Below are 142306 nucleotides of genomic sequence, written 5' to 3'. Positions count from 1 at the left end.
ATTCTCTTTTGCTTTTTTTTTTTTTTTTTTTTTTGAGACAGTCTCACTCTGTCTCCCAGGCTGGAGTGCAGTGGCGCAATCTCAGCTCACTGCAACTGCAACCTCCGCCTCCTGGGTTTAAGCCATTCTCCTGCCTCAGCCTCCCAAGTAACTGAGTCTACAGGCATGAGCAACCACGCCCGGCTAATTTTTATATTTTAGTAGAGCTGGGGTTTCGCCACGTTGGCCAGGCCAGTCTCAAACTCCCAACCTCAGGTGATCCACCCGCCTCGGCCTCCCAAAGTGCTGGGATTACAGGCTTGAGCCACTGTGCCTGGCCTCTTTGGCTTTTTTCATTCACAAGCATTGCTTGAGTTACAAGCCCCAAGAAGGCAAAAGGAGACACACAAACATGGTCCCTGCCTTTGAGAAGTTCAGTGTGGTTCCCCCAGCAGCCACTTTCCCCGCTTCTTGCTACAAAATCTCAGTTTGTGCAGATGAAAATAGGCCTTAGCTGGATGCAGTGGCTCACAACTGTAATCCCAGAACTTTGGGAGGCCAAGGCAGGAAGATCAGTTAAGGCCAGGAGTTCAAGACCAGCCTGGGCAACATGGTGAAACCCTGTCTCTACTAAAAATACAAAAATTAGCTGGTGTGGTAACATGCACCTGTAATCCCAGCTACTTGGGAGGCTGAGGCAGGAGAATCGCTTGAACCCGGGAGATGGAGGCTGCAGTGAGCCAAGATCACGCCACTGCACTCTAGCCTGAGCAACAGAGTGAGACTCTGACTCAAAAAAAAAAAAAAAAAAATTACTAGGTCTGAGAATTGTCAGCCTTATAATACTGACTACTTATTTGATGGCTCCTGCTATGTGAGTTTCTTTGGGAAATTGACATATTTGCCAACTTGAGTCAGGCTTGATAATGCATTATATGAATATAAAATCATAGCCGGGTACAGTGGCCCATGCCTGTAATCCCAGCACTTTGGGAGGCTGAGGCAGGTATATCGCTTGAGCCCCAGGAGTTCAAGAGCAGCCTAGCCAACACGGCAAAACTCCGTCTCTACTAAAAATACAAAAATTAGTTGGGCGTGGTGGCATATGCCTGTAATTCCAGCTACTCGGGAGGCTGAGCCACAAGAATTGCGTGAGCACAGGAGGTGGAGGTTGCAGTGACCAGAGATGGCACCACTGCACTCCAGCCCCGGTGACAGAGGGAAACTCTGTCTCAAAATAAATAAATAGACCAGGTGCAGTGTTTCATGCCTGTTATCTCAGCACTATGGGAGGCTGAGGCAGGTGGATGATCAGGAGTTCAAGACCAACCTAGCCAACATAACAAAACCCTGTCCCCACTAAAAATACAAAAATTAGCCGGGCGTGGTGGCACATGCCTGTAGTCCCAGCTACTTGGTAGGCTGAGGTGGGAGGATCGCTTGAGCCCAAGGGGCAGAGGTTGCAGTGAGCTGAGATTGCACCACTGCACTCTGGCCTGGGCAACGAGTGAGATCCTGTCTCAAAAATAAAAAATAAAAATGAAAAATAATTAATTAATTAAAATAAAATAATGACAAGCTGGGCATTGTCAGCTTGTCATTATTTTATCTCACCGTGCCCGGCCTTCTTTTAATATTTGAAGTAAAAAAAAAAATAGGCTGGGTGCAGTGGCTCACGCCTATATTCCCAGCACTTTGAGAGGCCAAGCTGGGTGGATCACTTTAGCTCAGGAGCTCGAGACCAGCCTGGACAACATGGTGAAACCCTGGCTCTACAAAAAAAAAAAAATGCAAAAATTAGCCAGATGTGGTGGCTTGTGCCTGTGGTCTCAGCTGCTTGGGAGGCTAAGGTAAGAGGATTGCTTGAGCCCAGGAGGTGGAGGTTGCAGTGAGCTGAGATCATGCCACTGCACTCCAGCTTGGGGAATGGACTAAGACTCTATCTAAAAAATAAATAAATAAGAAGTGAAAAGTGAATATAATCCAATTTCCCTTATATTTCTCTTTGTACCAATACAGTCCTGAACGACAATATTTTTTCATGAAGGAAGGGCCCATGGAAGTTACACTGTGGCCCCAACAGTACCTGGCACAGAATAGACCTCAGTAGATGTGGGTTGTTTGATTATTCTCATCCTTGTTGCTATTATTGGCAAGAATGAGGCACTCCTTACACTATGGTCACCAGACCAGCCTAGCCAGCTGGGAGGGTAAATAGAACCAAAGTAATTATAAGGCTGGGTGCAGTAGCTCACACCTGTAGTTCCAGCTACTCCGGAGGCTGAGACAAGAACGTTGCTTGAGCCCAGGAGTTACAGGCTGCAGTGAGCTATGATTGCTATGATTGCAACACTGCGCTCCAGCCTGGGACACAGAGCAAGACCCTATCTCTTTAAAAAAAAAAAAAAAAAAAAAGGCTGGGCGAGGCAGGTCATGCCTGTAATCCTAGCACTTTGGGAGGATCACCTGAGATCAGGACTTCGAGACCAGACTGGCCAACATGGTAAAACCTCATCTCTACTAAAAATACAAAAATTAGTGGGGCGTGGTGGCCGGCACCTGTAATACCAGCTACTCGGGAGGCCGAGGCAAGAGAATCGCTTGAACCTGGAAGGCAGAGGTTGTGGTGAGCCAAGATTGAGCCACTGCACTCCACCCTGGGTGACAAAGTGAGACTCCGTCTCAAAAAAAAAAAAAAAAAAAATTAGCACAAAGTAAGCTGGGTGTGGTGGCTCATACCTGTAATCCCAGCAGTTCAGGAGGCTGCAGTGGGAGGATCACTTGAGTCCAGGAGTTCAAGACCAGCCTGGGTAACATGGCAAAACCCTGTCTCTATAAAAAATTTAAAGATTAGCTGGGAGTCAGCCGGGCGCGGTGGCTCACATCTGTAATCCCAGCACTTTGGGAGGCCGAGGCGGGCAGATCACGAGGTCAGGAGATTGAGACCACAGTGAAACCCCATCTCTACTAAAAATACAAAAAGGTAGCCGGGCGCGGTAGTGGGTGCCTGTAGTCCCAGCTACTCGGGAGGCTGAGGCAGGAGAATGGCGTGAACCCAGGAGGTGGAGCTTGCAGTGAGCCAAGATCGCATCACTGCACTCCAGCCTGGGCGACAGACTGAGACGACGTCTCAAAAAAAAAAACAAATAAAAAGGAAAAAGATTAGCCGGGAGTGGTGGCATACACCTGTGGTCCTAGCTCCTTGGGAGGCTGAGGCAGGAGAATCACTGAGGCCTGGGAGGTGAAGGCTGCTGCGAGCTATATTCAGGCCATTGCACTGCAGACTCAGGGAAGGAAGGAAGGAAGGAAACACAATGTAAAAATAATATAGATTCACAGTGGTAAGTGCTCATTACACACTCAGCTCTGTGCTGAAGACATCATTGTCCCTACAAGGTGGATATTATCATCCCCATTCCACAGATGAGGTAATGGAAGCCGGAACAGTGAAGTGACTTGCCCAGGGTCACACACCTACCAAGAGGGGGAGGCAGGACTTGAATCCAGGTCCCTGGGATGCCACAGCCACATCCTGTATGTGCTAAGAGAGGTGATGCTAATCAGAAGGGCTTGCATGACAGTCTAGGGAATTTGGACTCACTCACACAGAAGACAGTGCTGGCAGGTTTTTGGAAAGGAGCTAAGTGGTGCTTTGGGAGATGGATTTGGCAGTGGTGCTTGGAGTCTCAGCGGGTTGTCATAATTCCATGGAGTATTCCAAGAGGTGTCTAAGATTGGTAAAGGGAGGCTGGGCACAGTGGCTCATGCCTGTAATCCCAGCACTTTAGGAGGCCGAGGCGGGCAGATCACAAGATCAGGACGTTGAGGCCAGCCTGGCCAGCATGGTGAAACCCCATCTCTACTAAAAATACAAAAAATTAGCTGGGTGTGGTGGCAGGCACCTGTAGTCCCAGCTACTTGGGAGGCTGAGGCAGGAGAATTACTTGAACCCAGGAGGCAGAGGTTGCAGTGAGCCGAGATCGTGCCACTGCACTCCAGCCTGGGCGATAGAGCGAGACTCTGTCTCAAAAAAATAAAAAGATTTGTAAAGGGGTGGGGTGCAGTGGCTCACACCTATAATTCCAGCACTTGGGAGGCTGAATCAGGTGGATCACTTGAGCCCAGGAGTTCGACACAATGTAGAAAGACCTCTCTCTACCAAAAATTGTTGTTAAATAAAATTAGCCAGATATGGTGACACTTGCCTGTGGTCTCAGGTACTTAGGAAGCTGAGGTGGAAGGATCATTTGAGCCTGGGAGGTCGAGGCTGCAGTGAGCCATGATCGTACCACTGCACTCCAGCCTGGATGACAGAGCGAGACTCTGTTTCTAAAAAAAAAAAGCAAGAAGAAACAGGTGGAAATAATTTTAGCAAAATATTTTATTTAACCCAGTATGTGCAAAATAATATCATCTCAACTTAAAAACTATTCACTCGGCCCAGTTGGGGACTGGGGTGCTTTAACTATTTTTTTTTTTTGAGACGGAGTCTTGCTCTGTCGCCCAGGCTGGAGTGCAGTGACCGGATCTCAGCTCACTGCAAGCTCCGCCTCCTGGGTTTACGCCATTCTCCTGCCTCAGCCTCCCAAGTAGCTGGGACTACAGGCGCCCGCCACCTCACCCGGTTAGTTTTTTGTATTTTTTAGTAGAGACGGGGTTTCACCGTGTTAGCCAGGATGGTCTCGATCTCCTGACCTTGTGATGCACCCGTCTTGGCCTCCCAAAGTGCTGGGATTACAGGCTTGAGCCACCGCGCCCGGCTAACTAACATTTTGAAAGCTCCTTCCGACCAGGCTCGGTGGCTCATCCCTGTAATCCCAGCACTTTGGGAGGCCAAGGCGGGAGGATTACCTGAGGTCAGGAGTTTGACACCAGACTGGCCAACATGTCAAAACCCCATCTCTACTCAAAATACAAAAAATAAAAATAAAAACAAAAAAAAAATTTAGCCGGTCTTGGTGGCTCCCGCCTGTAGTCCCAGCCACTCGAGAGGCTGAGGCAGGAGAATCACTTGAACCAAGAGGCAGAGGTTGCAGTGAGCTGAGGTCTCGCCCATGCACTCCAGCCTGGGGGACAGAGTGAGACTCCATCTCCAAAACAAAAAAGCTGCTTCCTTTCTTCCCCTAGTAAGTTTAATGCTGGAGTTCACCACTGTGAGTGATTAGTCAGACTTTCTAGGTTGAAATCTCTGCTCTGTTTAATACTGCTGTATGACTTTAGACAAATTCCTTAATCTCTCTGTGCCTCAGGTTTTTTCATCTATAAAGAGGGAGGATGAGAATATAACTTACCTTGGGGGTTGCTGCAAGGAGTACATGTTAAGCCCTTAGACAAACAATGAGCATGTGGCATGTGGTTAGCATTCTTTTTGTACACTTGGAAAGATTTTCTGCTCCTAAGTTAATGATATGCAAGAGGCCGGGCACAGTGGCTCAGGCCTGTAATCCCAGCACTTTGGGAGGCTGAAGTGGGCGAATCACCTGAGGTCAGGAGTTCAAGACCAGCCTGGCCACACGGTAAAACCCCATCTCTACTAAAAATACAAAAATTAACCTGGCGTGGTGGCAGGTGCCTGTAATCCCAGCTACTCAGGAGGCTGAGGCAGGAGAATCGCTTAAACCCAGGAGGTGGAGGTTGCATTGAGCTGAGATCATGCCATTGCACTCCAGCCTGGGTAACAGAGCAAGATTCCATCTCAAAAAAAAAAAAAAAAAAAAAAGGAAAAGAAAAAGAAAAGAGCCATGGTGTTACACTCCTGTAGTCCCAGCTATTCGGGAGGCTGAGACTGGGGGATTACTTGAGCCCAAGAAGTCAAGGCTGCAAGACTCTGTCTCAAAAAAAAAAAAAAAAAAAACTATTTTAAAGAATGAATGCAGGTTAATCACTTAAAACAGTGCCTGAATGGCTAGGTGAGGTGATTCACGCCTGTAATCCCATCACAGCCGAGGCAGACGGATCACTTGAGGTCAGGAGTTTGAGACCATCCTGGCCAACATGGTGAAACCCTGTCTCTACCAAAAACACAAAAAATTAGCTAGGCATGGTGGCACATGCCTGCAATCCCAGCTATTCAGGAGACTGAGGCAGGAGAATTGCTTGAACCTGGGAGGCGGAGGTTGCAGTGAGCTGAGATCGCACCATTGCACTTCAGTCTGGGTGACAAGAGCAAAACTCCGTCTCAAAAACAAACGAACAAAAAACCAAAAACAAGAAAAACAACAGTGACTGATACATGATAAATATTCAACAATTATTAGCTCCCATTATTCTTGTTGTTGTTATGAGTTGTCTTGCAGAAATGGGGGTAATGGGACATGGATGCTCCAAGCTAATCCTCACACTGGTGTGACTAAGGGCATTAGCCTGGAAGCCAGGCAGATCCAGCTGCGCCATTTACTAGCTGAGTGATTCATTTATATTACATAACTTCTTTGAGTTCAGTTTTTTCAAATGTGAAATGAGAGTAATATCTACATATATCCACCAGATGTTTTTGGCTGTAAGGAACAGAAATTGGTGTGAACCATAAGAGAATATATTATCCCACATAGCAAAAATCCCAGAAGTAGGCTGGCCTTCAAAAATGGCTGATCCAGTATCCAGTGCCGGGTGAGGTGGCTCATGCCTGTAGTCCACCTACTCGGGAGGCTGTGGTAGGAGAATCGTTTGAACCCGGGAGGCGGAGGTTGCAGTGAGCTGAGATCCTGCTACTGCACTCCAACCTAGGGGACAAGAGCCAAACTCCATCTTAAAAAAAAAAAAAAAAAAAAAAAAAAAAAAAAAGAGGAAGGCTGGGCGCGGTGGCTCACACTTGTAATCCCAGCACTTTGGGAGGCCGAGGTGGGCAGATCATGAGGTCCCGAGTTCGAGACCAACCTGGCCAACACAGTGAAACCCCATCTGTAATAAAGATACAAAAATTAGGCTGGGTGTGGTGGCAGGCGCCTATAATCCCTACTATAAGCCTACTCGAGAGGCTGAGACAGGAGAATCGCTTGAACCTGGGAGGTGGAGGCTGCAGTGAACCAAGATGGTGCCACTGCACTCCAGCCTCGGTGACAGACGTAGGCTCTGTCTAGAAAAAAAAAAAGAAAGAAAGAAAAGAAAAAAGAAATGGCTGATCAAGAAGCCGAATCTGGTCACCAAGGACCCAGAAACTTTCCATCTCTATATCTAAGGTTCATCTTCAGGTTAAGGTTCATTTTGTTTTCGTTTTTGTTTCCGCTTTTGTTTAGAAACACGGTCTGGCTATGTCGCCCAGGCTGGAGCATAGTGGCACTATGGTAACTCACTACAGCCTGAAACTCCTGGGTTCATAAACCCTCAGCCCGGCCTCAAAGTTGTGGGGGTTTTTTGTTATTTATTTATTTATTTTTTTTTAGTGTTTGCTAGATGGCTTCTGGTGGTAATTCAGGCCACATGCCTTGTTGTTCATATCCAGTGAGTCCTCCCCCATCGTGAAATAAAATTCCTTCCTTTCAATGTAATTGGTCCAATATAAGTCTCATACCCACCCATTGACTGAGAACCCATTCACAGCGTGGGATGCCTGAAGCTCATTGGCTTAGACCTGTATACTTGCACCAATCACAGGCAGGGAAATGGGATAACCATGTTCAGACCAATCAGAACCCATTCCTGGAGCTGGGCGGGGGGGCTGGACCCCCTCAGTCACATGGACTACATGCAGGCATTTGGTCTTAAGAAAATGCAGACTGGATGTAGAGTCGCAATCCACAGTGTCCCTTACGCTGCCTCTCGGGGTTCTCAACAAGATTAAATAAGAAAATGTCTTTAAAGCACTTAGCACAGTGCCTCACACCTATTATTAAGTTTTTCTGTGTTGTTAGTAGGAGCTGAATTGAGTGCACGGAGCTGCTAAATTGGTTACCAAAGGAGAGAACAGAGAGTACCGGTGAGATTAATTTTTTTTTGATACAGTTAACAGAGAAATAGTATAAATATTCTTAACCATTTGCTAGCTATCAGGAGACTTATAGGCAGAGGCTAATGCAGTCAGGACACAATGCTTTAACTTAATCTGATGTAATGTCCAGAAGAAAGTAATAGCTGAAAACAAATTAAGTGACTGATTCTGGGGTGCAAACAGAGGTGCCTTCATGGGAGACTCACGAAGCTTGAGCTTTGGGATCCTAAATTGTCCCTTCCTAAATCCCGGAAGGGACCCTAGCAATTTTTGTTGTTTTTTGTTGTTTTGTTTTGTTTTGACATGGAGTCTCGCTCTGTTGCCCAGGCTGGAGTGCAATGGCGTGATCTTGCCTCACTGCAACCTCCGCCTCCCGGGTTCAAGCGATTCCCGTGCCTCAGCCTTCAGAGTAGCTGGGACTACCGGAGTGCGCCACCACACTTGGCTCATTTTTGTATTTTTAGCAGAGACAAGGTTTCACCATGTGGACCATGGCTGGTCTCAAACTCGTGACCTCAAGCGACCCGCTCGCCTCGGCCTCTCAAAGTGCTGGGATTACAGGCTTGAGTCACTATGCCTGGCCAATCCTAAAGAAAAATCTGATTGGTCCAGCCTCAGTCACTGTCTATTGAGTCAATCCAGTGGCCAGAGGGAGGAGCCAGTCTGACCAGTCTTAAGCATACGGAGAGATGAGAAGAGGCAGGACCACCTGAAGTTCTCTCAGAGGAAAGTAGAGAAAAGGAGATGAAAATGCACATTGTGGCTGGGCACGGTGACTCATGCCTGTAATCCCAGCACTTTGGGAGGCCGAGGCGGGCGGATCACTTGAGGTCAGGAGTTCGAGGCCAGCCTGGCCAACATAGTGAAACCCCCATCTCTACTAAAAACACAAAATAATCAACCAGGCGCGGTGGTGTGTGCCTGTAGTCCCAGCTACTCGGGAGGCTGAGGCACAAGGATTGCTTGAACCCAGGAGGCGAAGGTTGCAGTGAACCCAGATCGCGCCACTGCAGTCCAGCCTGGTTGACTGAGCAAGACTGTGTCTCAAAGAAGAAAGAAAAGAAAGAGGGGGAGAGAGAGAGAGAGAGAGAGAGAGAGAGGGAGGGAGGGAGGGAGTGAGGGAGGAAGGAAGGAAGGAAGGAAGGAAGGAAGGAAGGAAGGAAGGAAGGAAGGAAGGAAGGAAGGAAGGAAATGTATATTGTTCAACTACACAGTCCCTTAAACCAAAGGACTGCAGCCACCTCTTCCAAGCACATCGTGTTATCACTGAGGGTATGGTGACCTAGAGAGGTGACATTTAGATTTACACAAGGTTATGCTGTATTTGCACAGATCAATTCATATTATGAAATCATGGATCTGGCCGGGCTGGGTGGCTCGCACCTGTAATCCCAGCACTTTGGGAGGCTGACTGACCAACATGGCAAAACCCTGTCTCTACTAAAAAATACAAAAATTAGCTGGGTGGGGTGGTGGGCGCCTGTAATTCCAGCTACTCAGGAGGCTGAAGCAGGGGAATCGCTTGAACCTGGGAAAGGGAGGTTGCAGTGAACCGAGATAGTGCCGCTGCACTCCAACTTGGGCGACGGAGTGAGGCCCTGTCTCAAACAAACAAACAAACAAACAAATCATGGATCTGATATAAAATAATCCTACTCCCAGTGTTTTACAGAGCAGAGAGAAATCACCACATTCACTGTGAAACTGATATGGACTCAATGTCCTGGGCATTGTGACCCAGAAAAATGGAAAAGACCTGCAGTCAAACTGTCTAGCAGGACGCTTTTAGGGTTCATCAAAAGGATTTCTTTTAATATACCCACGGAGCCGTCTCCTTGTGGAAGCTACTCTCACTGATGCCAGCGCTGCTTCCTAGAATAGCTACCGTTCAGGGGGGTGGAGGTTGGTATATTCTCATCCATCAACCACAAAGAGTCAAATGTCATTTTTCATCACTACCTCCAGGGACACCCAGCATCACCACCACCAACCCTTCCTTGGAAAACTGGGTATAATCCCAGTCTCACCTCTCCGGGGTGTTCGGCACGTCTCTCCCTGCCAACACAGGAGAATGATGGCTGTAACCAAATGCTTCCTCTGTTGTTAGGCGTCTGCTGAGCCAGGAATGCAGCTATCTTAAGCAAAAGGGAGGGTTTGCTATAAGGATACTGGGCATCTTGCAAAACCTAAAGTCCTCAGGAGGGCTCAGAAATGGAAGCCATCAGAAACACTGGCCAGGGGTCGGGCACAGTGGCTCACGTCTGTAATCCCAGCACTTTGGGAGGCCGAGGTGGGTGGATCACCCCAGCTCAGGAGTTCGAGACCAGCCTGGGCAACATATTGAAACCCCATCTCTACTAAAAATACAAAAGTTAGCCGGGCGTGGTGGCACATGCCTGTAATCCCAATTACTTGGGAGGCTGAGGCAGAAGGATCACTTGAGCTTGGGAGGTGGAAATTGCAGTGAGCAGAGATCACACCACTGTACTCCAGTCTGAGCAAGAGGGTGAGATCCTGTCAGAAAGAAAGAAAGAAAGAAAGAAAGAAAGAAAGAAAGAAAGAAAGGAGGGAGGGAAGGAAGGAAGGAAAGAAGGAAGGCCGGCCAGGTGCAGTGGCTCACGCCTGTAATCTCAACACTTTGGGAGGCCAAGGCAGGCAGATCACTTGAGGTCAGGAGTTCGAGACCAGCCTAACCAACATGGAAAAAACTCTGTCTCTACTAAAAATACAAAACTAGCTGGTGTGGTGGCACATGCCTGTAATCACAGCTACTTGGAAGGCTGAGGCAGGAGAATTGCTTGAACCCAGGAGGCAGAGGTTGCGTTGAGCCGAGATCGCGCCATTGCACTCCAGCCTGGACAACAAGTGCAAAACTCCATCTTAAAAAAAAAAAAAAAAGAAAAAAAAGAAACTCTGGCCAGGGCGAGTGTGGTGGCTGACGCCTGTAATCCCAACACTTTGGGAGGCCGAGGTGGGCAGATCTCTTAAGGTCAGGAGTTTGAGACCAGCCTGGTCAACATGGTGTAACCCTGTCTCTACTAAAAAGACAAAAATTAGGCCAGGTGTGGTGGCTCAAGCCTGTAATCCCAGCACTTTGGGAGGCCAAGACGGGCGGATCACGAGGTCAGGAGATCGAGACCATCCTGGCTAACACAGTGAAACCCCGTCTCTACTAAAAAAATACAAAAAACTAGCCGGGCGACATGGCGGGCGCCTGTAGTCCCAGCTACTTGGGAGGCTGAGGCAGGTGAATGGCATGAACCCAGGAGGCAGAGCTTGCAGTGAGCTGAGATCCGGCCACTGCACTCCAGCCTGGGCGACAGAGCGAGACTCTGTCTCAAAAAAAAAAAAAAAAGACAAAAATTAGCTGGGCATGGTGGTACTCACCTGTAATCCCAGCTACTCGGGAGGTTGAGGCTGATGAATCTCTTGAACCCGGGAGGTGGAGGTTGCAGTGAGCCGAGATCCCACCACTGCATTCCAGCCTGGGCAACAGAGCCAGACTTCATCTCAAAAAATATATATATAAAAATACAAAATAAAGTCAGCTTGGGTCAGGCACAGTGGCTCACACCTGTAATCCCAGCACTTTGGGAGGCCAAGGCAGGAAGATCACTTGAGGCAGGAAGTTTGAAACCAGCCAGGGCAAAATGGTGAAACCCCATCTCTACTAAAAAGACAAAAATTAGCTGGGCGTGCTGGTGGGCGCCTGTAATCCCAGCTATCCTGGAGGCTGAGGCAGGAGAATTGCTTGGATCCAGAAGGCGGAGGTTGCAGTGAGCCAAGATTGTGCCACTGCACTGTAGCCTGGGTGACAGAACAAGACCTTGTCTTTAAAAAGAAAATAAAAATTTGCTGGGCGCAGTGGCTCACACCTGTAATCCTAGCAGTTTGGGAGGCCAAGGTAGGTGGATCACGAGGTCAGGGGTTCAAGACCAGCCTGGCCAAGATAGTGAAACCTTGTCTCTACTAAAAATACAAAAATTAGCTGGGCATGGTGGTGGGCGCTTGTAATCCCAGCTACTCGGGAGGCTGAGGTAGAGAATTGCTTAAACCAAGGAGGTGGAGGTTGCAGTGAGCCGAGATCATGCCACTGCACTCCAGCCTGGGCGACAGAGCGAGATTCCATCTCAAAAAAAAAAATTACATAAATAAATAAAAATTAAAACTAGCTGATTAGCAATCTTAATTTCACATGCTTGACATGTGAGTTAACATATGCACAGGTTCTGGGGATTAGGGTGTGGACATGTTTGGGGAACCACGATTCTGCCCATCACAGCAACCCTCTGAGGAAATGAGTAACTGGAGCAGCCACACATCAGGTCTCATTTGACATCTTACATAGAATCTGGCTCTGCTGGCTGCTGCAAGGTGGGGCTACCCTGGGACACAGAGTACATGCGGTTGTCACAAACTGGAAGAGACAAAAATAAGCATGGTCTCCCAGAGGCATCCCTGACCTCTGCAGAAGAGACAGGGACCACCAGGTACCAAACCTGCTATCTGCTTTATCTTCCCACTGTGTTGATTTGCATAGGGATAGGGGGATAATCATCAGTGTTTATAGTAATAAAATAAGCAATAAAATAAAAGAAGCAATGTTTATAGTGTAAGTGGTGCCCTGCTTAAAATAAGCCTATTTTTTTTTTTGGGGGGGGGATGATTTTTTTTTTTTTTTTTTTTTTTGAGACGGAGTCTCGCTCTGTCACCCAGGCTGGAGTGCAGTGGCCGGATCTCCGCTCACTGCAAGCTCCGCCTCCCGGGTTTACGCCATTCTCCCGCCTCAGCCTCCCGAGTAGCTGGGACTACAGGCGCCTGCCACCTCGCCCGGCTAGTTTTTTGTACTTCTTTTTAGTAGAGACGGGGTTTCACCGTGTTAGCCAGGATGGTCTCGATCTCCTGACCTCATGATCCGCCCGTCTTGGCCTCCCAAAGTGCTGGGATTACAGGCGTGAGCCACCGCGCCCGGCCGATTTTTTTTTTATTGTTGTTGTTTTGTTTTGGTTTTTTTGAGATGGAGTTTTGCTCTTGTCACCCAGGCTGGAGTGCAGTCGTGAGATCTTGGCTCACTGCAACCTCCACCTCCCGGGTTCAAGCAATTATCCTGTCTCAGCCTCCCGAGTAGCTGGGATTACAGGTGTGTGCCACCACGCCTGGCTAATTTTTGTATTTTTAGTAGAGACGGGGTTTCACCATGTTGGCCGGGCTAGTCTTGAACTCCTGACCTCAGGTGATTGGCCCACCTCAGCCTTCCAAAGTGTTGGGATTACAGGCATGAGCCACTGCACCCGGCCTTGTTTTGTTTTTTGAGACAGGGTCTTGTTCTGTTGCCCAGGCTGGAGTGCAGTGGCAGAATCACAGCTGACTGCAATGTGGAACTCCTGGACTCAAGCATCCTCCTGCTTTAGCCTCCCAAGTAGCTACTAATTTTTTTTTTTATTTTTGTAGAGACAGGGTCTCACTGTTTTGCCCAGGCTGGTATGGAACTCCTGGCCTCAAGGATTCAGCTGTCTCAGCTTCCCACAGTGCTGGGATTACAGGTGTGAGCTACCGAGCCTGGCCAAGCCTAGTGCTGTGCTCTCTGATCATCCCAGCCCCAGACATGAAATCTGCACCCAATTCCCCTTTGCAGCCACCGTCAATAATGTCTTTGGAGGCTGGGCACGGTGGCGCATGCCTGTAATCCCGGCACTTTGGGAGGCCGAAGCGGGTGGATCACTAGGTCAGGAGATTGAGACCAGTCTGGCCAACATGGTGAAACCCTGTCTCTACTAAAAACACAAAAAATTAGCTGGGCGTGGTGGCACGTGCCTATAGTCCCAGCTACTCAGGAGGCTGAGGCAGGAGAATTGCTTGGACCCAGGAGGCGGAGCTTGCAGTGAGCCGAGATCACACCACTGCACTCCAGCCTGGGCGACAGAGCAAGACTTCATCTCCAACACACACACACACACACACACACACACACACACACACACACACACACACACACACACACACACACAAATGTCTTCGGAGTTGAAAGGGCTTCCAATTAAGATCTCTGTTGATCCTGGAGGACAGGCCAGAGGTCCCACCCTCCACTCTCTGCTGGGAGAAACACCTCCCTGGGAGTGCCTGAGCTTCCTGTTCTTTTTTCTTTTTTTTTTTTTGAGATGGAGTCTTGCTCTGTTGCCCAGGCTGGAGTGCAGTGGCCGGATCTTGGCTCACTGCAAGCTCTGCCTCCCGGGTTTACGCCATTCTCCTGCCTCAGCCTCCCGTGTAGCTGAGACTACAGGCGCCCGCCACCTCGCCCGGCTAGTTTTTTTGTATTTTTTAGTAGAGATGGGGTTTCACCGGGTTAGCCAGGATGGTCTCGAACTCCTGACCTCGTGATCCGCCCGTCTCCGCCTCCCAAAGTGCTGGGATTACAGGCTTGAGCCACCGCGCCCGGCCAGAGCTTCCTGTTCTTTATTTCTTTTTCGTTTTTCTTTTCTCTCTTTTTTTTTTATTTTTTATTTTTTATTTTTGAGACAGGGTCTTGCTCTGTCACCCAGGCTGGCGTGCAGTGGTGCGATCATGGCTCATTGCAGCCTCAGCCTCCTGGGCTCAGCAATCCTCCTACCTAAGCCTTCTGTAGCTGGAACTACAGGCACGCGCCACCATGCCTGGTTGGACTTTCTGTTCTTTGTGCTCATGGGAACCTGCCACATGCCACATGCTTAGGGTGTCTAGTCGATGAAGGCAGCACGGCCTGGGGGTTAAACACTCAGCCTTGAGTTCAGATCCCAGCTCTCCCACTTACCAGCTGGGACTGGCTGTTTCTTCTGAGAAATGGAGATGATTATTATAATACTGTCTCCTGGGAGTGTTGTGAGGGTAAAAATGCAACTGCGGATGCAAATGTCATGCAAATTTGCCTAGTGGGCCCTAAATAAATGTTTGCTCTTGCTTTTACTATGATCTCAATAGGAGTGATTAGAAATTAAGAGCTCAGACATTTTCCAGACCCAGGTGAGTCTATCGGCTGTTACAAAGGTGTGTGAAGAGAGAAAAGACATTCACGCCCAGTTTAGCCATTCCTATGTAAAATTAAAATACCATTCTAAAAGCTGGACATGGCTGGAACCCAGGAGTTCAAGTCCAGTCTGGGCAATGTAGGGAGACCCTGTCTTTCGAAAAAATAAATTAATAAAATACCATACAGGCTGGGCGTGGTGACTCACGCCTGTAATCCCAGAAATCTGGGAGGCCGAGGCGGGTGGATCACTTGAGGTCAGGAATTTGAGACCAGCCTGGCCAACATAGTGAAACCCTGTCTCTACTAAAAATACAAAAATTAGCCAGGTGTGGTGGTGTGTGCCTGTAGTCCCAGCTACTTGGGAGGCTGAGGCAGGAGAATCGCTTGAATCCCAGAGGCGGAGGTTGCAGTGAGATCACACCACTGCGCTCCTGCCTGGGCAACAGAACGAGACTCCGTGAAAAAAAAAATAATAATAATAAATACAATACAATACAATACCATATTGTATTCCTAGGGTTTCTCAAAGGGTAGTCCAAGAATCACCTTTATTTTTCATCTTTATTTTTTTTTGAGAGTGGATCTCACTCTGTCATCCAGGCTGGAGTGCAGTGTTGTGATCTTGGCTCAGAGCAGCCTCCACCTCCTGGGCTCCAGTGATCCTCGTTCCTCAGCTCCCCAGGTAGCCGGGACTACAAGCGCGTGCCACCATGCCCAGTTAATTTTTGTAGTGTTTTTGTGAGCTCAAGCGATCTGCCTGCCTTGGCCTCCCAAAATGCTGGGATTACAGGAAGGAGCCACTGTGCCCAGCCCGTAAGAGCTACCCTTATGAGGCTGGGAGGGGAGCTGGTGAATACCGTAGAGGTAGGAGGACTGAGGAATCTGCATTTTAAAAACTCCCCAGGGATTCTTGGATTCGTATTCTTACTAAATATAAAAATGATTCTCTCTTTGTAAAGAATCTCGGCAGGAAAAGGGAAATGACTGTCTATGTTTGGTTTTTGTTTGTTTTTGAGATAGGGTCTTGCTCTGTTCCCCAGACTGGAGTGCACAGTGGTGCATTCACGGCTCACTGCAGTCTCAACCTCCCAGGCTCAAGTGATCCTCCCATCTCAGCACCACAAGTAGCTGGGGCTATCAGTGTGCTACCACACCCAGATAATTTTTTTTTTTTTTTTTAATTTTAGTAGAGACAATGGCTCACTATGTTGCCTAGGCTGCTCTGGAACTCCTTTTTTTTTTTTTTTTTTTTTTTGAGACAGAGTTTTGCTCTTATCACCCAAGCTGGAGTGCAATGGCGTGATCTCGGCTCGTTGCAACCTCTGCCTCCTGGATTCAAGCGATTCTCCTGCCTCAGCCTCCTAAGTAGTTGGGATTACAGGCATGCATCTCCACGCCCAGCAAATTTTTGTATTTTTTTAGTAGAGATGGGAGTTTCACCACGTTAGGCTGGTCTCAAACTCCTGACCTCAGGTGATCCGCCTGCCTTGACTTCCCAAAATGCTGGGATTACAGGTATGAGCCACTGCATCCGGCCTGGTCTGGAACTCCTGAGCTCAAGCGATCCTTCCATCTCAGCCTCCCAAAGTGCTGGGATTACAGGTGTGAGCCACTGTGCCCACCAGGTCTATGCTTGGGATGTCCTGAGCATATTGGCATGGCAGCCACAGGGATGGAGCTTCTTCCTTTCCCCTGTCCGGTGGTTCTTTTCCCTCTGACCACAGACAGGCTGAGAGGAAGCTGAGCGTTGGGCCTGAATCAGCTCCCATCCTGCCCATGTCAGGACTGAAAGAGTGTTTTGTGGCTGGGCGCGGTGGCTCACGCCTGTAATCCCAGCACTTTGGGAGGTCGAGGCGGGCAAATCAAGAGGTCAGGAGTTCGAGACCAGCCTGACCAACATAGTGAAACTCCGTCTCTACTAAAAATACAAAAATTAGCCGGCCATGGTGGCGGGCACCTATAGTCCCAGCTACTCGGGAGGCTAAGGCAGGAGAATGGCATGAACCCAGGAGGCGGAGCTTGCAGTGAGCCAAGTGGCGCCACTGCACTCCAGCCTGGGTGACAGAGCGAGACTCCGTCTCAAAAAAAAAAAAAAAAAAAAAGAGGGTTTTGTGGTTTCTATGAGGGCAGCAGAGCTGGTCACAGGTCACAGCTGGCCACAACTCCTGGGGAAAAAGCCACTCGGAAGCTCATGACCTGCTTCCTGCCCAACAAGGGACAGCCAGGCTAGAAGAAGCCATATATTAAAGAGAAGGGGCTGAGGGGCCAGGAGGATGCCTTCCGGGTATCCGCCCTGTTTCACTGCGAGCAGCAGGTTTGCATCAGCTACAGGTAGTACCTCGGTTGAGTAAACCACCCCCGGCCCCCAACCCCCAGTTATTCCTTGGGAAACTTTAATTTCTAACCCTGTCCTGCTTCTGGGAAAACACCAATTGCTCTTCTTTTGCCTGAGGTTGGCACTGCATGGAGGTTAAGAGTGTGGACTTTGGGCTGGGTGCTGTGGCACACACTTGTAATCTCAGCACTTTGGGAGGCCGAGGTAGGAGGGTTGCTTGAGCCCAGGAGTTCAAGACCAGCCTGCGGCAACATAGTGAGACCTTGTCTCCCAAAAAAAAAAAAAACGGGGGGACTCTGGCTTGAGCCCAGGACTTTGTCTGGGCAACAATGTGAGACCCCGTCTCAACAAAAAAATAAAATGAAAATTAGGCAGGCATGGCCGTGCACGCCTGTAGCCCCAGCTTCTCAGGAGACTGAGGCAGGAGCATCACTTGAGCCCAGGAGGGTCAAGGCTGCAGTGAGCTATGATTTCACCACTTCGCTCCAGCCTGGACAACAGAGCGAGCCTGTCTCCAAGAAAAAAAACAAGAATGTGGACTCTGGAGCCAGGCTGAATCCCCAACTCTGCTGTGTGATATTAGGCAAGTTACTGAACCCCTCTGATATCCTAGTTACTTCATCTATAAAATGGGGATCACATAACCTGTACCTCATTGAGTTGGGATGAGGACTGAATGAATTTACAATTGTCCAGGGGCCCAGAGCACTCATTGCTTGCGTGGGCAAGTGTGAAATAAGTGTTTATTGGCATCATTGTCACACTACTAATAATAATTAGCATAGTTTTCGGCCCGACGCAGTGGCTCACGCCTATAATCCCAGCACTTTGTGAGACCGAGGCTGGTGGATCAGGAGGTGGGGTCATCAAGACCATCCTGGCTAACACAGTGAAACCCCGTCTCTACTAAAAATATAAAAAAAGTAGCCAGTACAGTGGCGGGCGCCTGTAGTCCCAGCTACTCAGGAGGCTGACGCAGGAGAATGGCATGAACCCGGGAGGCGGAGCTTGCAGTGAGCTGAGATCCTGCCACTGCACTCCAGCCTGGGAGACAGAGCGATACTCTGTCTCGAAATAAAATAAAATAAAATAAAATAAAATAAAATAAAATAAAATAAAATAAAACAAAACAAAACAAAACAAAACAAAACAAAATAAAATAAAAATTAGCACCATTTTCCAAGTGTTTCTCCCATCCCTGAGCCTGGGCTGAAAACTTTAGGCCCATAATGTCACCGAATTGCACACCTAAAAATGGTGAAAATGAAGCTGGGCATGGGCCTGTGGTCCCAGCTACCCAGGAGGCTGAGGGAGAAGGACTGCTTGAGTCCAGGAGTTCAAGGTTGCAGTAAGCCGTGATCCCACCACTGCAGTCCAGCATGGGTGACAGAGCGAGACCCAGTCTCTAAAAAACAAAGAAAAGAAAATGGTGAAAATGGTAAATTTTTTGTTATATATATTTTAACACAATTTTTAAAATTCAATAGGCAGCCGAGCGTGGTAGCTCACACCTGTAATCCCAGCACTTTGGGAGGCCAAGGGGGGTGCGGATCACTAGAGGTCAAGAGTTCAAGACCAGCCTGGCCAACATGGTGAAACCCCTTCTCTACTAAAAACACAAAAGTTAGCTGGGTATGGTGGTTCACGCCTGTAATTCCAGCTATTCGGGAGGCTGAGGCAGGAGAATTGCCTGAACCCCAGGAGGCAGAAGTTGCAGTAAGCTGAGATCACGCCATTGTACTCCAGCTTGGATGAAGAGAGCAAAACTCTCTCTCAAAAAAAAAAAAAAAAAAAAAAAAAAATCCAATAAAGCAGGAGCTACTGTGATCACTCCATGTTACAAACAACAAACGGTGAAGTTCAAAGAGACCACATGCCTCACCCAGGCTGGGCACTGGGAATGGCTAAGCCTGGACTTTATCCCAGTGTGCTTAACACTGGCATGAATGCAGAGACCTTTGTGCATTTATCCTTTTGTTCTTTCATTGAACAAACCTTGACTGGGTACGGTGGCTCAAGCCTGTAATCCCAGCACTTTGGGCAACCAAGGCAGACAGATTGTGTGGGTCCAGGAGTTTGAGACCAGCTTGACCAACACGGCAAAACCCTGTCTCTACCAAAAAATACAAAACTTAGTCGGGCATGCTGGTGCATGCCTGTAGTCCCAGCTAGTTGGCAGGCTCAGGTGGGAGGACTGCTTGAGCCCGGGAGGTCAAGGCTGCAGTGAGCTGTGGTTGCACCACTGCTCTCCAGCCTGGGCAACAGAGCAAGACCCTGTCTCAAAAACATAAAAAAAAAAAACAAAAAAACAAATTGCATCCCTATTAAGTGGCAGGCCCTGTATGATATACTGAGGGTTCTGCAGATGACAAGAGTTGATTATGAAACACTTGCCCAAATAAACGTGTATTGACAACAGGAACAAGTACTGAGGAGGAAGGTACCCGAGGGAGATGCTGATGAGGGGTTGAACTAGTCGGGGAGTGCATGAAGGGAAGTAGGAAGCAAAGAATTTTCTGGGCAGAGGGAGCCACTTTTGCAAAGGCCCTGCGGCCCATGTGGCTGGTGAGGAGGGGTTGGGAGAGGTGGAAGCAGCCGAGGATGAAGAGAAGTGCAGAGGCCAGACCACCCCCTGGAAAGCTTCACCTTTGTCCCAAGAGTAATGGGGACCCTTGAGGGTTAGAAGCCAGGCCGGGTGTGGTGGCTCACACCTGTAATCGCAGCCAAAGCCAGCAGATCACTCGAGGTCAGGAATTCAAGACCAGCCTGGCCAACATGGTGAAACCCCGTCTCTACTGAAAATACAAAAAATTAGCCGGGTGTGGTGGTGGGTTCCTGTAATCCCAGCTATTTGGGAGGCTGAGGCAGAATCACTTGAACCCAGAAGTTGGAGGTTGCAGTGAGCCGAGATCACACCACTGCACTCCAGCCCTCCAGCCTGGGTGACTCTGCAAGACTCTGTCTCAACAAAAAAAAAACAATAAAAGAAGGAAGAAGAAGAAGAACAAAGAACCCAGAGAGCCAGGGAATGATGCAGTCTCATTCACCACCCCCAGGAAGGATCGACCGCCTCTCCCTGGCCCCAGGCTTGGCATCCCATAAGCAGCAATGAGAAGTCCCAGCAGTCAGCCGTTCCTGACGAGACCCCTCCTGCCACACCCTCCCCACACGCCTCCCTGCATGGACACCACCCTATTAAAATATTAAAATAATATTTTATCATTTTAATAAAATGATTAAATATTTTATTTTATTATTATTATCATTATTATTATTATTATTATTATTATTTGAGACAGAGTCTCACTCTGTCGCCCAGGCTGGAGTGCAGTGGTGCAATCTCAGTTCACTGCAACCTCTGCCCCACCAGGTTCAAGCGATTCTCCCGCCTCAGCCTCCAAAAAAGCTGGGATTACAGGCGTCTGCCACCATGCCCGGCTAATTTTGTATTTTTAGTAGAGATGAGGTTTCACCATGTTGCCCAGGCTGGTCCCGAACTCCTGACCTCAAGTGATCCGCCCGCCTCAGCCTCCCAAAGTGCTGGGATTACAGGCGTGAGCCACCTTGCCCGGCCTATTATTTTGAGCATTCTGTATGGAGGTGAATGGACCCACTCCTCCGTCCCAGGCACAGCATCAGAATCAAGGCAGACGTCCTAGAAACAGGGCTTGCTGCCAGCACACACACTCAGGATAATAACGGCGCACACTTGGGGGCCTCTGTTTCATTTCATTGCCTCATTCCATCTTCAGAGTAACTCCAGGGGGGACCATCAGTACCTCCATTGTTCTGAATTCAAACACTGAGACAGACGCAGAGGGGGGCCTCAGCCTGAGAAGCAGCAGCGCTGGCTGTCAGCGAAGCCCACGGCTGTCTGACTCTTGGTCCCGGTCACCTCCTACAAGGTTGCCTTAGGCCCCGTCCTGGGAAGAGTGCCCTCCACTACTCTCTCCTCCCTCTGCCTCCTGCTGCTCACTGGTGTGTTCATTTCTTGTCTCTCTTTCCCACCAGAACGTATGGTGAAAGATACACTCAAAGATGAATTATCCCCTGCCGGTGGCATCACGGACACAGCTGAAACTAATTTGATTTAGAGAGAAATGAGTATAACAGACTTGAATGAACCCTTTAAAATCATGCCACTTTTTTTTTTTTTTTTTTTTTTTGAGACAGTCTCGCCCTGTCACCCAGGCTGGAGTGCAATGGCACGACCTTGGCTTATTGCAACCTCCGCCTCCCAGGTTCAAGCGATTTGCCTGCCTCAGTCTCCCAAGTAGCTGGGATTACAGGCATGCACCACCACGCCCAGCTAATTTTTGTATTTTTAGTAGAGACAGGGTTTCACCATGTTGGCCAGGCTGGTCTCGAACATCTGACCTCAAGTGATCCACCGGCTTTGGCTTCCCAAATTGCTGGGATTACAAGTGTGAGCCACTGCGCCTGGCCAAACCATATCACTTCTGGCAGCTCTCATAGTTGCTGAGATGGTTGCTATACTTGTTTTGTTCACACCTGTGTTCCCAGTGCCTAGTACAATGCTAGGCACATAGTACGTCCTCAGTAAATGCCTGTTGAGAGATTTAATGCATGAATGGAAAGATTTCAGTCTTTTCTTTTACTGCTAAATTATATCCATATTGTCCTCATCCCCTTTCCTCCTTCCTTCCTTTCTTCCTGCTGTTCACACCTTTTGACCCCCTACCAGATGTCATGCACGTTTATAGAGGCTGCTATAAAAAGCTAAAAGTGACATGAAGCACATGGTAGTTGGTTCAATGGGTAGATATTTTAAAATTTATTCATTTATTATTTATTTATTTTGAAATGAAGTCTCATTCTGCTGCCCAGGCTGGAGTGCAGCTCACTGCAACCTCTACCTCCCAAGTTCAACCGATTCTCCTGTCTCAGCCTCCCGAGTTGCTGGGATTACAGGTGTGCACCACCATGCCTGGCTAATTTTTGTATTTTTAGTTGAGATGGAGTTTCACCATGTTGGCCGGGCTTGTCTCGAACTCCTGATCTCAGGTGATCTGCCTGCCTTGGCCTCCCAAAGTGCTGGGATTTCAGGTATAAGCCACCACGCCCAGCCTAAAAATTCCCTTTAATATAACGTGAAGGCCAGGCACGCTGGTTCACACCTGTAATTCCAGCACTTTGGAAGGCTGAGATGGGCGGATCACCTGAGGTCGGGAGTTCAAGACCAGACCAATATGGAGAAACCCCATCTCTAAAAAAATACAAAATTAGCCACGCGTGGTGGCACATGCCCGAAATCACAGTTACTCGGGATGCTGAGGCAGGAGAGTCACTTGAACCTGGGAGGCGGAGGTTGCGGTGAGCTAAGGTTGCACCATTGTACTCCAGCCTGGCCAACAAGAGCGAAACTTTGTCTCGAAAAAAAAAATGTGAAAAGCATTATTTTATTTATTTTTTCATCTCTTATTCTTTTCTGTAGCTTTATTGAGGTATACTTTTGTGTGTGTGTGTGTGGGTTTTTGTTTTTTGGAGACAGGGTCTCGCTCTTTCTTGCAGGTTGGAGTGTAGTGACGCCATCATGGCTCGGTGCAGACTTGACCTCCTGGGCTAAGGGATCCTCCTGCCTCAGTTTCTCAAAGTGCTGGGATTATAGGCATGAGCCCACACTTGGCCTACTCTGCCATTTGATAATGGACTTGAGCATCCTTGAATTGTGGAATCAGTAGAACCAGTCTCCTGCAGATGCAAGCGTGGACTTTGTGCCTTTTTGTTTGTTTGTTTGTTTGTTTTGAAATGGAGTCTCACTCTGTGGCCAGGCTGGAGTGTAGTGGCACGATCTTGGCTCACTGCAACCTCCACCTCCTGGGCTCAAGCGATTCTCCTGCCTCAGCCTCCCGAGTAGCTGGATTACAGGCGTGTGCCACCACGCCCGGCTAATTTTTGTATTTTGTATTTTTAGTAGAGACATGGTTTCACCATCTTGGCCAGGATGGTCTTGATCTCTTAATCTCATGATCTGCCCACCTCTGTCTCCCAAAGTGTTGGGATTATAGGTATGAGCCACCATGCCCTGCCAACTTTGTACATTTTAAAAAGCTTGGACATATGCATATACCCATGATACCATCACTATAATGAAGGTAATAGACACATCCATCATTCCCAAAATATTTGCTGAGTCCCCTTGCTTTCTTTTGTTTTGTATGGTTTTTGTGGCAAGAACACTTAATTAATATGAGATCTGCCCTCTTCACAAGATTTCCAGTGTACAACATTGTATTGTGTGTTAACCATAGACACAATGGTATCCAGCAGATCTCTAGAACTTATTCTTTTATATTCCAAAAACAAAACTAGAGGCCGGGTTGGCGGGGGCAGGGGGGTGGTGGCTCACGCCTGTAATTCCAGCACTTTGAGACACCGAGGCGGGTGGATTACCTGAGGTCAGGAGTTGGAGACCAGCCTGGCCAATATGGCGAAACCCCATCTCTACTAAAAATACAAAAATTAGCCAGGCATAGTAGTGGCATGCACCTGTAGTCCCAGCTACTTGGGAGGCTGAGGCAGGATAATCACTTGAACCCAGGAGGCAGAGGTTGCAGTGAGCTGAGATTGTGCCACTGTACTCCAGCCTGGGTGACAGACTGAGACTCCGTCTCCAAATAGTAATAATAATAATAATAATATTGGAGAGTGACAGTGTTTTTTATTTTTACTTAATTTTAATTTAATTTAATTTTTTTTTTTTTTGAGACGGAGTCTCGCTCTGTTGCCCAGGCTGGAGTGCAATGGCACGATCTCGGCTCACTGCAACCTTTGTCTCCTGGGTTCAAGTGATGCTTCTGCCTCTGGCTCCTGGGTAGCTGGGATTACAGGCACCCGCCACCATGCCTGGCTAATTTTTGTAGTTTTAGTAGAGACGGGGCTTCAAAATGTTGGCCAGGCTGGTCTCAAACTCCTGACCTCAGGTGATCCACCCGCCTCAGCCTCCCAAAGTGCTGGGATTACAGGCGTTGAGTCACCACTCCCAGTCTTATTTTATGTTTGAGACAGGTTCTTGCTCTGTCACCCAGGTTGGAGTGCAGTGGTGTGATCATGGCCCATTGCAGCCTCAACCTCCTGGGTTCAAGCGACCCTCGCACCTCAACCTCCCAAGTAGCTGAAACTACAGGCATGTACCACCATCCCCAGCTAATTTTTTTCTTTTTTTTTTTTTTGTAGAGATGGGGTTTCACTATGTTGTCCAGGCTGGTCTTGAACGTCTGGGCTCAAGCAATACTCCTGCCTCTCAGCCAAAAGTGCTAAGATTGCAGGCATGAGACACCATGCCTGACTTTATTTTTTTATTTTTTTATTTTTTTGAGACGGAGTCTTGCTCTGTGCCCCAGGCTGGAGTGCAGTGGCGCGATCTCGGCTCACTGCAAGCTCTGCCTCCCGGGTTCACGCCATTCTCCTGCCTCAGCCTCCCGAGTAGCTGGGACTACAGGCGCCCGCCACCTCGCCCGGCTAATTTTCTTGTATTTTTTAGTAGAGACGGGGTTTCACCGTGTTAGCCAGGATGGTCTCGATCTCCTGACCTCGTGATCCGCCCGTCTTGGCCTCCCAAAGTGCTGGGATTACAGGCTTGAGCCACCGCGCCCGGCCTATTTTTATTTTTTATTTAATTTTAGTAGAGAGGTGGTCTTGCTATGTTGCCCAAGCTATTCTCAAACTCCTGGGCTCAAGTGATTCTCCCATCTCAGTTTCCCAATCTGCTGGGATTATAGGCTTGAGCCACCATACCAGGTCCTGTTTGTTTATTTATTTATTTATTTACTTACTTACTTATTGTTTTGAGACGGAGTCTCGTTCTTGTGGCCCAGGCTGGAGTGCAGTGGTGCAGTATTGGCTTACTGCAACCTCTGCCTCCTGGGTTCAAGTGATTCTCCCTGAGTAGCTAGGATTACAAGCATGCGTCACCATGCCCAACTAATTTTCATATTTTTAGGAGAGAGGGGGGTTTCACCATGTTGGCCAGGCTGGTCTTGAACTCCTGACCGCAAGTGATTCTCCCGCCTCGGCCTCCCAAAGTGCTGGGATTACAGGTGTGAGCAACTGCACCTGGCCTGTTTTTATTTTTTATTTTATTTTATTTATTTATTTATTTTTGAGACAGAGTCTTGCTCTGTCGCCCAGGCTGGAGTGCAGTGGCGCGATCTTGGCTCTCTGCAAACTGCGCCTCCTGGGTTCACACCATTCTCCTGCCTCAGCCTCCCCAGTAGCTGGGACTACAGGCGCCCACCACCACGCTTGGCTAATTTTTTGTATTTTTCATAGAGACAGGGTTTCACGGTGTTAGCCAGGATGGTCTCAATCTCCCGACCTCGTGATCCACCCACCTCAGCCTCCCAAAGTGTTGGGATTAGAGGCATAAGCCACCGTGCCCAGCCTGTTTTTATATTTTTTATTGAGACAAGTCTCACTCTGTCACCCAGCCTGCAGTGTGGTGGCGTGATCACAGCTCACTGCAACTTAGACCTCCTGGGCTCAAGTGATCTTCCCATCCCAACCTCCCAAGTGAAGGAGAGAATGAAAGTCTTTACATGAGACATTTTTGTAGTATACTTAGAAAAAGGTGCAGGCAGTGGTCCTGGTGGTTCACAGTTGTAATCCCAGCACTTTGGAAGGCCAAGGCAGGAAGATCTCTTGAGGCCAGGAGTTCAAGGCCAGTCTGGGCAACATGGCCATGCCATCTCTACAAAAAACTTAAAAACAAAAAAATCGGCCGGGCGCGGTGGCTCAAGCCTGTAATCCCAGCACTTTGGGAGGCCGAGACGGGCGGATCACGAGGTCAGGAGATCGAGACCATCCTGGCTAACACGGTGAAACCCCGTCTCTACTAAAAAATACAAAAAACTAGCCGGGCGAGGTGGCGGGCGCCTGTAGTCCCAGCTACTCGGGAGGCTGAGGCAGGAGAATAGTCTAAACCCGGGAGGCGGAGCTTGCAGTGAGCTGAGATCCGGCCACTGCACCCCAGCCTGGGCGACAGAGCAAGACTCTGTCTCAAAAAAAAAAAAAAAAAAAAAAAAAAAGAAAGAAAGAAAGAAAGAGTAGCAGTATCTCATAGAAATTTCTGGGGTTGCACATTGCCAAGACAATTCCAAGCCAAAAGAACAAAGCTGGAGGCATCATGCTACCTGACTTCAAACTATACTACAAGGCTACAGTAACCAAGACAGCATGGTACTGGTACCAAAACAGAGTTACAGACCAATGGAACAGAACAGAGCCCTCAGAAATAACACTGCACATCTACAACCTGACAAAAACAAGAAATAGGGAAAGGATTCCCTATTTAATACATGGTGCTGGGAAAACTGGCTAGCCATATGTAGAAAGCTGAAACTGGATCCCTTCCTTACACCTTATACAAAAATCAATTCAAGATGGATTAAAGCCGGGCGCGGTGGCTCACGCCTGTAATCCCAGCACTTTGGGAGGCCGAGGCGGGCGGATCACAAGGTCAGGAGATCGAGACCACGGTGAAACCCCGTCTCTACTAAAAATATAAAAAATTAGCCGGGCGCGGTTGTGGGCGCCTGTAGTCCCAGCTACTCGGGAGGCTGAGGCAGGAGAATGGCATGAACCCGGGAGGCGGAGCTTGCAGTGAGCCGAGATCGCGCCACTGCACTCCAGCCTGGGCTGGGCGACAGAGCGAGACTCCGTCTCAAAAAAAAAAAAAAAAAGATGGATTAAAGACTTAAATGTTAGACCTAAAACCATAAAAACCCTAGAAGAAAACCTAGGCAATACCATTCAGTCCATACGCATGGGCAAGGATTTCATGACTAAAACACCAAAAGCAATGGCAACAAAAGCCAAAATTGACAAATGGGATCTAATTAAACTAAAGAGCTTCTGCACAGCAAAAGAAACCACCATCAGAGTGAACAGGAACCTACAGAATGGGAGAAAATTTTTACAATCTACCCATCTGGCAAAGGGCTAATACCCAGAATCTACAAATAACTTAAACAAATTTACAAGAAAAAATCAGGCCGGGCGCAGTGGCTCAAGCCTGTAATCCCAGTACTTTGGGAGGCCGAGGCGGGTGGATCACGAAGTCAGGAGATCGAGACCATCCTGGCTAACATGGTGAAACCCCGTCTCTACTAAAAATACAAAAAACTAGCCGGGCGTGGTGGCGGGCGCCTGTAGTCCCAGCTACTCGGAGGCTGAGGCAGGAGAATGGCGTAAACCCGGGAGGCGGAGCTTGCAGTGAGCCGAGATCGCGCCATTGCACTCCAGCCTGGGTGACACAGCGAGACTCCGTCTCAAAAAAAAAAAAAAAAAAAGAAAAAAAAGAAAAAATCAAACAACCCCATCAAAAAGTGGGCAAAGGATATGAACAGATACTTCTCAAACCAAGACATATATGCAGCCAATAGACACATGAAGAAATGCTAATCATCACTGGCCATCAGAGAAATACAAATCAAAACCACAATGAGATACCATCTCACACCAGTTAGAATGGCGATCATTAAAAAGTCAGGAAACAACAGATGGCTGGAGAGGATGTGAAGAAATAAGAACGCTTTTACACTGTTGGTGGGACTGTAAACTAGTTCAACCATTATGGAAGACAGTGTGGCAATTCCTCAAGGATCTAGAACTAGAAATACCATTTGACCCAGCCATCCCATGACTGGGCATATACCCAAAGGATTATAAATCATGCTGCTATAAAGACACATGCACACATATGTTTACTGTGGCACTATTCACAATAGCAAAGACTTGGAATCAACCCAAATGTTGATCAGTGATAGACTGGATTAAGAAAATGTGGCACAAATACACCATGGAATACTATGCAGCCATAAAAAAGGATGAGTCCATGTCCTTTATAGGGAAATGGATAAAGCTGGAAACCATCATTCTGAGCAAACTATCGCAAGGACAGAAAACCAAACACCACATGTTCTCACTCATAGGTGGGAGCTGAACAATGAGAACACATGGACACAGGGTGGGGAACATCACACACCAGGGCCTGCCAGGGTGTGGGGGGAGTGGGCAGGGATAGCATTAGAAGATATACCTAATGTAAATGACGAGTTAATGGGTACAGCACACCAACATGGCACATGTATACGTATGTAACAAACCTGCACATTGTGCACATGTACCCTAGAACTTAAAGTAAAATTAAAAAAAAAAAAAAAAGAAAGAAATATCTGGGGCCGGGCGCGGTGGCTCAAGCCTGTAATCCCAGCACTTTGGGAGGCCGAGACGGGCGGATCACGAGGTCAGGAGATCGAGACCATCCTGGCTAACATGGTGAAACCCCGTCTCTACTAAAAAATACAAAAAACTAGCTGGGCGAGGTGGCGGGCGCCTGTAGTCCCAGCTACTCGGGAGGCTGAGGCAGGAGAATGGCGTAAACCCGGGAGGTGGGGCTTGCGGTGAGCTGAGATCCGGCCACTGTACTCCAGCCTGGGCGACAGAGCGAGACTCCGTCTCAAAAAAAAAAAAAAAAAAAAAGAAATATCTGGGGCTGGGCATGGTGGCTCATGCCTGTAATCCCAGCACTTTGGGAAGCTGAGGTGGGCGGCTCACTTGAGGTCAGGAGTTTGAGACCAGCCTGGCCAACCTGGTGAAACCCTGTCTCTACTAAAAATACAAAAAAATTAGCCGGGTGTGGTGGCACGTGTCTATAATCCCTGCTACTTGGGAGGCTGAGACAGGAGAATCATTTTAACCCTGAAGGCAGAGGTTTCAGTGAGCTGAGATCGCACCAATGCACTCGAGCCTGGGTGACAGACTGAGACCCTGCCTCAAAAAAAAAAAAAAGAAAATTAGAAGAAAAAGGAAAGAAAATAAAAACAAAGGTGGAGGCTTCAAAATTACTTTAGCCTGTTCTTTTGTTCTGGGACTGCCTTAAGTAAACCTTTAAGCTATGCAAATGAGGTAAGGAGTCCAGATCCAGCCTTCAGTGAGCTGGGTGGGGAAGGGTGGGGAGGTGGGAGTCCAATTATAAGAGGCTGGAGGTGGAGAAGGCAGGGATCACATCATTTTCTCTTACTCTTATTTTCTATTTTCCTCTGAATGGGCTCAGAAAGCTCAGGAAGGCCCCAGAGAGCTTCCTTTCCGGAGATTCCCCATGCCACCAGTAAGACCAATTCGGAAATCGAGGCGTGAGCCAAGCTTCAAGCCTAGCCAGAGGCGCAAATCTCAGCCGCTCCCCAAGGCCCTGAGGCACCTTTCCCAGGAAGACCCGTGTACCAGCCACCAGTCCCTGTGGCTACTGGCTGAGTTCAGCTGCAGTGACCACAGCCCAAAACAAGGTATGTTTTTTAAAATTATATTTTCCAACTTTATTGCTAGCCCATAAGAAAACTTCATGGACATAGATAATGCCGTTGGTCACCTTAGAGAAAACGTACAGTGCTTTCGATAGCTTGTTTCCTCTGGAGGGTTTTAGGCACGCAAGCATGGCATTTCCAAATCCATGTTTGGCCTCTTCTGTTGCAGTTGAGCTTGTGTTTTCTCTTCTTGCCTTTCCTGGCGTTCCTTGGAAATGCATTGGATTGATAAAAATGGAGTTTGTCTTTTATTTGTTTGTGTGTTCTTCTGATTTTTGAGATAGGATCTCACTCTGTCTCCCAGGCTGGAGCCATCTTGGCTCATGCAGCCTCAGCCTCCCGTGGTCTCAAGCAATCTTCCCACCTTAGCCTCCCGAGTAGCTAGGACAATAGGCGCGCACCACCATGCCCAGCTAATTTTGTTTATTTTTTGTAGAGATGAGGTTTCACTGTGTTGCCTAGGCAGGTCTCGAACTCTTGAGTTCAAGCAGACTCCCCCTCATCTTGGCATCCCACAGTACTGGGATTACAGGCATAAGCCACAGTATCTGTCTAGGAGTTGGTCTTTTGAGCAACAAGTGGAAGGATGAATTTGGAACACTGGTTAGAGGCAGGGCGGAGAGCAAAGGGTGAGATGCTATCTAATGCAGCAAGAGTAATGGCTAAAGGACTCCTGCATAGAACAGAGGTTTTGAGATTGGAACAAATGCCAAAATCAAGTAGGATCACAATTACCCTTAAATCCCTTAAATCACCTTTGTAATCTCTTCCAAACTAGAACAGATCACCTCATTGAGTGCTGCTGAATTGATTATTTAGCAAGATCATTACATCTCCCCAGCAAAGATCAGCTGGCATTATAGATGTGAGCCATTGCACCCGGCCCACACTGAACATTTTCAATACTCAAGGTACAATTCAGTGGTTTTCAGTGTAGTTACAAAAGTGTGCAACCACCACCACCATCTAATCCCAGAACATTTTCTTTTTCTTTTTCTTTCTTTTTTTTTTTGTCTGAGACAGGGTTTCACTCCAGTTGCCCAGGCTGGAATGAAGTGGCACAACTTAGGCTCGCTGTAGCCTCGACCTCCTGGGCTCAGGTGATGCTCCCACCTGAGCCTCCTGAGTAGCTGGGATTACAGGCGTTTACCACCACACTGAGCTAATTGTATTTTTAGTAGAGATGGGGATTTCACCATGTTGCCCAAGCTGGTCTCGAACTCCCAGGCTCAAGTGATCTTCGCGCCTCAGCCTCCCACTGTGCTGGGATCACAGGCATAAGCCACGACACCCACCCTCAGAACACTTTCATCATGTGAAAAAGAAACGCCATACCGGGGCTGGGCGTGGTGGTTTGTGCCTGTAATCCCAGCACTTTGGGACGCCAAGGCAGGTGGATCACTTGAGGTCAGGAATTCAAGATCAGCCTGGCCAGCATGGTGAAATCCCATCTCTGCTAAAAATACAAAAAAAAAAAACTAGCCGGGCGTGGTGGCGGGCGCCTGTAGTCCCAGCTACTCGGAGGCTGAGGCAGGAGAACGGCGTGAACCCGGGGAGGCGGAGCTTGCAGTGAGCCTAGATCGCGCCACTGCACTCCAGCCTGGGAGACACAGCGAGACTCCGTCTCAAAAAAAAACACACACACACACACACACACAAATTGGCTGGACATGGTGGCCTGCACCTGTAGTCCCAGCTACTAGGGATGCTGAGGTGGGAGGATCACTTGAACCCAGGAGAGGGAGGTTGCAGTGAGCCGAGATCCTGATACTGCACTTGAACCTGGGCAACAAACTGAGACTGTCTCAAAAACAAACAAACACCGTACCCATTAGCAGTCACTCCCTTCCCCCCCCCACCCTTTTCGGCTCCTAGCAAAAGCTAATCTACTTTCTGTTTATAATTTGCATAACCTGAATATTTCTTATAAGTAGAAACATATGTGACCTTTTGTGTCTGGCTCCTTCTCTTAGCATAATGTTTTCAAGATTCATCCAAGTTGTAGTATGAATCTAGTTTATCTCATTTTATGGCTGAATAGTATTTTATTATATGGAAGGTATATTTTATTTATTATTACTTTTAGAGGTTGTGTCTGTGCTTTGCTGCCCAGGCGGGTCTTAAACCCCTGGCCTTGAGCAATCCACCTCAGTCTCTGGAGTAGCTGGGATTACAGGTAGCTGAGCATGGTGCTGAGCTGTTAGACCACATTTTACTCATCCATTCATTCGTTGATGGACATTTGGGTTGTTTCCATCTTTTGGTGACTGAATAACACTGCTATGTATGTATGTGTGCATGTTTTTGTGTGAGTCCGTTTTCAGTTCTCTTGGGTACATACCTAGGAGTGGAATTCCTGGGTCCTATGGTAACTCTTTTGCTTTTGGAGGAACTGCGTTTCTTTCTTTTTTTTTTTTTTTTGAGACAGAGTCTTGCTCTGTCATCACCCAGGCTGGGGTGCAGTGGCGCAATCTCAGCTCACTGCAAGCTCCGCCTCCCGGGTTCATGCCATTCTCCCGCCTCAGCCTCCCGAGTAGCTGGGACTACAGGCGCCCGCCACCACGCCTGGCTAATTTTTTGTATTTTTAGTAGAGACGGGGTTTCACAGTGTTAGCCAGGATGGTCTCGATCTCCTGACCTTGTGATCCACCTGCCTCAGCCTCCCAGAGTGCTGAGATTACAGGCGTGTGCCACTGCGCCCGGCCAGAACTACCTTTCATTTTTTTAAAGTTAATGTTGGGCTCAGTGACGCAGATTTTTTTTTTAAAGTGTACATTTATCTCACTCTGTCGCCCAGGCTCGAGTGCAATGACGTGATCTGGGCTCGCTGCAACTTCTGCCTCCCGGGTTCAAGCCATTCTTCTGCTTCAGCCTCCCGAGCAGCTGGGATTACAGGCATCCACCACCACGCCAAACTAATTTTTTTATTTTTAGTAGAGACAGGGTTTCACCATGGTGGCCAGGATGGTCTCAAACTCCTGGTCTAACCCAGGCTGGAGGTCAGTGGCATGATCACAGCTCACTGCAGCCTCAACCTTCCAGGCTCCAGCAATCCTTTCATCTCAACCTCCTGAGTAGCTGGGACCACAGAACCCCAACACCACACCTGGCTAATTTTTTGGTATTTTTTTGTAGAGACAGGGGTCTCACCATGTTGTCCAGGCTGGTCTTGAACTCCTGGGCTCAAGTGAGCTGCCCATAGTCTCCGTCTCCCAAAGTGCTGGGATTATACCACCACATCCAGCTTTAATACCTTTTTTTTTTTGAGACAATGGTGGGATCTTGGCTCACTGCAACCTCTGTCTCCCTGGTTCAAGCAATTCTAGTGCCTCAGTCTCCCTAGTAGCTGGGATTACAGGTGTGTGTCATCATGCCCGGCGAATTTTTTTGTATTTTTAGTAGAGAAGGGTTCACAATGTTGGCCAGCCTGGTCTCGAACTCCTGGCCTCATGTGATCCACCCACTTTGACCTCCCAAAGTGCTCCGATTACAGGCATGAGTCACCATGCCTGGTTTCCAAATACTTTGAAAAAGAAATACGATGCTTATTTGTAAAGAGCGAATCTCAATGTTATCTAATTTAAAATCACAGAGGATGTCCAGGATAGCTGGAGGGAGGAACCCAGGGCAGGAGCCCGAGCTTTGGAGCCAGACAGACGTAATCTAAAATCCTGGTTTCGGCTGGGTGTGGTGGCTCACACTTGTAATCCCAACACTTTGGGAGGCCAAGGTTGGTGGACTGCATGAGCCCAGGAGTTTGAGACCAGCCTGGGCAACATAGTGAGACCCCGTCTCTGTTAAAATAGTAATCATGATCCTGGTAAAAAAGAATCCTGATTTTGTCACCTATTTGCTGTGTGACTGTACAAGTTGCTCAATTCTTCCACAAAAGAAAAGACCATGTAGGGTTGTCATTTTCAGGGCAGGTTTGAATTGATGCAATCGAAATTAAAATGAGAGTAAAATCTCACGTTCTTGCTTTAATGTGAAATACTGCAAATTTCTTACATCTTATCATTAGTTTATCAAGTACCTCCTAACTTCAAGATGAGCAGGACTGGGCATGGGTGCTCATGCCTGTAATCCCAGCACTTCGGGAGGCCGAGGCGAGAGGATTGCTTGAGCTCAGGAGTTCAAGAGCAGCCATGGGCAACATGGTGAAACCCGGTCTCTACAAAAAATTACAAAATTAGCCCCGTGTGGGGGCATGTACCTGTAGTCCCAGCTACTTGGGAGACTGAAGTGGGAGAATTGCTTGAGGCTTACAGGTTGAGACTGCAGTGAGCTGAGATCGCATCACTGCACTGCAGCCTGGGTGACAGAATGAGACCCTGTCTTAAAAAAAAAAAAAAAATGTACACATGACCACATGGCCTGCAGCACCCCTTGTCTATATGCATCACTCTGGCGGTCCCACCTGATCGAGGAAACAGAAATAGCCGCTCCCCATTGTTAAGATTCACTGTGAATGATTAGCTTTAAATGTTGCCAAGTCTTCAGGAAGAGAACTGTTGTGAAAAGTGGAGTTGGGTGCAGTGGCTCACGCCTGTAATACCAGCACTATGGGAGGCTGAGGCGGGTGGATCACCAGCTCAGGAATTCAAGACCAGCCTGGTCAAGATGGTGAAACCCCATCTCTACTAAAAATACAAAAATTAGCCGGGCGTGGTGGCAGGTGCCTGTAATACCAGCTACTCAGGAGGCTGAGGCAGAGAATTTCGTTTGACCCTGGGTGGCGGAGGTTGCAGTGAGCTGAGATCTGAGATCTCGCCACTGCACTCCAACCTGGGCAACAAAGTGAGACTCTCTCAAAAAAAAAAAAAAAAGAAAGAAAGAAAAAAGAAAAGTGGAGTTAATGTAAGAAAAGTGGCTGGCATAGAGTGGACCAGGGAAAACAATGGCTATTTGTACACATTCAGTGGCAGAATATTAATTTAGGGTTTTCTTTGGGATGTGGGTTTTAAAAAATTGATAAGCCTGGGTGAAGACATGATAGGACTCATTTCACTCCAGTGCGGAGTTGAAACCTCTTAAAAATAAAAAATAAAAATAACCGTTTTTTGTTGTTGTTGTTTTTGAGACAGAGTCTCACGCTGTTGCCCAGGCTGGAGTACACTGGCACAATTTTGGCTCACTGCAACATCCACCTCCCGGGTTCAAGCAATTCTTCTGCCTCAGCTTCCTGAGTAGCTGGGACTACAGGCTCCTGCCACCATGCCCGGCTAATTTTTGTATTCTTAGTAGCAAGAGGGTTTCACCCCATTGGCCAAGCTGGTCTTGAACTCCTGACCTCAGGTATCTACCCGCCTCAGCCTCCCAAAGTGTTGGGATGTATTACAGGCGTGAGCCACCACCGTGCCTGGCCAATAACAGTTTTATTGAAATATAATTCACCTACTGCATAATTTATCTGTATTAAATGTACAATGCAATGGTTTTTACTATGTTCAGAGAGTTGTACAGCCATCACCACAGTCAATTTTAAGACATTTTGGCCAGGCGCGGTGGCTCACGCCTGTAATCCTAGCAGTTTGGGAGGCCAAGACGGGCGGATCACGAGCTCAGGAGATCGAGACCATCCTGGCTAACACGGTGAAACCCCGTCTCTACTAAAAAAATACAAAAAAAGCCGGGCGCGGTGGCTCACGCCTGTAATCCCAGCACTTTGGGAGGCCGAGGCGGGCGGATCACAAGGTCAGGAGATCGAGACCACGGTGAAACCCCGTCTCTACTAAAAATACAAAAAAAAAAATTAGCCGGGCGCGGTTGTGGGCGCCTGTAGTCCCAGCTACTCGGGAGGCTGAGGCAGGAGAATGGCGTGAACCCGGGAGGCGGAGCTTGCAGTGAGCCGAGATCGCGCCACTGCACTCCAGCCTGGGCGACAGAGCGAGACTCCGTCTCAAAAAAACAAACAAACAAACAAACAAACAAACAAAAAAACTAGCCGGGCGAGTTGGCGGGCGCCTGTAGTCCCAGCTACTCGGGAGGCTGAGGCAGGAGAATGGCGTGAACCCGGGAGGCGCAGCTTGCAGTGAGCCGGGATCCTGTCACTGCACTCCAGCCTGGGCGACAGAGCGAGACTCTGTCTCAAAAAAAAAAAAAAAAAAAAAAGACATTTTGATTTCTCCCCCCAAATCCTATACCCATCCGCAGTCACTCCCCATTGCCCACCTCCCATGAACTGCAGGCAACTGCTAGTCTGTTTTCTGTCTCTATGGATTTGCTTATCACGGGTGTTTCATATCAATGAATTGTATAATATTTCTCCTTTTGTATCTACTTTCTTTCACTCAGCATGGTATTTTTGAGGTTCATCCATGTTGTAGCATGAATCAGTGCTTCATTCTTATTTATGGCTGAATAATATTCCATTGTGCTGATAGATCACTGTTATTTACCCACTCACTTGTTGATGAATACTGGGGTTGTGTTCAGAGTTGACATCTTGGTGTTGCTTCTTACTGGACCAGTTTTGGGGCCATTAGCCTCTTGCTGCCTTAGTGTCCTTTTCTGTAAAATGGGAGTAATAGTAGCACCTCTCATAGGCAGGGCTGGCACCAGCTTTTACAGTGCCCTCGTGCAAGCTAATGGTGCCCCTCTAGGCAGACACCTGCCTCATCCTATGGCCAGGTAAATAGGTGAAGCCTTTGGTGCCAAAAGCAACGCTGGTTCGGGGTAGTTCCTGGGCTAAATTGAGCACCATCCCTTTTAAAAAAATATAGTTTTAGGCAGGGCACAGTGGCTTATGCCTATAATCCCAGCACTTTGGGAGGCCAAGGCCAGTGGATCAGGAGGTCAGGAGATTGAGTGAAATCCTGGCTAACTCAGTGAAACCCTGTCTCTACTAAAAATACAAAAATTAGCCGGGTGTGGTGGCATGCACCCGTAGTCCCAGCTACTCGGGGAGGCAGGAGAATCGCTTGAACTCAGGAGGCAGAGGTTGCATGAGCCAGGATCGCACTACCACTCTCCAGCCTGGGTGACAGAGTGAGATTCTGCCTCAAAAAAAAAAAAAAAAAAAGTAGTTTTAAGGCCAGGCATGGTGGCTTAGGCCTGTAATCCCAGCACTTTGGGAGGCCAAAGTGGGAGGATCACCTAAGGTCATGAGTTTGAGACCAGCCTGGCTAACATATAATGAAACCCCATCTTTACTTAAAAAATACAAAAATTAGCTGGGTGTGGTGGCGCACACCTATAGTTCTAACTACTTGGGAAGCTGAGACAGGAGAATCGCTTGAAACCAGGAGACGGAGGTTGCAGTGAGCCGAGATTTGGCCACTGCACTGCAGCCTGGGTGACATAGCAAGACTCTATCTCTAAAAAAAAAAATGTAGTTTTAAATTTTAGCTTTATAGTTTCCATTTAAAATGCCATTTTCTAGCCAGGAATGGTATAATCACAGCCTATAATCCCAGCATTTTGGGAGGCTGAGGTGGGAAGATCACTTAAGGCCAGGAGTTCAAGACCAGCCTGGGCAACAGCAACATAGAAAGATCTTGTTAGAGGTCAGGAGAACGAGATCATCCTGGCTAACACGGTGAAAAATACTAAAAATAGAAAAATTAGCCGGGCGTGGTGGCGGACGCCTGTAGACCCAGCTACTCGGGAGGCTGAGGCAGGAGAATGGTGTGAACCTGTGAGGCAGAGCTTGCAGTGAGCCGAGATCGCGCCACTGCACTCCAGCCTGGGCCACAGAGGCAGACTCTGTCTCAAAGAAGAAAAAAAAGAAAGATCTTGTTAGGAACAATTTGACTAATTTTCCTAAAAATAGAAAATAAGAAAAGAAAAAGATGACACTGATGCTGGTTGTCCATGTTCTCACTGACTCTCACTGCAACTTCCGTCTAAATGTAAGCCAATCCAGTCACTCTACCAAGGCATCTTTGTCGAGCTGTCTTCTTAAAAATGTTGGCTGGGCACGGTGGTTTATGCCTGTAATCCCAGCACTTTGGGAGGCCGAGGCGGGTGGATCACCTGAGGTCGGAAGTTTGAGACCAGCCTGACCAACATGGATAAACCCTGTCTCTACTAAAAATATAAAATTAGCCGGGCGTGGTGGCGCATGCCTGTAATCCCAGCTACTTGGGAGGCTGAGGCAGGAGAATCGCTTGAACCCCGGGAAGTGGAGGTTGCGGTGAGCTGAAATGGTGCCACTGCACTCCAGCCTGGACAACAAGAGTGAAACTCCGTCTCAGAAAAAAAAAAAATAACACGACTCCAACCACTATACACGCACCTGGCCATCTAGGAGCAGTCATTTTGGCAAAACGCTTGCATTCACATTTGGCTGTCTCTCTTCCAAAACCTATCCCAGAAGAATGCTGGTCACATGACTTCCTTTTATTTAGCCACAGTCACTTCTGCTATTCATTTAGCCTGAGGCAGCAGGGTCCTTATCTCATAATGGGCACTCATCCCATAAACAGATTTGAGTGAAAGGACAGTGGATTGTGGGGGTCAGGAGTTGGAGGCTGGGGTCTCACTCTGTTTGTTTTTTTTTTTTTTTTTTTTGAGAAGAGGTCTCACTCTGTTGCCCAGGCTAGAGTGCAGTGGCGCGACCTTGGCTCACTGCAACCTCTACTTCCCAGGTACAAGCAATTCTCTTGCCTCAGCCTCCTGAGTAGCTGAGATTACAGGTGTTGGCCACCATGCCTGGCTAATACTTTTGTATTTTTAACAGAGGCGGGGTTTCACTACATTGGCCAGGCTAGTCTCCAATTCCTGACCTCAGGTGATCCACCCGCCTCGGTCTCCAAAAGTGCTGGGATTACAGGCGTGATCCACTGCTCCCAGCCTCCTTCTGTTCTTAGATCAATGATCTCACAACTTGTGATATGTTTTTTTCTTTTTTCTTTTTCTTTCTTTCTTTTTTTTTTTTTGAGGCCAAGTCTCTCTTTGTCGCCCAGGCTGAAATGCAGTGGCGCAGTCTCAGCTCACTGCAGCCTCCACCTCGCAGGTTCAAGCAGTTCTCTTGCCTCAGCCACCCAGGTAGCTGGGACTACAGGCGTGCACCACCATGCCTGGCTATTTTTTTTGAGACGGGGTCTCACTCTGTTACCCTGACTGGAGTGCAGTAGTGCGATATTGGCTTACTGCAACTTGCACTCCTGGCTCAAGCGATCCTTCCATCTCAGCCTCCTGAGTAGCTGGGACCACAGGCGCAAGCCACCACACCCGGCTAATTTTCTTTTTTCTGTTTTTTTTTTTCCTAAGGAGTTTCGCTCTTGTTGCCCAGGCTGGAGTGCAGTAGCACCATTTCGGCTCACTGCAACCTCCGCCTCCCGGGTTCAAGTGATTCTCCTGCCTCAGCCTCCCAAGTAGCTGGAATTACAGGCGCCCGCCAGCATGCCCAGCTAATTTTTGTATTTTTAGTAGAGACGGGGTTTCACCGTGTTGGCCAGGCTGGTCTCGACCTCCTGACCTCAGGTGATCCACCTGCCTTGGCCTCCCAAAGTGCTGGGATTACAGGCGTGAGTCACTGTGCCCAGCCACACTCGGCTAATTTTCTTGTATTTTTTGGTAGAGACAGGTTTTCACCATGTTACCCAGGCTGTTGTCAAACTCCTGAGCTCAAGCAATCTGCCCACCTCGGCCTCCCAAAGTGCTAGGATTATAGGCGTGAGCCACTGCACTGGTCAACCTGTGGATTTTGAAGTATTTGATATTTTATGGTTTCAGGGAGAGACTGTTTTTCCATTTCCCTGATAAGAATCCAGAATTAGAAAAGGTTGGGCCGGGCGCGATGGCTCACACCTGTAATCCTAACACTTTGGGAGGCCGATGTGGGTGGATCACCTGAGGTCAGGAGTTCAAGATCAGCCTGACCAACATGGTGAAATCCCGTTTCTACCAAAAAGGCAAAAATTAGCCAGGCGTGGTGGCGTGCACCTGTAATCCCAGCTACTCAGGAGGTTGAGGCAAGAGAATCGCTTGAAACCAGGAGGCGGAGGTTGCAGTTAGCTGAGATCGTGCCATTGTACTCCAGCTGGGGCTGGACTCCATCTCAAAAAAAAAAAAAGAAAAGGTTAAGTAAGCTTCCCAAATTCAAGTTTAGAACCCTGTATGGAGCTGGGTTCCATCTGGTTTCTGAATCCTAAAGCCCCTTACCCTCCCAAACTGCTTGACCTTGGCTAAGTCCCTTATCTTCTCTAAAGCCAAATCCTCATCAGTAACCTTGTGGTATGGGATTAGGTCATCTTTCTAGGTATGGATTATTTAGGAATTTATTATCCCGGCAGGGCGGGGGGTGGGGGCAGATGAAGGTGTGGAGAGGGGGAAAGGTGTAAATCCCATTTCTTCTCTGACACTTCTATTAAATAATTTTAGACCCTGACCAATATAGCTTCCAGGTAGATAAATATTTTGGTTCTCGAGAAGAAAAACCAACCCTCTGGTTTTGCCAAGTCATGGCATGGCCCTGGGAGCAGCAAAATATGTTTTGCTCCAAGTAATGATAGGGTGGCCCCTCCCTGCCCTTCACTGGCTCTAGCTAATGACAAGTCAGTTTCTCTGGTGGTTCCTGTCTCCCCGGTTTTTCATCTTCTCCTTAGTCCCCAGTTTCTGAACCACGGTATGGGTCATGATTTTTTTTTTTTTTTTTTAATTGGCAGTGGTCAAAAATGGTGCCTTCAGTCATCTTCCCCTTCAGAGCCTTCCGTGTCCTCTGGAGGCATCTTGGCATTCACCCTCCGAGGAAGCAGGCATTACTCAGCGATTCACTTCTGCCGAATCCTTCCACACACACCCCTTCTGTGTGCAAATGGACTTTATAGCCAATGCAGGCACAATTCTACCAGGGGTAGAAGGAAACAGGCCAGCCAAGCCTGCTAGAATAATCAAGCCGGGGCCTTTTTAGTGGGCCTCCAAGGGCACTGGTCTTGGTTTTCTCGTAGCTGTGGTGCCCTGGAAATGAACTCTCCCTCCACCATCCACTCCTCGGTGAAAGATGTGGACCAGCCAGGAAGAAGCAAAGAAGTGTTGTTTTATTGACTCCAGATGAGAGGCCTTCCAAGCAAGCAGGCACTGTCACTCCCAGCCTGTATCCCAGAGGCTCTGAGCTCCTAGCAGGCAGTAAACAGTTGCAGGGGTGAAAGCATTCATTCGGCAAATCGGCAAATCTTCACTGAGCATGTACTATAAGCTTGGTGCTGTACCGAGGATAGAACTGTTAGACAAGACAATTTCTTTTTGTTTTGTTTATGTTTTTGTTTTGGAGACAGAGTCTCTCTCTGTCGCCCAGGCTGGAGTGCAATGCATGATCTCGGCTCACTGCAACCTCCACCTCCCAGGTTCAAGCGATTCTCCTGCCTCAGCCTGGCGAGTAACTGGGACTACAGGCGCCCGCCACCACGCCCAGCTGATTTTTTGCATTTTTAGTAGAGACGGGGTTTAACCACGTTAGCCAGGATGATGTTGATCTCCTGACCTCCCAAAGTGCTGAGATTACAGGTGTGAGCCACTACGCCCAGCGATACTGTTTATGTGTATTTATATCCTATAGCTGTGTAATAAATTTCCTTAAATTTAGCAGTGTAAAACAATACCCCCCCCCCCTTTTTTTTTTTGATACGCAGTCTCCCACTGCTGCCAAGGCTGCAAGGCTACAGTGCAGTGGTACGATCTCGGCTCACTGCAACCTACACCTCCCAGGTTCAAGTGAGTCTCGAGCCTCAGCACCCAGAGTAGCTGGGACTACTGGCCCGTGCCACCACACCTGGCTAATTTTTGCATTTTAGTGGAGACAGGGTTTCACTATGTTGGCCAGGCTGGTCTCAGAGTCCTGACCTCAAGTGATCCACACCCCCTTGGCCTCCCAAAGTGCTGGGATTACAGGCATGAGCCACTGCGCCCGGCCTCATTCAGCAAATCTTCACTGAGCAACTACTATAAACCCAGTGCTGTGCTGAAGATAGACCTGTAGACAAGTCAGTTTCTTTCTCAAGGTGCTTCTGGAAGGAGAGACAGATACTGTTTATGTGCATTCATTTTATTTATTTATATATTTTTTGAGACGGAGTCTCGCTCTGTTGCCCAGGCTGGAGTGCAGTGACACCATCTCGGCTCATCGCAAGATCCACCTCCAGGGTTCATGCCATTCTCCCACCTCAGCCTCCTGAGTAGCTGGGACTACAGGCGCCCGCCACCACACCTGGCTAATTTTTTTGTATTTTTAGTAGAGACGGGCTTTCGCCGTGTTAGCCAGGATGGTCTCCATCTCCTGATCTCGTGATCCGCCCGCCTGGGCCTCCCAAAGTGCTGGGATTATGGGCGTGAGCCACCGCGCCCAGCCGTGTATTCATTTTCTATTGCTGTGTAATAAATTTCCTAAAATTTAGCAGTGTAAAACAATACCCCTTTTTGATTTTATATTTCCATAGATCAGAAGTCATAGTGGGCTGGATTGGGTTCCTTTAGGTTTTCACAAGGCTAAAGCCAAGGGCTGGGCTCTCATCTGGAAGCTCTGGGGAAGAACAACCTTACTGAGGTTGTTGGCAGAATCCACTTTTTTTTTTTTTTTTTTTAGTGGAGACGGGGTTTCACCATGTTGTCTAGGCTGGTTTCGGGCTCCTGACCTCAAGTGATCCACCCACCTTGGCCTCCCAAGACACTAGGATTACAGGCATGAGCCACCACGCCCCAGCCACACAGATTTTTTTTTTTTTTTTTGAGATAGAGTCTCATTCTGTCGCCCAGGCTGGAGTGCAGTGGTGCAATCTCGGCTCACTGCAACCTCCACCTCCCAAGTTCAAGCGATTCTTGTGCCTCAGCCTCCTGAGTAGCTGGGATTACAGGTGCGTGCCACCACATCTGGCTAATTTTTGTATTTTCAGTACAGACAGGGTTTCAGCATGTTGGTCAGGCTGGTCTTGAACTCCTGACCTCATGATCTGCCCTCCTCAGCCTTCTAAAGTGCTGGGATTACAGGCGTGAGCCACCAGGCCTGGCCGGATTGGTTTTGAACTCAGTGATGGGGATAAGGTTGGCCAATGTGAACTGACAGCCACACACATAACTTTCTGCCACCTCTTCCTCTGCCAGAAAGGCACTTTCTTCCCTCCTCCAAGCTTCCAGAATACTAGAGAGGATTCTTTTGCATCTGAGCAGTGTTGATCAGCATTTGTGAGAATCTGTGTGAATAACAATACCTCTTCTTCAGATTCTGGGGGTGACCCAAGGGATTCCTTTGAAGTGACTGGGCTCTCCCCTGCTCACCTCTGTGGTCTGGCAGGAAATTCACTGGTGGGAAATCTTCAAGTGTATGAAATGCTGGTGAGGGGGGGATCCAGTCACACTTGAATCATATGTTCATTCAACCATTTGATTGAATGATTGATTAATTGATTGGCTGATTCAGATTAGGTTTCCCTATGTTGCCCAGGCTGCTCTCCAACTCCTGGGTTCAAGCGATCCTCCTGCCTCAACTTCCCAAAGTGCTGGCATAAGAGGCGTAAGCCACCGTGCCTGGCTCATTCAACCAATATTTATTTATGTATTTATTTATTTTAGATGGAATCTCGCTCTATTGCCCAGGCTGGAGTGCAAGGGTATGATTAACTCACTGTAGCCTCCACCTCCTGGGTTCAAGCAGTTCTCCTGCCTCAGCCTCCTGAGTAGCTGGGATTACAAGCGTATGCCACCATGCCCAGCTAATTTTTTTGTGTGTATTTTTAGTAGACATGAGGTTTCACCATGTTGGCCAGGCTGGTCTCGGATTCCTGACTTCAGGTGATCCGCCCACCTCGGCCTCCCAACGTGCTGAGATTACTGGCGTGAGCCACTGCGCCTGGCCCAACTAATTTTTATTAAGCACTTGCTGTGTATCCCAGGCATTTGTGATACAACAGTGAGCAGAACATTCTTTTGGGGGGCGGGGAGATGAACAGTACATAAACTGGAGAAAAACGCAGAGAAAGCGGGTATAGGGAGATGGAGAGGAAGACAGGTACCACAATCTTCTGGCCTTGTTAGGGCGAAATTCTATTCTCCCCTGAGATGTGTAGAAATGTACATCGGTTTGCTCCATTTTTATTGACCCACACTGCCTTGATTAACTGGAAGAGTTGAGACCCTAATCATCAGTCTGTCAATGACTGGATGAGACAGGACAGGAGATACATTCACTGAATGTCTCCTGAAATAGGGAGACCCCGGGTGAATAATCCCAGACTGGGTTGATAGGAAGGAAATAATGCCAAATGTGAGGGGTAGTGGGCTTGTTTTATTTTTATATTATTATTTTGTTATCATTATTAGTTGAGACAAGGTCTCATTCTGTTGCCCAGGCTGGAGTGCAGTGGCACTATCTTGGATCACTGCAGCCTCAGTCAACCTCCCAAGTGAACCTCCAGCCTCAGCCTCCCAAGTTGTTGGGACTACAGGCGCGAGGCACCACACCCGGCTAATTAAAAATACATTTCAAAAATATAAAAACAAAAACCAAAAACTTTGTAGAGAGGGTGGTTTCTTACTCCTGGCCTCAAGTGACCCTCCCGCCTCGGCCTCCCAAACTGCTGGGATCACAGGTGTGAGAAGCTGCGTCCCGCCTGGGGTTGCTCCTTGAGGAGCCAAACTTTGCCAGATTAGGCTGACAGTGAGAAAATAAATTCTTCCACGGTAGATACTGGGTGAAAAAGTGCAGGTCAGCGGGCGAGGGTAAATAACGACAACAACAGGAACTTCTAGGCGCTAACCCCAGGCTCCCTTCCGGGCCCTATCCCGAGCAGTCCCTGGGCAACCTCCGGCGCTCGCCCCGGCGCGCCCGGCTGGGACCTGAACCACGGCCGCCGGGTGGCTTCTGGGCCCCTCCTCGTTGCCGCTCCTGGGTCTTTCGGGCTGTCCAGTTCCCTACGATGGGGAGGATTCCGGACCACCCCCGCAGGGCTAAGTCACCAGGCGTCCCGCCTCGGCCCCCACGGCCCGGGGGCAGCGAGCGCCGAGGGTCCGCCTCGGGACCGAGGGGCAGGCGGCGCCGGGACGCGGCGCTGCGGGGCGGGCGGGCGGGCCTCGGCGGCGGCGGCGGCAGGCGGGCCGCTCCCTGCTCCGCCTCCCGTGCTCCGCCCTCCGCTCCCGCTCCGCCCTCCGGCTCGGCGCCCGCCCGCTAGCTCTCCTCGCTCGCTCGCTCGCTCCGCGGCCCCCCATGCGGATGTGACATTTCACGCCGCCGCCATTTTGAGAGCGAGCCGAGCCGAGCTGCCGGGCGCCGCGTCCGCTGCCGGAGCCCCGACGACGACGCCGAGGAGGCGGAGGCCGCGGCTCTCGGAACGCGGCCGGCCCGTCGCCCGCCCGCGCCGCCGCTCCCGCCGGCCCCAGGGCCCGCAGGCCCGCCGCGGCCGGCCAGGCCTCCCGCCCGCCGCGCCCGGCCCGAGGCGGGGCTGACTCCGCGGCCCCCGCCCGGCCGCCCTCCGCCCCCGGCCGGCCCGCAGCCCCGCAGCCCCGGCCCGGGCCCCGGCGGCGGGAGGCGGGCCCCGCGGCGGCGGCGGCGGCGGCCGCAGCGAGCGACAAGGCCGCCCTGCCCGGCCCGCCGGCCGCCCGCCCGCCTCGGCGCCGAGATTGGGCGAATCGCGAGCAAGTACGTGCGCGTCTCCCTGCCGCCGCCGCCGCCCGCCGCGGGCCGCCCCGGGGCCGCCGCCGCCGACGACGCGCGGGAGGAGGAGGAGGAGGCCGCCCCGCCGCCGCCGCCGCCGCCGCCGCCCCGGCTCGCCGCCGCCCGCCAGCCGGGCTCGCAGCCCCGGCCCCCGGCCGCAGGCGAGGCCCAGGCCGCGGCCGACATGAACCACCAGCAGCAGCAGCAGCAGCAGAAAGCGGGCGAGCAGCAGTTGAGCGAGCCCGAGGACATGGAGATGGAAGGTGAGACCCGCGGGCCGGCCGCGGCGGGGCCGGGGGGCGCCTTTCATTGTGGCCGGGGGAGCCGCGGGAGCCACGCGAGGGGCTCGCCATCTTTAACCAGGCCCCGGGCGGCCGCCGGGCCTCGGCCTGGCCTCCCGGCCCCGGCCCGGCGAGGCTGCAAAGTCATGCCGGGTCCGCGGGTGAGGGGCGGCCGCCGGGGCCTCGGCCCCGTGCATTGTCCCGACCACACGTCCGCCGGGCCTCCCCGGCACAAAGCGCCCAGAGTTGTAAAATTCGAACGCTCCGGCCGCGGAGGGACGGAGGTGTTTTCTCACCCAGGTTGGGAGGCGGGCTCCGGGGACCGTCCCGGTTCTGGGGCGTCCGGTTGGATCTGGTCTGGCTGGGGAACTCCTGATCTCCCCGGGCGCGGGGCTCGCCCGCACCTGCTCCGGTGCGCTCCCCCGGAGGGCGCGCCGTGGCTCGGAAGCGCTCCTCCAAATCACTTTCTAACAGCACTGCCTAGCGTCGGGCTTACATTCTAAAACACCTGCAAGGAACGCAGATGTTGTCAGGCTTTGGGCTGGCCCAGAGTTCTGATCCGGGCGCTGTTGTTTTCCGAATCCACCTGTTTTTCTGGGAGTTTGGTACCTGGCAGTGTGTGGTGCAGCCAGCATCCGGCCAGGTGTGCGCTTGCAGCCGTGCGAAAGCCCCGCCGCACATGGCTGCCTGCATCAGAATTAAACCTGACTCGAAAGGTAACTCGGTTTTCTGCCGATGTGGCAGTAATTTTCCAGGGCACTGTAGTTTGAGGTATAGAGTCTTGGTTATAAGGGTTTGATGTAAAGAACACTGTAAAGAGAAGGGTGTTGGATTTACGGAGTTGGTCATTGGAAGGCACTTTTTCTCCTGGCCCATTCCACTGAAAGCAAAGTCCGAATGGTCTTTAAAAAGTTTTCTTACCTACGTGACGGGTTCAGGCTGTCGGGAGTCAAATGGAGGCCACCTGAATGAAAAGGGCGTGGAATGCTTTATTCTAGTTTTACTTTTAGCAAGGGATCTTGGGTTGCGTCAATGAATGAAGCTCCAGGGGAGCTCAGGAAAAGCAGTGTTTAGTCCTGTGCGGTGGCTCCAAGTGTGGGGCGCTGCACACCGGTTGGTGGGAACACTTAAGCGTGACTGGTGTTCCCCTCTGTATAACTTACTGCCAGTAATTGGATGGTCACTGAAAAAATGGCTGGCCAGGTTGCAAATGGCAAAGTGGCTGGGATTCTGCACTAGGCATTCCCCAGTGGTATTTATCAGTGGCAGTAATGGGGGACAGAAGAGCGTAGTCCACGCCAAGCACTGGGTTATCTGTTTCACTTGGCCCCAGCAAAGCAGCAACTTTGCAGAGCGCCTGGTATGTGTGATTAAACCAAATAACTGAAAAGATGTACATTGCTGAGAGAATTTTGTGTATTCCTTTTGTGCTGTATTTTGCAGCCCATCTAAAACATAAAAAAAGGTTGCTTTTCAGTTTCCTTTTCAAATGGTACCCGATGAAGACGAATATCCAATAACACGAGCATATGGATTTCCCATGACATTGTCCTGCTGCTTTCCAGGTGTCTTTGGACACCAGTGAGAATTAATAAACAGAGACATTACTGTAGAGCCTGTGTGTTACAGACCTGTATCTTTGGGAAAATGACCAGGTCCACAAATTTCAAGGTCTTTGCTTTTTTTTTTTTCTTGTGAGACAGAGTTTTGCTCTTGCTGTCAGGCTGGAGTGCAGTAGTGCACTCAGCTCACTGCATCCTCCGTCTCCCGGGTTCAAGCGATTTTCCTGCCTAAGCCTCCCAAGTAGCTGGGATTACAGGCATGTGCCACCACGCCTGGCTACTTTTGTATTTTTGTTAGAGACGGGGCTTCTCCATGTTGGTCAGGCTGGTCTCGAACTCCTGACCTGAGGCGATCTGTCCTCGTCCTCCCAAACTGCTGAAATTACAGGCGTGAGCCACCGCGCCTGGCTGGTCTTTACCTTTAGAAGGCTAGAGGGTGTTGAAGTTTTGGAAATTCAGCAGTCTCCATGCATGTTTTCAAGGCTACTTTCTTTTCTCATAAAATGAAGCTTTATTTTCATATTACAGTTTGTATTGGAAAGGTAACCCCAAGAACAGTTAATCTGTAAATTTACCAGAATCTCAAATTGGGTGGCAGTGGTTTTAGTTACTAATGCTGATTGCTTAAACTTAAGAAACTCCTTTCTTCTGACTGGGCGTCTGTTTCAATTTCATTATCGAGAAGGTCCCTTGTCTTGTCGGGAGCACATGAGGCTGTGGACAAATAATAGTGCCCTGTGAGTACCCACTGGTGTGTGGTTGAAAAAGCTACTTGTGTCTTACGCCATCTATTTCAGCCTTCCCAATCCTGAAATGCAGCCTTAACGATTGATTGGAATGTGACTTAGGACCCGAAAGAGTGAGAGAACACTTATGTTAAAAAGCCACAAGGGTGGAATTTAGCGGACTCTGGTTGGCTTCATGGACCAGGCTGTGAGTGGGGTCCCGGTCAGAGCTAGAGACTTGCACCTGTTTAGTGTCTGCCCCGGTGCCTAAAGAACCAGCAGCTGGAAACTGTCAGGGTCTGAACAGCTTGAGGAAGGGAAGGCTTTGTAAACCTGGAGCATCCTGCCTGTGCCTCCTGGGCAGGGTGGTTTCGAAGGAGCCTGGGAGACTGGTTCGGTTGGTTGGTTTTTCTCTATCAATATAGGTCAGTGTGAGTTTGCTCTCCGGCCTCACATTCTTGGGGTCGCGTTTGCTTTTGAGTGAACTCTGCCACAGCCCTTGGATATTCACTGGAAAACAGCAGTACTCTGGAATAGTTATTTTTATTTTTATTTTTATTTATTTATTTATTTTTTTTTGAGACTGAGTCTGGCTCTGTCGCCCAGGCTGGAGTGCAGTGGCCGGATCTCAGCTCACTGCAAGCTCTGCCTTCCGGGTTTTTTTTTTACGCCATTCTCCTGCCTCAGCCTCCCGAGTAGCTGGGACCACAGGCGCCCGCCACTTCGCCCGGCTAGTTTTTTTTTTTGTATTTTTTAGTAGAGATGAGGTTTCACCGTGTTAGCCAGGATGGTCTCGATCTCCTGACCTCGTGATCCGCCCGTCTCGGCCTCCCAAAGTGCTGGGATTACAGGCTTGAGCCACTGCGCCCGGCCTGGAATAGTTATTTTTAAAATGCCCTGAGCAGTTAGGAAAGTGATGAAGGGTAAAGTGCGGAGAGGGAAGAGGTGAGGGGCCTGATGCAGTTTGCTGGGGTTGCAGCCACACACTGCCTGTGAGGTCTGAAGCAGCCAGTTGCACGTTTCTAGTTGGAAGGCAGATAGAGCTGGGGAGGTGGTGGTATGATTAGGTCTGGCTGGGAATAAGGTTGCTTGGCAGTGTATTATTATTTGCTAACTTTGATGGCCATGGAGGTCTAGGGGCTGAAGGAGTGACTTGCATGGGTCTCTGCCCTCTGAATACTCGATGACGATGGTCATCGAATGGTCCGAATGGTCCCTGTAGACGCTGTTGAATCAACAGGAAATTATCCGGAGGCCTTGTTTCTGCATACAAACTGTTTTTTCAGTGGTGTGGTTCTTCTGCCCGAGTGAGCAGTCTCTCTTTCAGTGTTGGCTCTGAGAAGAATGGGATAGATGTTAGACTTTTGTATGACACTTAGACTGCTGCTATTAGGAGCAAATTAATGGGTCAGCTGCAGCTTCTGAAAAGAATTGATCATAGGCTTCTGTGTTTTTTGTTACAGGGATGGTGGTGGGTCTCTTCCAAACTTGTACAGTTACTTTTCTGCTGAAGCATGTTTGGGAGTAGAAAGTGACTTCTCTTGAACACACCCAGCCAGATAAACTTGTGCTGTTCTAATTTATTATAACTAACAGAAGATTCTTTCAAATAGCACTATAACAAGACAAAAATCAAATATTTCAAGGGTGTCGATTTTCCTTACGTTGACTTATGTTGCTAAGATAATTCTTTGCAAAGTTACAAGATGAACATCAGCTCAGAGAACCCAGTAGAGAAGAAATTAGGCCAAACCTAGCATCTCACTCTGATGTGAGCATGTCAGGTTTTAATGATTCAAAGCGATTCCCCAGGCTCCAGCTCTCCTGATTCTTTCAGGCTGCTGATATCCTCATTATAATTTTTTCTCTATAATCAAATGATCGATACCAGCAAATGTAGGAAGAAGGTATCCTTTTTTTTTTTGAATTAGTGTTTTGGAAAAGGAGAAAGAGGTCATTAAGTTAAAATTCATGGTAGGACAGACTGTGGTGGCTAAGGCAGTCTAGATTTAGAGCCATGCCTGGGTTTGAATCTGGGTTTTGCCATTTGATTGCTGTGGTACCTAATGCGCATTGCTTAAGCTCTTGGTTCCTCATTTTCTCTATCCCTTAAAGGGGGTCACTCATGCCCATCAAGGTTGTTGTGAGACTGGAATCGCCAGGCTCATGTAAAGTGCCTGGCATGGAATTTGGAGCATAGGAGATGTTCAGCGCATGGTGTTGCCTTGATGGTAGGGCTTTCGCAGCCAAGAAGACGTGACACTTAGGTTAGAACTAAAGTGGGGCACACACCACAGGTGGGGCCGTCGAAGATGGGTGCTATGCAGAAAGGGCCCGCAGTAACCATAGCCGATGTGGATTAGGAAGAAGCCATCCGGCCTCTGCCTAAGCAATGCTATTCCTGAAATCTTGGGCTTGATGTGCCTGAATAGGGGTTTTAATATTAAAGGTGTAATATTTTGAGAACGATTCACTGTATGGTAAAAGTCGAGTGGATTTGGTGCCATTTGCCACTAATGCTTAAGTTTAGTCAGCCTGGTGGCGTTCTGATGATTCTTGCGTGAGTGCTAGAACTCCCTACGAGTGTGGGGAAGTGGAGCACTAGTTGGTGGCAGGAAACCAGGTCCCTGAGTGTCCAGAGGTTGGGAGTCGGCCTTGAACTCTGCCGTCTCTATCCCACATCCTGTTGCCAGGCCCGTTTGGCTTTTTCAGACATCCCCTGAAAGCAGGCCCTTGCTGCCTCATGCTGGAACTGTGGCGGTAGCCTCCCTCTTGGGCGTGCTTCCAGCCTGCCCGACCCCACACGCTATGAAAGCTGCTGCCCACAGGACTTCTGTCTGTCACTGCCCTGCTGAAAAGGACTCGGTGTCCGGCCCTCCCTGCAGGAAGTCGCACAGCCAGGGTCTCAGGATGGCCCCAGCCTCCTTGGTGCTACTGACTCCCAGCACACATGCACTTGTGTGGGCACAAACAGGACAGATACCCTAGGAAAGAGGTTCAAAATCCCACCCAGGGGCCACCTTACCCCTAAGCCTAAAGGTCGCCTCTGCCCCTTAGCTTGCATAAGACCTGTACACTTTTTGCCTCACCTGCTACTGTGCTGGTGGGATGGGCGTTCGGGTGCTTCTTCCACACTGTTGGCTTGTTTGCTCTGAAGATGACCGTCTTAGTTTCCTATTTTGTTAAATTTATTTGTGGGAGATGCTCATTCAGGAAACAGTTTTTCAGTGTACTCTGAGAATAAACAGTAGTGCAGGAGATGGCTGGCTAGCAAGTGGCTCTCAGAAAGAGACGCTGAAGCCATAAAACGGTATTGCTTTGATAGGTGATCATTCAGTTTTATTGCTTTTAACGTTAACGTAATGGTGTGTTTTTGATCCTTTTGGAAGTAAAAGCTCGTTTTCCAGACAAAGACATTGCTAGACTTTCATAAATAACTGAAAATTTCTTTCGGGTATTTTGTAAAGTCTATTTTTGTTACCGTTTTTGTGTTTTTAAATTTTTTTTTTTTTTTCTTTAAGCGACAGGGTTGCTCTGGCTGTAGTATAGTGGATGATCATAGCTCACTGCAGCCTTAAACTTCCGGACTCAGGTGATCCTCCCACCTCAGCCTTCCAAGTAGCTGGGACCGCAGGGCTGGGGTGACCACATCTGGCTAATTGTTTTTTTTTTATTTTAAGTTTTGTAGAGATGGGGTCTTACAATGTTCAAACTGATCTGGACTTCCTGGCCTCAAGCGATCCTCCTACCTGAACCTCTCAAAGCACTGGGATTATAGGTGTGAGCCACCTCACCCCGCCTGTTTATGGTTTTTTGCATGAGTAACAAATAGCGTGGATATCCTGCTTGATTTCCAAGGCAAAGAAATTTTACCCTGGAGAACAAGAGTTGTAACAACATATTTCTTGCCATGTACCATGACAGAGTTAGATGTTAAATGTCACCTGCTTTAGAAATTGCTTGTTCTGAAGTAATTTGGACTTAAGAAAGTTGGAGGAAGCAGGGTTTTAAGTGTCATGCGTAGGCAAGAAAGTCAGTTATGCCATTTTTCTAGTAAGTTAACACATGCCTCGGCTAATGAGAAGTCAGATGTGTTGAAATTTTTGAAGAGAAGCAGATCTACTTCTGAGGGTTGGTAATTTTAACTTTTTATTTGGAAGTTGGAAACAGTAATTAGTACGTTTCTTGTATGGGGAAATACACCAACCTGAGCCAGAGCAGGGATGCTTCCAGAATTCAGTGATGACGCCCCTGAGACAGAGGCTGGCAAGAACCCAACATGGGGTGGGAAGAGGGGCGTCTGGGAGAAGGCACCCTGAGAAGTAGCGTCGACTTGTCTGTGTTGTGCTGCCCAGAAGGGCTGGGCATGTCTGAGGCTGTGCTGGGAGTCCTGGTGGGTAATGTGGCACTGCCTGCCGGGGGCTGGGCTCTTACTATCCTATGCCTGTGGCTGTGTAAAGCAAAATCTTCTTTTTTTTTTTTTTTTTTTTTTTTTGAGACGGAGTCTCGCTGTGTCGTCCAGGCTGGAGTGCAGTGGCCGGATCTCAGCTCACTGCAAGCTCTGCCTCCCGGGTTTTTACGCCATTCTCCTGCCTCAGCCTCCCGAGTAGCCGGGACTACAGGCGCCCGCCACCTCGCCCGGCTAGTTTTTTTTTTGTATTTTTTAGTAGAGACGGGGTTTCACCTTGTTAGCCAGGATGGTCTCGAACTCCTGACCTCGTGATCCGCCCGTCTCGGCCTCCCAAAGTGCTGGGATTACAGGCTTGAGCCACCGCGCCTGGCCTTTTTTTTTTATTAAATGAAGTCTCATTTGTTGCCCAGGCAGGAGTGCAGTGGCACGATCTCGGCTCACTGTAACCTCTGACCCCAGGGTTTAAGCCATTCTCCTGCCTCACCCTCCCGAGTAGCTGGGACTACAGGCACACGCTACCACGTCCGGCTGATTTTTGTATTTTAGTAGAGATGGGGTTTCACCATGTTGCCCAGATAGTCTTGACCTCCTGAGCTCAGGCAGTACGCCCGCCTCAGCCTCCCAAAGTGCTGGGATTAGAGACGCGAGCCGCCGCACCTGACCCGAATTCAGTTCTTAGTGTACACCTTAAGGGGTGGAGACACTATTGTGAGGTCACAGCTGTTCATAGTCACAGAGATGCCCATGTTTCCTTGGAAGGAGCCCATGTTACCTGCCAGGAGCTTTAACTTCATGAATGTTTGAAACCTGGGAACAAGCGTTGTGGGCCATTCTCAAGGTGTTCATTCTCTTTGGGTCGTTGAGAATCTAAAAGCTATTTAGAAGGAGACTCCCTTGTGAAACCAGAACAAGTCATGTGATTTTCCTGCCTACCATAGAAGATTAAAAAATCAGGCCCCTCTGTTTTGATTGCATGCCAGTAACGAAGGTTTCCTGACATCCCGATACTGGGAGGGCAGTGTCTTGTGTTATGTACTAACCTCCAGCTCTTGCAATAAGTTGTTAAACTGGCATCTGGTTGGGAAAGTGTGCTGTGTGAGTTTGATAGGGTGGCCTGTATTGTGGAACATCCTCCCATCCCAGGGTGTGGCCGCAGGTGTCTGGGTGGTAATCTAACTTCTGGCTGTCTCTCTTGCCACCCCATTCACAGTACTTCAGAAGAAGTTGAGGGGAGTGTTTCCAAGGGACACTGTGTGGCATTGCTGTGAATGTGTAGGCTGAGCAAACCTTTCTGCTCCGCAGCCCCTTAAAAAAGCTGTAAGCCATTGACCTCAAGTTGCAAGTACATTTCATCCATAAGACTTTGGGGAATAAATTATATTTCATGACTCTTAATTGATCCTGTGCAATTGCTATATATATGTACTTTTTTGTTTTTTGTTTTTGAGGCGGAGTCTCACTCTGTTGCCCAGGCTGGAGTGCAGTGGTACAGTCTCTCCTCACTGCAAGCCCCGCCTCCCGGGTTCACACCATTCTCTTGCCTCAGCCTCCCGAGCAGCTGGGACTACAGGCGCGCCACACCACGCCCAGCTAACTTTTTTGTATTTACTGAAAATAAATACGAATAATCTCTCTAGTGAAAATAAATCTCTCTACTGAAGAGAGAGGGTTTCACTGTGATAGCCAGGATGGTCTCAATCTGCTGACCTCATGATCTGCCCACTTTGGCCTCCAAAAGTACTGGGATTACAGGCGTGAGCCACCGCACCCAGCTTTTTTTTTTTTTTTTTTTTTGAGAAGGAATCTCGCTCTGTTGCCAGGCTGGAGTGCGGTGGCACGATCTCGGCTCACTGCAACCTCCGCCTCCTGGGTTCATGCCTTTCTCCTGCCTCAGCCTCCCCAGTAGCTGGAACTACAGGCGCCCGCCACCATGCCCGGCTAGTTTTTTTTGTATTTTTAGTAGAGACGGGGTTTCACCGTGTTAGCCAGGATGGTCTCGATCTCCTGACCTCGTGATCCACCCGCCTCGGCCTCCCAAAGTGCTGGGGTTACGGACGTGAGCCACCCCACACGGCCCACAATTACTGTTATTAAACTATGAAAACTTCAAGTAAATACATACTTTCATATTTAGTAAAGTTTTTGGCAAGTCTTCATCTCTGTAGAAAACTTCAAGAATGTATCCTATAAACTTATAGCTAAATTGTCTTCCATTGCAAAAAATAGATTCTGGATTTGACTTTGAGTTATGGTTAACAGGGTAATCCTAAAATCTCACAGGCTGTAATGTGGTCCGATTGCCTGTGACCTGAATGCAGTCACGCCTCATGTGATGAGTTTGAGAACACCCAAGCTGCCTCATGCTCTGTTTAGAGAGATGAGCGAGCCCACTGAACACATGTTTGGATGTTGCAGCAGAGTCAGATTTCTTTTTTTTTTTTTTTTTTTTTTTTGAGACGGAGTCTCACGCTGTTGCCCAGGCTGGAGTGCAGTGGCGCGATCTCGGCTCACTGCAAGCTCCGCCTCCCGGGTTTCCGCCATTCTCCTGCCTCAGCCTCCTGAGTAGCTGGGACTACAGGCGCCCACAACCGCGCCCGGCTAATTTTTTGTATTTTTAGTAGAGACGGGGTTTCACTGTGGTCTCGATCTCCTGACCTTGTGATCCGCCCGCCTCGGCCTCCCAAAGTGCTGGGATTACAGGCTTGAGCCACCGCGCCCGGCCCAGAGTCAGATTTCTTAAAAAGCCATCTAAGACTCAATCTCCATTTCCTTTAGGTTCCCAGGGGCACCTGTTCAAAGCCTCTGCTTTGAGTGGCACTGCATGGGGCACCTGTCTTCTCCCCAAGCCCCGTTTCTTACTGTCTTGGTTTCCCCTTGGATCGTAGCTCAGACTTCACTTAGTGGCAGAAGGGGTGTCCTTGGTGTCCTGTGGTGTCCACAGAGGCTGGTGTAGGCTTTCGTTCATCATACGTCTCCTAACTGGCAGGAACTGGGCTGGCTGCTGGGTTATGGTCCCAGCTCTGTCCCCGATGGGACTGCCTCAGAAAGTGAAGGTACCCTGAACACGTGTGCAGGGGAGGGCTTTGGCAAAGCAGCTGTGGTGGTGTAGGAGAGACAGGACTGGCTTACTGCGGGGAGGGGGAGCCTCGGGTGAGGCCTCACAAAGAAGGCGACACAGCTGAGTGTGAAAAGAGGAGGTGAGGCCAGGTGTAGTGGCTCACGCCTGTAATCCCAGCACTTTGGGAGGCCGAGGCAGGCAGATTACCAGGTCAAGGGTTCAAGACCAGCCTGACCAACATGGTGAAACCTCGTCTCTACTAAAAATACAAAAAATACCTGGCATGGTGGCACACGCCTGTAATCCCAGCTACTTGGGGGGCTGAGGCAGGAGAATCGCTTGAACCCAGGAAATGGAGGTTGCAGTGAGCCAAGATTGTTGCCACTGCACTCTAGCCTGGGTGACAAGAGTGAGACTCTAGCTTAAAACAAAACCAAAAAAAAGGAGGCGAGTATGGTCACAGGCAGGAGGGGTTTAGGAATAGCAGGGTGAGTTTGGGAACTGCCAGACTCTGACTGGAGGTTTAGGGTTTGTGGTTGGCAGAATGATGCCCCGTCCCCCAAAGGTGCCCATGTCCTAATTGCTGAAACCTGCAGATGGGATTTTGCAGACGTGATTGAATTCAGGATCCCTAGTGAGGAGATGGGCCGGCGTGCCGCAGGTGGGCCTGGTGTACTCACAGTCATCAGCGCCAGAGTGAGGGGACCTGAGAAGACAGGGGCAAGGGAGAGCCCAGGAATGGGGCGGCTCTAGGACCTGGAAGCAGCAGGGAAACATTTCCCCCAGAGCCTCCAGAAGGATTGAGCCCTGGCCAGCACCTTGGTTTTAGCCCAGTGAGACCCATTTCAGACTTCGACCTTCAGAGCTGTGAAAGAACAAGGTGTGTCAACTTACCTGGTTCACCCAGAGCAAGTGGCAGAGCTGGGATTGGAACCCGTGGTCTGGCTTCACCTTAACCAGTACGCACTGTTGGTCATAAAGTAGCGGTTACTGATTTTTAATAATTAAATTTTAATCATTACTATTTTTTTGGAGACAGGGTCTCCTTCTTGTCCAGGCTGGAGTGCAGTAGTGCGATCACCGTTAACTGTAGCCTCAAACTCCTGGGGCTCAGGCAGTCCTCCCACCTCAGCCTCCCTAGTGACTGGGACTACAGGCACTCCACCCACGGCCAGGTTTTTTTTCTTTTTTGTATAGATGGGGGTCTACTTTTTGATTTAAACACTCTACTGCTTTCATTCATTTTCCTACCTCATCACCCAGAAGTCATGAACTGCAGTTGGGCTTCCCAGTCTGAAGGTTGTGGTGTGGTTCACCACATGCTTTGAATATAGAAAGTAACCCACTGCCTGAATAGGCCAGGGCCACTGATCCACTGCAGGTGGCATTTGGTGGCATAAAAAGAGATGAAGCAAAATAATGCACGTTGGTAGATTTCTTCCTTTGTGAATCAGGTGTTCAGTAACAAGTTTTAATGAGATCCTGAGCTGAATGAATCATTCCTAAAGCAAACCATCCTGGGCTGTATGTGTCTCTGAGTGTATGGAGAGATTTAAATGTGAAAAGGCCTGAGTCTTGTCTCCCAGGGCTCAGGGTGCAGGTGCACAGCATCTCAGCATACCCAGGTCTCTAGATGTGCAGAATTAGATATTACAGCATTTTAGACTTAAGTATAGCCTCATGGGTTCAGGTCCTCAGTCATCCTCATGCCCACAAACCCTCTGCATTTACAGATGAGCAAATAGGATATCCAGGCGCTCTCTCCAAGCCCGCAGAGCTCATCACATGAACCTGGCTGGCTCAGACCCAGGTGGGTGGGCCCCCTGCTCCCCAGGCTGTGTGCTCTTGAAGCCTTGGCCAGCTGGGGTGGTGTCCTTCCTGTTGCCTAAATCACCTAGTTTCTTTAAGACGGCAGCTTTCACAAGGTGGGAGGAAAACTGGGTCAGGGCTACTAGAGGCTCAGGATTCCTTTACTGAGCAGAGGTTGAAAGAAATTAGGTGACTTAAGAGGCCAGTCTCCTTGTTTCATTAACTTGTAGTTAGCTGTGTGGTATTTATTGTTTCTGTGGCGTATTTTGAATATTTTCCATGTGGGCCTCTTTCCCTGACAGTAGATTTTAAAGATTAAATATGTATATGTATATACACACACGTATATATATTATGTACATCTTCATAGGCAACTTTGGAAACTATTTAGTTTGTAAAGTGACTGTAGCAGTAAAAAAACCAGTGGCAAGACTACAGTTTTAAATACAGAAATCCTTACTTGGTTTGACTTTAAGTCTTGCCTGTTAAGTCACTGATTGAAGAAAGCGGAAAGAAACGTGGCTTTTTGATCTTAGGTTTCTGCACGTGCCTGCTGCTCACACAATGCACGAGAGCTGTGAATTCTTTGGACGTTGCATCAGATCAGTTTTTTTAGTCTGTGCACAAATATTAGCTTGAATGCTTACTGGTCACTAATTGTACATGTGGTTCTCTTGGGAAAAGTAAGACAGGAGATCCAAGTTCTGGCCTCAGGAGTGACGGTGTGCACAGAAACAAATGACACTGAGTGCCCGCTCAGACCACTGTCATGTGCTGGTCAGTGCCTGGGGAAGACATGCATGTAAGCCAGGTGATCCTTGGGTCCCTTGCCAGTAGGACGTGGCCCTCCAGGTGACTGGTTGAGCTTCAGAATGCAGGGCACCCGGGCACATAGCTTCTGAATCTTGGACACTTAGCAGTGCCATGTTCATGGCAGGCAGGGCTGGGGTGGTAACTGAGACTGTTGTCTCTGTCAGTGCCCAGTCCTATGGGAAATGTGCTGCTGAAAGCTCTGTCCCAGCCCGAGTGATCAAAGTCTTCAGTGTTCTCAAGTTGGGGTTAATTGCCTATGGGTAAGGGATCTGGAGAGAGGAAGAACATGTTAGCACCACACATCTGCATTTACTGTTAATGATCAGTATTTCATTTGGAAATCAGAAGCTGTTATTTAAAATCTAATTGTTTTGATGACATTAAGTCCTATACTTGTTAAAAGGGCTTTTATTTTTATTTTTATTTTTTATTTTTATTTTATTTTATTTTTTTTTGAGACGGAGTCTTGCTCTGTCACCCAGGCTGGAGTGCAGTGGCCGGATCTTAGCTCACTGCAAGCTCCGCCTCCCGGGTTTACGCCGTTCTCCTGCCTCAGCCTCCCGAGTAGCTGGGACTACAGGCGCCCGCCACCTCGCCCGGCTAGTTTTTTTGTATTTTCTTAGTAGAGACGGGGTTTCACCGTGTTAGCTGGGATCGTCTCTCGATCTCCTGGCCTCGTGATCCGCCCGTCTCGGCCTCCCAAAGTGCTGGGATTACAGGCGTGAGCCACCGCGCCCGGCTTATTTTTCTTAAAATACTGTTTTAATCTTGAGTGTTTACAAGGGAGCACTGGGTCCCATATTTTTTTTTTAGAGCAGAAAGTGTCTGTTGTGGCCCCTACTCTACAAGCCTAGAAACCAAGGCTCTGAGTGATAAAATTATTTCTAGACCTTTGCTTTCCACTGTGGCAGCCACTAGCCACATGTGGTTGATTAAATTAAATACATAAATACTTGATTTTTTGGTCTCCATGGCCATATTTCATGTGCTCAATAAGTACATGTGGCTATTTAAATAAAATTAAATTGAATAAGATAATAATACCAGTTCCTCTGTCACAACAGCCATGTTTCAAGTGCTCGGTCGCCACATGTAGCTCCTGGCTTCTGTGTTTGGTGGGACAGCACTGCTGTTTAGACAGAGCCTGTGAGTGGGGATTTTCCTTTGCTATTCTAGGGGATAGCAACCCTTAGACCTCCTTGACCAGGATGGTTTAGAATATGGAAAGCCAACCATTTTCATGTAATAACTTCTTAGAAGGAACTTCCCCAAGCTCAGCTTAGGACATCCTTGCTGGTAATCACTGCTTCAGGCCCTAGGGGCTTGGAGGGGAAGCAGAGATGAAGTGATAAGGTGTCTGCCTAAGGAAAGCCAGCATGGTTCAGATAGGTCATATGAGCAAATAATGAGGGCAGAAGATGATGAATGCCCAGAGGTGAGCCAGGTGGGGGCCTGGAAATTGAAGAGCGAGATTGCACCCCAAGAGCAGGAAGGCACGGTGAAGAGGTGGTGTTGTGGTGGGCCTTAAAGTAAGGTTAGGACTTAAGCTCAGGGAATTGGAGGTAAGGATGGCAGTGGCAAGGCTTCTGGGTGGATGAAAATAGAAGCACCGGCTGTCCTGGGCATGTCCATTGTATTGGAATTGCCACATTGTGTTGTGTTACTTTGCTTTTCTTCACTAGACTTTGAGGTTGTAAAGTTCAGGGACTGTGCCCCGGGCATTTTCAATGCCTTGAACAGTAGTGTTTCTCCCTACATAGTACCCAATAATCAGTTGCATTGCATTTTTATGTTTTAGTTTCAATCCGAGTGGAATGTGCCACGATGTTAAATGCCAGTTAACTTTAATTTTACCTGATTTGGTAACAATTGTAAAGGATTAGATTTGCATCTATGCTTTTTGATAAAATTCGCTAACAATCATGATTTTTAAAATAACTTCATTGAGAGATAATTCACATACCACAATTCACCCATTTAAAGTGGGTTCAGTGGTTTTTAGTATTCACAATTGTGTGACTATCAGCAATCAATTCGAGCACATTTTTATAACCACAAAAGGAAACCTTGTACCCATTAGCAGTCACCACTAATCTATGGATTTGCCTGTTCTAGACATTTCATAGACTGTAAGCTTCCCCTCCCTTTGGAGACAAGATCTTGTCACCTAGGCTGGAGTGCCGTGGTTTGATCATAGCTCACTGCAGCCTTAAACTCCTGGGCCCAAGGCATCCTCTCCCATCTCAGCCTCCCGAGTAGCTGGAACCACAGGCACACGCAACTATGCCCAGCTAATTTTTTTGTAGGGACGGGATTTCGCTGTTTTGTCCAGCCTTGTTTTTGGCTGCTTTTACTTAGCTTAATATCCTCAAGGTTCATCCACATTGTAGCCAGTGGTCGTTCCCTTTTCTTGCCGAATAATATTCCATCGTGTGGAACTTCACCATGATTTGGCAAAGAGATGTGCAAGTTCTTAGGATTGTGTCATCTGTAATAGGCTTTAGTCAGTATTTTTAAAGGGATTTGAACTTTTTTTGTAGTTAGGAATATGCTTCACTTACCGAGTCAACTGAGGTCCAGGTGTGGCAGCTCATACCTGTAATCCCAGCACTTTGGCGAGCTGAGGTTGGTGGATAGCTTGAGCCTGGGGATTTGAGACCAGCCTGGGCAACATGGTGAAAACTCGTCTCTACAAAAAATACCAAAAATTAGTCAGGCATGATGGGACGTGCTTGTAGTTCCAGCTACTCCGGAGGCTGAGGTGGGAGGATTGTTTGAGCCCAGGAAGTTGAAGCTGCAGTGAGCTGAGATGGTGCCACTCGTACTCCAGCCTGGGCTGGTGGGAGGGAGGAATCAAGGTCAGTTGAGGGTTCCATCAGGGGAGCAGAACTGTGGGAAAGGGATGCAGGGATTTATTAGTGGGATTTTACTGGACACAGCAGTGGGAGCTCGATTAGCATCTGGGTCTGGTGCCAGAGCTGACCGACGTCTGCAGGCCGTGCAGTCTTCGAGAGGTGGTGGTGGGAGTGGGGAGCGAGGCTGTGCTGCACTCCAGAGTGCCTCTCACCATGTCCAAGCCTCCAGGGCAGTCATGGAGCCTAAAGACCTGGGAGGCAGAGAAACCCCTAGGCGTAAGGGCATGTGGCACCTACTTTACTCCTACCTTCTAAATTGCACACTGAGGGTCTCAAAAGTGGGAGCTGTGCAGGGAAGGGCATGGCATGCCTACCTAGCTGAGGCAGCTTGGCACAAACCCACCAGGCAGCCCCACCTCTGGAATAGCCAAGCTTTTGGTGACAGGATCCTGTCAAAGTCCTAAAAGACTTCACCTGTTAAAGAGCTTTTGGTGGGTGGGTTATAGCTACTGTTATTTACCATATAGAAATTAAAGCCAACCTTAAATATTTATTGATTGAAAAACAATAGACGCACACCTGTAATCCCCGCATTTTGGGAGGCCGAGGTGGGTGGATCACTTGAGGCCAGGAGTTCGAGACCAGCCTGGGCAACATGGTGAAACCCAGTCTCTACTAAAAATACAAAAATTAGCTGGGTGTGGTGGTGCATGCTTGTAGTCCAGCTAATCAGGAGACCAATGTGGGATAGTCACTTGAACCTGGGAGGTGGAGGTTGCAGTGAGCCGAGATGGCGCCACTGTACTTCAGCCTGGGTGATACAGTGAGACCCTGTGTGTGTGTGGTGGGGTGGTTGAGGGGGGCAGCGCTGTGGAAAAACAATAAACCAGCACATGGTGATGTTGTAGAAAAAATAATTATTTTCCAAAAGTCTGTTGAGAGGAATGGCATTGCTTTACGTTTTTGTAAATTTCTTTACTGTCTGTCTTAATAGAAGACTCCTCACCTGCTTCTGCGTTCAGTCAGGCGCCGTGTAATTTTAATTAAGATAGGAAGAAAACCCAGTCTTACGGAGAGATACTGAAGAAAGCAGGAGGAATGCTTTGGTAGCCTTTGTGGCTATTTGATACTACAGCAAAACAAGTGGTAGATTAATGGAGGTTAATTACCCCTGTTACATTAAGTTCATTGGTCTGTCATGCACTTTCAGTGGATTTTTTCCGGTTGCATTCATTGGCCATTTGGAAAATACGGATTCATCGTTATACAGGTCTGCTAAATGTTGCCACATTTTGTTATACAGTTATATTAAGAAATTGAGTTTATATGCCCAGACGTCGGCGTTGTGGGAAACCCTGCTGCTGTTTGCTCTGTGGGTGGAGCCTTCTGTGTGCTGGCAGATGGTTGAGTGGTGGAGTGTGAGTGGCTTTGTGGAGGCCGCCTCCTCATCTGCTGGCCTGTAGGGCTGGGGTACAGGCCAGTGACCAGACTGCTGGAGGTGTGCATTTGCCATGCCTGTGTGCTCTTCAGACTGTCAGTTCAGGTGTTCTAACTTTTTAGTTGGGTTGTGTCCAGCTGTTGAGGTTCGTGAACTCTTTATATATTTGAGATTCGAGTCTTCGTAAGATACACGATTTGCAAATATTTTCTCCTGGTCTGTAGCTTGTGTGTATTCTCTTAACAGCTTCTTTCTGGAGCAAATGTCCAAATATTTGCCCCACCCATCATGATAGATGTTTTCCTGTATTTTCTTACAGTCTTATAGTTTTCTATTTCATTGTGAGCTACTTTTTATTTAAGGTGTGAGGTTTAGGTTGCGTGTCTTGTGGGGGAGGGGCTATAGAGTCCGGTTGTTCCATGGTTCCATGACTTTTGTTAGAGACTTTTTCCTTTGAATTGCTTTTGTACCTTTGTCAAAAATCAAACGGGATCTATTTCTTCCATTCTCCTCTGTCTGTTCCTTTGCCAGCAGTGCTATCTTGATTATGGAAGCTTCATACGGGTAATGTGATTCCTCAATCTGTGCTGTTGTTTTTTAGTTTTAATTTTAATTTTTGGAAATAGGGTCTCGCTATGTTGCCCAGGTTGGTTTCTGACTCCTGGCCTCAAGCAGTCTTCTTGCCTTGGCTTCCCAAAGTGCTGGGATTATAGTTTATGAGCCACCACACCTGGCGAATCTGTGTTACTCAGAATTGTTTTACCTACTCAATCTTTTATTGTTCCATATAAATATTAAAATCAGCTTGTCCATAGCTATTAAATCCTGCTTTTTAATTGGACTGTTTAAATGTATAGATTAATTTGGAGAGAACATCTTTACTGTGCTGTCTCCTAGTCTGTGGGCATGGTATGTCCCCAGTCTCAATGATTTTACCTCTTACGAACAGCTAGCATTCATAGTACATCAGTAGTGCACAAAAATGTTCAAGGTGTCTGTTGGTTTATAGGTTGAACGGTTCCCCAAATCCCTACTACCCCATGAACAAATAAAACAAGATTTGCTTTGCTACTCTCTGGACAACTAGTCTTCCCAGGAACATGTTTGTTTGTTTGTTTGTTTGTTTGTTTGTTTGAGACAGTGTCTTGCTGTGTTGCCCAAGCTGGAGTACAGTGGCTTGGTCTTGGCTCCCAGGTACAAATGATTCTTGTGCCTCAGCCTCCTAAGTAGCTGGGATTACAGGCGTGCACCACCACACCTGGCTATTTTAAGACGGAATTTCTCTCTTGTTGCCCAGGCTGGAGTGCAATGGCAGAATCTCGGCTCACTGCAACCTCCGCCTCCCAGGTTCAAGCAATTCTCCTATCTCAGCCTCCCAAGTAGCTGGGATTACAGGCGCCCACCACCACACCCAGCTAATTTCTGTATTTTTAGTAGAGATGGGGTTTCATCTTCTTGGTCAGGCTGGTCTTGAACTCCTGACCTCGGGTGATCCACCTGCCTCGGCCTCCCAAAGTGTTGGGATTATAGGTGTGAGCCACTGTGCCCGGCCCACCTGGCTAATTTTTGTATTTTTAGTAGAGATGAGGTTTCACCATATTGGCCAGGCTGATCTCAGAACTCCTAACGCCATTCATGTGCCCCCCACAACATCCCAAGTGCTGGGATTATAGGCGTGAGCCACCGTGTCCAGCCGCCAGGAACTTTTCAAAATCCCTTTGACTGGGTTTTCAAAAGATATGACAGCCCTTGAATTGCAGCTGTTCCATAAAAGTCTGCAATGGTCCCTTCTAAAGGAGATAAAAACCTGAATGGTGGTCTGTGTCTCTGGTGGCCTAGAGTAGACTGGCAGCCTGTGACATGGTACAAAAGAAAAAAAAATAGTTTTCTTTCTTTACTAGGTTGTTCCCGTTTGTGGTTTTATTCAAATAAAGGAGCCTGTTTGAAGTTGGTTATGTTTGACTAGTTTTAAAGGACTTAAATTAGTACAACCAAGAGTTTGTATAAAAATCTCTTTTCTACCTGTGACCTCATCCCCAGTCTCCAAACTGGCTTGTCTTTTCAAATAATTTTTGGGGAAAAACAGACATTTAAGAGAGGAAGCTACTAGTTAGTTGCCAAGGTGTAAACGGACCTTCCGGGCCACAAATAGCCCAGGCAATTCCTTTGTTCCAGGACTCTGGCCCCCTCCTGACTCCAGGTGGCAGCTGTTGCACCCCCTCTCTCAGCTGCCAAAGGGGTGTCAAGCCTCAGCCAGTATTTTGGCTGTGCTGTTTTTTGCACCTCTATTGCCGTGTGTATTTTTGCTTTTGTTTTAAGAGTAATACGTATCCCCAGAAACATTCAAACATGCAAGCAAAAAGGCAAGAAGGAGAGATTCTGTTCCTCAGAGGGAACTACCATTATATACTTGATGTATTATGGATATGGTCCCAATTCATTCTTTTTTGATTGTTTTTTAATTTTAGAGATGGGGGTCTCCCTATGTTTGCCCAGGCTGGTCTTGAACTCCTGGATACTGCCTCCCCTGCACCTTATAGTTTTTAAAACCGAATTATTGTAGAATAAGCAATAAAATAAATGTAATAGAGAATTGAAATTTTAAAAACCAAAATGTTTTCCTGTAAAAACTTAAACTTATGTTTAATTTAAAGTTGTGCCTCTGCAGGAAGCACTGTTTGTGTTTATCCCTGGGCATGAGTGCTCATTTTCTTGGGGAATGGGTTTTTGTGGTAACATTTCAAAATGAGTGAAAGGACAATCAGCATTTTGGTTTGATACATACTGCCTTTGGGAAGGACAATTTGACTCTAGAAAAGTGTGTTCCTGCCAGCCATTTGACACTACCCATATGCTAGACCTTCATTACCAGTGAGCATCTCCATTGCTTTTCACCATTAATCTAGCAGAGGAAGAGTGGTATCCCATGGTGACGAGGGAAGTGGAGCCTGTTGGTTAGTCCTTTGTGTTTCTCATGGCATTGGGACCCTGCATTCTCGGTGTTAATCCTTTGGCTCTTGTGTGTCACAGATCCCCATCCAGGTGGTGGCATCGCTTGCCCTACCGCGTCTGTGCAGCTTGGTTCTGGCCACGCGAGCTGCGACTGCCTTCCAACAGCACTTGCATTGTGCTGCACAGTTGAGCAGATAATCCTGTTTCTTTTGTGGAACAAACCATACATGTATAGAAGCAGAACAGGCATAATTATAAGCTCTTTACTTGTGCTGTATTTTAAACCCCTCTCGGTGCGCAACACAGCATTGAAACCAATCATCAGTGTTTGGACAGGCATTTTTGGTAGTTAGGATGATCTCTAGGGAACAGATGATTTTACATAATGAAGCTAAACTGAAAGCTCCAAACAAATAGTTTTATTTAAGGATCACATATTATATGTGGCCTTCTTTGGGGCTTGGTTTTCATATAGCTAATTTACATCAGGATTATTTCAGCATATAGAGCAAACCGTCAGATGTTAATATAGTAGGTCCACTTTGAACACTCAGGCTCCACTGCCTTAAAGCTAGGTGGGTAGCTGACCTCAGGGCCCACAGTGGCTGAAAAGGCACAGGACTGAAGGCAACCTAGCTTAGTAGGATAGGACTGTCCCCCGGAGGTGGCTTTCCAGCCAGCCTAATGAGGGTGCATAGTTTTATGCACTCCAAATAACTGGAGTGTATAAAATCACAAAGTGGCTGGACGTGGTGTCTCATGTCTGTAACCCCAACACTTTGGAGGCCGAGCTGGGAGATTGCTTGAGGCCGGGAGTTAAAGACCAGCCTGGACAACATAGTGAGACCCAGTCTCTACAAAAAGTACAGAAACTAGCTGAGTGTGGTCATGTGCACCTGTAGTCCCAGCTACTCGGGAGGTTGAGGTGGGAGGATTGCTTGAGCCTGGGAGGTCGAGGCTGCAGTGAGCCATGGTGGCACCACTGCACTCCAGCCTGCCCAACAGAGCGAGACTCTGTCTCAAAAATAAATAAGCCATAAGCCAAAAATTGTTAATAAGACCAGAGGGATTCAGAGTTATTTAGGAGGGCCCTGTTTTAGAGTACACAGGGATCTGTTTTGACAGGCTGGGTTGAGGTGTGGGTGTTCAGATCCTCACAGTCCTGCAGAACAGCAGAGGAGCTTGTAGGGAGACCCCTAGCATGTGATAAGGGTGGGACAAACCCTACTGCTGTGATATTTGGCAAGGGCTGGCGCCAAGATTCCCATGCTGGGGCTGTCTCCGGTCCGACAGAGCTCTCCACTGGGCATCCTAGTCACCCTGCGTGTCCCAGTACCTCCGAAGGACACAGATGGCTTCCTGTTCATTGGGTGGAACACCTGCTGGGAGGGAACATTTTAGAGTAAAGTTAAGAATCCTTATCATGGCCTTCAAGGCCCTCCACAGCCTTGGCCCTGCCCACCTTCCACTTGCCACCCATCCCCTTCCCACTGCCCTGTTCCTGTTCCTGTTGCGGTTTGCTCTACCTGAAAGGTACTTCTCCATCTCTGGCTGGCAGGCTCCTTCCACTCTGTGCTTGCCATCCAGTTGTCTCCTCCTTCATGACTAAGGGACATGAACCAGCCCTGTGGCTGTCACTGTGTGCCGTTTGCCCTCTATTGCAGTGATCACCAAGGGACTTGCCTCCCACTTATTAGTGAGCCCCAGGAGACCAGGGGGTGTGTCTGCCCAGTTCGCTACCGAACCCTGGACCCAGCCATGCTTGTGGCACATACAAGTTACTGAACATGTTGGTTGACCTGCGAGAAGTGGGTGGGCTCTGCAGCCGGAGATACGTGCCTTTACCCCTCAGGCCCTTCCTGCCTGGAAAAGTAGCATATTATTAGGCTACAGAATCAAGTGTCGTTTTTGTTAAGAGTTGTTAACTGCAGGCTGAAGGATATGTAGGGTATGTCCACACTTAAGGCGATGCGTGAAATCCTAGCTAATGGTAACAGCTTAGAAAGGCGCTTTCAGCATTATTTTTGAGCATAGTTGAATTTTCCCACTTAGGATCATGTTCTGGAATTGGCTCCTTCCAAGAGGTTTCAGGTGCTCAGTCAGGCACAGAGGGCATGAGGGCTGGGAAGTATTTGGGGGGGTCCTCATGGCCCCATGGGCAGGGTGGTCTTTGTGAGTGGGGCAGCAGCTTGTTGGCAAACAAGGGCAGTGTGGCCTGGCCAGCACCTACCACTTTCCAACCAGTGACTAGAAGGGGTGGTGAACCTCGAGTCCCTGAGTGCTGGACGAGAAGAAGGGTCCTGGGGTGGGAGGAGAGAGAATTCTTTCCTGCTATTCCTGACTTTATTGTATCCTATTATGACCTTCACCCCCACTTGATTACCTGGAATATATACAGTGTATAGATACATAGATACAAGCAATTCTCCTGCCTCAGCCTCCCGAGTAGCTTGGATTACAGGTGTGCGCCACCGTATCCGGCTAAATATTCCAGGACCCTACCTGAAGCCAGCTCGAGCTTCACCTAGGAGAGGCCTCGCAGAGGGGATTGAGCTCACTCCACAGCCTCTGATCTTTCCCACTCCCCGGAATGTCCAGAAGATGGCTGTCAGGTGCTTCTTAGGGAGTGTGGTAACTCCGTATTTTTTGGCAGCCACCATCGTCCCTGTTTCTGTGGATGCCTTGGGAGCTCACAGGCTCTCACCTCTCCCTTCCTGATGCAGGGGGTCATTGTTCTAACTGCCCCACCTCCTGCCCTGGGTTGCCTGGTCCCAAGGTAACCCCTGCCCTTCAGTCTGATCAGCAGCCCTGATGGTGGCGTTCAGCTTCTTGGACGTTCCTAGTACACCTTTTGCCTCTTGCTGTGTTCCAGAAGCTGAAGAGTTCTCCTCAACACTGTGCTGGAGGCTGGTCCTGCGCTGGAGCTGGCCAGAGCATTTGGCGGTGTTCTGGTTCTTGGATAAATGTGTTGACATTTGTCATTGGACAAAGCATGGTTAGCCACTTGCAGAGACCAGATGTGTATGTGACCTGGCTATAGGATGCGTAGATAGGCAGCAGGATGGGAGCCACAGCACAGGCAGTTTGTGAGAGCATCATTTGGAGTAGCAAAAATAAAATAAAGAAAAAACCTGGATGAAAACAGTCCTTTTTTTTGGAGACAGTCTTGCTGTCACCCAGGCTGGAGTGCATTGGCGTGATCTCAGCTCACTGCAACCTCTGCCTCCCTGATTCAAGCGATTCTCATGCCTCAACCTCCCAAGTAGCTGGGATTACAGGCATGCGTCACAATGCCTGGCTGTTATGTGTTTTTAGTAGAGATGGGGTTTTACCATGCTGGCCAGGCTGGTCTTGAACTCCTGACCTTATGTGATCTGCCTGGCTTGGTCTCCCAAAGTGCTGCTGGGATTGATTACAGGTGTGAGCCACTGGACCCAGCCTGGAAAGTCTTTTTTTTTTTTTTTTTTTAAAGATGGAGTCTCGCTCTGTCACCCAGGCTGGAGTGCAGTGGCGCAATCTCAGCTCACTGTAAGCTCCGCCTCCTGGGTTCACGCCATTCTCCTGCCTCAGCCTCCCGAGTAGCTGGGACTACAGGTGGCCGTCACCACGCCCACCTAATTTTTTATATTTTTAGTAGAGTCGGGGTTTCACCATATTAGCCAGGATGGTCTCGATCTCCTGACCTCGTGATCCGCCCGCCTCGGCCTCCCAAAGTGCTGGGATTACAGACATGAGCCACCATGCCTGGCCGGAAACAGTTTTCATTAGGGGAGTGGTTGATAAATCATGACAATGTTTGGAGTTATTATACTTACCCACGTAATATGAATAGTATATGTGTGTTTTCCTTCATGAGAAAAAGTGCATGCACAATGTACATAATATGTACATATGAACATTATATTGAGAATGCTTGGAGGCGAAACTTTCATGGTTTCCTTCATGTTAGCACTCAGGGAAGGCCAGTTGCTTTCTCCTTATTCGTGTCTGCATTGTTGCTAGCTAACGTTTGCTTGCTTGTGTTTTCTTCTTTCAGAACTCAAAAGTAGAAATAAACATGAAACCAGGACCAGTCAAATATTTTCATAGCAGCTTTATTTGTAAATTTCCTCTATCTGGAAAGGACCCAGATGTCAGCAAGTGAATGGTCAAATGGGCGTTCATCCCTGCCATGGTATCCTACATAACAGTAAAAAGGAGCAACTTATTCCACACTGTGTCCATTTATAGCATTGGTGAAGTGACAAGATCCCAGAGATGCAGAACATATGAGGGTTGCCAGGGATGATGGGGGAGCATGCACGCCGGGGTGGGTGGTCATAACAGGGCCACTGGAGGGATCCTTGTGGTGTTGGAACTGTTCAGGATCTTAACTGTGGGGGTGGCGGACACAAAAATCTACACACAAAATAAAATTGCAGAGAACTAAATACGTGTAAATGTGGAGAAATCTTCATTGGGTTGGTGGGTTACATCAGGACCCTGGCTGTTGATACTGCAGGGTAGTTTTGCAAAGCGATGCTGTAAGGGGAAACTAGGAAAAGGGTATATGATCTCTCTCTGTCCCATGGTGTTAATGGGGGAACTGGTTACAGTACCCTCTCAGGTATCAAAATCCACAGATGCTCAAATCTTCCTCATACAAAACAGTGTGGTATTTGCATATAATCACACATCTTCCTGTATAGTTTAAATTATCTCTAGGTTGCTTATAATATCTAATACAGTGTAAATGCTATGTAAATAGTTGGTAGACTGTTGTTTTGGGAATAATGACAAGGAAAAAAAAATCTGTACATGTTTAGTACAGACTCTCTCCCCCCAATTTTTTTTTTTTTTTTTTTTTTTTTTTTGAGACGGAGTCTTGCTCTGTCCCCCAGGCTGGAGTGCAGTGGCTTGATCTCAGCTCACTGCAAGCTCCACCTCCCGGGTTTTGGCCATTCTTCTGCCTCAGCCTCCCAAGTAGCTGGGACTACAGGCGCCCACCACCACGCCCAGCTAATTTTTTGTATTTTTAGTAGAGATGGGGTTTCACTGTGTTAGCCAGGATGGTCTTGGTCTCTCTTTTTTTTTTTTTTTTTGAGACGGAGTCTTGCTCTGTCGCCCAGGCTGGAGTGCAGTGGCAGGATCTTGGGTCACTGCAAACTCCGCTTCCTGGGTTCACGCCATTCTCCTGCCTCAGCCTCCCAAGTAGCTGGGACTACAGGTGACCACCACCACCACGCCTGGCTAAGTTTTTGTATTTTTAGTAGAGACGGGGTTTCACCGTGTTAGCCAGATTGGTCTCGATCTCCTGACCTCGTGATCCGCCTGCCTCGGCCTCCCAAAGTGCTGGGATTACAGGCTTGAGCCACCGAGCCCGGCCGGTCTTGATCTCTTGACCTCATGATTCACCCACCTCGGCCTCCCAAAATGCTGGGATTACAGGCGTGAGTCACCGCACCCAGCCCCCCGAGTATTTTTGATATGCAGTTTGTTGAATCCACAGATGTGGAAGACTGACTGTATTGTTTTTTTTTTTTTTTTTTTTTTTTTGAGACAGAGTCTCGCTCTGTTGCCCAGGCTCAGTGCAGTGGTGCGATCTCCACTTTCTGCAGGCTGTGCCTCCTGGGTTCATGCCATTCTCCTGTCTCAGCCTCCCGAGTAGCTGGAACTACAGGCGTCCGCCACCACGCCTGGCTAATTTTTTGTATTTTTAGTAGAGACAGGGTTTCACCGTGTTAGCCAGGATGGTTTCGATCTCCTGACCTCGTGATCTGCCCACCTCGGCCTCCCAAAGTGCTGGGATTACAGACATGTGCCACTGTGCCCGACTGACTATATTATTTCTTAAGACTGTATGTGAATCCACAGTTATCTCAAAGTTTAATCAAGAAAAGTTTAATCAAGTCAGTATAGTATGGTGTAGTAGCAGTCCAGGTTATTTTGGGAATATCCATATTTAAAAGCATATGTAGTCAAAGAACTTCAGCCGCCTTGGAGTGTCATGCCTGTTTGCTTAGGACTTTTCCATTCTTCTTGCCTAGGTCCTCTTGTGGCAGTGCCTGTGCTAGTCCAGCTGTGACCCTGGTCTGGTGACATAGGATATTCTGCCCTACCTTACCCTGGGGCCGGTGACGATTACCTGAGAATTGTACAAGGCCTGGCACATAATAGGGGCTCATTGGAGTTACTGATTGATGAAATACTTAAGCAGATGGTAGTTCCTTCTCATGTGGTCAGTATTTTCTCTCCCCTTCCTGCCCCCACATAGATGCAAGCTCCCCAGACTGGCGGCAGGTCTCCTGAGCAATTCTCCTGTCCAGTTGTCTCCCGGCATCTGTGTGGAAAGTGTTTTGTGTTTCAGCTCCCAAACTGCTTTTTTGTCTGCCTTGAATTGCTTGAGAATTTAAGCCATGCTCTGTATAGGTACATAATGCTAACATTTTTCCCTTTCTGTTTTTTTAATAACCTATTTAAGAGACAGGGTCTTAAATAGGTAATAGGTCTTAATAGGTAAAGGCTCACTGCAGCCTTTACCTCCCACCTCAACCTCCCAAGTGGTTGGGATTACAGGTGTGCACCACTACACCCAACTGATTTTTTTTTTTTTTTTGAGACAGAGTCTTACTCTGTCGCCCAGGTTGGAGTGCAATGGCGCAATCTTGGTTCACTGCAACCTCTGCCTCCCAGGTTCAAGTGATTCTCCTGCCTCAGCCTCCCGAGTAGTAGCTGGGATTACAGGCATGAGCCACCACGTCTGGCTAAGTTTTGTATTTTTAGTAGAGATGGGGTTTTGCCATGTTGGCCAGGCTGCTCTCAAACTTCTGGCCTCAGGTGATCCACCGGCCTCAGCCTCCGAAAGTGCTGGGATTACAGGCGTGAGCCACCATGCCTGGCCCAAATTGCGTATCTTATAAACAAACTAGTTGATACACATTGTTTCCGGTTAATCCTTTTTTAAAAAGACAGGGTCTCACTGTGTTGCCCAGGCTAAAGGGATCTTCCTGCCTCAGGGTCCTAAGTGCCTGAGATTCCTCCTGCTTCTTAGGCTGAGAGGGTGTTCTACTTTGCCTTTTAAAAATTAGCTTTTAATTTTGGAGTAATTCTAGATGTACAGAAAAGTTGCAAAGTTACGACAGAGCTCCTGTGTGCCCCCCACTGACAATTTATATCACCAGTGTGAGTTTGTCACAGCCAAGGAACTGACATTGGTGTGTTACTGTTAACCAAACCCATTCTTTCAGGATTTCACCAGTTTTTCCATTAATATCCTCTTTCTCTTGCTGGACTACCTTATCTAAATTGAGGTTGCTTGAATATGTTTCTGGTCCTGAAGACAAGGCTTTTGTGGGATGCTTTAAAAAATAAAAAAGAATGCTGAGGTAGAGCTCCTAGAGATTCTATGCAGTCACTCTGATGTGGGTGAGAGAACTCCCCCATCCCCCAGCAGACGCCACTGCAGAGCCATGCAGAGATGGCTGGGAACCACAGGCTTGGGCTCGAAGGTGAGTCAGGTTTTCAGGTTGGACTCCTTATGCTGGTGATGGATGGAGATAAACTATACTGACATGTCTAACCAGACTTCTGAAGTGTATTTGGGGCTATAAATCAAGAAACTATATGTATCAGTAAACTTTATATCTTTAAATTTATGTGTATCTTTAAGGTTATATTAGTAAACATTATATAAAGATCTCTGCTTTCTCATTTACCTCTGTTTTAAGTCATACATTTAAATGAGTTCAGTGTGGGGAGAGGAGATGAGAGGTGAAGAGAGGATCATGCAGAAGCCAGAGGGAGTTCATGGTGAACTGATGGGGGTGGGGTGAGATGGGCTGTAGGGCGCCATGCGAGCCACCCAGAGACCAGGCATTGGCCCGTGCGTGTCTGCCGTAATAACAGAGCTGTAGTTTTGATCACTAGGCTGTCACTAGTGGAAGGATCTGGGGGGCTGAGTGGAGACACCTGTGGCTCAGAGACTGTGCTGGATCTTCATGGACAAGGCACCACCTGGTGGCAGGACATGGACTCAGTTTCAACAAACCAGGGTTTTATTGTGTTCCCAACCCCTGCCCCCTGCCAGCTTTTTGGGGGAGGATTGATAAATCTTTGTGAAGTGACAGAAAATATAAAAGCCAGCCAATTGGAATCTTGCTTATTCTGATCTGTTATCTCAGGAGTGAGATTTGGGTGCTGAAGTGGTCTACCTAACTTCTATAGCGGTTGGGAGGTGTTCTCTGGGGGGTAGCAGTTCTGTGTTATGACATCACAAATGGAATTCAGGGGGAGGAAAGCAGGGTATAGGCGTAAGTGCCCAGTAGAGCAGGTGGGAATATAGGCCCTGCAACTAGCCAGGGAGCCTACTTGGTGTTTCTAAAACTTATTTTCTGCCTTTTCTTATACATATTGTGTTAAAAGGCCTAGCAGTCACGAATAATGGAGACTGTCTTCTATTTCTGGGTGGGGTGTGCATATTATGGGATGGTAATGGCTTTATTTCCTACAGACGTTTTTCATCCAGGGCCTGTCTGTTTGACATTGCACATTGTCACTCGTGTTTGCCAAACATGTCCACAGTCTTATTTGAGATAATTTTGTGTCAAAAATAGTGCGTCGTGGCTGATGCTTGTAATCCCAGCACTTTGGGAGGCCGAGGTGGGCAGATCACCTGAGGTCAGGAGTTCAACACTAGCCTGGCCAACATAGTGAAACCCCATCTCTACAAAAATACGGAAAAATTTTAGCTGGGCATGATGGCAGGTGCCTGTAATCCCAGCTACTCAGGAGGCTGAGGTGGGAGAATCACTTGAACCCAGGAGGCTTGAACCCAGAAGGTTGCAGTGAGCCGAGATCACGCTATTCCACTCCAGCCTGGGTGATAGAACGAGACTCTGTCTCAAAAAAAAAAAAACCTTAGCTCAAGTGTTTGGCCAAATCAGTCCCCATGTCTTAAAAACTTCCAAAAAGGTGGGATATAAAACTTGGTATTACGTCACTCTTACATGGCAGTAAATATATGTGCACGCCAATCTCGAACGTCTGTCTTGAACAACAAAAGAAGGCAGCCTCATTGTTTAGGCTATTTCTAGAAGCCTAGTACAGATTTTTTTGTGTGTGGCTATCCTGTGCTTTCATCTTTTACTTCTGGACCAGGGATTTACCATGTCTTAATTAACATTTTAATCCTCTTGCAGAACTAACTCATTTATGAGGAGCTTTTAAAAATGGGATCTCCTGCCCCTGGGAGCTGGGCTGGAATCACCTTGGCGGCTGCTTGGACACCCATAGGGCCGTTGGTGGCCAGACCCATGCCTCATGTACTCAGTGGCCAACCAGTGGCCCTTTGCCATTTCACAGCCACTGGCCTTGACCGCTTTCTCTGCACCTGTCAGGTGGAAAAGGGCAGACTGGCCAAACCAACTCAGATGTGTTAATTTGGATGTAAAAGATGGGGTCTTGCTCAGAGTCTGTTGCAACCGCAGAGCTCTACTTTGCTTTTTCAAGGCCAACTGCAGAGTAGCCCTTACTTCACACTAGAACAATGTCAGAAAATAATAGGCTTTCTTTAGACATCACACTACAGTTAATCCCACTGCTGAAAAATGGGGGGTAGAGCTTACACATTTCCCCCACCCCAACCTGTAAGATATTATGCGCTCTTGAATTGATCTTGGTTTTTACTATTGCTGTAACTTTTAGAGACAATGCAGTCTCTCTGAAGTCGCCCAGACAAGCCCTTCTTTGAGCTCTAATCTGAATTCACTTGTGTCTCAGTCTGATTTCACTAGACCTCATGAAACCATAACCTGTACCTCAGAATTACAGAGCAGTTGTAGAGTTCACTTATTTTCTATCCTTTAGACTGCTTACACTTACATATGATCCTGATTTTAGACATGAAGTTTTATGTACAGAAAATGAGCCCTCATTTTTGCATCCATGCATTAAAACCATGATAAGTTTGAACCAAGGAAGTTAAAAGTACTAGGTGGCCGGGCGCGGTGGCTCAAGCCTGTAATCCCAGCACTTTGGGAGGCCGAGGCGGGTGGATCACGAGGTCAGGAGATCGAGACCATCCTGGCTAACATGGTGAAACCCTGTCTCTACTAAAAATACAAAAAACTAGCCGGGCGTGGTGGCGGGCGCCTGTAGTCCCAGCTACTCGGAGGCTGAGGCGGGAGAATGGCGTGAACCCGGGAGGCGGAGCTTGCAGTGAGCTGAGATCGCGCCACTGCACTCCAGCCTGGGCGACACAGCGAGACTCCGTCTCAAAAAAAAAATAATAATAAAAATAAAAGTACTAGGTGTACCTCTAGCAAATTACTTTTAAGATTTATAGACCAGGTATCATGTCTCATCCCTGTAATCTCGGTACTTTGGGAGGCCACGGCTGGCGGATCACTTGAGGTCATGAGTTTGAGACCAGCCTGGCCAACATGGTGAAACCCTGTCTCTACTAAAAATACAAAAAGTAGCTGGGTGTGGTGGCACACAGCTGTAATCCTAGCTACTTGGGAGGCTGAGGCAGGAGGATCACTTGAACCCAGGAGGTGGAGGCTGCAGTGAACTGAGATCACCCCACTGCATTCCAGCGTGGGAGACAGAGGAAGACTCCATCTCAAAAAAAAAAAAAAATAGTCCAGGCAGGGTGGTACATGCCTGTAATCCCAGCATTTTGGGAGGCTGAGAAGGGTGAGAGGGGTGGATTGCTTGAGTCCAGTTCAAGACCAGCCTGGGCAACACTGTGAAATCTTGTCTCTTTAAGGGGGGGAAAAATTGTAGCACTTACACATAGTGTGAGTGTGTGCATATACAGTGAAGAAACGCTAGGTTGCTTCTGTGTAACCCTAATCTCTAGTAGGTTCTTACGTATCCTCCTGCTGTTTCTGTATACATCTTTTGAATTTTGTAAAGGGAAATATGAAATTACATGTTTCTATTTCAACACAGCTCTCTCCTTTTATAACAGAGGTTGTGTGTGATACGTATCGCTTGGTACCTGAATTTTTTTGTTTTTAATAGACATGGGAATCTCACTATATTGCCCACGATGGTCTTGGACTCCCTGACTCCTGCGATCGTCCCATTCTGGCCTCCCACAAGTGCTGGGAGCCACCATGCTTGGCTACATTTTTTTTTTTAACATTCCATTGGGAGGTTGGCGCAGTGGCTCTTGAGTGTAATCCCAGCACTTTGAGAGGCCATGGCGGGTGGATCACTTGAGGTCAGGAATTCGAGACCAGCCTGACCAACAATGAAACCCTGTCTCTACTAAAAATACAAAATTAGCCAAGCGTGGTGGTGCACACCTGTAACCCCAACCACTTGGGAGACTGAAGCAGGAGAACTGCTGGAACCCCTGAGGCCTAGTTTGCAGTGAGCCGAGATCGTGCCACTGCACTCCAGCCTGGGCAACAAGGGCGAAACTGCATCTTAAAAAAAAAAAAAAAAATTCCATTGGAATTTGCCATAATTTATTTAATAGGCCTTCATAAGTTTTTTTCCCTATTCAATTAATATATAAATATATTTTTAAGTTTAAATATACATGTTACCTCTTTAAAAATTTCCAACTTTAAACATCACAGATAAGGCACTAGCCTGCTTTGTCCATCCCCAGCCCCGTTCCCTTCTTGCCCCCTCCACTTTATAGGGCCAGTCACTGTCCTTGGTTTACAATTTATACATCTTATAAAACATTTTAAAGATTTGATATAGTTCTAGGAAAATGAATGTGGGTGAAAGACATTTCAGAGTACCTGATTTTTCTTTTTTTAAATTGAGCATGTATGTTTGATTTAGAGCATTTGAGCTAGTTAAGAATCTGCAAAAAGACATTTTTCCTTCTCTTCATCCTTTCTCTTGAGTGTACATCTGAGTTCCTTTCCTTAACCCTCTTCCACAGTATTTCTGTCAAGGCATGATGGTCTAGGGACTAGTTTAGAAGTATGTGTATATGTTTTCAGAAATAAGCTTTAAAAAAATAATAAATTGAGATGAGGTCTCACTGTGTTTCCCTGGTTGCTCTCAAACTCCTGGACTCAAGCAGTTCTCTCACTTTGGCCTCCCAAAGTGCTAGGATTATAGGCAATGAGCCACTGGTTGGACCGGAAATAACTTTTAAGCCATCATTAATTAAGTCTATCTATTAAAAGACTGTCAAGATTGAAATTGATCTTTAATGCCTTAATCTTAAATGTCTGGGTGCTAATACCTGTTTCTTGGTATTTTGAATGTTTTGAGATGCTTGAGTGGTGGGGAGTACCATTTTATTCAGGAATGATTGGAGAGGCTTATGATGTAATCTTAAGCATTAGGGTTTTGGAGAGTTCCTAAAGGGGGAAGTGAGTGTGACGCTGTCCATGGTGCTGAATCAGATTGCATGCTGGTTCGAATGGCAGAAAAGCTCTGAAATTGTGAAGGCCACCCACACACACAACTACCTGACTGTTAAAAAGCTCATCTCCTGTCTGCAGTTGAGATTCCTAATTTCTGTTGGTCTCTGATGCACCAGGGAAAGCCGACTGTGTAGGCAACCGTGGGGCCAGCATTAGTTGCAGTGAGCTGTTCTAATATGTGGAAGAACAAATTGATTTAAATGGGACGTGTGAAGCTAGGTAAAACCTAAAAGTCCTGCTGTGATTATTCTGCTTGTGGAATAACCATCTGTGTCAGTGTGAGAAATCTATGCTTTAAAATTAATGAAAAGTGATTGGAATGTTGTTGTAATTTACACCTTATTTGCCAGTTGTAACTTAAAATGTTTTGAATCCGAACTTGAGTTATATGTGTTTTTCAGCCCAAGCATTTAGCACGCATTTAGAGTGATCAGTTTTATGCTTTCCTAAATACTTTACATAATCCAGGCTCTTTACATAATTATACAGTAATCGTCCACTGACACCTTGAGGATGATGATTTGATGTTTTAAGACACTGGCATTGGGTGGGTGATCCCAGCACTTTGGGAGGCCAAGGCGGGTGGATCACTTGAGGCCAGGAGTTCGAGACCAGTTGACCAACATGGTGAAACCACATCACTACTAAAAATACAAAATTATCTGGGCGTGGTGGCACGTGCTTGTAATCCCAGCTACTCAGAAGGTTGAGACAGGAGAATAGTTTGAACCCGAAAGGCAGAGGTAGCAGTGAGCTGAGATTGTGCCACTGCACTCCAGCCTGGGGAACAGAGTGAGACTGTCTCAAAAAAAAAAAAAAACTGGCATGTGTTCATGATGAAAAACTTTAAAATAATTTGTTTTAATATATACCATTTGCATATGTTCAGTAATCTTCACAACAAAATTGCCTGTAGAATTGTTTGTAATTACTAGGAAACCTGTAGTAAAATAATGACTTTCCACAACAATTAGATAAAGGTTCTTTATGCTGATTAGCTATTGTAAAGTAAGAACTACCTAAGGAATTTTTTTTTTTTTTTTTTTTTTGGAGACTGAGTCTCACTCTGTCGGCCAGGCTGGAGTGCAATGGCACGATCTTGGTTCATCGCAGCCTCTGCCTCCTGGGTTCAAGTGATTTTCATTCCTCAGCCTGCTGAGTAGCTGGGATTACAGGTATGCACCACCACACCCAGCTAATTTTTGCATTTCTAGTAGAGATGGGGTTTCACCATGTTGGCCAGCCTGGTCTCGAACTCCTGGCTTCAGATGATCCATCCGCCTTGGCCTCCCAAAATGCTAGGATTACAGGCATGAGCCACCATGCCTGGCCTACGTAAGAGATTTTACATAAAAAGTTTTGTGCAGAATATCATTGCAAAGAAAGCAAATTATAGTGTGGTATAGCATGTTTTCAAATTCCTTTTAGTGTTTTGAAATAACAGAAGTTTGTATTTAGTAAACATTAGTATAAATATTTTTTGGATTAGAATGAACCTTTACTGTGCTACAATTGAATATTTTTTTTTTTTTTTTTTTTTTTTTTGAGACGGAGTCTCGTTCTGTTACCCAGGCTGGAGTGTAGTGGCGCGATCTCGGCTCACTGCAAGCTCCACTTCCCGGGTTCATGCCATTCTCCTGCCTCAGCCTCCTGAGTAGCTGGAACTACATGAGCTCGCCACCATGCCGGGATAATTTTTTTTTGTATTTTTAGTAGAGACGGAGTTTCACCGTGTTAGCCAGGATGGTCTCGATCTCCTGACATCGTGATCCGCCTGCCTCGGCTTCCCAAAGTGCTGGGATTACAGGCGCGAGCCACCGTGCCCAGCCACAATTGGAATTTATTAATGATTAGGCAATATCAAAAGTATAAGTTTATATTTTGCTTATTCCATTAAAGCCATGAATGTGAAACCCATGGAATTTGTTTTTCTTCTTTAAAGCTGGAGATACAGATGACCCACCAAGAATTACTCAGAACCCTGTGATCAACGGGAATGTGGCCCTGAGTGATGGACACAACAACACGGAGGAGGACATGGAGGATGGTAAGTGCCTATCGTTCGCCTCCTCGCAGCGGGCGGAAACCTGTGAGAAAACAGATTCAGATCCATGTTTTTTCCTTGGGTACTTGTGAGCTTGAGCATAGCTAGTTTTCAGGAGGCTGTAACTGAGGAAAATCCTGTTTGGGTTTTGAGTTTCAAGATGGCCTACACCATTTCCAGGTAAGTAGAGTCTCCCTAGCCTAGGTGAGGAGGTGTAATTTAGGTTTAAATATAATAGGTGGGTATTTACTCACGCCTGCAGGTCTCCAGCCACTGCTAGTATTGGGAACAACAAGCATGTCTTACTCTCCTTCCTGTTTGTTTGCAGCAAGATACGTGCAGACATTGGAACTTGGCTTTCCATTGCATTCTCATTGCAGGGTGTATATCAGTTGATGATAGCTGAGAATCCCTCCCCACTCCTGTTAGGGATGAAATCGGATTCAAGCTTTGGCCTTCATTCTCCCTCACTGAGTTTTGGTCTATAGCTTCTCTGTGAGAAAGCACACTCATGTATGTGCATGGACTTTTTTTTGTGTAGGAGATCAGTTTTTTTCTTCCAAGACCATTCCTTCTTTAAATTTATCAGATTAGTGACCTCAACATTTGCAAGGTCACACTTGTGAGTAGGGAGCAGCCATAATTGCAGTATGCAGCCCCTGGAGTCTTGAGTGTAATATGAAACCATGTTCTGTCAAAAAGCATGTCCATCAATCCTCATGAGGGTTGTGTCCTTCCCAGGGGAGTAACGGGGCAGTTGAAAGAAACCATCAGTCACGGGCTGCACCACCAGAAGGACTGCTGTTCAGACCTCCTGCCAAAAGTTCAGCCTCCATGAGAAACTGCAGCCGTAGTTGAGAGTTCTCTCACAGTGCGGTTTACCCCTGGCAGCTGGCTGAGGCAATATCTGAGGAAGGTAAAGAGGCGTGGTCTAAACCCGCTGCTTTGTTACCTGTGGAGTGCGCTTTCCACCGTAGACAAGGGCAATGGTGTGGGTGTGGTCTCGCTGGTTGTTGGGCTTTGGAGGTTTTACTTCAGACATTAGAGATGCCGAAAGTGGTTTAGTGAGTGCATTTGGGAAGGTGTGGCCAGGTCTAAGGCGCCAAGTGTGCTTTTGGGATCCATTCTAGCCACTTGTGGAGCAGTGACAGGCCCCGCCCTATTGGAGCATTCCCAGTCTAGTTCCCACAGAGCAATCTGTGCCAACATTTCCCTACTGTGTTTTGTTTTTTTTAGGGGGGAGGTCTTGGGAGGAGACATAGATATAGGGTGGAGCTTCTCAGCTTCTCATGGCATCTTGGATAATTCCTGGTTGTGGGAGGCTGTCCTGTACATTCCAGGATGCCCATGGCCGCTGCCCCCCACTTGCAGTCATGACATGTCTCTAGACATTGACAAGTGTCTCCTGGGGAGAATGACTTATGAGGACATAAGTATGGGTAAAAATCCCCTTCCTTTTGAGGTACATTTCACTAAATTAGTAGACAGTGGTGCCACACCGTAGGACCTAAAAGTGGAAATGCCCTTCTTGTGACCTCCTTGATGGAAAAAGCGTATAATCCAAGAAGGCTGAGTAATCTTCAGTGGCATCTTTCCTTGGTTTGGAACTATGGTTGCCGTTGAAAGACCCAGCATGTAATATCTTTCTGATGGCAAAGTGCACGGGAGGGAGGTGGTCCTGACTGTAGGAGAAGAACTTGTAGCTGAGGGCAGCATTTTCCAGCTGCAGTATGAATTGTGCAACCCTCTTCTTCAGGGGATAAGTATGTTGTGAAAAATGCACAGGATTCTAGGAAGTTATAGATGTGCTTGGCTAAACAAGCTTTATTTACTATCGTATGTCTCAGAGTTGTCGTATCAGAAGCAACATAAATTGCTTCTCCAAAAGTTTTTGTTAATGATGCCCCAAGACTCTGGACTTCAGAGCTCCCCTTTTTTTGAGTGTCCTGTTTACTTGAGTGTTGAGTGTCCATTTCAGACGAGGACACACAATCTGGGAAGCATCTCTTTCGAAGTTTTGTCTGTAGCCAAACTATCAGAGACTTGATTGATTTGCACAGAAGACTTCTTAGTAAGGGACATTTCTTGTGTAAGAAGCTAAGTAGCTAATGACATAGCGATGGGAGACCTGTATAGTTGAGGAAGAGAACTTACTTAAAAATCCTGTTAACATAGAATTATGGGCAAGTATCAGAATTATTTTTTACTATATCTACTCATTCTATACTTTTAGTTCCTCATTCACTGTTTTTTGTGAGATGTCCAAGGAAGTTATTTTATTTTATTTTATTTATTTTGAGATACAGTCTTGCTCTGTCACCCAGGCTGCAGTGCAGTGGTATGATGACTGCTTACTGCTTCTGCAGTCTCCTGAGTAGCTGGGACTACAAGTGTATACCGCCATGTGTGACTAATTGTTTGTAGTGACTGGATCTCTCTATGTTGCCCAGGCTGGTCTAGCACTTCTGGGCTCAAGCAGTTCTCCTTTCTTGGCCTCCCAGTGTGTTGGGATTATGGGCATGACCCATTGCACTTGGCCCAAGGAAGTTTTATTTTATTTTATTTTGAGATAGGTTCTTGCTGTGTCGCCCAGGCTAGAGTGCAGTGGTGAGAGGTGAGATCTCAGCTCACTGTGACCTCTACCTCCTGGGTTTTTGCGATTCTCCTGCCTCAGCCTCCTGAGTAGCTGGGATTACAGGCACATGCCACCACGCCTGGCTACTTTTTGTATTTTTAGTAGAGACGGAGTTTCACCATGTTGGCCAGCTGTTCTTGAACTCCTGACCTCGGGTGATCCACCTGCCTTGGCCTCCCAAAGTACTGGGACTACAAGTGTGAGCCACCAAGGAAGTTTTAGAGCAAATATGGCCTCTGAAGATCTAGATGGATCTAGATTTAGAATGTTGTTCTCCATGAGACTAATTTGTGGGGATTGACGAGGACTTGCAAGAACTTGTATTAGAATGAAGAAGGTAGCTAAAATCACTGCAACAGCACATTTTGGGAAATTTTTTACCAACCTTTCTGATTCAAAAATCTGAAGTGTTGTGTTTTTCTTTAACTTACTTTTTTTCCTCTTTTCTTTCTTTTCTCCTTCCTTCCTTCCTTCCTTCCTTCCTTCCTTCCTTCCCTTCCTTCCCTTCCTTCCCTTCCTTCCCTTCCTTCCCTTCCTTCCCTTCCTTCCCTTCCTTCCCTTCCTTCCCTTCCTTTCCTTTCTTTTCTTTTCTTTTTGACGGAGTTGCACTTGTTGCCCAGGCTGGAATGCAGTGGCACGATCTCGGCTCACCGTATCCTCTGCCTCCTGGGTTTAAGCAATTCTCCTGCCTCAACCTCCCAGGCAGCTGGGGCTACAGGCGCCTGCCACCACGCCTGGCTAATTTTTTGTATTTTTAGTAGAGATGAGGTTTTACTGTGTTGGCCAGGCAGCTAGTCCCGAACTCCTGACCTCGTGATCCACCCACCTCGACCTCCCAAAGTGTTGGGATTGCAGACGTGAGCCACTGCGCCCGGCCTACCTTTCTTTTTGCAACTGAAGCCTAGACTGGTCCATTGGCCTTTGCCCTGGGAGGATAAAATTGATATAACAAAGTGCACAGTGGGAACTTTGTGGTGTAGGTAATTGCCGCTGCCGCTGCTACAAGAGTCTCCAGGGACCAGATTGGAAGGTAGTGAGTTATCAAGGAGTCTGGTTGAGGATTTGTGGTGACAGCAGTTTGCAGAAGCTTGTTGCGCTGTCATTTACAATAAAAATAAGCAGTAATGAAATGGTACTCTGCTAATGTTAGTGGCATCCAGGCAGATTGGAGTCTTTGTGCATGAAGCGCTAATTTTGCAGGGAACGTGGGTGTCCTTCCTAATCCCTAGTATACTTGGAAGTTGCAAAAAATAGTACATAAGATCCTGTATACTGTTAAATGTTTTCTTGGGCAAAGATCTCCATCACTCAGTCTCATGTAATTCCTCGTAGGAGGACAATCTGGCTGGCCATATCTGTGAAAGCTGGTTTCCAAGTCCACTTCTCCTTTTTATTGGACTTATTTTGGAGACAGAGTTTTTTGCTCTTGTTGCCCAGGCTGGAGTGCAATGGCATGATCTCAGCTCACTGCAGCTTCCACCTCCCAGGTTCAAGCAATTCTCCTGCCTCAGCCTCCCAAGTACCTGGGATTACAGGCACACAACACCACAGTTGGCTCATTTTTGTGTTTTTAGTAGAGATGGGGTTTTGCCATGTTGGGGCAGGCTGGTCTCAAACTCCTGACCTCAGGTGATCCTCCTGCCTTGGCCTCCCAAAGTGCTGGGATTACAGGCGTGAGCCACTGCGCCCTGCCGACCTTTTTTTTTTTTTTTTTTTTTTTGAAACGGAGTCTCGCTCTGTTGCCCAGGCTGGAGTGCAGTGGTGCAATCTCAACTCAGTGCAAGCTCCACCTCCCAGGTTCACGCCACTCTCCTGCCACAGCCACCCGAGCAGCTGGGGCGTCCTCCGCCAAGCCCGGCTAATTTTTTTTCTTTTTTGTATTTTTAGTAGAGACAGTTAACAAGAGCGTGTTAACCAGGATGGTCTTGATCTCCTGACTTCGTGATCTGCCCGCCTTGGCGTCCCAAAGTGCTGGGATTACAGGCATGAGCCACCATGCCCAGCCAGACCTTTAGTTTTTTAGTAAAAGTTTTACATTATTCTATTAGTATGAAGAGTTTTCAGGAAGTGAGGTGAAATTTTAATACACCTGAAGTGTCATCTAAACTTCGTGCTTAGCAGATTTCATAAGTCTGTTTTAAGAAATGTGCCTTGAGTGTGAGGCTGAAATAGAGTGTACAGTGCACTGTGAACTATCCACTGTGTGTCAGGACAGTGCTACACTCAGGGGCACAGAGACGGATGCATGGTGGCCTATGTGGGGCTGGGCAGCAGGTGGACCAAGTGCAAACTTTAATTCTGAGTCTCACCATTGTTTGGGGCTTTTTAATATTTAAGGAATATCTCGGGAAATTTAATGTATAGGGCAAAAGTTCAAAAAGCATTTATAATATGTATTGATTTGGGATACATAAAATCAAACCCTATAAACAGCTGAATTATATAAAATAGATGAGTTAGAAGAGAGGCATAACCTTGTTTCTTTCAGCTTTTTAGGTCCTGCAGTGATTTTCCATTTGGTTGCTTCTGTGCAGTTCTGTATACATGGGCTTCGTAAAGCGGGCAAGCTCGTAGTCTCATTTTGTTGAGACCTGCGTTTTGTGAGTGTTATGGTAACTTCCAGGAGTGGTATTTTAAAAACCAGAGTCAGGGTCACTGTGCGTAGTGTCTTGACAAATCTTGGATATTAAAATCCTCTATTGTCACTTGTAAAACAGCCTTGGCAGACTTCCATTTCCTCACTTAAAATGTAGGAATTGACATTTGTCTCTTGTCTACCTTGCAGAACTTAACTCCTGATCAACTGTGAATTGCATGATCCTAAAAACACATGGCAAAACTTGTTCCACCATGCCATTCTAGACATTATTATTTTAAACAAGTTTCTTGCCTTTTAGTAGACTTCTGTCCCTCAAAGGGATTAGGGTAATACCACTTAAAGAGGCTTATATAAATAATTCTCTTGGACAAGATGCACCTCTTTCAGCTGCTCTTCCTTCCACAGTGCCTGTGCTGTAAACAACTCAGCGGGGTTATGTGGAATAAAAAAGTTTGGCATGAAGAGTGTCTCAAAGAAGGTAGAAGTGCTTACCATCACACATGCTTTTGATATTTCAATTCTACCCTCCCAGGAGGACTGATGGACATGTTTTCTTAAGACCAAACTCAGTCATAAACTTCAAGCAAATTCTGTTCCCCGAGAAGTGGCTGATGCTGAGAACTCAGTTGTTAGTGAACTTTGGAATCTGGAGGGTTGTTGGATGCCGTGGTTACTGCCTTCAGGGGCCTGAAGATGAAGGATGGGAGGATGTTTTTACGCGCTCTTTACCCAAGCCTACAAGTCTCGTTTTGTGCCTTAGGAGCCTGGTGGTCAGGGATGTCAAAATAGCACCTGATTCTAAGCCGGGAACAGCCTTCCAGGCACTGCATATAGAGCGTGGCCCTCAGTGTGGCCCTGGATCTCCTGCCAGTCCATGAGCTGTGTGCAGGCTATAATGAGATAGGTACAGAAACTGAAAGGAAGCGTTTAGAAGCTTGTGTAGCATGTTGACCTTGCTGTGGCAATTTCATTATGCTTTATAAAAGTATTGGTCAATAACACATTGGTGTGGGTGCAGGAGGACCGTGCCTTCACAGGCGTCGTTTGAGAAGCAGTGAGATGCTGCAGGGTTTGTCAAAGGTGTTTGACCGATGGCCACATGCAAATGAATAGTCACTGTTATCAGTGAAAGATTGAATTTTAAATGGAGACCTTCAGTTGGACCTCTGCTAAGAGGCGCTGTGTTGGCAGAAACTTAAATTTCTTAAATCAGCCTTTGGTCTTATTATCATTGAACAATTTATACTGCTTATGTGGGAAAAGATACTAGTTTCTTAAAACAAAAAACAAAAACAAAAACAAAACTCCCCCTAGGGTGTCCAGGCTAGTAGTTTTACAAAAATTGTGAACTAATGAAGTTAACTTTATTATTAGGCTACTGTTGTAGCCATTGTCTTGCCTCTGAGCAGTGCTGAGCTTCCAGGGGGATGGCTGTTTTCCTGGCTCTCAAGTCCTGCCTGTGTGTTCTGTGCTCTCTAAAGTCAGCCCAAGTCCCATGTTGTGGTCTTTTCCCCCAGAAGTCCTGTCCTTGAACAGATGTGAGCCATGTTGTTCCTTCTCTCCAAAGTCTCTCCACTCACGGGGTGCCCGGGGTCCTTGGGAATTCAGCTTTAGTAAAGTAGACATTGTTCTCATGTGGAACTCAGTCTGACAGGGATGGCAAGTGTATGGTTAGCACTCTGTGAGTTTTGGACTTCATAAGGAAGAATTAATCCATTCAGAAACTGTATGTCATCTCAGTCTTAGGCTTTTAATAAATCTGAAGCAATTTTTTCGAACCGTTAGATTTTAGCAGTTAAATCAAGATGTATAGAACAGTTTACTCCATGTTGATTAATGCTAGTGCTTTTGGTCAGTGCACAGGCTCTGTGGCTGATGATGTGTTTTTTTTGCAGACACCAGTTGGCGCTCTGAGGCAACCTTTCAGTTCACTGTGGAGCGCTTCAGCAGACTGAGTGAGTCGGTCCTTAGCCCTCCGTGTTTTGTGCGAAATCTGCCATGGAAGATTATGGTGATGCCACGCTTTTATCCAGACAGACCACACCAAAAAAGCGTAGGATTCTTTCTCCAGTGCAATGCTGAATCTGATTCCACGTAAGACAGTTTAAATGATGCAACTACAAACCCCCACATAGTTGTATTACATTACTGGAAGCCAAATTCGATCAACCTAGTGCAATTCTATCTTATTTGCTGCCTCTACATAGTCTTTTGATTTTAAATTAGATTAAATACGTCTTTCTCTTTAAAACCCACTGGTGTATGTATAATACCCAAGCTAGAAAAGTGTATTTTTGTCTTGTAAGTAAAAAAACTAAAAATAGTTTGTTGGAATCTGCCAGCCCATGGAATCAGGGCCTACCAGGATTAGCTGACCATAGAGCCACCAGGCTTAATTCTTACTCTGCCTGAGCAGAAAATGGCAGCTGTCAGAGCCAGACATCCCTTCCATTGTGTGATAACTAATTTGTACGGGTTGTTCAGAAAGTACAAGTAAAACATACTTTGTGAAGGATTTATGCAACATGGCCCTCTGACTTGAGGAACATTTAAACATTCATGTATATTATGAAATGTCCAAACACTGAGAAATCTTGATGGTCCTTCTATTTATATGAATTAGAAAATTAATTCACCTTTTATCAAAAACCCAGTTGATTCTGGGAGTGCGGACCACTGTCTGCATCGGAGCCAGGGGAGGCTGCTGACTTGGACTGCACCTATCCTAGTCTCCCTGTGACCCTTTGGAACCCTCAGTAACGTGTTCCCCGGAGTGAACTGGCTCTAGCTGTTCTGTCAGTTCCCCCAGGGAATAAAATTTATGGAGTCTCACTCTGTCGCCAGGCTGGAGTGCAGTGGCCTGATCTTGGCTCACTGCAACTCCCGTCTCCCAGGTTCAAGCGATTCTCCTGCCTTGGCTTTCCTAGTACCTGGGACTACAGGCGTGTGCCACCACACCCGCTAATTTTATATTTTTAGTAGAGACGGGATTTCACCATATTGACCAGGCTGGTCTTGAACTCCTGACCTCAGGTGATCTGCCTTCCTTGGCCTCCCAAAGTGCTGGGATTACAGGCGTGAGCCACTTTGCCCGGCTGTACATTTTCTTTAATGTTTAAGTAAGAAGTGCCAAGGTAGTTTTATGATGCAGCCAGGGCTTTTGGATGGTTTAAAAAGTTTTCCTCTTCTGTTCACATTATGATGTGATCTGATGAGTATTTGGGCTAGGTTTGTTTCAGTCTGATGGACAACTTTAGCCTGAAGAGCACTTTGGAAAAACAGTGAATGGTCCATACCCAGTGTCAGCGTCCCGAGCAAGCAGGAAGTGCTGCGGGAACAGCACTGTCCTACCCTTGTCCTGAAGAGTCAAACGGTTTCAGGGTTCAGTTGTAGCGTTGATTTATAAGGCCCCACTTTAATCGAAAACCTTAACTTTCTGTGGCTTAAGGGGCTGTATGTATGGTTTTTGAACCTGGATTTAGAGACCCTTTTGTGGTTCACCCCACAGTTGACTGCATACAGTAGTTCTCTTTTGGTTGTAATTTGTGCCTCGACAGTGAATTCCTCGATGCCAGGGCAGGACAGCAAACTAAGGCCACAGAGCTCCCTGGTGCTGGTTTTGGGGCTGGTTTTTCCCCAGTGTGTGCTGGAGGGCATCCTAGGAGAGCCTGAGAGGCATAGCACTGAAGGGCTGCAGGGGCAGGAGCGACACTGAGAGGTGACCCTTATATCAGCAGTAGAAGCAGAGGTTTACATCCACCCATCTGTTCTTTTTGGTTCTTTCCTAATAACTATTATCTGACCAAAAAGTTGTAGTCTTGTACAGAATCCACAACTGGTATTGAAAGTTCAAAATTGTATAGATACAATTAAAATTTCCAACCTCTGAGGAATTAAAAAATGAAACCATGAGTGAAATCCCTACAGAATACACTGGGGGAGCCCCAAACACCCTTTTTTCTATTAAAGGTAAAAATGCCTCCGTCCTACCTTTAACCCCAACCGGAAAGGAGAGAGCAACAAAAACATAAGTGGGAATTTTGGTGTGCTATGTTTACTGTCTTTAAAAATGTGTAACATCTGGTGAATATGTCAACTAAGGCTCAGATTATTCTTTTAAACAGGTCGTGGTCTTGCCATGCTCAAGCAGTGCTGAAGATAATAAATTACAGAGATGATGAAAAGTCGTTCAGTCGTCGTATTAGTCATTTGTTCTTCCATAAAGAAAATGATTGGGGATTTTCCAATTTTATGGCCTGGAGTGTAAGTAACGGTGTATTTAGTCTAAATAATCGGTGCATTACTGCTTGTTGTTCCCTTACCTTTTTGATTTTTCAAGTCCCTTATTCATTTTAGAGCTAGATTTTTGCTTTCTGAATTGGACAGGTGTCTTTGAAAACATGTTTTCTCCAGTTTCCTATTCTAGGTTTTTAGCAGCTTTCTGGATTCACGTCTCACCTTGTAGTCAGTCATTCAAAGGGAGTTCCCAGTTGGCTAAATTTCCTTTAAAAGACATAATGCTGTTTGAGGTCCTTTCATGATTCAGGCATAGTACTGAGTGGTTCCACGTGACTCCAGTAACTTCATTCAGTTCATTTTGGCTCCTTTTTGCAGAGGTGGTAGCCGGTGGAACAATCTAGGAATGTTCCTTCTTACTCCGCTAAGTCACTTATCATTGCCTTCTCCAGCCCCTCCCCTCGCCTGCTTAGAGGAGCACAGATTTCTCCTGTCCATGCTGTGGCTCTGAGCCCCTGGGTACCTCTGGGATGCCTCTGAGGTGCCAAGCATTTGCTGTGTGTGTTGTGAGACCACTGTTAAAAGCAAATTGAAACAGTCTACAATTAGCCACAAAGTTGGGATGTATGTTTTAAAAAGTATTTTAATCTGTATTAAATACAGGGTACTAATGTAATTTGTCTCTTGGGAATAAAGTGTGTGTTCTTATTCAAGCAGGATATTCTTATTTATGTTTTATAGGAAGTGACCGATCCTGAGAAAGGATTTATAGATGATGACAAAGTTACCTTTGAAGTCTTTGTACAGGCGGATGCTCCCCATGGAGTTGCGTAAGTTTTTCTTTAATTGGGTGCTGTTAAAAATGTCTTTTGTGCTGCAGTGAAAGAAGCTTTGACATGCATGTAACAGAGATGCACATATTTAATCAGTAAGTGTCCTCTTTGCGCTTGCTCTGTGGCACACAGAGTCATGCCCGCTTGCCACTCTTTTAATGGATTGATTGAGCAGTTCTACATGCTAGACCCTTGGAACATAATTGTATAATAACCAGTACATAAATACCCAGAGCAGAGGTGCTCTGTTGTTACTTTGATGAGGGCAGGGAGGAAGTCCTCTCCGAGTGTGAGGAAGAGGGGATTGAGGGAAGAGGCGAGCATCACCAACAACTAACATGGTGAGCGAGGAGTAAAGAGGCATGACCAGGCCGTTAGGTGTACTTGAGCGTTTCCAAGGCTGGAAAGTAACCCCTGGAGTGGCAGGGTGGGTGAATGGTACTGCGCAGTAGGTGTCTCCTCCAGCACTGGTCCTGCTTGGTGACTGTCGTGTGTTCATGTCATGGCTTTGTGTACAGAGGGAGATGGGCGTGGAGGTGGGAGGATTGCTCTACTTTCTGGCACCGTTCTCTGTGGCTTCCTTTTACTACTTGGGGTGGGGGTGGAAAGGTACAAGACATAGTTAATTCCGAGAATCTTATCTTCCCCCAAACAACCACCAAAATCACAAAATAAAAAAAGCTCTGGGAGTTTAGAAGTCTGAGGCAAAACTTGGCAAATACACACTCCTGTTTCTTCTTGTGTGTGGGTCTACAGAAAAGATAAGTTTCAGCTTTTTTCATGTTGTGCTGACCTCGCGTGTGATAAGTGTAATTATGTAACCAGACTCTACTGTGAGGCATGTTGGGTATGAGCATGCAGGTCTCCGTTAAGTGTCTGTTGGTGCTGGGCTTGATCAGTGACAGGAGTGCCACTGTCAGCAGGCAGGTGCTTCGAGGGCTGTGTGAATGTGGGGGTTGCATTTGCACCAGTTCACACAGTGGAGCAAGCAGAAGGGTATCGGTGACCATCGAAGGATGCTGTGTGATAAGTGCTCCTGGCTTCGGTTTCCTTAAGCTGACCTTGAGTCAGATTGCTCCACACATACTGCAGGAGCAGTGGGGTATCTCTGCAAGATCCCCTCAACCTTGAACTGATTTTTCAGGTGGGATTCAAAGAAGCACACAGGCTATGTCGGCTTAAAGAATCAGGGAGCGACTTGTTACATGAACAGCCTGCTACAGACGTTATTTTTCACGAATCAGCTACGAAAGGTAAATGGATAGTGTTCCTCTCCTGCAGCCTTCTGCCCACCCTTTCCTCTCAGGTATATCAGAGCAAAGTCTTCTCAACAAACATACCAGTCTCCCTCCCCTGGCCCTGTCTCCTTAGATGGCTGCTAGTTCATGCTGCATTTTCATTCCCCAGTGTTGGGACACCTACTTTGTAAACTGCTTCAGTGTTTCAGAGTTACCACCGCCAACCTTTTCCTTTGAGACGGAGTCTCGCTCTGTCACCTAGACTGGAGTGCAATGGTGTGACCTTGGCTCACTGCAGCCTCTGCCTCCCGGGTTCAAGTGATTCTCTGGCCTCAGCCTCCTGAGTAGCTGGGATTACAGGCACCCGCCACCACAGCCGGCTAATTTTTATATTTTAGTAGAGGTGGGGTTTCACCATGTTGTCCAGGCTGGTCTCGAACTCCTGACCCCAAGCTATCCACCTGCCTCAGCTTCTCAAGGGGCTCAGATTATAGGCGTGAGCCACCATGCCTAACCATGACCTAAGTTTACAGACTTAACATTGTGTTAGAAATCACCACCTTGTGAAGGTATTTAGAAAAACAATCATAAAATCCATTAACAGCAACATTTGCAAAGTTTTATATCAAAACTGAGTTGAAAAGTCAATGCAACTTACTTTTATTGAAAATTTCAATAAAAGAAATAGACATACATTAAATCTAGTATAGCTGAGTCAGTCAGTTCTACTTTGAGAATTACATGTGATTATTATGAAGCAGCACAGGAGATCGGCACACCTGGTTGTGGGGGGCAGGGAGCTGGCTGGCTTGTCAGCCTTGAAAGCATGTTTGCACAGCCACCCAGACAGGTTTGTCGTGATATATCCCAGGGACAGCTCAGTGTGGGTAATTCTAGTCACATTTAACTTTTTATCAAATGTTTTGTTCACAAGTAATGCTAAGTTAAGAAATGGTGCTCCAATAAGTAGGAAATAAAAGTAGTTCTCTGGGGGGTGATTTTGTTTTTTGTTTGCTTCTTTCTCTGTTATCTTTTTATCAAGAACATATGGGTGAGGCCGGGTGCGGTGGGTCTCGCCTGCAATCCCAGCACTTTGGGAGGCCAAGGTGGGCAAATCACCTGAGGTCAGGAGTTTGAGACCAGCCTGGCCAACATGGCGAAAACCCGTCTCTACTGAAAATTCAGAAATTAGCCTGGCGTGGTGGTGCATGCCAGTTATTCCAGCTACTCAGGAGGCTGAGGAAGGAGAATTGCTTGAACCTGGGAGGCGGAGGTTGCAGTGAGCTGAGATTACACCGCTGCACTCCAGCCTGGGAGACAGAGCGAAACTCCGTCTCACATGGGTGGTGATTTTCAAAATTTATTTTTGCATTTTTGTGTTTTCCAGTATCCCTAAAGATGTTCATGACTTTGTAAACTTTCTCATCGATTTGGGGATCATTAAAAGCCCTAACAACAATCTTAGCCATTGTGTTATTAGAAATGATTTTTTAAAACATGAAGATTAAATTCTTACTGTTTATTTAAATTTCCCTGCATCTTCTCAGAATAAATTCTTAAATCTGAATTAATTCTTTCAGGCTGTATACATGATGCCAACCGAGGGGGACGATTCATCTAAAAGCGTCCCTTTAGCATTACAAAGGGTGTTCTATGAATTACAACACAGTGATAAACCTGTAGGAACAAAAAAGCTAACAAAGTCATTTGGGTATGTATTACACATCTGCCTTTGCCATTCTGCTTCCTCTTTTTTTTTTTTTTTAAAGGACAAATGAGTAGAGAATAGGAAAGTTAGTAGAGCATACTGTAGGCACTTAATTTAGGGAGACTTGAGCATTTAATGGTGTCAGTGCTTTTATCATTGTATTTTGTTTCATTTCTTTGGAAATAGATACTTTGTTTTAGAATTTTGCTTGAGAAAGAGTTCACCGCTTAAGGTTTTTACTTTCAACACAAGAACCTGTATTGCTTTCAAATTTGTTACATTTTCTTGGAAACACCACTTCCCCTAGCAGTAAATCCATCTGAATTATAACTCCCAAAAATAGTCTTCACAGGAAAGGAATTTGAGAATAATAACTGAGTATCCAGTTTAGTTTTTCAATCTAAGTTACTTTTAATTTGCTCATTTGAAAGTTGAGCGTTTAAATGGAGATGTTTGTTTTATCTTTGAAAGGTGGGAAACTTTAGATAGCTTCATGCAACACGATGTTCAGGAGCTTTGTCGAGTGGTAAGTTTCAAGCAGTACTTGTATATTTCTTACAATGAATATTTTTTGAAGCATTGTCAGAGTTATTACCAAGTAAAACCTCAGACCTAATTCAGAAAATGCCCATCTTTGTTTAGGATCAGACTGAGGCTACAAAAAGGCAGCAGCTGTCTAGTTTTAAAGGCTGGTAAGAATTATTTGAATAGGGATTTGAAGGTGAAGTGAGGAAGCTTGAATTTTATACTAGCAGGCAGTAGGCTTTTAATTTGTTAAATTGGTATATATACATGAGTTACTAATCCAGGAACCAAAGACTGGCTTTGTTGGCTGTCCCGTTGGTCCTGAGTCACTGTAGAGTGGTGACTTCTATTCTTACTCCAGTGTCCAGACCCCTCCTGTGCAGCGAGGTTCTCACTGAGCAGAACTCAGTATGCGGCGATTACTCTCCCCGTGGCGTCACTAGTCGCTAGCAAATCCTCATTCTTCCAGTTGTGATTAAAGACACAGAAACACACACACACAACATGAAATGGCTGTTCAAGGTGATTGGCTGGGCAAGGTGTGTTTTCTTTTTTGCAGCACTAGCTGGATTGAATCCAGTTCATTAAATATCCATGGACAAACCAGTCAATCCTGTTGACAGGCTCAACCTCATTAATCTCTTGGTGTGGACCATTACGAGTTAAGTTTAGTGAACAATTTTATATGCTTTTCCACAGAGGTAAAAAAAATATAAAAATGCTTCTAAAGGCACTACAGATTACTAATTTATTCCAAAGGCTGTATAAAAGGTTAACCTCAACTGTTGCATGTAGAGATGTTTGTAAAAATCCAACCAAGAAAGAAGATTTTGTATATGTTTTTGATAATTGCATGCCGGAGGTCATATTTTTATAGTCTACGACTTCTTTGAACATTGATATTTGTAGTCAATTATAAAATTAATGTATATATTAAGCATAAAAACCTTTTTTTAAAGCCAAAACTTTCTTTTTCAGTTGCTTGATAATGTGGAAAATAAGATGAAAGGCACCTGTGTAGAGGGCACTATACCCAAATTATTCCGCGGCAAAATGGTGGTATGTGGCTACCAGTTCTAAAAGATCTTTTGAAAAGGTTTTAGAATATGAATTTTTTGACTATTACTACTTAAGTCACTTTTAACTTTCCTTATTTGCAGTCCTATATCCAGTGTAAAGAAGTAGACTATCGGTCTGATAGAAGAGAAGATTATTATGATATCCAGCTAAGTATCAAAGGAAAGAAAAATAGTAAGTGTTGCGTGTATCTAATGGCATGATCTTTTGATGATTTCTATTGTGGTTTAATGTTTCATTTACACAAGTGATGTTTTTTTAAACAGTCTAAACACAGAGAATGGCTCAGATCTTAAGCAAACAGCTCACTGGGTGAACTCAGGCTTGTCACCTCCACCCAGCTCTAGTGTTGGCCAGCACCCCCACAGCCCTTCCCAGCCACCGCCTCCCTCTCCTCACAGGAAACCACCATGTGGACTTCTAACAGCCTCGGTTAACTTTGCATGTTTTAGGTGTCTATTTAAATAGAATTTTATAGTAGGATGTGTTTGTTTATTTTGTTGTTGTTTTTTGAGATAGGGTCTTGTGCTGTATAGGCTGGGGTGCGATGGTGCAATGGTAGCTCACTGCAGCCTCACACTCCTCCTGCTTCAGCTTCCCCAGTGGCTGGGAACACAGGTGTGTGCCACTACACCCAGCTATTTTTTTTTTTTTTTTAAATAGAGATGGGGTCTCGCTTTGTTGCTCAGGCTGGTCTTCAACTCCTGGGTTCAAGCAGCCTTCCTGCCTTAGGCTCCCAAAGCACTGGAATTAGACATGAGCCACCGTGTCCAGCCTGTGTCTGATTTCTTTTGCTGAGCACATTCATGAGATACATCCACACTGGGACTAGTCATAGTAATCATTTGTGTTGCTTTATAGTATTCCATTTTGAGAATATACCACAAAAATTTTGAAATCTTTCTTTCTTTTTTTTTTTTTTTTTTTGAGACGGAGTCTCACTCTGTCCCCCTTGCTGGAGTGCAGTGGCCGGATCTCAGCTCACTGCAAGCTCCGCCTCCCGGGTTCAGGCCATTCTCCTGCCTCAGCCTCCCGAGTAGCTGGGACTACAGGCGCCCGCCACCTCGCCCGGCTAGTTTTTTTTTGTATTTTTTAGTAGAGACAGGGTTTCACTGTGTTAGCCAGGATGGTCTCGATCTCCTGACCTCGTGATCCACCCGTCTCGGCCTCCCAAAGTGCTGGGATTACAGGCTTGAGCCACCGCGCCCGGCCGAAATCTTTCTTCTTCTGATTGATATTTGGGTTGGTCTCCGTTTGAGGTGGTTGGACATAAGGCAGATTGACCATTCTTAATGCCTGTTTGCATTTGGAGGAAGAGGAATTACTGGCCTGTAGGGTGTGCATATGTTCAGCTTGATGGATAAAGTTAGCAAGATTCCCAAAGTGGTTTATCAGTTTCACAGTCATCAGCAAGGTGTCAGAGTTACAGTTGCTCCATACCCACACTGGAGCTGTCAGTTGCCGGACGTGGAAAGATTTTGGTGGGAGTATATATGGTGCTGTCTGCATTTTAGTTTATATTTCCTTGAAGATCAGTGAGGTTGTTCTTACCTTTTCAAATGCTCATTGGCAATTTGGATATCTTCCTTTATAAAATGCTTGTTTAAATACTTTAACAATTTTAGTATTGGCTTCTTCTTTTCCCCTTAACTGATTTATAGTCATTCTTTTAAAGAAATATTTAAAATAAGGGGGAGGATGGGTGTGGTCGCTCATGCCTGTAATTTCAGCACTTTGGGAGGCTGAGGCGGGAGGATTGCTAGAACCCAGGAGTTTGAGGCCAGCAACACAGTGAGACAGGCAACATAGTGAGACTCCATCTCTACAAAAACTACAAAAATTAGCTGGGTGTGGTGGCATGCACCTGTAGTCCCAGCTACTCGAGGCTGAGGCAGGAGGATAGCTTGAGCCCTGGAGTTCAAGGCTGCAGTGAGCCATGATTGCGCCACCGTACTCCATCCTGGGCAACAGAGCAAGTGCCTGTCTCAAGAAAGTAAAATAAAATAAAAAGAGTGAGGAGGGGAAGTGCTTTATGTTGACCCGCATATTTACAGCTTGCAGTGCTCCTCTGTTTTTAATTTGGATATGGATTCTTATTAGGAATCATTGAGTACAGGTTGGCTGAGATGAGTTTTTTCAGCTTGCATGCCTGGAAAGATGTTATTTCATCTGCAGTTATGAAAGACATTTTAAGTCGGTGTAGACTTCTAGATTGGCAGGTTCCTGCCTTTGGTCTGTTAGATGTTCCACCATCTTCTTGCTCGCATCGTTTCTGAGAAGTGGGCGGTAGCGTCCTCACTCTTGTTCATTTGTTTCTCGGCCCCAAGCGCCTCACGCTTCACTTCACTTCACTTCGCTTCACTTCACTTCTCTTCTCTCTTCCCTCTTCTCTCCTCTTTTTTTGAGAGAGAGTCTTGCTCTGTCACCCAGGCTGGAGTGCAGTGGCTGGATCTCAGCTCACTGCAAGCTCCGCCTCCCGGTTTTACGCCATTCTCCTGCCTCACCTTCTCGAGTAGCTGGGACTACAGGCGCCCGCCACCTCGCCCAGCTAGTTTTTTGTAATTTTTAGTAGAGATGGGGTTTCACCTTGTTAGCCAGGTTGGTCTCGATCTCCTGATCTCGTGATCTGCCCGTCTTGGCCTCTCAAAGTGCTGGGATTACAGGCTTGAGCCACCGCACCTGGCCCGATTTTCAGACTTTAAATTTTTTTTTTTTTTTTTTTTAGAAGTTTGACTTGGATTTTTTTCTTTCTTTCTTTTTTTTTTTTTTTTTTGAGACGGAGTTGTGCTCTGTCGCCCCGGCTGGAGTGCAGTGGCTGGATCTCAGCTCACTGCAAGCTCCGCCTTCCAGGTTTATACCATTCTGCCTCAGCCTCCCGCGTAGCTGGGACTACAGGCGCCCGCCACCTCGTGTAGCTAGTTTTTTGTATTTTTTAGTAGAGACGGGGTTTCACCGTGTTAGCCAGGATGGTCTCGATCTCCTGACCTTGTGATTCGCCTGTCTCGGCCTCCCAAAGTGCTGGGATTACAGGCTTGAGCCACTGCGCCTGGCCTGGATTTTTTTTTAAATGGAAATCTTTATCTGTTCTTTTTTTTTCTATGTATTTATCAATTAATTATAATTATTTAGAGACAAGGTGTTGCCGTGTTAGGCCAGTCTCGGAGGTCCTGCGCTCAAGCAGTCTGCCCGCCTTGGCCTCCCGAAGTGTTGGGACCATGCCCAGCCCTGTGTCTCTTCTTAGTATGCTCTTGCTTTCTTCTCCTTTGGACTTAAGTTGATAATGCTCTTGTCTACTAATTCTGTCATCTGTGAGATTTCTGCGTCTGTTTCTATTAAAGGATTGTTCTCTTTGTCTTGGGTGGTGGTTTCAGCTTCTTTGCATGCTTGGTAATCTTCTTTTTTTTTCTTTTTTCTTTTTTTTTTTTTGAGACGGAGTCTCACTCTGTCGCCCAGGCTGGAGTGCAGTGGCGCAGTCTCGGCTCATTACAACCTCCGTCTCCTGGGTTCAAGCAGTTCTCCTATCAGCCTCCTGAGTAGCTGGCATTACAGGTGCCCGCCACCACACCCAGCTAGTTTTTGCATCTTTAGTAGAGACGGGGTTTCACCATGTTTTGGCCAGGGTAGTATCGAACTGCTGACCTCATGGGATCCACCCGCCTCGGCTTCCCAAAGTGCTGGGATTATAGGCGCAAGCCACAGAGCCACTGTACTGGGCCAAATGCTTGGTAACCTTTTTATTGAACAGCAGGCATGGTGATTTTTATCTTGCTGGGCGTTAGATATTACTAACCTTTGCTCTTACGCACAGATAAGTGATTTGTTAATCATTTGCTTCCTTTGAGGCTTGTTTTTAAGCCTTGCTAGGTGGGAGAACAGGTTTTACTTGAGGGATAACTTGTCCCCACGTCCTTTTAGTTGTTAGCTGAGTCTCCCAGGTGTTCAGAGGTTTTTCCGCTGTGACTGATGGGAACACAGACTTCCCAGCCTGTCATGAGCTCTGAAGGTTGTTCCCCCGATTCCTCATCCTCTTGCTGCTTCTTTCCCTTGCCCCAGGTAATTTCCTCGATTTCACTAGTCAGTTCTCACTGACAGCTTCGGAAGAAACTGCACATCCCCAGATCTTGCTTTCTGGGCAGCATTCTGCTTTAGGCTACTCTGCCCCTCAGGTTCCGGCTCCCTTGGGCTCCTCTGATTCTCACTTCTTGGCTCTTTCTGGGTTTGCCTTTCGCTGGCTGCAGCCTGTAAACTCTCAGCAGAGCTGGGCCCATCACGGGACTCTCATTTGTCCCGTCAGGGATCCCTGTCCTGTACCACATGTGTTCGGAGCGTGACTGCAGCTGTTTTCAGTGTTGTGCAGTTGCGTGTTTCCTTCATGATCGGAGCAGGAAGAGCTCTCCATACACTCTGGCTGCACAATTCTGTGTTGGATTGAGAGCTTGTCCCTCAGCATGTGGCTCGTCCTTTCACTCTTAATGTTACCATTCTTAATTTTAGGGAAATACAGTGTGTCCTTGTTTGCTTTCTATGTCCTGTAAAATTCTATTACTTTTTACTATTTTGCCTTTTCCATTTATCTACAATCCACCTGGAATAAGTGGGGGTGAGGAGATGCCAGGACCAACTTCCACTCCATCCCGTGTTGACCTCTGAGGAAATCGAGGGTTTCCTTGTTGTTCTGCCACATCAGGCAGCCGTTCACCTTTGTGCATCTCTGCTTTTGAGACCAAGGGGTGGTCCATACTGCCCAATTCCAAGCTGTCTTCATAATCATAGCTTTACAGTGTGTGCTTTGTTCAAATAATAGTAAAACCTTAACTGTTACCTCCATATTGTCATTTTAACGTCCTTAAGAAAGATACTAATGACCTTTGGCCAATGAGCAAAGGTGCTAACAGCACATTTACCTACAGTATTGGCTACAGGGGGAGAATTACTGTTGTTAATTAGTGTTGTTTACCTTTTCTGCTATTCCTAAATATGCTGATTTAAATAACTTATACCTGGGTTGGCTATATTATAAATGAAGCTTTAGCAATTGACTTTTCTCTCTCTTTTCCAAAGTATTTGAATCATTTGTGGATTATGTGGCAGTAGAACAGCTCGATGGGGACAATAAATACGACGCTGGGGAACATGGCTTACAGGTAACTTGGGTGTTTTGTGCTAGTGTCCTATTGTAGTTTTCTTATTTATTTTCAGTTCTTTTAATTGCTAAATAAGAAATTGCTTGTGCCCTTTCATGTGTTTCTGGTATTTAGAGTATACAAGGATTCTGTTTCTTGGATAGTCGAATGGGGAGGGTGAGGGGGTATTAGGACATGGGAGTGCAGCTGATTTATCCTGTAGAAGCACATCCAGCAGGATGGAGCGTCTCGTGGGGTTTTAGGAATCTTATCCTTTCCCCGTTCCTCACCTTACTGGTGTCCCTGCTCCAGTTTTCCTTCAGTTTCTCCTGGTCACAAGTGGCATTTCTTGGTGAGTTGGACTCTGTTTATTTAGGTCGTGTTGCTTTATTTTTAAATGTATTTTTAATGAATTTAGTTTTCTGAGGATCCCGACTTTAGAATGAGGAGTGTGTTCTCTAGGGTTATGGCCCCTAGAGAACACACTGGGCATCTGACAGAGCAGTGAGCATGGTGCGTGACCAGGTGGCCAGCCCCTGCTTGGATGGAGGGAAATGAACTGTTCCTGGCTGCTGGTCTGGCTGGTCTGTTGGATCTGCAGTGTCCTCGTGGATCCAGTGATCCAGGGTCTGTTATGTCATCTTATAACCTTGACTCATTGACTCAACTGATTTATAATTAAAAATTTCAGGCCAGTGTGTGCTTACAAAGCCTGCCAGTGTATACTTAATGATGCCCGTGTACCCATTTTGTAGTCAGCTTCAAATGTACTCTTCTGCTAGGTCTGTCCAGTTGGACTGAGAAACTGAGGTATAGATCAGAAAGTTTTTTTTTTTTTTTTTTTGAGATGGAGCCTCGCTCTGTTCCCCAGGCTAGAGTGCAGTCGTGCGATCTCGACTCACTGCAACCTCCGCCTCCTGGGTTCAAGCAATTCTTCTACCTCAGCCTCCCGAGCAGCAGGGATACAGGCACCCGCCACTATGCCCAACTAATTTTTGTAGTTTTAGTAGAGATGGAGTTTCACCATATTGGCCAGGCTGGTCTCGAACCCCTGACCTTGTGATCCACTTGCCTCAGCCTCCCAAAGTGCTGGGATTACAGGTGTGAGCCACTGCGCTTGGCCAGAAAGTTATTTTTTAATGAGAACTTTGGCAGCTTGGTGTGGTTAAGAAATATTCTGGTCTACTCACAAGAATTATTATTTTCTATTCTGGATGTTTTAGGGTCTGGTTGAGCAATATGTATTTGAGTCAAAGCCTCAGTGGACAGCGGTGGAGACAGAATCCTTTTATCTTTCAGGCTGTATTAAAAACAGGCCCTTCCCCACTGTGGAGTGGGTTCCTGAGGTCTGTGTTTGTCTTTCCTGAGATAGCCCTGTCTTAAACGAGCAGCTCATGTACATCCAAGAACCTTGGCATACGGGTGTGTCTTGTTATGGCCCCCAATTCCTCCAGGTCTCTTGCTAGCTACGGGGCAGGTGGGTTTCCAGCCAGAAGGAAAGTCTGCATTGGAAATAGAGCTGTGAGTCAGACGTGCATTGAGGGACCCTGACCACCTGGCCGTGGGTGAGATCGGCAAAGCCTGATTTTACTGAGGAACAAAGAGCTGGCCAAGATGGAGCAGAGACAGAGCGGGGCGAGAGCTGTAGAGTCCGATGTCCCCAGAGAAGGCTTGTTGAGAAGTTGGGGTGTCCTGTCCCACAGAGGCTGGCAGTCAGCTGGGGAAGGGCCTTGCTGACACTGGATCAGAACTTTCTTAGAAGTGGGATTGAGCCATAAGCACTAAGGGCGTGCCCTGTGATACATGGGTTCTTATGCAAACATCAAAGAGCCCAAGGAAAGGAAGCTTATAATCCTGCCAACCCATCACTGGGTTCATTGCTACTTGTTCTGTTGGGGCGTTTCATAAGCATACCTAATCTTGCGTAATTATAACCAGAGTTTTCTGCTTTTCCATTTAACGATTTTTCTGTGGATCTCCATAATTTGCACAGTGTTTAATGACTGTATAATTCAGCAGCAAATGACTGTCTAAATTTCCTTAACCATTTCTTCCCCCATTGCTGGATATCAAGTTAGAATACAATCCAAGGTAAGAGAATCTCACAGTCATGCTGGTGCAGCATTATTTTAACGAACAAAGAGACCCATAAACAGACCTAAAGAAAACATTTCAAAGATGCCCTAAATGGACATCTAAACTTCCCTGCCTTTGTCTCCAGAGTCCCCAGACATGTTCCAATCTTGCTGAGCCGCTGTTGATTTCATTGCTTCCAGGAGTAAGTAGAGGCTAACTACATTTGCATTTCTTTTTCAATGTTCAGGAAGCCGAGAAAGGTGTGAAATTCCTAACATTGCCACCAGTGTTACATCTACAACTGATGAGATTTATGTATGACCCTCAGACGGACCAAAATATCAAGATCAATGATAGGTAATCTGTAGTGGGATGTAAAGTTAAGATTTCATCATTGCGCTGGTCTAGGGGGTTAGTCTCGGTGCTTTCCTCAGTCTTTGTATTTTCAGTCCCACGTCTGATTTATTTAGATTTCCCTTCTACCTCTGTGTCCCAAGAGCAGCAGTGTTAAGGGAATTATTTTATGTCAAGTTTCAGAGGCCGCCTCTGCCGAGTCTGTTTCCCCTCTCAAGATGCTTTGCCCAGTCCCAGCTCTGCTGTCTGCTGTGGCTGATTTAAGTCCACAAGGATGGGGCTGTTTCTGCTTCACAGATCTTGCATTCACAGGATTTCTAATAAATTTAATTTTGACCAATTGTAAATGTTATTTCACAGGGACTTTTAGTGTATTTGTTTAAATAGGATTTTCCAATATTTTGTTGTCTCTCAGTTGGCGTCAACTTCTAGAATGCGCTAGAGTTTTCAGGAATGCTAAAGTAGTTGTTTGTATGCCAATTACAAGTAGTTATTTTTATTTTTTTTATTTTTTGAGACGGAGTCTCGCTCTGTCGCCCAGACTGGAGTGCAGTGGCCAGATCTCAGCTCACTGCAAGCTCCGCCTCCCGGATTCACGCCATTCTCCTGCCTCAGCCTCCGGAGTAGCTGGGACTACAGGCGCCTGCCACCTCGCCTGGCTAGTTTTTTTTATTTTTTAGTAGAGACGGAGTTTCACCTTGTTAGCCAGGATGGTCTCGATCTCCTGACTTCGTGATCCGCCTGTCTTGGCCTCCCAAAGTGCTGGGATTACAGGCTTCAGCCACCGCGCCCGGCCCTATTTTTATTTATTTTGTTATGTTTTTGAGATGGAGTCTTGCTGTGTTGCCCAGGCTGGAGTGCAGTGGCACTATCGTGGCTCACTGCAGCCTTGAACTGCTGGGCTCAAGCGATCCTTGTGCCTCAGCCTTCCAAGTACCTGGCTAATTTTTGTATTTTAATAGAGTGAGGGTTTCACCATGCGGGCCAGGCTGGTCTCAAGTGATCTGCTGGCCTCAGCCTCCCAAAAGTGCTGGGAGTACTGGCATGAAACACCACCCCCAGCCACAAGTAGTTTTTAGATTGTTAAAATACCAGGTGCAGGAGTGACAGTGTGCACTACCTTGTCTGATAGAGGATACAGTAGTTTTATCCTGAGTAGGTTGAGCACCAGCTTTGTATGGAATGTAGATTGGTCATTCACCTTTCAGGTTTGACGGAGAGTATAATCAAATCATGTTACTTGCCACCAGCTGAGCCTTTCGTCACCCATTCAGTCTTTATATAGGTCAGAAGCTATCTCAGCCAGAACTCACAAACTGGCAGCCTTCAGACCAATTCCCACCTGTTGGTATGTTTCTTTAGGTCCTTACTTTGTTTTTGTTTTTATTGGAGCCAGTGGCAAACATTTTTTAAATTGTGAGATTTTACATAGATGCTAAGATTTTGGCATCGTTTAGGAATCCGAAGGTTTGGCAACTTGAGGCCACCATTCCTGAAGGCTACAGGGGCTGTGAACTGAGTGCTGGCTGCTTCACAGGCGGGGCGAATGCTGTGATTGGGACCAGCCCCCACCCGTGGAACTTGCCTTCCTGCCTCTTAATTTTGCAACCCTGATGGTGAAATTTGGTCAAGTAAATCAAAATTTGTAGAGCCAGTTAAAACTTTGTCGAATTCAGGATGTCTGTAGAATATTAAAACTAAGTCGATATTCAGAGTGGGAAATATTTTTACATGTCTTTCTGAATTTGATTTTTCATGTTTCTCAGTTTGCAGATATCCTTAGTAGTCTTAACCTCTCGACCCTCAGAATCATTTCTTGATATATTTGGAATTCCCCCAGCCTAAATTATTCGTAGTGTGTATTTATTATGTTGACTAGGAATAATTATTTCCATCAAGTAGACATTGCGTTATGTAGTTCATAGGCCTTCCCAAGGCAGTTCATGCTTATCACATTAAAGATGAGCCAATACATTAAATGGCCTTACTTAAAGTGTGATTTTTTTTGTGTAAATTAATACTGAATTTCTTTTAAAATGTTTTCTAATAGGTTTGAATTCCCAGAGCAGTTACCACTTGATGAATTTTTGCAAAAAACAGATCCTAAGGACCCTGCAAATTATATTCTTCATGCAGTCCTGGTTCATAGTGGAGATAATCATGGTGGACATTATGTGGTTTATCTAAACCCTAAAGGGGATGGCAAAGTAAGTGCTGGGACCCAGGACTGAATGCGAGCTCATCAGAAAGTTAACACAGACGCTCTGCTTCAGCCTGTTTTGGTTCCTACTTGGGACCTTGTCAGGGACCCCTAATTGATCTGTGTATTCTCTGGCTACTACGTGCTGTTGTCCCATCCATTTAATTGCTGAGATTTGAAGGGAAATAGTAAATTAGCATTTGTGCTTCTCTTCATTAGTAATCAATGTTGGAACCTACAGAATCCCTTATATCTCATGTGAGACACTTACATTTTCTTCTGAATGCTTGTGGGATAATTACCCATGCCATGGGCCCAGTCGGAGAGGCCGGCTGGTTGCATGTCCCTCTGCATGCCCCCTGGTCCTCACTTGTTTCCTCTCATGGGGATCTCATGCAGTCTTCACCACCACCCTTGGGAGCGTAGAGGGCGCCATACTCATTTGGCAGATGAGGATCTTGGAATCCAACTCCAAGACCACAGGGCCAGCACCCAGCTCCTGCCAAGGAGATTTGATGGAGGGACCCCACAGCATGAGAAAACAGTGAAGAGTACCTGTAACAGTAGTGCTCGCCACTATTTAATACGGCTCCATCCACAAGGCAGATGGGAAGATAACTGTTAGAGACATGCCATGTTGACTTCAGTCTGGCCCTTAACTTGATTCCATAAAATGCCATGGGATAGGATAAAACAACCCATTTAATTTTATAACTAAAGGATAAAATTTGAACTCTCATTTGGTGTGCTCCGTATGGCCTTTTTAATTCTGTAAAGAGTTGGTAATGTCAGTAGATTGAACCTAAGTGGAAAACGGGCTATTTGAGTAGATTAGAAAAATTGCCATTGGGCGAACGGTAGTAATGCCCACAGAATGTTGAATGGGGATGGCAAAGGTCCTAGTGAATTGTATGAGTGGATGCCTGAGGCTCTGCCTGCCTAGCACACCATCAAGTTGTGTGCCTGTGTATGTATACACATGTATATTTTTTCAACTGGGGCATACCTAGAAGTTCACATATTTTAGAACAACGCTGCCGTCTAGTGTTGGGTGCTTGTCACAGTGCTTGATCGCTGCTGATGTGTGTTGCTTTCCTTGCAGTGGTGTAAATTTGATGACGACGTCGTGTCAAGGTGCACTAAAGAGGAAGCAATTGAGCACAATTATGGGGGTCACGATGACGACCTGTCTGTTCGACACTGCACTAATGCTTACATGTTAGTCTATATCAGGGAATCAAAACTGAGTGAGTAGCGTTCACTTTTGTTCTGTCCTTTACTGTGGTGGACTTGACATTTGTACCATGAATTCATAGTATCCTTTTTTGTCCAGACATGTTTTATGCTTATTCCACTATATTTACAACAGCCCAGAAACAAGCAGGGTTGGGCTTGTGCAGACTCATGGTACCAAGTAATTTCACGTTAATAGATTATTTTATTTTATTTTGAGACGAAGTCTCACTCTGTCGCCCAGGCTGGAGTGCAGTGGCGCAATCTCGGCTCACTGCAAGCTCCACCTCCTGGATTCACGCCATTCTCCTGCCTCATCCTCCTGAGTAGCTGGAACTACAGGGCCCGTCACCATGCCCGGCTAATTTTTTGTATTTTTTTTTTTAGTAGAGATGGGGTTTCACCATGTTAGCCAGGATGGTCTTGATCTCCTGACCTCATGATCCGCCTGCCTTGGCCTCCCAAAGTGCTGGGATTACAGGAATGAGCCACCAAGCCTGGCCTAATAGATTATCTTATTAATGATGACCTAGAATCAGGAGCTTCTAAGGAGGCGAAAGTCCATCTGCAGAGGTCAAAGAGGATGCCTTTGTCCTGCAGGTGAAGTTTTACAGGCGGTCACCGACCATGATATTCCTCAGCAGTTGGTGGAGCGATTACAAGAAGAGAAAAGGATCGAGGCTCAGAAGCGGAAGGAACGACAGGAAGCCCATCTCTATATGCAAGTGCAGGTCAGCCCCCACCGTTCTGGGACTCCTGGGTCACCATGAAGCAGGGCACCCATCTCTGTATGCACGTGCAGGTCAGCCCCCGCCCCTCTGGGACCATTGGGTCACCCACCGCACCGCAGGGCAACTGCCCAGAGAGAAGCTGCTCCACGTGCTCTCCTGAGCTTGGTCTCAGTCCCAGAGTAGTTCCTGATACACAAACCAGGACTGTTGTGCCCTGAGCTGCTCTGGGCAGCTGCCTGAGCATTTGTAACACCTGGCCCTGTTGGTGGCGGGCAGGGCTGGTTCAGGAGTAAAGACTTGGGTGTCAGAAGTCAGGTCACCAGGCAGAGTAGCGATCAAGTGCACTTCAGGGTATGTGTTGATTCAGAAAGTACTGTAGGGGTTGGAGAAGGGAGGAGGTCATCTCACAGTTGGCTATGTAGCTAGGTCCAATTTATAGGTGAGTTAAGTTATTGCAGTGAAACACAGCCTCCTTTTCTTTTTTCTTTTCTTTTTTTTTTTTGAGACGGAGTTTCACTCTTGTTGCCCAGGCTGGAATGCAGTGGCATGATCTCTGCTCACCTCAACCTCTGCCTCAGCCTCCCGAGTAGCTGGGATTACAGGCATGTGCCACTACACCCAGCTAATTTTGTATTTTTGGTAGAGACAGGGTTTCTCCATGTAGGTCAGGCTGGTCTTGGAACTCCTGACCTCAGGTGATCCACCTGCCTCACCCTCCCAGAGTGCTGGGATTACAGGCGTGAGCCACCGTGCCCAGCCCACAGCCTCCTATTTCTAAATAAATAGGTTTACATTTTGGTCATTTTATGCTGTTTTTCTTCATTGGTCTTCTGAAGAAGTTTCTTTGGAACAAAAAATGAGTTTTCAGCATTTTAATGTTTAAATGTGTTCAGTGTGGACTCATTTTTTGTCAGTTGTCAAGTCTTTTCTGTGTTTTCATAAAAATTTTCAGATAGTCGCAGAGGACCAGTTTTGTGGCCACCAAGGAAATGACATGTACGATGAAGAAAAAGTGAAATACACTGTGTTCAAAGTGTTGAAGAACTCCTCGCTTGCCGAGTTTGTTCAGAGCCTCTCTCAGACCATGGTGCGTGCCGGTCTTATGGATGTCCCCACCCTGGTTCCCAAGGTCCACCTTCCTTCCCTGTCACTAGAAAAGACTAACTGCCTTTGGGGGTGGGTGCTGGGTCCAGCTACTGTCTGACAGTGAGGGGTGTGACCCAGGAATGTTTCCTGCCTGAGAAAGTGCAAGAAAACCACTGACCCCCTGACTACAGCTCTGGGGTACCCACAGGATTTCGCAGACATGTTTCCACCGCTTTTCCTCGTTCTCCACTCCACTCCCTGCACCCCCATCCCCTCTTTATTTTTGTAAAATGGGCATTCGATCCTGAAGGATAAGTCACAGTTGTCCAAATCAACCGGGAAAGAATTAGAATTCTTTTTCTTACAATCGCAGTCTTTTTTCTTTCTTTTTTTTTTTTTTTCCGAGACAGAGTTTCACTCTTGTTACCCAGTGGCGCGATCTCGGCTCACTGCAACTCCGCCTTTTGGTTTCAAGCAATTATCCTGCCTCAGCCTCCCGAGTAGCTGGGATTACAGGCGCCCGCCACCACGCCTAGCTAATTTTTATATTTTTAGTGGAGATGGGATTTCACCATCTTGGCCAGGCTGGTCTTGAGCTCCCGACCTCGTGATCCACCCGTCTCAGCCTCCCAAAGTGCTGGGATTACAGGCGTGAACCACAGCACCTGGCCTACAATCACAATCTTAACATTAACATTTTGACTATATATGTATGTATATGTGTATATATGTATATGTATATACATGTGTGTGTGTAATACAGAGGACTAAAATATGAGTGTGTTTTTATCTTAATCTATTCTTAATATTTTTTCAGGGATTTCCACAAGATCAAATTCGATTGTGGCCCATGCAAGCAAGGAGTAATGGAACAAAACGGCCAGCAATGTTAGATAATGAAGCCGACGGCAATAAAACAGTAAATATTGTTAATAGCGTATCTGGTTTGGAACCATGCAGGAGGTGTTAGTCCTCTGCACTTAGTGCAGCTTGTTTCCCTTTTGGTCCACTTAACTAGAATTGGACGTTTTCTTCAGTACTTGACTGTAGTTTTTCGCTCTGTCACCTAAGCCATTAGACTCTTCTAAAATCAGCGTCTCTTTTGGAAATAGATGATTGAGCTCAGTGATAATGAAAACCCTTGGACAATATTCCTGGAAACAGTTGATCCCGAGCTGGCTGCTAGTGGAGCGACCTTACCCAAGTTTGATAAAGATCGTAAGTGCCCACGAGACGCCTGCCTGCACTTAGAGCAGTAGCGTTGGATTCCTGGATTGTTGTTCTAAACACACAGGGTTAAGCCTTCTTCCCTTGCAGAAAGATCTGTTGATCAATTCCACAAATGCTCACTTGACTTCCTGATGAAGTCAAATAAGACTGACTTGGCTGCAAGTTTCCTGTGAGGCCCGGAGACAGTAGCAGCCATGTGGGGCCGTCCTGTTCTGTCTTCAGTCTCAGCTGCTGTGCTGTGCTAATCGCGTTGGTCACATCCTAAAGAGCAGGGTTGCAAACGTCTGTCAGGGGCCAGATAGGCAATATCTCAGGCGTTTCAGGCCTTTCTGTCTGTACTAAGGCGGCCACAAAGAATATGTAAATGAACGGGCTGGCTGTCTTCCAGTACAACTTTATCGACAAAACAGGTGGATCGGAATTTGCTGACCCTTGCTATAAAATGACACTTTTATTGCTGTGAGTGGTCACTTCTGGCAAAGACACAAGACCATGCGCAATCTTCCCGTGGCAACGCTCTTCCAGCCAGTCAGTGCCAGGTCTCAGAACTAGGAATTCTAAGTTTGCTGCACTCAATACCGTCTTGACTGTCTAAATGTAGTGGGTTTCCATGGGTCTGATGTTCGGAAACTCTGCGGTCATAGCCTCAGCTTCGTGACTAAGCCACATCTGAAGTAACTTTTAGGTACCTTAAGCTGTCATTTCACTTGTCACTGAGCTATTCAGCTTACTGGTTTTTTTGTTTTTATTTTTGTTTTGTTTGTTTTTTTGTTTTTTAAGCATTGTACTGAGTGTTTGGATCTTAACAAAACTTGTTTATTAACCTTGTAGATGATGTAATGTTATTTTTGAAGATGTATGATCCCAAAACGCGGAGCTTGAATTACTGTGGGCATATCTACACACCAATATCCTGTAAAATACGTAAGTCCTTTGTGCACTTACCTTCGGAGTAGAGTTTGCTCAGTACATTACAGCTACACATTTACAGTATCTTCTTTCTCCTAGGTGACTTGCTCCCAGTTATGTGTGACAGAGCAGGATTTATTCAAGATACTAGCCTTATCCTCTATGAGGTTTGGATGGTTTATTTTTCCATAATTAGTATATTCTTAGTAGTTTGTGGAGGATTTTGTTTGTTCTTTTTACCCCGAATTTGTTACTCTGTTAGGTCTACCAACTCACTCAGGGCCTCAGATGATCTTGAGAATGACATATTTAGATTTGTGATTCGTTTTTTTTTTTAATTTATTTTTTATTTTTTATTTTTTTAGAATCAGTTTTACATATTTGTGGATTTATTTATTTAGCTTTTTCCGTTAACATTTTAACTTAAAACGTGAATAGAATTGGGTGTACAGAAAATACTTAAGTACATGGAAGACTATCTGGCCATATTAAACATTAGACAAACTTCGCAATGTAACAATTTTATATCTTTCACTGTAGGAAGTTAAACCGAATTTAACAGAGAGAATTCAGGACTATGACGTGTCTCTTGATAAAGCCCTTGATGAACTAATGGATGGTGACATCATAGTATTTCAGAAGTATGTACTTTGTGAAGGATTGTATCACTTTCTACTAATTTCAGGATTTTTTTAAGTTGTAGAACCAAGAAACATTTGTACCTAGATCCTGAGCCACGTTTTTGTTTTTGTTTTTTTAATGTAGCTCTGTTGACAGGCTTTCTCTGGGTTTTGAAATTAGGTGTGGTGAACATTTTCATTTCATAAAGCTCTTCTCAATTCCTGAAAATGTCTCAAGTGCACGTGGCGACTGTTAGCAGGGTGGGAACAATTGCTTCCTTCCCCTAAGATTGATGAAATCAAAACTCCTTAGAATGTACCTACTTGGGTAATTCATTTCAGTTTGTCTTCATGTAAACCAACCAGTCTTTGGTCTTAGACACTCAGTGTCTGAAAGCGGCTCGATGGCACATGAAAGCCCTGATTTGCTGACTCACGGTCAGTGACTGGGCTCCACCACCTGTCAGGTCTGTGGGCAAGACACTGCGTCCAAGTCTGCTCCTGTAGAGGAGGCGCAGGTGCTGTTACCTAAGGGGGTTTTGTTTTGTAGTGGGATGAGAATGTAAAGCCACCACGTTGTGCCTGGCTCAGTGCATCCCCTTGCATACTTGTCTCGCTTACAAAGGGGAACCTGAATTTATCTTGCAAGAGAGCCTGTTGGTGTCACTGTTGTGTAAAAGATGATGCCATTTTTACCAGCTACCCCCTGCCATGGTCTTTGATTCAGACTGCAAACTTTCTCCCCCCACCAGGGATGACCCTGAAAATGATAACAGTGAATTACCCACCGCAAAGGAATATTTCCGAGATCTCTACCACCGCGTTGATGTCATTTTCTGTGATAAAACAATCCCTAATGATCCTGGATTTGTGGTTACGTTATCAAATAGAATGAATTATTTTCAGGTATTTAATAAATGCTCCTTTCCTCTTCAGATCCCACTCCAGAAAGACAAATTTCTTTCTTAAAATGCTTGTCGAAGAAGCTATCTCATGGTTTTGGTTCAGGAGGGGCTATGCCTGAGGAAATCTCCCACTGAAGTGGATTCAGGCTGATACTGCCATGGGAGCTAGAATAATTGCCATCAGAAAAGAACCTGTAGACCTCACCATTAAAAGTGAAAACTTTTCAAAGTTATCTTCATCAGATATGCTATTCCCATGGTGATACATTAAGGAATAATATAGTTTATTCCTGTTTAATAAATTCCTACGGAATTTAAATTCAGGCTGCTCATAGCACGTTTTACGTAATTAATCATGAAGTTTATGACCAGGTTTCAATTTTTTCCCCAAAATATGAACCTTCCTTTCTGTGTCTCAGGTTGCAAAGACAGTTGCACAGAGGCTCAACACAGATCCAATGTTGCTCCAGTTTTTCAAGTCACAAGGGTAAGTCATATGCACGGACACTTGCTAGGTGTTGACTGCATGCTTTCCACAGTTCATTGAAACATCTTGGAACTAATAATTAGCTCGCCATTTCACCCGACATGCCATTTCTTGCTTAGTTTCAGAATTGTCACCACTCACATCTTGACCACATTACTCTGAGATGTTAAAATAATTGACAGCCTCATCCAAAGCCAGACTGACTTTAGATACATCCTCAGTGCATCTCTCATGTGTCCAGCTGGTCAGTCCTGCCAGGCTGCTGGGTCTTTTGTCACTATGGCAGAGAGCATTCAAGTGTGACAGCGAGTGGGACTTAGTTCTCGGGAAACAGGAGTATTAAGTTAAACCCCATGCTAGGTCCAAATTTCAAGTCCAGATGTAAGGCCAGTGGTTTGCTTTTATGCTCACTCACAGATATTTGTTTGTAGGCAAATAAACAAGTCATTTATTTATATGCTGTTTTCTTGTGTAGTTATAGGGATGGCCCAGGTAATCCTCTTAGACATAATTATGAAGGTACTTTAAGAGATCTTCTACAATTCTTCAAGCCTAGACAACCTAAGAAACTTTACTATCAGCAGGTATGAGTCCAAATTAATGTAACTATGGGTAATAAAGAGAAGGCTTGGGTTTTTGGTGACGGTATCTAACGTGAATCTTTCTTTTCTTAATAGCTTAAGATGAAAATCACAGACTTTGAGAACAGGCGAAGTTTTAAATGTATATGGTTAAACAGCCAATTTAGGGAAGAGGTGAGTTTTTTTAATACTATAAATTTTAATTTTTATTGGAATTTGCTTATTGTTTCTACCTGTCCCCAGACGTTGAAAACTAAGACACCAAAGAAAAGCACTCTAAACAACAGCACATGAAAGGGGCTGGGGGCGACCTGGGCCAGTCTTTCCTGCCTCCTGGCAAGACCTCCTGAGGCCTTTGGGTACATCACACGTTAAGCTAAGGAACCATTTGTTCGGAAGCCAGCCCTTCCCTTCCAGGTCCCACTGTGATGCTTATGCATTGCCACTTGGCTGAGGGGGAGGATCCTTCTCCAGCTATTCCTGCCACGGCCTGGTCTCAGGGAGTCCAGCAGGCCTGTGAATGGAGTGGGCCTTGACTCCACTGTGCGCTTACTCCCCAAGCTGCTAGTGTAGACAGCTCCAGTGTCACATGCTTACTCCAAACAGAAGACACACCCAGCCACATTTTAGGTGGTTCTTTTTTGAGACAGGGTCTCGCTCTGTCGCCCAGGCTGGAGTGCAGTGGCACCATCTCAGCCCACGACAGCCTAGACCTCCTGGGCTCAAGTGATCCTCCCACCTCAGCCCCCAAGTAGCTAGGATTACAGGTGTATGTCACCACGCCCAGCTCATTCATACGTGTGTGTGTGTATATATATATATATTTTTTTTTTTTTTTAGAGACAGGGTCTCACTGTATTGTACAGACTGGTCTTGAGCTCCTGGGCTTAATTAAGCATCCTTCTGCCTAGGCCTCCCAGAGTGTTGGCATTACAGGCATTAGGTGGTTCTTCAAAAAAGTCTGTGTACCTATTTGGATGCCAGATCTCTCACCCTTTCTAGCTCTACAAATATAGAGGGAAAATTCGAGACATAAATAGCCTCACCTTTGTAGAACTGAGCTCCCTGAAGGCCCACAGTCTGCCTCTGGTCTTGTATCTGGACCGGCATTCCTTTCTCATTGTGCTGAGAATTGGGAAGGCCCTGGGTGACCCTTCAGGATCATTTCCTGAGAAGGTGTTCTGTAAATGACAGGCTTTTTGCATCAAGGCCACTTTTGTTAACCTCCTGTCAGTATTTGGTTGGTTCTAGGTTAGGGCCAGTGTTCTCACTGCGAGTGAATTCACAGATGAGGGAGTTGGGGTGGGAATGAGAGCAAGAACATGGGGGCCAGCTGGGGACAGTTGAGAACAATGATGCAACTTCCTCCTCTCTTCCTTTGTGGTAGCAGACTTTGCTTTCTTGAAAGCACTTATTTTATCTTTTCATTACTTAGGAAATAACACTATATCCAGACAAGCATGGGTGTGTCCGGGACCTGTTAGAAGAATGTAAAAAGGCCGTGGAGCTTGGGGAGAAAGCATCAGGGAAACTTAGGCAAGTATTTCTTGAGCCCAAATGTGGACGGTTAGTTAGGGGTGGCAGTAACGCTGACCTCTGCAGCTGCGTCGGTGGAAATCACCCAGCCAGAATCCATGCGCATCATTCCCAGACTCAGTGGGGTGTGCCTCAGGTTGCAAAGACAGTTGCACAGAAACTCAACACAGACCCAGTGTTGCTCCAGTTTTTCAAGTCTCAAGGGTAACCATCAAGGCGGTGTGGTGCAGAGGGTTATGCATGTTTCACAATTAAGCCATGTTTGTCCTTCTTCGCCTTGCATCTTCTGATAACATTAGCTGTAGTCAAAAGGCGTGATTCCCATAGAAAAGCCAAACAGAGGAACCGTATGATTCCATTGGAATGATGAACTGAAACTGGAAAGGGTGACTGTTGATTTTGTATTTGACAGATTGAATCACTTCTGATCCATCTAGCCAGCATTTGGGCTGTAGAAAGAAGCCCCTGAATTGATTGTTTATTTCAGAGAGAGGGGAATGATTCTCGCTACATTGACCTGTAGTCTCTTGGAGGACAAATGGCCTTTGGGGGCATTTGGTTCCCAAATTTTCTTTAGTTTTAATAAAACAGTTATTAAACAGTGAGACACTAATCTGTTACCTAATAATAAGAGTAAGTGAGGAAAATGCCTCAATCAACTGAATGTGAATTCCTTGTGAGAAAGGTTTACACAAGTTTCGGAGGCCCAGTCTGTACATCTCTGCCCAAATGTGGCCACTTCCCCTGTGTCCAGCAAAGCCCTTTAATCTCGTGCTTCGAGGGGACCCCCTCTGCTTGCCTTGCCCCCAGTCTCTGTTTCTGATATTTCAGATCCTCTTAAAAAAAAAAAAAGACTGGGCGAGGTGGCTCACACTTGTAATCCCAGCACTTTGGGAGGCCGAGGTGAGCGGACCACGAGGTCAGGAGTTTGAGACCAGCCTGCCCAACATAGTGAAACCCTGTCTCTACTAAAAATACAAAAATCAGCTGGGTGTGGTGGCACACACCTATAGTCCTAGCTACTCGGGAGGCTGAGGTGGGAGAATCGCTTGAACCTAGGAGGCGGAGGTTGCAGTAAGCTGAGACCACGCTGTTGCATTCCAGGCTGGGCGACAGAGTAAGACTGTCTCAAAAAAAAAAAAAAGCATATCATGGTAACTTTATTTCTTTCTAGAAAACCATTTTATTTTTATGCGAGTATACATACTTCATTTTGCCCCACTTTTTTTTTCTTCTCTGTTCAGGCTGCTAGAAATTGTAAGCTACAAAATCATCGGTGTCCATCAAGAAGATGAACTATTAGAATGTTTATCTCCTGCAACAAGTCGGACGTTTCGAATAGAGGTATCTGTCCCCGACACCACTGGCACCAAAGAGTATTCATGAGCCCCATCTACTGCATGTTTAAGTATCACAACAAAGTGTGCAAGTAGCTTGGACTGTGTTTATATACCAGTAACTGAGGTATATGATTCCATGGGTGGACCTGCAGTGTTTTTGCAGAGAGATTAGTCCTCAGTTTGGGTTACTAACCCAATCCAGACAGAAACTGTGGATCACTTGGATTTAGAGCTGTTGACATTTCCACAGGGACTGGAATAATAACAGTATTTGATGTCTTAAAATTCAGTTTTTTGGGGGAGGAGGAAGAAACTTGGATATCTTCTGGCTTAGGCTTCCATGAGCGCCCATCATTCTGGCTGGATCCAGGTGTGGCATTTTTAGCAAAAACAGGCTCTACCCTCCAGGTATAGTGTGAGAATTGAGATATGGACACTTTGACCGCATCACTTGCACTTACAGAACTGTGTCTGTCGTCCATGTCCCCAGGAAATCCCTTTGGACCAGGTGGACATAGATAAAGAGAATGAGATGCTTGTCACAGTGGCGCATTTCCACAAAGAGGTCTTCGGAACGTTCGGAATCCCGTTTTTGCTGAGGATACACCAGGTATGATGTTGTGGTTGGCCAAGTGGCTCGCATCAAAACCTGGAGCCTTTGGGTGGCTGCTGTTGCTGAATCTGCGCTCCTGTTGGGGCTGGGCATCGGTTTTGGCGGCTGCCACGTGACGTGGCCCGGGGGTGCCGGCAGTGACCGTGTGAGCACGTGTCCTTTGCCATTCCAGGGCGAGCATTTTCGAGAAGTGATGAAGCGAATCCAGAGCCTGCTGGACATCCAGGAGAAGGAGTTTGAGAAGGTGTGCAGCTGGGGCCTCCTGGGGGCTTGACGGGCCACAGGCTCAAGCCTTGCCTAGCATAGCGGCCTAGGCTTTTTTTTTTTTGCCAGAGATGTGAGTTTTACTGATATACAGAAATAATGGAGGAGTTTTAATTTTTTTTCTTTTAGTTTAAATTTGCAATTGTAATGATGGGCCGACACCAGTATATAAATGAAGACGAGTATGAAGTAAATTTGAAAGACTTTGAGCCACAGCCCGGTAAGGGTTCTCCCCTCGGGGGCTGGTGTGGGTTTCAGGCTAAGAAGCAAGTGGTCTGGGGCTGGGAGGGGCAGCCCCAGGGGCAAGTGCCAGCTCTTCTCTCTCCACTGGGTGACCTGTGGAGCCAGGAGCAATATCATTCCATAACCTATGAGTTCTTAACAGATCCTTACATCCTTTGTCACCTGTGAGTTCTTCAAGGAGAGAAGCTTGGACGTGTGTTCAGGGTGATTGAAACTGAGGGTTGGTTGTGAGGACAGTGGCTCTGAGGTGCAGTCAGGGTGTGGGCCTCCTTAGCTCCAGGTGGGCGTGCAGTTCAGGTCCTGGCTTCCCCGCAAACTTACCCCTTGGGGAGCCACGGGGATGCATGCCTCACTGGCCACCACCCCGCTGAGGGGTTCCAGGGCTGCTCTGTGGCCTCACTTGCTTTTCTTCGTCCCCACCAGGTAATATGTCTCATCCTCGGCCTTGGCTAGGGCTCGACCACTTCAACAAAGCCCCAAAGAGGAGTCGCTACACTTACCTTGAAAAGGCCATTAAAATCCATAACTGATTTCCAAGCTGGTGTGTTCAAGGCGAGGACGGTGTGTGGGTGGCCCCTTAACAGCCTAGAACTTTGGTGCACGTGCCCTCTAGCCGAAGTCTTCAGCAAGAGGATTCGCTGCTGGTGTTAATTTTATTTTATTGAGGCTGTTCAGTTTGGCTTCTCTGTATCTATTGACTGCCCTTTTTGAGCAAAATGAAGGTGTTTTTATAAAGCTTGGATGCCAATGAGAGTTATTTTATGGTAACCACAGTGCAAGGCAACTGTCAGCGCAATGGGGGAGAAGAGGTTAGCGGATCATGGGTCCCTGGCTCAAGGTCTCTGGGCTGTCCCTAGTGGGCATGAGTGGCTCGGCTGCCTTCCTGGGGTCCCGTGCACCAGCCCTGCAGCTAGAAAGTCTTGTGTTTAGGCTCGTCCGACCTATTTCCTTCAGTTATACTTTCAATGACCTTTTGTGCATCTGTAAAGGCAAAACAGAGAAACTCACAACCTAATAAATAGCGCTCTTCCCTTCATTGTGTGCATTGTCGGCCCTTCCTCGGGTTCTCCTCCTCCAGCTGCCTGGGGGCTTTTTAATAAACTCGTCTCACCTCGTCAGCCACTACTGTCTGCAGCCCCTTTGCAAAGTGGATGCACTGAACACAGTCCGGACAGACAGCGTGGGGGTCTTTTTTATTAAATCAAGAACATTGTTAAATTCAATTAAGGTTTACTCTGCTGCCTCGGCAGACTTATGATCTCAACAGTTCATACGAGCAGGTGAAAGAATTACACATAGAATTTCGTTAAAGTGGAACAGACAACAACAAAGCCTTTTAGCAAGAGGGCATGCTCACTAGTGGTTAGTACGCTGTTGACTTTGTAAAAAAGTTAAAAAGGAAAAAAAAAGGAAAAATGAAATTGTATATTTAATGAATGAACATGTACAATTTGCCACTGGGAGGAGGTTCCTTTTTGTTGGGTGAGTCTGCAAGTGAATTTCACTGATGTTGATATTCATTGTGTGTAGTTTTATTTCAGTCGCAGCCCCGTTTCCTTTTCTTTTGGAGCTAATGCCAGCTGCGTGTCTAGTTTTGAGTGCAGTAAAATAGAATCAGCAAATCACTCTTATTTTTCATCCTTTTCCGGTATTTTTTGGGTTGTTTCTGTGGGAGCAGTGTACACCAACTCTTCCTGTATATTGCCTTTTTGCTGGAAAATGTTGTATGTTGAATAAAATTTTCTATAAAAATTATAATTCAGTGAGTGACGTGGAAGTGGAGGAAGATTTCTACTCTCCCTGGAAACAGGCCTGAGAAACCTTGGCATTTGTAACAAGGTTTCACTGAAATGTACGTTTCCTTCTAATTCGGTTTTGTGGGGGCAGGGTCTCTTGTTTTCATTTCTTTCTTCCTTTTTTTTTTTTTTTTTTTTTTGCCTCTAACTAGTCACATTTGCTCTTAAGAAATAAAAGGTTTTCCAGGAGGGAGCTGTGTACAAATGAGGTGACTGGAGATGTGACCTGACGTGTCACGAGGCCCCTTGGGGCGGCAGGCGCTGTCGTGGACGTGGTCCTCGCACTGTCCCATCGGCCTTGCCTTCCAGCTCTGTGGCACGGTTTCCTGGTCTCTGGGCCAGTGTGTACCTTGGAGTGACTTCCTTTCTCAACTTCCACTGCAGTGTGTGTGCCTTCTGCTCTGAGAGCTGCCTTGTGACCTGTGTGATAGAAAGCAGGGAGTGAGGGCCCCCGGGGACCTGGCCCTTCCCTCCCTCCTTCCTTCCCTAGAAAGAGGAGTTAGAGCAGGGGTGCGAGAGCCGTTCGCTGTGAGTTTGTCTTTGAACGAACATTAAGGTGTCTTGTTTTTGTTCTGGGCTCGGGGTTGGGTGTAGTCTTAGGTAACTCAAAGTTCCTACTCTCCCTTGAGATATTAAATGACTCTTTTTCCAAAAAACGTGTTGTAATGTTTCCGTCGTGTGCCGTGTTCCCTTTTCCACGCACTCCCTGTTAACAGTGTCAGGAGTTTGAGTTTGTTAAGCTGGTTTTGGGGAGACAAGTTGAAATTTTAAAGAAAGAAAAATGAACTCCCCTTCCCCGGCCTCACTATAACCCTGGGACTATTGTGTCTTCTCCCTCTATGGGGTGTGGATGCCATCTGTTGACAGCGTTCTGAGTCCTCACAGCGGAGGGCCTGAAAAACCACTGTGTGAAAGCAGGGGCCTGTGGTCACAGTGGCCCTTTCCGCGCCCTCGCACACAGGAGCAGCGAGCTGAAGCAGTCTCGTTTCAAAATGAGAAGAGCAGCCAGGCCCAGTGGCTCACGCTGTGGGCAAAGCCCAAGGGTGACACAATGGCGCCCTGCAGAGTCCCCTGCAACATGGGTGCCGTGATAGTGGCGAGAAGCCACGTGTAGACACCATCGCTTCCTGATGGAGGCCCTAACCCAGCTTCTCTTTCACAAGACAGCAAGGACATTTGGCTTCATACATGACGTTGTTCATTTGTTGGGAGGCAAATGTTTATGGTGCCAGGGATGGAGATTGTGAGTAGTTTTAAAGTCTCAACTCTGAAACCACCTTCACAGAGCAAATGCGATAAAACCTATAGCACCTGGGCCGGATGCGGTGGCTCACACCTGTGATCCCAGCACTTCGGGAGGCTGAGGCGAGTGGATCACTTGAGGTCAGGATCAAGTGGATCACTGGCCAGTGTGGTGAAAGCGTTTCTACTAAAAACACAAAAATTAGCCGGTCATGGTGGCACATATCTGCAGTCCCAGCTACTCGGGAGGCTGAGGCCAGAGAATCACCTGAACCCAGGAGGCGGAAATTGCAGTGAGCCGAGATCACACCACTGCATTCCAGCCTGGGCGACAGAGTGAGGGAGACTCCATCTGAAAGCCGTAGCACCTGAAGGTTCCTTGAATTACTAAGGCGATATGTGTAAGTAAGACATCTCTCTTGTCGTTTGGGCTTATGTTAGGGTCAGGGTTGGTAAACTTTCTGTAAAAGGTCAGAGTAGGTTTGTGTGATGGTCTCTGTTGGGACCCTCAGCTTTGCCAACGTGCCATGAACGCAGCCACAGACAACACTTGAGTGGTGAGGCTCTCCCCACAGGGCTTCGTTTTTTAAAAACCCGCTTTGTAGGTGCACCAGCCCTGGATTACAGGGAAATGATCCTGCCTTCATGGCTTGATATAAGGGCCTCTTGGGCCAAGAGAGCTTCAGATTAGATAGCTGAGTCACTGCCTCCTAGTGGTATGTAGATAGGTCCCCTGGGGGAGTAGAGGAGTCAAGTTGACAACCAGACCTTGCCAACCCCATTGGACTACATCCCTAAGGCTTTTGTGTGAGTAGTGGGCAGTGTTTCCGGCCAGCCTTGCTACCACCCTATTCTCACCCAGTTGTTCATCAGAACTTTGTCTTAGTGGAGCTGCTGGTCACCTGTGGCTATACAGCACTTGGAATGTGGCTTAAGTGGCAGAGGGGTTGAATTTTAATGGTATTCTAATTTGCACATGTGGCTGATGTCTTCCAGGCTGGATAGGCAGTTCTGACAAAACATCCCCCACCTTGGGAGTTACAGGGACTATAACTCGAGGGCTTTTGAGTGCTACCTGAAGCACAGGCATTGGAGTGGTCGTTCTTTATGGCCTACTCCCTCAAGGAATCCTTTGGGACATTGGTTTTCTGGGTGAGAACAGTTAAGGACAGAGTCCCCTATCCCTGCATTTTGCTGTTGGGGGAGATGGGTACCTGTGCATCTTCTGCTGACTTGCTTTCCACAGCCTTTAACTGAGTGAGGCTTGGGAGCTGGAGACCATGAATGATCTGTGAGCAAAACTGTGCAGGTTCCAAAGGGAGGGCCCCCCCCCACATCAGCTCCAAGGGGTCACTGACCCCCTACAGGCTGCCAGCTGTCAATGGCTGGATCTGGGGGTGGGCCTGGGGGTTCACAGCATGGTGCCTGCACAGCGCGTGGGCAGCTTGGGAGAGGGAAAAAGTTACGGATTCAGACCACCCATGAAGTCCAATTTGTGTAGTAAGACTGGCACCGCCTGTCCTTCCCCACCAGTAGTCAGTGCCACTTAGCCCTTTGAAACTCATTGCTGCAGAGCTGGTTTTGCAGTGTGGAGGCAGAGAAGGGTGGTTAAGGCCAGCCCCTCCCTGGTGGTGAGAGTTAGTCCAGAAGCTGCTCAAGGTTCCCAGCATGGCCTTGATGGCCCCTCCATGCTCTTTACCCCATAGGACATGGCTCAAGGCCAGGTCCACCAGGCACATCTTTCTGCCCTGGCTGAGCTGAGAACTGCAGTAGGGAAGTGGTATGGGTGGCCTTGTGAGGAAGGCCACCAGCCGCCAGCGAGCTCTGCCCACGAGCTGGCATCAGTGCCACACCTGCCCATTGGGCTCCTGTGAGAAGGTGGGGTGGGGGCTGTTCTGATTCTTGCCTCCGGTTAATTAGGAGGGACAGTAGCAAGAAACCCCTTTGTGATAACCATTGTGCACGGTGAGCCAGCCCTGAGGTCAGCAGTGAGGCGTCTGGTGGCCCGAAGTAGGACAGAACCTTGAGCTGTGGGGCCTTGGGCCTTGGGCCTTGCCCAGTGTGGAGCAGGCATTCAGACCCCCACTGGCCGCCCGCCTCACCTCCCTGTTTTCCAGGTAGCCCTGGCTCAGCCCTCTGTGCATAAGTTGGGGGCTGTCCCCAGTTTCAAATGAGAGTTCAGCAACTTGCCAAGCTCGTCTGCCAGTGGTGGGCTGCCCTCTGACAAGCCCCAAAGCTGGGGAAGAGGCCTGCCCTGGGCATGGAGGACCACATCAACGGTCAGGGAAAGGGATGCAGGAGAAGGAAGCCCCAGCCCTGCCCTAGCCTGGCCCTGCAACAAGGTCTTGGCATAGGAGAACCAAGGCTTCCCTAGGACAAGGCCTCAGACACAGGAACACTGAGAGACTTAGAACGGCGGCTCAGGTCCTGTTTAAGGCAGTGACTGCAGACATCCCGAGGCTTGAGTCTGGGGGTATTCCAGGGGGCTGGGCCAAGGGGCAGATGAAGTCCAGCCCCACTTGGCAGCCTCTCAAGACCCCAGTTCCTCTGCACCTACACCTTCAGACAACAGAACCCGAGAAACCTTGACTTCTTTTTTTTTTTAATGTGTATTTTTGTCTTGTTTTTTTTGAGATAGGGTCTCACCCCATCGCCAAGGCTGGAGTGCAATTGTGCAGTCGTGGCTCATTGCAACTTTGACCTCTTGGGCTCAAGCGATCTTCCTGCCTTGGCCTCCCAAGTGTCTGGGACCACAGGTGTTACCACCATGCCTGGCTAATTTTTTAATTTTTTGTAGAGACAAGGTCTCCCTAGGTTGCCCAGGCTGGTCTCAAACTCCTGGGCTCAAGTGATCTCGCCTTGACCTCCCAAAATGCTGAGATGACAGGGGTGAGCCACCTCGCCAAGCTGAAAATCCTGGATTTTCGACGCAAATTCTCCTATTTCTAAGAGTTGGCAAGTGACGTTTTCCTAACGGGACAGTCTGCATCCAGAGCGCCTGGGGACTGATCCGCAGAGTCACAGCAGAAGCTTTCAGCCATGCCAAGGACCTGGCCACCTCTGAAGGCACAATGGTGACTGACTCAGGCCAATGAAAGCTCTCCTGTGACTGAGGAGGACCTGGCACCCCCAGCCAGTCCATACTGAGTGAGCAGAGCCTGGCCATGGTCGGACACTGTCCCTGGACTGCAGGTGCTTATGTCTCTGGAGCCATCTGGGAACCCGAGTCAAAGCCAGCAGGCTGCGTGGAATCAGAACGAGGGGCTCCAGCTGAACTCTGCAGATGGCGGAGGGTTCAGGCTGCAGGTGGGCCTTGCCAGCAAGACCAAGCAGCCCCCGACTGTCGCCTGCCACAGCCTGGCTGTTCTGCAGAGCCAGCGAGTCTCTCTGCATGGTGGAGGCCCGGTGGCTGGGCCCTCGTCCTAGGTGAGACCCTCGCGCCTCACCTTGAGATACAGCCTGGATGGATGACCACTCACCTTGTCCACCAGGGGCTTTTCTGTCTCCCTGTGTTGACGTGGTGCCCCTGTGTCCTCATTTATTACAAATGAGAGGTTACTTCCTTTGTCTTCAGGGACGTACTGGGGTTCCCAGGTACTAGCTGCCTCGTTTGTGTCAAAAACTTCACCATCCAACCCTAAAAATCTTGCTGAGTCTCTGAAGTGGAAATGGAGGCTCTGGGATCTGCAGCTAGTGTGGACTGGGAAGTTGTTCTCCCGATGTAGCCAGGCCTTTGGGTGGTGGCAGAGGCATAGGCATTGGGGAATTTTACTCCAGGGAAACCTGTCCCAGAACTTGCCCTTCCCCGGGGCTGGTGTGACCTGAGGACCTGTCAGCTCCATCACGCCAGGCTTTGACCAAGATGGCTGTTGCCTGCCCTATGGCTTCCAGGAACCTCTGCCTGCTGAAGACCATATGATGGAAGACAGGTAATGCTCCCTTCTGTCCCTCCAGGCCTTTGGCCACAGACACGCACACACGCATACCCTTCCAGACCCTCAGGCACACAGACACACCCCTCCTCCAGGCCTTCAGGCACACACTCGCCTACGCACATGTGCTCACCCACCCTTTCTTCCAGGCCGTCAGCCACACACACACATGCACCCCTCGCCTCTGTGCCTTCCTCCCTGATGCTGGACCCTGAGTTGGACAGACCTACATCTCCAGCGCTGATCTAGTTACTCACCTCAGCGTCAGCTTCCGCATCTGTAGGGTGGGGCAATAATGGGTCGATACCCCATCAGTGTGAGCCTTACAGCTCCCCCAGCTGCAGTTCAGTGAAGACAGCTTCACATGCCCCCAGCTCCCGATTATTCCTCTTCCCCCTAATTCTTCCCTTACTTTTCTCCCCTGTGAAATTCATCTTATTTGAAAACATGACGAGTAGAACAGTATTTTTACTTTACAAAATTTATTAACTTTTTGAGACCCTGTCACCCAGGCTGTGGTACAGTGGCATGGTTAGGGCTCACTGCAGCCTCGACCTTCCAGGCTCAAGCAGTCCTCCCACCTCAGCCCCCCAGGTAGCTGGGACTACAGGCACGCATCACCATGCCCTGCTAATTCCCCCCAGCCCCGCATTTCAGTGGAAACGAGGTCTTGCTGTGTTGCCCGGGCTGGCCTAGAAGTCCTGGGCTCAAGCAGTCCTTCCACCTTGGCCTCCCAAAGTGCTGGGATTACAGGCATGGGCCACCGCGCCCAGCCTGTTCTGCAAAATTTAAGTCCTTTAGTGGTGATACTGGATTTCCCTCTACCCCATCGTCCCCCTCCTGACGTCGTTTGCAGGCAGACCCTGAAAGGGGTCCTATTCGTCAGCTTATTTGGGGCCTGTTAACGTCCACCTTCCTCCACAGCAGCTCTGCCATGCTGTAAGGCTGCAGCTGTAAGGGAGTCTTAAGGGTTAAACCTCTTGGTGGGAGACCAGACTGATCTGGGCAGACCTGCCCCATCCTAGCTTCTATAACCCGCCTGTCCCCACCAGGCCCTTGGGTACAGAGGTGAGCCAAGACCTCACAAACCGCCTGGGGAAAGTGATACACCAGAGAGCGGGTGACCAGACTGACAGGGCAGGGGCTGATTGGAGGGCTGGGCGCTGCTGGGAGCAGCCAGGGGAGGTCGGGTGGCTGGTGAGGGAGCAGTACTCTGTCCTATCTGGCTGGGGTGGGCAGGGGAGCTGGAGCCAGCTCACAGATGGCCTCAAGGGGCCCCAGGGGAAGCATGTGGACTTGGACTGAGAGAGGCACATTGTTGGCAGGTGTCTGACATAGTCCAAGCCGGAGTTCCGGATCCTCACCCACAAGAATCACCGGCTCAGTGCTGGCCACCGGCTGCTGGAGAAGAGCAGGAGCGGGCGAGACTCTCGACAGGGAGACCTGGGGCTGCTGCCTCCTTCAAGGAGAGGATAAAGGGGAGGGAAGAAATCACTGCAGGGCAAGAAGGATGGGACTGAAGGGCTGCCCTGGAGGGGCACCGCCACCCACTCGTCCCAGCCACCAGGTTCAGGAGAAGAGGGAGGAGGGAGTTAGTGTGAGACCTGTTCGCTCTGCAGGGCCCCAAGCATCTTAGGGAGAAGGTTGTGGGTGGGATGCAGGAGCCAAGGCTAGACCCTGAGGAGCACTGGCCGAGTGACAAACCCACCAGGAGGGGCTGGAGAGCCGCTGCAGCCCAGGAGATGGGGTCTTTGAGGGAAGGGAGGCAGAGTGCCAAGGGCTACAGAGAACCCAGTTAGGAGCAAAGGAGCGAGTGCCCATTGGATGTTGCACTTAGCAACGGAGCCGCTGGTCAACCAGGCAGGGGCAGGGCCCAGAGTGAGCCCGGATGTGGGTTGATGTGGGTTGAGGTGCACGTAGTGGATGAGATGTGGTATCAGGGAGAACAGGTCTCCCCTCCTGGCTGGACTTACAGGGAGATAGTTTTCCCTAAGAGGTAGAGGCTTGAGCTGATGGGAGGGAGCCCAGAAAGAAAGATGGGGCTGAGCTAGGGACTGTGGCTCTAAGGAGTCAAAAGAGAATGGAGGTGGACAGGACGGTGCGGCCCCCACACACTCAACACAGGCTCCCGGAGCAGAGGCGGCTGCCCAATCTCCTGGGCTGACAGAAGAGTAGGAGGCAAGGCCATAGGGGTGTGCCCAGGTGGCACCCCTGGCATTTATTTCTTAGGAGCTCACAGGTGGCGGTAGTAGAAGAGCTCGCGCTGGCACACGGGACACGAGTGCTTCACGTCCATTAGGCTCCTTATGCAGAACGGGAGGAAGCAGCAGCCTAGGACGCACCTGCAGTCCCAGAGTGGAGGCTGGGCGTGAGTGGAGCCACCTCTCAGGCTGCACACTGGACGCACCTGGGGCCCAGGCAGAGTCTGGGAGGGGCCTCGGCGTGTGTGTGTGTGTATTTGTGTGTGTGTGAGACAGTCTCACTCTAGCCCAGACTGAAGTGCAGTGGCGCGATCTTGGCTCACTGTAACCTCCGCCTCCCGGGTTCAAGCGATTTGCCTGCCTCACCCTCCTGAGTAGCTGGGACTACAGGCACGCGCCACCATGCCCGGCTAATTTTTATATTTTTAATAGAGAGACAGCGTTTCAGCACATTGGTCAGGCTGGTCTATAACTCCTGACCTCAAGTGACCCCGCCCACCTTGGCCTCCCAAAGTGCTGGGATTACAGGCGTAAGCCACCACGCCTGGCCCCTCTCTGTGTTTTAACTCAGCTGAGAGGTAAGAGCCATCCTGAACCCACGTGTTCTTGGCTGCTGGTGACAGCAGCAGCTGTCTTGGGTGCCCTGGGCTGGCTGCTTTGCCAGCATCACTCACCCCTCCGCTCCCGGGACGCTGTTCTCATGGGAGGTCCCTGGGTCACAGGGCTGCTGCCTTCTCTCAAGGAGATAATGGCCCACCCAACTGGCCTCCCCGAGGCTTGGTCCTGCTGTTTTCCCCGAAGGCTCCCCCTCCCCTGCAGGGACCCGCCCGGACCCACCCATGCCAATGCTCAGCCCTCTGCAGCGGCCGAGGGGTGGCCACTCACCCGAACAAGAAGAGGGTGATACACAGCAGCCAGGTGAGGGCGCCCGGGACAAAGGAGGTCACCGTGATGATGCGGTTTCCACAGTAGGGACACACGACCTGCACTGGCATGGACGTCCCCACCACAGGCATGCCGGCATACAGCTCTGGCAGTGGGGAGCAGTAAGCAGGTGGGACCCGCCCAGGTCAGGCCCCTGTGGCTTCTCACCTCCCACGGGCTGTCGGTGCTCACCTGAGATGGGGAGAAGCTAGGATCTGGACCCTGATATGTGGGGGTGTGGTGTGGCTCCCCCACCCCGGTCTGGAGGAAACTAAGGAAACAAGTGTTTATAGCTGGAAGTGGGGTCTCCAGTGGGCTCTAAGGGCCCTTTTTTTTTTTTTTTAATTTTTTTTGAGACAGAGTCTCACTCTGTCATCCAGGCTTGGAGTGCAGTGGTGCGATCTCGGCTCACTGCAACCTCCGCTTCCCGGGTTCAAGCGATTCTCCTGCCCCAACCTCCTGAGTGGCTGGGACTATAGGCACGCACCATCACGCCCAGCTACTTTTTGTATTTTGGGTATAGACGGGAGTTTCGCCATGTTGGCCAGGCTGGTCTTGAATTCCTGACCTCATGCAATCCACTGGCTTTGGCCTCCCAAAGTTCTGGGATTACAGACCTGAGCCACCACGCCCGGCCTAAAGGGCACTTTTCAATGGTGATGTCATCTTCACTGTGCCCTCCAGGAATGTATCTAACCCAGCAGTTCTGAATCTGGAGACTGTCCGAGAATTCCCTGGAAAATCCCAAAGCTCAGGCCCCACCTGGGGGGCTCTGCCTTCCCCTCCTGTGGCCTCAGGGCTGGTGTGTTTGCAGAGTACAGAACAGGAGTCCACTCCATAAAAACGTCCTGAGCGCCTACTGTATACAGGCTCCATCCACCCGTGATTTCCCTCTGGAGAGAGATGCTTCAGTGGCCATTGGCAACACAGCCAGCATGGGAGCAGAGGCAGCTGGCCAGCTGTGGGGTCCCACAGCTACAGAGTCAGGGGAGGAGAGCTTTCCAGAGGAGGTGCTGTTTGGGTAGAGTCTTGGCCAGTGGTCAGGAAAGGGAACATTCTGGGCAGCTCCGAGCATGAGACAGAAAGGGAGGAGGGAAGGCCGGCAGGGGCACTCACCTACAGGAACAACTTGGGGGCCTTCAAAGTATATCCGGGGAGGAGGACCATAGGGAGGAGGGGGGTCAGCAGGATGAGGATCTTTAGGAGAGAGGAAGAAAAGCACCCTCAGATCGGTGGGCTCACTATATGCCAGGGACTTAACTAAAAACTTAGGCCGGATGCAGTGGCTCACGCCTGTAATCCCAACACTTTGGGAGGCCAAGGCAGGCAGATCAACTGAGATCAGGAGTTCGAGACCAGCCTGGCCAACATGGTGAAACCCCATCTCTACCACAAATACAAAAATTAGCCGGGCACAGTGGCGCACGCCTGTAATGCCAGCTACTCGGGAGGCTGAGGCAGGAGAATCACTTGAACCCGGAAGGCAGAGGTTGCAGTGAGCTGAGATGGCGCCACTGCACTCCAGCCTGGGCGATACAACCAGACTCCATCTCAAAAAACAAAGAAACAAAAATAAACTCAGCCTGAGGCAGGTACCCATTTTACAGAATAGAAAACAGGCCATTAGCTGGGCATGGTGGTGCATGCCTATATTCCCAGCTACTTGGGAAGCTGAGATGGGAGGATGGCTTGAGCCTAGGAGTTTGAGGCTGCAGTGAGCCGTGATTGTACCGCTGCACTCCAGCCTGGGTGACAGAATGAGACCCTGTCTCTAACAAAAAAGAAAGCCAGCAAGCCGAGGCCTAGAAGAATGAATAAAATTGTCCATGGTTGCATGGTTAGAGGTAGAAGAACTGGGATTTGAACCCCGGCATTTCTTTTCTTTTCTTTTGAGATGGAGACTTCCTGTCACCTAGGTTAGAGTGCAGTGGTGCAGTCTTGGCTCACTGCAGCCTCCAAGTCCCAGGTTCAAGTGATTCTCCTGCCTCAGCCTCCCGAGTAGCTGGGATTACAGGCACGTGCCACCACACCAGGCTAATTTTTGTATTTTTAGTAGAGATGGGGTTTCACCATGTTGGCCAGGCTGGTCTCGAACTCTTGACCTCAGGTAATCCACCCACCTTGGCCTCCCAAAGTGTTGGGATTACAAGTGTGAGCCATCATGCCCAGCCACACCCAGATATTTCTGACTCCAGTTGTGCACTCATGTCTTAAGATGTAAGATCTTCCTGGAGGTAGCACCAGAAAGTTCAGGATGTGGAGATAGTGCAGGGCCTCATGATCTTTTAAAAAATGTATTAAGCATTTATTACGTGCTGCATCCTGTACTAGGTGCTACACCCGCCACTGCATTTACTCTTGCCAAAACACCACTGAGGTGAGTATGTGGTATTATAGAATTTTGCAGGTGTGGAGACTAGGCTCAGACAGGGTAGGTAACTTGCCTGAGGTCACCCAGGAAATAAGCATCAGAGCCAAGGATGGAACTTAAATGTGTCTAACTCCAGAGCCTGCACTGCAAACCCTATCCCCTTGCCTGTGATCAGGAGGACTCCAAACACGGCTGCGTTCCATCTACTCCTTCAAAGGAGGACTTTTTGGGTCTCAGCGAACCACAAGGAACCTCTCAGTGTGTGGACACCCCAGCTCCATCCCCTCGCTTGCCAGTAGCCACTGCTTGGCCACTCCTGGGGCCTCCAGAAGGGTCCCTGCAGACCCTGGAGGCAGGGCTTCTGGCTGTTTGGACAAGGAATTCTGGGATCTCGGATATCCAGGGTGTGTGATCCGGGAGTGGGGAAGATGGGAGCCTGATCAATTAACACTGTGTGGGCGATGGGTTTCCATTGAGAACCACATGGGTGCTTTGCACAGGGACCTGGGCTTTGTCTGGTCACCCAATTCCTGCTGCCCTTCCCAGGACCGGGGGCACTCAAAGAGCAGGAACCACCCCCAGCTCTGCCCACAGCTACTTCACACCACAGTCTGGGCCCTGTGGGACAGAAAGTGGTTTCATGCCCGTCCCGTGCCCCAGCGGCCCTACCTGGGGCTGTTCTGCATGCCCATTTTATAGATGAAGAAACTGAAGGTCGGCCGGGTGCGGTGGCTCACGCCTGTAATCCCAGCACTTTGGGAGGCTTAGATGGGTAGATCACTTGAGGTCAGGAGTTCGAGACCAGCCTGGCCAATATCGTGAAACCCCCATCTCTACTAAAAATACCAAAATTAGCCGGGTATGGTGGCAGGCGCCTGTAATCCCTGCTACTCCAGAGGATGAAGCAGGAGAATCGCTTGAACCCAGGAGGCGGAGGTCGCTGTGAGTCGAGATTGCGTCACTACCTCCAGCCTGGGCGACAGGGAGAGTCTGTCTCAAAAAACAAAACAAAACAAGAAACTGAAGGTCAAAAACTAAGGACCTGGCCTGCAGCTACCAGCTGAAGAGTCACTCTGATCTCAGGCCCAGTGAGCAACTGCCCTGCTGCCCAGCCCTACATCAACCCTCTTTTTTTTTCTTTTTTTTTGGGACAGCGTCTCACTCTGTTGCCTAGGCTGCAGTGCAGTAGTGCTCTCATGTATCACTGCAGCCTCTACCTCCCAGGCTCAAGCCATCCTCCTACCTCGGCCTCCTGAGTAGCTGGGACTACAGGAGTGCGCCACCACCTGTGGCTAATTGTTTAAAATGTTTTGTACAGATGGGGTCTCCCTATGTTGCCCATGCTGGACTGGAACTCTGGGCTCAAGCCATCCTTCTGCGTCAGACTCCCAAAGTGCTGGGATTATAGGTGTCAGCCACATGCCCGGCCAACCGTCGTCTTCATCCCCTCGACCACTGCACATGGTCTACACTGTTCTCCAGGTGAGAAAGAAAACAAGTTCCGAAAGATTTGGTAACTTTCCCAATTCCACACCAGGCAGCCCCAGGGCCAGGACGGCTCTGCCTCCTGCTGCCTCCACACTCAGCCTGGGTTGTCTCTGGCCATGGGCAGGAGTGTCATACCTGATGTGGGGGAGTCACTAGTCTCATTCGGCGACTTGCTTGTATTTTTTGTTGTTGTTGTTGTTGTTGTTGAGACGGAGTCTCGCTCTGTCGCCCAGGCTGGAGTGCAGTGGCTGGATCTCAGCTCATTGCAAGCTCCGCCTCCCGGGTTCACGCCATTCTCCTGCCTCAGTCTCCCGAGTAGCTGGGACTACAGGCACCCGCGACCTCGCCCGGCTAGTTTTTTGTATTTTTTAGTAGAGACGGGGTTTCACCGTGTTAGCCAGGATGGTCTCGATCTCCTGACCTCGTGATCTGCCCGTCTCGGCCTCCCAAAGTGCTGGGATTACAGGCTTGAGCCACCGCGCCCAGCCCCTTATAACACTTTTAAGAGAGAGTACAGCACATTGAAGGCCCCACTGCTCGACCGTCTCTACTGGGTTCCGTGGCCCCCGGATTGGTGGGGACAGTAGGATTTTGGGGAAGGGTGGTGAGGACTGAGGGCAGCCCCCAGCTCAGCACAGGGACCCTCGTCTCCTCTCTGCTTCCTGCGGGCTCCAGAGTAGACTTCTTCCCAGTCCCTGCCAGCCCTGACCCCTGCATGAGGGGCGCCCTCACCCTGGCGATGATTCCATCCGGGTGCTCTGGAGGACCTCTGTCCCAGCAACAGTGGCTGGGCAGCACCACGTTCTGAGCTCTGAGTGCTCATGCGCTTATTTCCAGGAATTCTCATGACGAGGCCCGGTTGCCAGGAGGTGTGAGGAGCTGGGGCCACACCCGGCCGCCTCTTGCTGGGCCTGGCTCCAGTGGAACAGCCATTGTGATGTGTGCCTTCACTGTGTCCTCGTCCTCACTTCCTGCAGGAGGAAGGCCGGGGCGTCCCACAGGTGCGGCTTGAACTGCCTTTGGAGATGGCCCTGCTCCACGTTTCCACAGCCCCACACTGTGGGTGGGTGGGAAATTTCTGACAGCTGGGTGGGGAAACTGATCAACAGACTGAAATGTAGTCCTGTTAGAGCCCGGCCATTCTGTTTGAAGGAATTTATCCTGAGGGAGCTCACCAGATGTATGTGAAGATCTAATTGTAGCGTGTTCATGTCCTCTTAGGAACATGGCTGGGCACGGTGGCTCACGCCTGTATTCCCAGCACTTTGGGAGGCCAAGGCAGGCAGATCACTTGAACTCAGGAGTTCGAGACCAGCCTGGCCAACATGGTGAAACCCCGTCTCTACTAAAAATACAAAAATTAGCCGGGCGTGGTGGCACACACCTGTAGTCCCAACCACTCAGGAGGCTGAGGCAGGAGAATTGCTTGAACCCAGGAGGAGGAGGCTGCAGTGAGCCGAGATCGTGCCACTGTACTCCAGTCTAAGCTACAGGGTGAGACTCCGTCTCAAAAAAAAAAAAAAAAAAAAAAAAAAAACTTAAAAGGGAATAGCTTTTAAAAAGGTATCTAGTGAATCAATAATTCAGGCTGTTCTCATGTCTGGCAAAATTCTGGACATGGGCTAGTGAAAGACTGAGCAACACGGCCTCGCCCTGTCGATGGGCTCCTGTCTGAGTCCAGCAAACTTCGCCTCCGCCTCCACCCACCTCCTCCTCCGACCCCTTCCTCATTCCGTGGACTTCACAGACCCCCTGCTCTCTGGTGTGGAGGCAGCCTTTACCAGCATCTTGAGTGAATCTGTTTCCTAGTCCCCAGGATCCTTTCACCCTACCCTGCCGCCCTTGGCCACATCCGGCCAGCTGCCTTGAGATCTCAGCTTAGCATCCCTGTCCAGGAGCCCATCTTTTTTGCTCCTCACACATCTTCCGGCTCTATCCTTGGTGCTCCTTTGGCTCTGACCTTGGCCTCTCAGCACACGCCCACCCGTCTCCCTGTATGTGCTGGAGTCTGAGGTTTGACGATTATCTCCCTGTGGAGCCGTGGGGGCCAGGACCTTGCCTGCATGGCTTCCTGCTGTGTCCCCAGATCGTATGTATGAAGGAACAAATGAATGAGATGCATCTGCCAGTTATCATGGCCCACCCACTGGGCCTGAAATGCCTGGACTGGACGTCACAGCCCAGGGCTTCTTTTTTTTTTTTTTTTTTTGAGACAGAGTCTTGCTCTGTTGCCCAGGCTGGAGTATGGTGGCACAATCACAGCTCACTGAAGCCTCAACCTCCCTGGATTCAAGCAATTCTTATGCCTCAGCCACCTGAGTAGCTGCGACTATATGCATGCACCACCACGCCCAGCTAATTTTTGTAGTGTTTGTAGAGACATGGCTTTACCTTGTTGGCCAGGCTAGCCTCGAACTCCTGGCCTCATGTGATCCACCCGCCTCGGCCTCCCAAAGTGCTGGGATTACAGGCGTGAGCCACTGCTCCAGGCCTGGGCTTCTTGTAGAGACTTGAGGTTACATATTTTGGGAAGGGTTGGGGACTGCCTCCTTCCCTGAGGATTTTGAAGCGATGGTCCCCCTAACACAGGTTGGAACCCCAGGCGTGATGTCTGAAGTGGGGAAGCCTTGAGGTGAATGGGTGAGGAAGCTGATGGAGGGATGCTCTCCGGCTCTGCCCTTCCCGGCCATCGCCACCAGGGGTCAGCACCGGGCTGCCGTGAGTCCGCCTCAATTTCTCCCTCTGCAGATTCTGTGCCCCAAACCCTGCCATGGGGCAAGGACTCCTCTCTCCCACCCCATCACCCACAGGCCTGGCCGGAAAAGGTGGCAAAGCCAGCCGAGGTCACACAGCACGGCCGCGGGGAAGCTGAATTAGACTCCAGGCCCTCAGCACCCAGGACACAGTGCCCCACCAGGAAGCCACACGGCTCAGGGCTTCTGGAAGACTGGGTTGGTTTTTTTAAACCTCTTCATCCCTCAGGTAAGGCCTGGCACAGAGCAGGATGAAGTTGGTCCAACTGTGGGCTCTCTCCGAGCTGTGTGACTCTGGACAGGTGTCTTCTCGCTGAGCCTCAGTTTCCTCCCCTGCAAAAATAATACCTTCTGCTGAGAGTGTTATGAGCTGGGCGGTGGCTCATGCCTGCAATCCCAGCACTTTGGGAGGTTGTGCCAGGTGGATCACCTGAGGTCAGGAGTTCAAGACCAGCCTGGCCAACATGGCGAAACCCTGTCTCTATAAAAATACAAAAATCACCTGGGCGTGGTGCTGCGCACCTGTAATCCTAGCTACTTGGGAGGTGGAGGCAGGAGAATGGCTTGAACTTGGGAGGAGGTTGCAGTGAGCTGAGATTGCACTCCAGCCTGGACAACAGAGCAAGACTCAGTCTCAAAAAAAAAAAAAAAAAATGCTGGAATGACTGAAGAATGAAAGAAATCCATGGGTTGGGCACAGTGGCTCAGCCTTGTAATCCAACACTTTGGGAGGCCCAGGCAAGAGGATCACTTGAGGTCAGGAGTTCGAGACCAGCGTGATCACCATGGTGAAACCCCATTTCTACTAAAAGTGCAAAAATTAGCCGGGTGTGGTGGTGTGCACCTGTAATCTCAGCTACTTGGGAGGCTGAGGCAGAAGAATTGCTTAAACCCAGGAGGCAGAGGCTGCAGTAAGCCGAGATTGCACCACTCCACTCCAGCCTGGGTGACAGAGCAAGACTGTCTCAAAAAAAAAAAAAAAAAAAAGATATCCACATGAAGCACTTAGCTCCATACTTGGCACATGGAAAGCTTGCAGTAAGTTGGCAATTAATATTAACATATTAAAAAGAACCATGACAATAAATTCAATTAGCAGTGTCACAAAGGCCAGGGCAGGGGGCAGGCCACCCAGGAATGCAATGAGTCTGGAGTTTTGGCAGCTGGGGACCTGGGGAGGCCCCTGTGGGACCTTTCCTGCTACGTGATCTACGGCACCGGACTCGCCCTCTGGGCTACGCTTTCTTTGCATGCCATCAGGAAGACTCTGGCCAGGGCTGTTTATGGGAAAAGGAGATGGGACATTTTTTTCCTTCCTACTCATCTTCTCTTACTAGAAGTGCCCAGCTTGAGCTGAGACGATGAGATAATAAGGAAGAAGGAATGGGAAGAATGAGCTGTACCTGTAATTATTGCACAAGCCATGTGGGGGTTGGATTACAGAGGGGCCTGGAGATGGGGCAGTGGCTTGCTCCTGCCTGGGGAGGAGCTGGCTGCCCCCAGAGCCCTGCCTTCCTCACTCTGGCTCAGCAGTGGGGTCCCATATATCTCATCTGCCTGGGGACCCTGGAGCCCTGGGGTGGGGACTTGCTGGGTCATACCGGGGCGTCCCCCTAACCTCTCTGCATTGAATTTCCGGCTCTGTGAACCATCTTCACTGCCTTGTCTTCCAGCTTGCGGTGGGGAGTGGATGGGTCGGGCGGGATGGGGGTGAATGAGGTATAGAGGCTGCTGTAGGCACCACCCTGCCTACTCCAGTCACAATGCTTACTCAGGGAGAGAAAAGGAGGAAGAGGAATTCTCGTTCCGAGGAACTGATGGAGGCCCCCCAACTGAAGGGATGGGGGGTTTCAGGGCCACTTCTTCCCCAGCAGCTGCCATCTGTCCATCTATCCATCCCTCCGTCCCCTTCCCTCAGAGCCTGGAGGCCTGCCTGGTGGAGGAGGAAGGGCCATCTCCAGACTGAGAAAGCCTTGGGGTGTGGTTGTGATGGGAGATGTGTGTGTCAGGTGTGTGGAGTGTCTGTGTGTCAAGCAGCAACTTTTTTCTTTGTTAGAAAGAGTCTTGCTCTTGTCACCCAGGTTGGAGTGCAGTGGGGCGATCTCAGCTCACTGCAACCTCTGCCTCCCAGGTTCAAGTGATTCTCCTGCCTCAGCCCCCTGAGTAGCTGGGACTTTAGCCACACACCATCATGCCTGGCTAAATTTGTGTATTTTGGTAGAGATGGGGTTTCACCATGTCGGCCAGGCTGGTCTCAAACTCCTGACCTCAAGTGATCCTCGTGTCTTGGCCTCCCAATATGCTGGGATTACAGGTGTGAGCCACTGTGCCCAGCCCGCCCTGATTCTTTAACGTGCATTTATTGAGCACCTAATATATGCTGGGCACACAAAACTGAGCAAGGCAGATGAGGTGCTTACTTACCCCAAGGAGCCCACATTTTAGTGGAGGAAACAGATGCCAGACATGTCCTTTTTTTTCCCTTGAGATGGAGTCTTGCTCTGTCACCCAGGCTGCACTGCAGTGGCGCGATCTCTGTAAGGCTCCATCTTGGGAAAAAAAAAAAAGTGCCAAGATCCACTTCCTGTTCTGAGAGGACCCCCGAGCCTACTGTGCAGAGGAACAGTGGCAGGGAGTGGGCCAAAGACAGGAGGTGACTGTCCAGAAGGAAGCAGCCCTAACCGAGAGCATGGACGCTGCACAGAGGAAGCAAGTGTGCCCAGAGCCTGAGGTCCCAGGCCCTCTTCTCTGAGACCCCCAGCAGAAGGATGCTTCCTGGGGAAGGGACTTCATCCTACACGGCCTGTTGGGGGCGCACTGGGGCAGCACAGGGGCCCAGTTTCCAGTCCTAGCCTGGTCTGCAATTGCTGCATGGTTCGGGGCGAGGTAATCCGAGCCTCATTTCCCATCTGTGGAATGGGACAATAACTCTCCTGCCCACGTTCCCCACAGCACCATTCACAATAGCCAAGATTTAGAAGCAATCTAAGGCTGGGTGCGGTGGCTCACACCTGTAATCCCAGCACTTTGGGAGGCTGAGGTGGGTGGATCACCTGAGGTCAGGAGTTCGAGACCAGCCTGGCCAACATGGTGAAACCTCGTCTCTACTAAAAATACAAAAATTAGCCAGGCGTGGTGGCAGATGCCTGTAATCCCAGCTACTTGGGAGGCTGAGGCAGGAGAATCACTTGAGCTTGGGAGGCGGAGGTTGCAGAGAGCTGAGATCATGCCACTGCACTCCAGCCTGGACAACAACAGTGAAACTCTGTCTCAAAAAAAAAAAAAAAAAAAAAAAAAAAAAAAAAAAAGGAAGAAACTTAAATGTCATTGATCAGTGGATGAATGGATAGAGAAAATGAGGTACCTAAACATGATGGAAGATTATTCAGCCATAGAAGAATGTGATCCTTGGCCTGGCCTGTAATTGGTGGCTTATGCCTGTAATCCCAGCACTTTGGGAGGCTGAGGCAGGCGGATCACCTGAGGTCAGGAGTTTGAGACCAGCCTGGCCAACATGGAGAAAGCCCGTCTCTACTAAAAATACAAAAAATCGTGGGAGAATCAATTGAACCAGGGAGGTAGAGGGTGCAGTGAGCCGAGATTGCGCCATTGCACTCCAGCCTGGGCGACAGAGTGAGACTCTGCCTCAAAAAAAAAAAAAAAAAAAAAAAAGGGATCAAAGAATAAGAGAATAAGATAGAAACAGGAGGCTGGGCATGGTGGCTCCTGCCTGTAATTCTAGCACTTTGGGAAGCTGAGGCAGGAGGATTGCTTGAGCCCAGGGGTTCCAGACCAGCCTGGGCAACAATGTGAAACCCTGTTTCTACAAATAATAAAAATACAAATAATTAGCCAGGTGTGGTGGTGCGTGCCTGTGGTCCCAGCTACTTGGGAGGCTGAGCAGGAGGACTGCTTAATCCTGGAGGTAGAGGCTGCAGCGAGTGGTGATCACTCCACTGCACTCCAGCCTGGGCAATGGAGCAAGACCCTATCTCAAAAAAGAAAAGAGAGAGAGAGAGAGAGAGAGACAGAGAGAGAGAAAAACAGGAAACGCTGCAGAATATATGTCTGACCTTATCAGCAGGGTGAGGTGAAAACCCCAGAAGCCGCAAAGGGAAAGAGGGTCAGATTTCACCACATGGAAGCAGAGAGAGGCAGTGCCCCCCAGCCCCATCCCACCCATTGCCTATGCCTGCTCCCCACCTTCTGCAACAGGAAGAGCTCCAGCCGAGCCTGGGCCTCTCAGGTATAAACCCTGAGCTTGACGTCTCATCCTACCAGCCACCAGATCCCCATTCTCTTTTTTTTTTTTTTTTTTTTTTTTTTTTTGAGACGGAGTCTCGCTCTGTCACCCAGGCTGGAGTGCAGTGGCCGGATCTCAGCTCACTGCAAGCTCCGCCTCCCGGGTTCACGCCATTCTCCGGCCTCAGCCTCCCGAGTAGCTGGGACTACAGGCGCCCGCCACCTCGCCCGGCTAGTTTTTTTTTTTTTGTATTTCTTAATAGAGACGGGGTTTCACCGTGTTAGCCAGGATGGTCTCGATCTCCTGACCTCGTGATCCGCCCGTCTCGGCCTCCCAAAGTGCTGGGATTACAGGCTTGAGCCACCGCGCCCGGCCAGATCCCCATTCTCTAAGAAACATTTGCAGTGGGCCCTTTGCCATCCCGGGATGAAATCCATAGAAATATATGTTTCTTAACACACATGTTAAGACAAAGTTCAGGCTGGGCGCAGTGCCTCATGCCTGTAATCCCAGCACTTTGGGAGGCTGAGGCGGGCAGATCACTTGAGGTCAGGAGTTTGAGACCAACCTGGCCAACATGGTGAAACCCCCTCTCTACTAAAAATACAAAAATTATCTGGGCGTGGTGGCATTGTGCCTGTAATCCCAGCTACTTGGAAGGCTGAGGCGGGAGAATCACTTGAACCCGGGAGGTGAAGTTTGCAGTGAGCTGAGATCATGCCATTGCACTCCAGCTTGGGCAACAGAGTGAGACTTTGTCTCAAAAAAAAAAAAAAAAAAAGTCAAGGCCAGGCACAGTGGCTCACACCTGTAATCCCAGCACTTTGGGAGGAGGCTGGGGTGGGCAGATCACTTGAGCTCAAGAGTTTCAGACCAGCCTGGCCAACATGGTAAAACCCTCCTGTCTGTACTAAAAACACAAAAATTAGCCGGGTGTGGTGGCGGGCGCCTGTAATCCCAGCTACACGGGAGGCTGAGGCAGGAGAACCACTTGGACCCAGGAAGTGAAGGTTGCAGTGAGCCGAGATTGCACCACTGCACTCCAGCCTGGGTGACAAGAGCGAGACTCCATCTCTGGGGGAAAAAAAAAAAGTTCAATGTAATGCCCTAATGGTAACATAAAAGAAAAATAAAAAAGCAATTTATAGTAAAATCTTTACACACCACACATGAATACATATTTCACAACTTCATATGGATTCTACTGCCCCTAGCTGTCATAAATGCCACTCCAATCCTAACATTGATCCAAGAGAAATGAAAACATGTCCCTACAAAGACTTGTACGTGAGGCTGGGCGTGGTGGCGCAGGCCTGTAATCCCAGCACTTTTGGGAGGCGGAGAGGCAGGTGGATTGCTTGAGCTCAGGAGTTCGAGACCAGCCTGGGCAACATAGAAAGACCCGTTTCTACTAAAAATAAATTTAAAAAATTAGCCAGGCTTGGTGTTGCGCACCTGTGGTCCCAGCTACTGGGAAGGCTGAGGTGGGAGGATGGCTTGAGCCTAGGAGGTGGAGGTTGCAGTGAGCCAAGGACATACTACTGCACTCCAACCTGGGTGACAGAGTGAGACTTTGTCTCAACAACAACAACAAAAGACCATACACTTTAAATGTGTGTATTTAATTGGATGTCAGTTATATCTCAATAAAGCTGTTGAAAAACAGGATTTTTCAGGGAGTGAAACTACTCTGCATGACACTGTAATGGAGATCCATGTAATTCTACATTTGTTCAAACAAACAGAACAGGAGTGACCCGCACCAGGAGTGACCCGCATTTAAACCATGGATTCTGGGCGATGACGTGTGAGTGTAGATTCACCCACTGTAACAAATGCACCACTCGGGCGTGTGATGTGGATAGCCGGGGGGGCTGTGCATGTGTGCTGGTCAGGAGTTTCCGGAAAATCCCTGTATTTTCTGCTCAGCTTTTTTTTTTTTTTATGGAGTTTCGCTCTTATTGCCCAGGCTGGAGTGCAATGGTGCGATGGTGCGATCTCAGCTCATGGCAACCTCCGCCTCCCAGGTTCAAGTGATTCTCCTGCCTCAGCCTCCCGTGTAGCTGGGATTACAGGCACCTGCCAGCACGCCCAGCCAATTTTGTAGTTTTAGTAGAGATGGGGTTTCTCCATGTTGGTCAGGCTGGTCTCAAACTCCTGACCTCAGGTAATCTGCCCGCCTCGGCCTCCCAAAGTGCTGGGATTACAGGTGTGAGCTACTGCACCTGGCCAGTTTTTTGTTTTTTGTTTTTTTTTTGAGAGAGGATCTCGCTCTATTGCCAGACTGGAGTGCAGTGGTACAATCATCGCTCATTGCAGCCTCAACCTACTAAGCTCAATTTATTCTGCCTCTGCCTCCCAAGTAGTTGGGACCAGATGCATGTGCCACCACATCCAGCTAATTTTTTTTTTTTTTAGATGGGAGTCTCACTCTGGCACCCAGGCTGGAGTGCAGTGGCACGATCTCAGCTCACTGCAACCTCTGTCTCCCGGGTTCAAGCAATTCTCCAGCCTCAGCCTCCCGAGTAGCTGGGATTACAGGCGCCATCACCACGCCCAGCTAATTTTTGTATTTTTAGTAGATGGGGTTTCACCATGCTGGCCAGGGTAGTCTCAAACCCCTGACCTCAGGTGATCCTCCCAAAGTGCCGAGATTACAGGTTTGAGCCACTAGGCCCAGCCCTTTCTGCTCAATTTTGCTGTAAACCTAAACTGCCCTAAAAAGCAAAGTCCGTGTTTGTGTTTTTACAAACAGGGCCTCCCTCTGTTGCCCAGAAGTGCAGTGGCATGGTCATAGCTCACTGTAACCTCTGACACCTGTGCACAAGTGATGTGCCTGCCTCAGACTCCCAAAGTGTTGGGATTATAGGCATGAACCACTATGCCCGGGCCTCTTTCTTTTCTTCTTTTCTTTTTGCCGTCTGTCTGTCTGTCTTTCTTTCCTCTTTCTTTCTCTCTCTCTCTCTGTCCTCCCTCCCTTTCTTTTTTTTTTTTTTAGAGATGGGATCTTGCTATGTTGCCCAGCCTTGTCTCGAACTCCAGGCTTCTAGTCATCCTCCTGTCTTGGGCTTCCAAGTAGCTGGGATTATGGGCGTGAGCCACAGCGCCTGGCTGTGGATGAATTTTCATAAAGTGAACCCACCCATGTACCCAGACTGAGGGACAGAAGTTTACCAGATCCTAGATTCCCACCTTGTGCCCCTCCTGGTCATGGCCTCCCCCTACCCCACCCCACGGTCCCCACTTGTTTGACTATTTATTTATTGAGATGGAGTCTGGTTCTGTCGCCCGGGCTGGACTGCAGTGGCATAATCTCAGCTCACTGCAACCTCCACCGCTCAGATTCAAGCAATTTTCATGCTTCAGCCTCCAGAGTAGCTGGGATTACAGGCGTGTACCACCATGCCAGGATAAGTTTTGTATTTTTAGTAGAGACAGGGTTTCACCATGTTGGCCAGGCTGGTTGTGAACTCCTGAGCTCAAGTGATCCACCCGCCCCGGCCTCCCAAAGTGCTGGAGTTATAGGCATGAGCCACTGTGCCTGGCCTTGACTTTTTAATAAACAGTTTAACTGAGTCATAATTCATACACCATACAGTTCACCCATTGAAAGCACACAATGCAATGATTTTTAGTATATTCACAGACTTGTGCAACTATCGCCACCATCAATTTCAGCACATTTTCATCATCTCAAAAAGAAACCCTTGTACCTTTTAAGTGTCAACAGTCTAGCCCCCATCCCCACCGCCACCCCCAAGCAACCCCTAATCTACTTCCTGTCTCTAGAGATTTGCCCATTCAGAACATTTCATACAGCTGGAATCACACAACATGCGGCCTTTGTCTTGGCTTCTTTCTCTTAGCATGTTTTCATGGTTCCTCTGTGTTGTAGCATGCATCAAGATTTAATTCCTGTTAATGAGTGAATAGTTGTCTACTGTATAGATACACAACATTTTGTTCATCCTTTCATCACTCGATGGACATCTGAGATGTTGCTACCTTTTGGCTATTAGGAGTAATACTGCTATAAACCTTACTCTGTCACCCAGGCTGGAGTGCAGCCGTGCAATCACCAATCACTGCAGTCTCGATCTCCTAGGTTCAAGGGATCCTCCCACCTCAGCCTCCCCAGTAGCTGGGACTACAGGTGGGTGCTACTACTCCTGGCAGTTAAAATACTTTTTTTTTTTTTTTTTTTTTTTGTAGAGAAGGGGGCTTACTATGTTGTCCAGGCTGGTCTTGAACTCCTGGGCTTAAGAGATCCTCCTGTCTTGGTCTCCCAAAGTGCTGGGATTACAGCCATGAGCCACCTCGCCCAGACCAACAAGTAAAGTATTTATTTATTTATTTTTAACTTTTTTTTTTTTTTCTTCTCCCGGAGACAGAGACTCGCTGTTGCCCAGGCTGGAGTGCAGTGGCATGAACCTGGTTCACTGCAACCTCCACCTCCCGGGTTCAAGTGATTCTCCTGCCTCAGACTCCCAAGTAACTGGGATTACAGGCACCCACCACCAAGCCCGCCTAATTTTTGTATTTTTCGTAGACATGGGGTTTCGCCATGTTGGCCAGGCTGGTCTCCAACTCCTGAGCTCAAGTGATCCGCCCGCCTCGGCCTCCCAAAAGAGCTGGGATTACAGGCGTGAACCACCGCGCCCGGCCTCAAGTAAATTTTTTTATGGACAAACATTTTCATTTCTCTTGGGCGCGCAGACACCTAGGACTGGAGTTGCTGGGTCTTGTGGAGACTCCAGGGTTCGTGGTTTGAGGAACCGCCGGGCTCTTTCCACAGCAGCTGCGCGGTTGTTCCCACCAACCGTCTAGGACGGTTCCTTGCCTGGCATGGACCAGTTGGTTTCGCTGCTGGGCCTTTTCCGTAGTGGCCCCAGTAGGGGCTGCAGAGTGAGTCCGGCACAGTCCTCACCGCGCCCTCCGGGGGCACGGTGGTCCCAGGCGAGCTCCGGGGACCTCTCTCCGTCCCCGCGTCCCTCAAAACCTGGTCCTGGGGTTTGGGCTCGCTTTCAGGGGCTGCTCTCGACTGGTCGTGCCCATGGGCTGGTCGCCTCTCTGTGCCTCAGTTTCCTCTCCTGCAAAACAGAGGTAACATTTTTTACCTCCAAAAACAGGACTCAAGGAAGGCTGGAAATGAACAAGAAAAGAGAACAAAACCAGAATCCCAAACGGGAAAATAAAACCCTGTTTTTCTGGTGTGTGTATGTGTGTATTTTTGTTTGTTTTCTTCTTTCTCTCTTTTCATTCCTTTATCTCCTTTCTGCAAAAAGTGACGCCCCCCGGGTTTATACGGATTTTGGAGCCAAAAGCAGGTGGGAGCCGCACCTGGCGCGCGTGGTGAAGGGAAGGAACGGCAAAGAAGCAGAGACACAGTTCCCCCACTTTGCAGGGGCGTTTCTGCCGGTGGGTGCAGCCCAGCCCCGCCCTGGCCCCTGCGCCCCGCGCTCTGCGCCCCACTCTCCCGCCAGTCCCAGGCGCGGA

At 48.0% G+C, this 142306-nt stretch overlaps 2 protein-coding genes across 2 annotated transcripts; one reads left to right on the top strand and one right to left on the bottom strand.

Moving 5' to 3' along the window:
* The first annotated feature begins 44713 nt into the window (after positions 1–44713).
* Positions 44714–118312, top strand: USP7 (ubiquitin specific peptidase 7). The gene is made up of 31 exons (XM_005591224.4): positions 44714–45413; positions 79377–79481; positions 86608–86806; positions 88837–88975; positions 89690–89778; positions 90926–91034; positions 92600–92730; positions 93199–93253; positions 94231–94311; positions 94413–94503; positions 99391–99473; positions 101776–101885; positions 103933–104089; positions 105185–105329; positions 105916–106046; positions 106999–107133; positions 107950–108051; positions 108245–108350; positions 109194–109286; positions 109371–109438; positions 109812–109912; positions 110644–110797; positions 111216–111283; positions 111759–111867; positions 111961–112038; positions 113300–113400; positions 114645–114744; positions 115231–115350; positions 115526–115597; positions 115747–115837; positions 116284–118312. Exons 1-31 carry the CDS (start codon positions 45335–45337, stop codon positions 116388–116390), a joined length of 3309 nt encoding a protein of 1102 aa, XP_005591281.1. The 5' UTR covers positions 44714–45334; the 3' UTR covers positions 116391–118312.
* A 6751-nt stretch (positions 118313–125063) lies between these two features.
* On the bottom strand, positions 125064–126026 carry LITAFD (LITAF domain containing). Its single transcript, XM_005591221.3, has 2 exons — positions 125917–126026; positions 125064–125172 (listed from the first exon to the last, which is right to left on the bottom strand). The coding sequence occupies exons 1-2, from the start codon at positions 126024–126026 to the stop codon at positions 125064–125066; spliced, it is 219 nt and encodes a 72-aa protein (XP_005591278.2).
* Positions 126027–142306: the final 16280 nt, after the last annotated feature.

This window comes from Macaca fascicularis, chromosome 20, assembly GCF_037993035.2.
Source record: "Macaca fascicularis isolate 582-1 chromosome 20, T2T-MFA8v1.1".
In the NCBI taxonomy this organism is placed as follows: Eukaryota; Metazoa; Chordata; class Mammalia; order Primates; family Cercopithecidae; genus Macaca; species Macaca fascicularis.
The sequence above is the reverse complement of the archived record's forward strand: the minus strand, read 5'-3'. Positions and strand labels throughout refer to the sequence as shown.

Bases quoted from the DNA above. Each gene is read 5' to 3' on its own strand.
- USP7 (XM_005591224.4), top strand. From the start codon at position 45,335: ATGAACCACCAGCAGCAGCAGCAGCAGCAGAAAGCGGGCGAGCAGCAG. The intron at 108,351-109,193 runs GTAAGTGCCCAC...TTAACCTTGTAG, and splicing joins ACCCAAGTTTGATAAAGATC to ATGATGTAATGTTATTTTTG. The intron at 112,039-113,299 runs GTGAGTTTTTTT...TTCATTACTTAG, and splicing joins ACAGCCAATTTAGGGAAGAG to GAAATAACACTATATCCAGA.
- LITAFD (XM_005591221.3), bottom strand. From the start codon at position 126,026: ATGCCAGTGCAGGTCGTGTGTCCCTACTGTGGAAACCGCATCATCACG. The intron at 125,173-125,916 runs GTGAGTGGCCAC...CTGGGACTGCAG, and splicing joins ATCACCCTCTTCTTGTTCGG to GTGCGTCCTAGGCTGCTGCT.